The following is a 144,179-nucleotide window of genomic DNA, read 5'->3' as shown; positions in this document are numbered from 1 at the left end:
CCAAGTCAATATATAAACAAGATCAAGTCCAATACCCATGTGGGCCCACATAGTATGTGGACCCCGCACGGTTTATGTTCCATAGGGCCACACAAATTTGGCCTTCCCTTTTGGCACATGTTTGGGTCTCCAAGTTTGATTTGTAATAATGCAAGACAACTAAGCTGCAGTGTGTGTCTAATAAGTTGGTGAGTATTTATTGTGTTAGAATTAAGTGTAAGAGTTTAATGCTTTGTCCCTCCATGCTTGTGTGAGAGTTGTGAGTGAGTTTAATGTGTTGTCCCTCCCTCCCATGCCAAAATTTATATCATTCTCATTGTAAGAATTATGTAGGGTTTATATTTGAATATTGAAGAGATTTCCATTGTTAAAGCTCAAAACCTTTGTCCGATCTTTGATTGTGTAGTGTGAGACTACATCGTTCTCTCTAAAGATCACGTGGGGAGAGACCACCCTATCCAGCACTACCATTATCCCCTCCTTCCCTTTATACACTCCCACGGCCTCTTCCCTTTACACAACATATCCACTTCCATCATTGTGTTCAAAGCTTGTTCAAAGGACTTCCGGCGTGATCTAAGCTCATGTAGAACAACATCAAGTCATCTGACGATTTCCTTAGGTAAGCTTGTTACTTTTTCTTAAAGCCCTTGTTGATTGTAAACCCTTGCTTGAACCCCAGCAGCCCTTATTAAATTAGCCCCTTGAATCCCTAAACTTCCTTAAAATTTTTGTGTGTTCAAGCGACTGAAGTCATAGGTTCAGTCCACTGAACTGCTACTGCCAGTTTAGAAATTCAGTCTCTAAATATTCAGGCAATTAAGACCAGAGTTCAGGCAACTGAAGACCAACTGAGCCTTTAGTTTTCAATATTAATATCACTTGCTAATATCAATCGTGGGAATATTGATTTGTTAACGTAGAACTTACATTCTCGAATTTTGAAATAGCATCTTTTTCTGCATAAAACTTGATTCCTTGATAAAGGAACAATTAGGACTTAATTTGTGGATAGATCATACACCTTTTCAAAACCCTTACAACATGTGAATCATAGCATAATTTATAATGTTTACGTTTGGTTGATTGAATTTTTAAATTAAAGTGTTTAGGTGTATGTACTTGCTTGAGGGTTGTTCATAGGACTAGGCCAACCATACCCATACTACATCAGAATCTAAGAAGAAAAGAAGAAAATAATGAAAGCCACAACTTGGGATGACTCCAGCTCAAGCAACTCAGAAAGCGACTCGAGTGATCAAGAAGTGGCAAACTTCTGCTTCATGGTGATAAATGAAGAGGTAAATTCTTACTCAAACTCATTCAATGACTCTAGTGATGAATCATGTAATAAATCCTATGAAAGCATGCCATCATACACTGAAATGCAAATTGAACTATTTAAATTGCATAAAAGCTTTGTCAAGGTGTCTAAGAGAAACAACACACTAAAAAGAAAGAATGACATGTTAATGAAGAAAATAGAGTCAACTCAATCTGTTGAAAAAGAAAATGATTTGTATATTGCTAAACTAGAAAGTAAGATCAACAAGATGTCAAAAGAACTAGAAAATGTAAAGTTACAAGCCAATTGTGAAAGTGAGAACGACTCAGAAATAACTAGTCTAGAAAGAAAGATAAAAGACCAATCTAATATCATATACAACTTCACAAGAGGAAAAGAAAATTTTGACAAACGGGTTGGGTCTCAAAAGATGTTCTTAGACAAAGAGAGCATTGGATTTAATGGAATAGAAAATAGGAGGAAAAAGAACCTTTACATGGGATATTTTGTAAAAGCTTCTAAAAACTATGTCTGCACCTCCTCAACCAATGCATATGCACACACCACATATTTCTTGTGTAAGAAGAAAGGACATATAAAATTTGAATGTCCATTTAAAATAAAACATGCTAAAAACTAAAAAGGTATGGAGAGTCAAAGAAACCTCTAAAACCAACCTAGAAGGACTTAAGAAGGTTTGGGTACCTAAAGTAACAACTTGAATCCTTTTGTAGGTATGTTTTAGGTCCACCCCTTCGAAATACAAGTGGTACTTGGATAGTTAATGCTCAAGGTACATGATGGGAGATAAGTCCAAGTTTATTGGCATCGACAAAGTCGGTAAGGAACCATCTTTAATAATTGTGAATGTATTATTGGTTGAAGGTTTAAAGCATAACCTTCATAGCATTAGTCAACTTAGTGATAAAGGTTTTGACATAATCCTTAAAAAAGACAAATGCATAGTTGAAAACATGGAAAAACATGAAATACTATTCATTGCAAATCGAGTTTAGAATGTGTTGACCTTATAGGTCACATCTAGTTTTGATAATGACAAATACTCTTGGTATTTGATGAATTTCGAATTTGTGTGCAGGTATATAATTAGCAGATCAACTAATGGCACATAAAGACTCAAAGTCTAATGAAGACTTCTTTCATGTTGTAATTCATTTTAATTCAATGAGGGTCTGTAATAGTAATTAGGAGAAATGATCTGTAATAATCTCTGCATGTCATGCATGTAGGTTTTGTAAGCTCAAAAAGATCATAGTTTGACCATTGGGACGTAATGACTTTAAAGCACCCTTTGGTCGACCGACGCCAGGTTTTTGGGTGTACTTGAAAAGACCCTAGGTTCCTACACATTGTGACAAAGTCCCCATAATAACTTACATTATCAGGAAAAAGAATTGAAATAAAATTTGACAAAATAGGGAAAGTATGAGATAGCTCAGGCGACCAAACCCTAGGTGAACAAATCACCTCGGGCGCCCGAACTATTGAGAAGTCAATAGTTTGACCATGCTTCGAGCAACCGAACATATTTTGAGCGTATCTCCCTCGGGCACCCGAACCTGTGTCAAGTTTCTTTTCAACTACCCAGGCGCCCGAACGATCACGTTCAAAATAAGGCCCAGGCAACCGAATTGGCTGGTTCGGTTGACCTTCTCCGCCCCGCAAGGAGAGTTTGTAAGGGTTGAGGTCAGCCCTGTGCTAATTGACTTGGTTGTATTAAGTGCCACTCCACCCATTAAGTGAGCCATTAGTGGAATCCTTGGGCTTGCGAGCTAAAGGAGGGGACGTAGGCATAGTTGGCCGAACCTCGATAACATATCTTGTGTGCACTATTTATCTTTCTGCAATTTACATTCCTGCACATGTATGTTATAGTTGGTGAATGTTGCGTATGATTTTAATTTCCACTCGTTATATTTATCTGCTCATTTGGAACTGTATAGACAAACCCTAGGTTGTGAATGTACTGCTGCTATTTATGTCAAACCTAAGAAAAAGTTTAAAATTCCAATTCACCCCCCCCCCTCTTGGGAATACACCAAAGCTAACAGAATGTATATTTCATTAACTTTGAAAACTTAGTATCTCAAGATGTAAAATTCTTTACAATTTTAAATGAATCCAATTGGCTGTGGCATAGGAGATTAGGACACACTAACATGGACCTATTATCGAAGTTAGGTAGAAAGAACTTAGTCAAGGGTTTACCCAACACAAAGTTCACAAAAGACAAAGTCTGTGATGCTTGAAGAAGCAACTAATCTCCATTGGAAGGCCATTGTAATTAATTCATCTAGATTTGTTTGGCCCCACTAAAACACAAAACCTAGGAGGAAAGCAATATGCATTCGTCATAGTTGATGACTACTCCAAGTTCACCTTCTTATCCTCCAAGGATGAGGTGTGTAAAATGCTCACCAACATGTGTAAGAAACTTCAAAATGAAAAAGGGCATGGTGTTTTACACATAAGAAAGGATAGAGGTGGAGATTTTAAAAATAAAGATGTTGAAAACTTCTTTGATGAAAATGAAATTTCTCACAACTTTTTAGCACCAGGAACACCTCAACAAAATGGAGTTGTTGAGAGAAAGAATGGATCACTACAAGAAATGGCTAGGAGTATGCTAAATGAGCATAACCTACCTAAATACTATTGGGTTGTAGCGGTAAACACCACCTGTTATGTAATGAACAGAGTCTTAATTAGGGCAAACTTGAATAAAACCCCCTATGAGCTTTGGAAAGGAAAGAGACCAAATATCTCATACTTCTATGTATTTGAATGTAAATGTTTTGTCATAAATGATAAAGGAGACCTAATAAAATTTGTTGCAAAATCAAATAAAGGAATTTTTCTAGAATAAGTTATAAATAGCAAAGCATTTAGAGTCTACAACAAAAGAACATTATTTGTTATAGAATCCATACATGTCGTATTTGATGAAACTAATCCATTTTCTTCTAAAACCACTAATAATGATGATCTCAATATAATAAAGAGTTTAGAAGAACTAGCAACTCATGAAATAAAATATGAGAGCATTGAAACCAAAGAACCATCTAATGATGACTCTCTAGAACAAGGTGAATTGCCTAAGGAATGGAAATTTGTGAAGAACCACCCTAAGGACCAAATAATTGGTGAACCATCACGAAGGGTGTCCACTAGATCTTCACTAAAGAATCTATGTGATCATTGTTCGTTCCTATCTCAAGAGGAACCTAAGAACATTAATGATGCAATCAATGATGATTCTTAGGCATTAGCCATGCAAAAGGAATTAAATCAATTTTAAAGGAATAGAGTTTGAAAGTTAGTTCCTAGACCTGATGATCATTCTATGATTGACACTAAATGGATTTATAGGAATAAAAAGGATAAAAATGGAATTGTTATACATAACAAGGCTAGATTGATAGCACAAGGTTATAATCAAGAATAAAAGCAACCATCTTGATCTTCCAACCCTGATACTCAAATGGATGATTTCCAAGGAAGAATCAAGATGAATCATTTTCCCTTATGGAGGAGCTCTAAATCTCATCTTTGAGTATCTCGGTGTTACTCGCTCATCCACTTTATTTAAACGAAAATCCTATGATAAATTTCCATCAACCACTGTGAAACTTATGGGATATGTTTTAGATCGTGCACTTGGGTGGATACCTAAGCTTAGTAAATCTTAGGAAGGAAATGTGAATATAGAGTTACAAGAATATCAAAGTCGTGGCCAAGATCGACAACATGAAGAGCCACTTGCTCCTGCTGGTGCTACCAATACTGTTCCTTCCTAGTTTATGGGTTTTCGTTAGGACATGGATTCAAAATTGAGTGTCATTTGTGGAGATATAGAGTCTAAATATAATGCACTCCAATAGTCAATACAGTCCACATTCAATTCTTTCGATTAGCTGCTCGAACGGATTGAAAGCAACATAGGAAATGTTTCCTCGTCAAAAGGGAAAGCTCCCATGGTAGTGAGTTTGAGTGATGAGGATGACGACGATAGTAAATAGGATGACACCTCATCTGGTGGTGATGATATTGATGAGGATTAGTTGTTCATTTTCTATTACATGATGAAAACAATTGTGTTTCTTGTATCTGCTTGTACCTTGTTGGTACTTAACTTATATTTTTCTTTGAACAATTACTTTCACTTATTATGTCTTCTGAATCTATTGAAAACAACTCTTAATGGATGCTCAATGATACTATTGTGTTCTATTGGTTACTATATCCTAAATAATGTGAACTGCATGCTGGTTGATGATCTCAATGATTGTGAGATGATTGATGGTACCCTATTGATTGAGAAATGTATGCTGATTGATGGTACCCTATTGATTGAAAATCACATGCTCGTTTATGGACCTATTGATTGTGAATTACATGCTGCTTGATGGTCCTATTGTGAACTACATGTTGGATGTTTGATACATAGATGTTGTGTTATACTACTTCATTTCTATTGATTTTTTTTTATGTCAAAAGGGGGAGAATAAGCAAAATGAAGTTTATGCATGATATTAAGGGTGGGAGTAAGCAAAATGAAGTTATTTTTTTTATACATGTTATTCTTGTGTATTCTATTTTCGAAAAAGGGAAATAACCAAACCGAGAGAATAACTTGAATATGTATTTTCAATGTATTTCAAAAGGGAAGATTTTTTTTATTATAAAATATCTTTTGAGGAAAATCTTTCTAAAAAGGAGAAAATTAAATCAAAGTTAAGTTTGAACAAATATGCATACATTGATCATCTTTTATGTTTTATGTTTATTGTGAGGGGGGATCTTATTAAGGCTACCTCATTTTACTCCTTATTTGTCATCATAAAAAAGGAGCTTGTTGGCCTAACAAGGCTTGATCTTGTTTTGATAATAACAAATTAAGGAATCTAATTGTGCTTTTAAGTGAAGTTTCAGACATTACATTTTTACAAGCACAATGGTTTACATTTAAATTCAAAAGCCATGAAGAAAACAAGCTAAATGAAGATTGGTCAAAGCTTGGATGAAGTTAAAGCTTCATTACATGAAGAATTAGGGTTTTTTTTTTAATGTATTAAAAATCTCATGTAAGTGTTTTTCAATTTTAAATTTGTTTATGAAGCTCTTAGGATTAAGTATTGGACTTAGAGACCTGTTTAACAACTTGAAAAATAACTTTACAAAAGTCCAAATGTCTTTTCAAAAGAATACAAATAAGTTTTGGAACCAAAAATATGAAAAACACTTAATTACAGAGTGTTCAGATGCCTGAGGAGTATGCTTAGTCAATTGAATGGCTACTGCCAGTGTTAAAAGATCAAGCAGTGTTGGTTTAGGCGATTGAATGATAGATTAGACACCCGAATAGGGTCAGGCAACTGAAGAGCTACTGGCTGTTTAGGAGTGTATGTTTTTAATTGGTTCAGGCGACTAAAGTTTGCGATATAAGTTGCGATCAACTCGATTTCTTTCCTATGTTTGCAATATATGGTTTCCAAAATTTGGGCAAGCGGTAAGATTTCTACCCTAGCTATATAAAGCTACTTATAAACATATTAGGGCAAGAATATAGCTTGCATATACCTTGATTTCTTCTTGAAAAAGCTGCTGTGTGCAAATCCTCTTCTCTAAACTAATTTCCGGTTTTTTACTCTTGATTTTCACATCTTTCAAACCAGAAAACCCTAGATTGTTTGCTGAGTTTCGTAGCAAATTTATTTTTGAGAGTTTATAGTGATTTGATATTGTACAAATTCACCCTTTTGAGAGAGTACCCTACTTGTATGAAAATTTGTTGTTATTTGTTTTGTAACTTAATGATTCGGAAATAGAATCTTTGCCTAGCAAAAGGGGTGTTCTTGCTAGAGAGGGGTCCACCTACTAAACGGAGAGAGGGAACTCCACCTATTGAATAGAGAGAGTAAGGAAAATCCTCACAGCGAGTTTCTGGAGGCAAGGATGTAAGTAGGCCACTAAACCTGGTAAAAAAATATGGGCGTTCCTCTTTTCCCTTAATCTCTTTAATTTTCTGCAATTTTAAATTGATTATTAACTATTATGTATGAATTAAAATTGATTGGGAAATTGTTGAATGCTGAGATTGACTTTAGGATACTTTGAATGCTTAGATCGATTTATGGATGTTTTGAATGAAATAACTTTCCGTTGTGAATCAAACACTGCTGAATTTGTGAATTAATTGTTAAATACAAGAAGGGTATTTGAGTGTTAAATTGTTGGAATTGTTTGATATTGAAATAGTCATTGCCTAAACATAAAATCAATATTTGTATATCTATTTAAATTTGTTAAGCCTTGTATTTTAATTAAATATTTATGTAGGATTGTTCATTAGTATAGTCGTTCACTAATTAGATATTTGTGGTGATTGAGATTATTCAAAGGGGACGTGATAAATAAGTATTAAAATAAATCAAGCTTTCGCGCATTAAAATTTAAAATATCCAATTCACCACCCTCTTGGGACTACACCATCACTTTCATAGAATTCATTACGCAATTATCGATTTTAATTTCAAATGATATGTGTAACTAATACTGCAATTACATACTTATATGATCACATAGATATCTAAATTGAATCAATTACATAATTACGTATATATTCAAATGGAATTGTCCATGATAATAGACTTATGTTCATGCATTTCGAAATTATAGTATTAACAATGTGTTTGCGTTGTTTAATTACATAACTATGTAATTACAAACATATTTAAACCGAACTAGACACATATGCATATGGATCAAAACAATTGTATACTTTTATAGTTATTCTCAATTACAAAATTATGTACATAGATTTTTGAATAGTGGTATTAATTACCTAATTATGTAGTTTAATTTCAAATCATAAGTCTAGTTAGCAATTTTAGTGTATTTTGAAACCTAAGGTGTAGTCCTAAGAGCGGGGTTGAATTGGGTTATTTAAAAATTCCTTAGATCCTTTTTAAGAGTTCTTGTCCCTTTTTACAATCTTTTAAGGATTTATTGTATTTTTGTTAATCGGAGAATCCACACAAACTCCTATTTCCTCTAATCAATCCACAATCACAACAACTATAATCAATTAATTTACTGTTCAAGCAAAACAACCATACCACAAGAAATCAATTTGCAATATTTAGCGGCCCTGTATATGAATGTGCAATTCCTGTAGTTGGGATTTGAATTGAATATTAAAATGACATCCAAACACTTCTTCAATATCAGAATTTAAATAAACTTTCATCTAATAGGTTTGGGTTGTTAACCAATCAACGTACTTCCTTTTGGTTTCCGCCAAAGATCGATTAACCAACGTACTCCCTTTCGATTTCCGTAAGCCCAAGAACAAATTAGGCTTTGGGTTTACTTAATTTCCAATACGCGTTACTTTATGATTAAAAGTATTAAAACATCCATGCTGGTTATATCTTTGTTGAAATTTAAAATAGAGTAAGGGAAAGAGAGTGACACCACAACTTTTACGAGGTTCAGCTTACCCTAGCCTACGTCCTCACCTTAGGTTAACCACTCAAGGAATTCACTATACCTTGTTCCTTCCGGGTGGAACAAAAACCTTACAATAATTACCCTCTTTTTCAGGAAAAGAAACCTCTCCAAGCAACAACTTATGCTTGGTCCAACGATCCAACAAACCTTTGAATCATCAAAGATCAAGAAGAAAGAAATAGATCTACGTACAAAAATACTCTCAAAATTCAAAGCAGGTTGTACAAGTTAAATTCTAAATCGTACTTCAAAAACCCAAGTTAAATAGAAAATGTGAAGCTTTAAGGTTTAGAAGTCACCAATGGTTCTTAAAAAAAATTCTAGATGCAACTCAGAATCAAACTTTTGTTTTTTAATCCACCAATATCGTAGAGTTTTTCCCCCGGCAAAATGATGTGAGCAAGAGAAAAAATTTAGGAGAATTCAAGCGCAGTGATCGTATATAGCTTTGGCTTATTGCTCATTTGTTCTTTTTGGCTTCTTATTTTTTCATTGATCAAAGGAGGAATTTATAGATTTTTTTGGAAAAAAAGTTTCCTCATTTAATACAGATCATTTAGGTAATTTTTCTAAAAATATTAATTCAGAGAATTAAATTTGAAAAATTTCTCGTACGTTTTAAAATTTAAAATTCCCCGCAGAGTCAGTCAGCTAACCCACTCGACTTGGTCATTTTTCACTAATCAGTAGGCTAGACAGGCGGCTAACACCATTCTGACTTTCAAAAAAATAACTCTGGTAAATTGTCAGTCGGCTGACTGAATCACATTCAAAATAGTTAGTCGGCTGGGCACTGTCAATCGATTGGGTCTTTTCAGTTCATTTGAGTCAGTCGGCTGGACAATTAACTTTTCTGAAGTTTTCCTATCAGTCGGCTGACTGAACCACGTTCAAAACTAGTTCGTCGGTTGGGTATTGTCAGTCGGCTGGGTATTCTTAGTTCAACTAGTCAGTCAGTTGGGTCAACCTCATTTTCAACTATTTTCCAATTTTTTATTTCTTTAAAACTCTAGTTTACTTGAAAAACTTAATTGGAACTTTTCAAAATCATTTTTAAGAGTTTTTCAAGTAATGATCTCTAGGTCTTGGATTCTTAAGGAGCTTCACATATCTAAATAGCATTGACTTTGAAGTACTTACAAAAATCTTTTTAAGCATGGTCTCCTTAATCACTAACTCTTGCAACCTCTCGAGGTTCACTTTTGACTTCAAGATTCTCTTGGCCTTTAAGCTCTTCATTTGACGTTCATTGCTTCAATGTGCCGAGGAGCTTTCACTAGATTGACATCGATCTTTAGCTTACTTCCATGTTTAACCGCGAGTGTCCTTTTATCTAGATCTGAAATCAAATCACTCAATACCATAAGTTAAAGCATCCTTCATTTTGTTATCATCAAAACAAGATTGAAAAGCCCATTTAGGCCAACATATTTTAATATTATTATTTTATCTTGGAAAAGAAGATGTATATTATTATTTTATCTTAGAAAAATGAAGATGTATCTTGGATTGGGTTTTGGTCATTTATTCATATATCTCTTAAATGCATAAGGTTAATTAGATGAATCTACCTTGAATCTAGGGCTGTATCTACTTAATATATACATAACTTATTTATTAAGTACATGGAAAATGAAAGGTCATTTTGTGCCTATAAATAGACCCTTGAGGCATCAGCACAAGAAAAAAACCAATTATCTTCATTCTCATCTTATCATTCGTCTTTCGAGTCAAGAGAGTTTAACAAGCAAAGAAAGGTGTTTTTTTTTTTTGGAGCTTTGGACTCCTCTGTTTGTGCAGAATTGGAGAGAGTCATACGATTCAAATCGGGCTGTTGTATCTTGGGGGAGACAAGTTTTGAGAAATCTACTGCACCGGTTCATGGGCTAAGCCAATAAACTGCAAAGGGCTTGAATCTACTTAAAGAGAGCGAGTTATCTGTGCCTTAGCCTATTTGTGAATCGTGATTTATTTTTTTATTTTTATCTATAAATTTATCATTTTATATTATTAGTATTTCTAACAATTTTAAGGAGATTCAAAGTATGGAGCCTACAGTCCTTAAGAAACTGAATGAAAATGTTGGAGATCATGACAAGCCTTTTCAGTTTAGAGGAACCCACTTTAAAAGATGGAAAGACAAAAAGGTTTTACATAATAAGTATGACACCAAGGAGGAACAAGGTAAGACGTAATTCTGCAAGAAAATGGTAATACCAATGACGGTAATACCACAAAGGTAAATTTTATTGCTTCCAAACATAATACTTTGCCCAAAGGTTTTTTTTCCTAAAAACCTTCAATTAAAGCCTAAGAGGAGAAATATGAAAAATAACAATAGACCTCAAAAAATGAATAGGGGCAACCCTAATCAAAAGAATTTGAACCAAGGACCCCCTTACAAGCAAAACAACAACGTTTGTAATGTTTGTGGCACAAGTGGGCATATTACTTGAATTTAAAATTTTCAAAAACGTGGACCTATTCCTCAGTCTAATATTATTGAGGAACAATTTGTGGCAATGTTTATTGATATAAATATGATCTACAATATTGAGGGGTGGTGGGTAGACTCGGGTGCTAATAGGCATGCCTGTTATGATAAATCTTGGTTCAACGTGTACACTCCTTTTTGAGGAACCAAAAACTATACTAAAAAATAATATTTTAAGATGAAAGATTTAAGTGAGGCTAATATTATTAAATTACAAGATCGTGTGATGGTATATTTCTTGATTAGTTGCATTATATTGACAAAATTTTGAATAAATATGACTATAATAATTGCAAGCATGTTACTACTCCTTTTGATTCAAGTACTCACTTATTTCCTATTAAGAATGAGAATGAAGTGGTTAATCAAGAGGAATATAATAGAATTATTGGTAGCCTGAGATATGCAACTGATTTAACTAGACCTGACATTACATATGCAATAGGAATACTTAGTAGATTTTCGAGCAAGCTGGGAAGAGAACATTGGAATGTTCTTGAACATGTAATGAAATATTTAGTTGGTACCAAAGAATTATGGCTTATCTTTTACTAAGAATCCTGCTGTACTTGAAGGTTTTTGTGATGCTGATTGGAATACTTTGTCAGGTGATTTTCTCTCTACCACATGTTATACTTTTACTTTAGGTGGTGGTGCAATTTGTTGGAAATCTAAAAAACAAACAATAATTGCTAACTCAACTATGGAAGCCGAGCTTATTGCTTTAGCATCAGCTAGTGAAGAAGCAAGTTGGTGAAGAGATATGTTGTATGAAATCCTATTTTGGGAAAAACCAATTCCACCTATCTTAATTAACTGTGATAGTACTGCTGCAATTGGTAGAGTGAACAACCTTTATTATAACGGTAAATCTAGACCCATAAGAAGAAAACACAGTACTGTGAGATTATATTTGAGTAGTGGTATAATTAATGTTAGTTATATAAAATCTTCTGAAAATCTTACGGATCCATTAACTAAGGCCTTAGTAAGAGAAAGGATCTGGAATACATCAAGGGGGATGGGATTAAAGCCCGTATAATCATGAACCACGTATGAGGATAACCAACCCAAGGACCAAAGATCCTGTAATTGGGTTCAATGGGAAGAATGAATCATATGGTGGTCGTAAGAAATGCACTATTTTTTTTTAAACTCATCCCTATGGTGTAAGTGCATTTATCCTATAACAAAGGAGGTTGAGTTTTTTTAAACTCTTAATGATAATCTATATCTCTTATGAGTGAGGTGTCAGAGTTACAGGAGCACCCTTGACAGATTTCACCTATGTGAGCATGGAGGTGGGGCCGCTCTCTATAAGAATTAGGCTTATTCTCAAATATGCTCATGAAACTGGGATAAGCACAAGACCGAAACGTGCTGGCTATTAAAGCTTATGTCAACACCTGAGTGGTTATGTATGAGCATTAATACTTTATTTCCCTTAAGTAGTCATAATTCAAGTATGAGACCACTATTGACTCTGAAGTAAAGATTATTGTTCGCTAAGTGAAGGTTCAATGCAGAGCACACCTTCATCATGCATAATTGTTCATCTTTGTTTGTTAAACTCTCTACATGGATGATACATACATAATATTAAAATGATGGGGGAATTGTTAGTTTATTTTAATATTATTAATATTTTATCTTGGAAAAGAAGAGGCATATTATTATTTTATCTTGGAAAAAAGAAGATGTATCTTAGATTGGGTTATGGTCATTTATTCATATATCTCTTAAATGCATAAGGTTAATTAGATGAATGTAACTTGAATTTAGGGTTGTATATACTTAATATATACATAACTTATTTATTAAGTACATGGAAAATGAAAAGTCATTTTATGCCTATAAATAGACCCTTGAGGCATTAGCACAAGAAAAATCAATTATCTTCATTCTCATCTTATCATTCTTCTTTTGAGTCTAGAGAGTTTGACAAGCAACAAAAGGTATTTTTTTGTGAAGCTTTGGACTCCCTTATTTGCACAGAATTGGAGAGGGTCATACGATTCAGATCAGGCTGTTGTTTCCTAGGAGAGACACGTCTTGAGGAAATCTGTTGCACCGGTTCATGGGTTAAGCCAATAAACCGCAGATGGCTTGAATCTCTTCAAAGAGAGCGAGATATCAGTGTCTCAGCCTATTTGTGAATCGTAATTTTTTTTTATTTGTAAATTTATCATTTTATAATATTAGTATTTCTAACAACAATTAATATAATTACAGAACATATCTAAATTGAATCAATTGTACAAACTACTTACATATGCATGCATATTAATTAGTTTGATAAATCAAAGTAAATCAAATTACTTACATATACATAATTATATAATTACATACATATTGTAACCGAGTTGTCTATAATTATAAAATTATGTAGGTAAATTTCCTAATTATAATATTAATTACATAATTATATAATTTAATTGTAAATAATAAGTATAGACAATACTATAATCACATACCGAATAATTACGAATATGTATCCAAACTAATTCTGCAATTACGAACATGCACGCATATTAATTAATTTGAAAATCAAATTAAATTATGTGTGTAGTTATATAAATATTCAAACCGAATAATACATAATTATATTACATACATAGAAATTCAAATTATAATATTAGTTATTTACTTGTTCTATATTTTTTAAATTTGATAAATTAAATAGATTAATCAAAGTTGGAAATTTAAATGAGTTTATGGATTAGGCGGGTACACCTATTTACCCCATTTAATAAAGGAGTCTAAATGGATCATCCAATTATGACCCATATAATTATATGGACATACCATAATCCTTTTATTTATTATGGGCATAAGTGGGTTAATGGGTATGGGTATGGGTAATGTAATGTTTTTCTACAATACTAATGCTATGTTTTTTTATCAAAAGTTATATAATTTTTTTTTTACCTGCTACTTTAAATATATACCCACTGCTTTGTGAGTATGAATATAGTACAATTATTTTAAAAATAATGGACAAGAAAAAGTCTGGGGTCCGCAAGTACAGCATTACTGTTTCTGCAATCCTGCAACCGTGCCATAAGATTTGAAGATATTTTGTTAATTAGTAGCCGCCTCTCTCGCTCTCTCTCTCTCTGGTTTCGCAGGTGTTCACATTCTATATAAGCAAACGGGCCGGCGGTGTAAAACATAAGGAGTCTCAGAGCAAAAGAAGTTGGTTTTAAGGTAGACATCAAAATGTTTCAAAAGCATTTCTTCGTTCTTTATTTTCTTTTCCTCTCCTTGCTTCCAATGAAAATCACATTAGCAAGCATTGAAGAAGCGAAGGCTCTTCTCCAGTGGAAGGACAGCTTGTCTTCTTCTTCTTCCTCTCCTTATCTCAGTTTTTGGTCCATCGCCCACATTGAAGACTATTGCCACTGGCCAGGCATTGTTTGCAGCTCTGCTGATACCATATCCGAGATAAACCTCTTCAATGCCAACCTTACCGGAACACTTCAGCAATTCAATTTCTCCTCATTTCCCAATCTCCTGTACTTTAACCTCAGCAACAATAACCTCCAAGGTTCGATACCTTCTGCTATTTCGAATCTTCGTAATCTCGCGTTGTTGGACTTGAGCAACAATCATTTCACTGGCCACATTCCTCCAGGGATCGGAAACTTGTCCCAGCTTCAGTACCTTGTATTTTACAACAACACTCTCAATGGCACCATGCCTTTCCAAATTACAAGCCTTCAAAAGTTAGAGCACTTGGACTTGGGAAAAAACAATTTAGAATATACGGAGTGGTCAACCAGTTCTAGCTTTCCCCAGCTTACTCACCTTAGTTTTTCTGAAAATGAAATTAGATCAGAGTTCCCAAAGTTCATATCCAACTGCCAAAACCTGGTGTATCTTGACTTGTCCCTAAATAACCTCGTCGGAGGGATACCCCAATCAGTGTTTTCCAATCTGAGCAAGCTTGAATACTTCAATCTCACTGATAATTTGTTTCAAGGACCACTGCCATTGAATATTTCCAAGTTGACTGATCTCAAAGATCTTCGACTTACAGATAACCAATTCAATGAGTCTATTCCTGAAGAGATTGGTCTACTTTCCAACCTTGAAGTCCTTCACTTGCTTAACAATTCATTTGAAGGGAAAATTCCTTCTTCAATAGGCCAGCTCCGAAAACTTCAGAGACTAGACCTAAGGATGAACAAGTTGAATTCTACAATTCCTCCTGAGCTTGGCCTCTGTACCGACCTCACCTACTTGGCTCTAGCTGTGAATTCTCTCACTGGGGAATTGCCTCTGTCCTTAACCAATTTGACCAAGATAACTGAACTTGGCTTGTCTGAGAATTTACTTTCCGGGGAGTTATTGCCTTCTTTCGTCTCCAATTGGACCAAACTAATCTCTCTGCAACTTCAAAACAATAACTTCACTGGCAGTATTCCATCCCAAATAGGACTATTGACAAATCTTAATTTCCTTTTTCTATACAATAATAATTTTTCTGGTTCAATCCCCTCGGAGATCGGGAACTTGATAGAGTTAGGGTGGTTAGGCCTTTCGGGAAACAAGCTCTCAGGTTCGATTCCTCAAACAGCGTGGAGTCTCACAAACCTGAAATCCTTACAACTTTTCTCCAACAATTTCAGTGGCACTATTCATCCAGACGTTGGAAACCTTTCTTCAATTATTAAGATTGATCTCAACACAAATCAATTACAGGGAGAGTTGCCTGACACTATTTCTCAGCTTTCCAACCTACAATTGTTCTCTGTCTACTCCAATAATTTTTCTGGCAGCATTCCACAGAATTTTGGGATGAATAGTCCCTCTTTGAACTTCGTCAGCTTTTCATATAACAACTTCTCGGGAGTTCTGCCACACAAACTATGCAGCGGTTTTGGCCTGCGATATTTTACAGCGAATAACAATAGTTTGGCCGGGCCACTGCCACAATGCTTGAAGAACTGCTCAGACCTAGTTAGAGTCCGATTCGACCGAAACCAGCTCACAGGAAATATTTCAGATGTATTTGGATCACATCCAAACCTTCTGCACATTGATCTAAGGGACAATCGATTCACCGGTGAGATCCCTTCAAGTTTAGGCAATTCAACTAAGCTCGACTATCTCGACTTTTCGGGTAACAGCTTCACAGGAGGCATTCCAAAAGAGCTCCAGAACTGTGGGAGCTTATCGAGCCTGGATTTTGGCGGAAATCGCCTATCTGGTAACATACCCTCTGAGCTGGGCAACTTAACTAAATTGCAGAACAAGTTGGATCTTAGCAGCAATTCCTTCTCAGGTACAATTCCTCAAACATTGGGGCAACTTACCGAGTTGAAGAATCTCAACATTTCCCACAATAACTTTTCGGGAAGAATTCCAGAAACACTGTCCAATTTGATTAATCTATTCCTTCTCGATTTCTCCTTCAATGATTTTTCTGGTCCAATCCCAAATGGTACAGCTTTCAAAAATGCACCGTTTTCAAGTTACATGGGAAACCAAGGTTTGTGCGGACTTGTATCGGGCATGACTCCATGCAGCAGCAACATGTCCATGCAAACACCACTGGAATTTATTACTAGCGAGTTATGACTTGGTCGTGCTTCAAACTACGTTTGTGTTTGTATCCGAATGCAGCGGAGTCTCCATGTTTAGGCTTTTCTGTTAATAAGAATGTTTGCGTAACTAGCAGGCAGGCTGACTCCAAGCATGCTTAGCTTAGCTATGTCGACGATTTTCTTTTCTGCAAATTGTAGGTGGTCTTCAGTTTGCTTTGTATATTTGGAAAATATAGGTGGTCTTTTGTTTTTCTTTACGATTTTGGATTTTAATTACTGTTGACTTTCTTCTTCCCTTTTTTTTGTCTTCCTTCAAAATTAACTAGTAAGAAAGATTTTATTTATGAGGAAATGACTGCTTCCAAGCAAGGAGCTTGACAGCAGGGAAGGGAAGAAATACGTGGCCAGTCATTCACAGCACAAATAAATAATATGGTTACAAACTAAGACCAATAATGCATTATTAGTGATGATTTTAAAAATCGTCACCAATATAAGACTATTAATGATGATTTTATAAACCATAACTAATAAATGACTATTAGTGATGCTTTGGATTTGTCTCTAATGCAAAAAATAAAAAATAAAAAATGTCACTACTAGTTTCCTACAATAGTTTGAGTTCAGAATAGTGGTTTTTAATGACAAAAATATTAGTGATGTCTTCAATTTTGTTACTAAAAGAATATTATTAGTAGCGGTTTTTTAAACCATAACTAATACTACACTTTTAGTAATGAAATTGAAAACATCACTAATACTTTTATCACTAAAAATCAGTTTTTTTGTAGTGAATTATGGCTTTAGGCATGTCAAACCTTGCATAAATGTTTTCTTTCAAAAATTTTAAAACAACTTAATAGTCATTAGATCTGCAAGGGACTACGTCAACCCACTTAGAAACATAATCAACAACAAACAAAATGTATAAATAGTCATAAGAAGGAGGAAATGGTCATTGTCTTTATCTTTAGCAAGTCCTAATTATTTGAATAGAATTAGAATTTTGATTGGGTTAAGACGGCTAGGAAATCAATATAAAGAATCAAGACCCAGTTGTAAAGAATCTTCTTTGACATAAAATACATGATTAATGGTATTTGTGCAACGTTATTTCAAATGTATCTCATTCAATGACGAACATCTGTACTCTACTCCCTAAATTTTATATCCATACCAAATTTTCAACTCTGATTTTGAAAAATATTTGCTAGAAACAACCACTCCCAATTAATCTCACTCTCATTAATATTAATTAACTACCATACTTAATATATTCGTGCGTGCATAATCGGCTTATGATGCAAGATCCAACTTAACCTATTTGTTTTTCTTTTATTATATGTTGAAAAAGTCAAAGAGTTGCATTAAAAATGGTTATGATTGCGCCTTGAAATATTTTTTTTCACCCCTTTTAAGGATAAAAATCTTCTTCATTGTGTGTCAAATTGAGGGTTTTTAATATATATAAGAACTCCCTTTACAAATTGCTCTCTTGATAGACACAATTAATGTGAAAATGATTTTAGTTTAAAGTTAATTTAATATCAAAATTATTTATTTTCTTCCTATTTTTGTTTGGGAAGAAATATATATATCTACTTAACTATGTTTATGTTGATAACTCCTTATTAAATGTACAAGCTATCTCTTATCTCTTAGCTCTTTGCATTCATTTTTAACTTTATTTATATAAGTTCATCATATTTCTAATTTGCATCATCTTTAAGGACTCTTCAAGAAGTCTTCATTTTCCATTCTCCTTATTTTACATAGGTTGCATAGGCATTATGTTTCTCCTAGTGATTCCTCCTAATTTTTGACAAGGTTCACAAGTTTTAAAAAAACTAAAAGCATCCTTGAACATAGTTGCCCAATAAAATTCACTTTGAAGAATTTTAGCCACTATTTTGTGGGCAGAAAAATGTCCACTACAAGCTTCTATATGACAAAATTTAAGACACCAGGAATCTCATTGTTATGCACACACTTCCTAATGATTTGGTTACGACAATACTTAAAAAGGTAGAGATCATTGTAAAAGAAATTCTTAGCTTCAGTTTTCAACCTTTTGATGTCTTGAGCATTCCAATGAGGTGGAGTTTTTCATATGATTAAAAGATTCACAAGGTCAGCATACCATGGTAAAGTTTCAATTGAAATTAATTACTCATCAGGAAAAAAATCAAAAATTAAAGGAAACTTCTCAAAAATTTAAGCTGTAAGTCGAGAAAGATGATCCGCCACTACATTTTCCACTCATTTTTTGTCTTTTATTATGAGATCAAATTCTTATAGTAGGAGTATCCATCTTATCAACCTCGGCTTGGTATACTTTCTTGACAATAAAAATTTCAAAGTTGTATGATCAATAAATATTATAACAAGTGAACCAAGAAGATATGATCTAAACTTGTCCAATACAGAGACTACAGCTAGTAATTCTTTTTTTGTTGTGGAATAACTTTTTTAGGTAGCATTTAAAGTCTTACTAGCTTAGTATATCACATATGGCAGCTTATCTTTTCGTTGTCCAAGTACAACCCTCACAATAGAGTCACTTGCATCAAACATTATTTCAAAAGGACGTGACCAGTCAGGGAGCTGAATGATAGGTGTAGTGGTGAGATGTGTTTTTAGCTGATCAAAACAATTTTAACACTTTTTGATCTATTCAAACTCGACATCAAGCATTAAAAGTTGACAAAGAAGCATAGAGATAAAGTTAAAAGTCCTTATGAACCTTCTATAAAAACCAGTGCTGACCTTATAGGTCATATTTCATTTTGATTATGATAAATACTCTGATATTTAATGTTTGATGAGTTTGTGTGTAAGATCAATTGGAAGCTTCATATAGTGCACATGGACTTGAGGAAGATAAAGACACAGAATTTTTATTTGTTATAATTTAATTAAGTTTAATTTGGGTCTGTAATATTTAAGTAGAAAATGTTTGTAATAATTAATGCATTGCATGCATTATAGGACAGATAAGCTCAAAAACCTTAAACTGACCATATGTCCAAATATATTGCATGAAAAAGCCCCCATATATCGTAGAAGTAATAATCATGTGAATAGGGGTGACGTCAAATGAAATTAGGACTTAAATCGAAAAATTTTATATGGTTGGTCGACCGAACCAAAGCATACTAAGACCTTCAGTCGACCGAAGGTCCCTGGGGTAAAAAGTTTCACCATTTGGTCGATCGTCCTTAAAATGAGCATCAACACCCTAGTCGACTAAACTGACACGTGTGGAAATCCCATTGGCCTGGTCGACCGAACTCCTAGTTGTAAAGAAGCCTCGTCGACCGAACGTGCAAATTCGATCAACCAAATTTAGCCCGGTCGACCGAACCTCGGAGGTTCAAAAATCACCTCAAGTTTGGTCAACCAATACTTCAGTTCAAAAACACCCTGGTCGACCGAACTAAGCAATCTGGTCCACCGAACCCTAAACATGATCAACCGAACCTCTTGAGTTTTTTAAATTTTATCGAGGTTAAAACGTGGTTAGTTTTTATTAACCCTATTTAAACTTTCTCAAAAATACCAAATAGGTCCTGAATGGTTATAATTTTTGGGGTGTCTATATATACCCCCTCATTTGGTTGGATTAGCAACCAATTAGCAAATATCATTAGCAAATTCTCTCTGAAATTCAGAAACCCTATTTCTCATATTCAAGCTCTCTACTTCCATTCTTACTTATTCCCATTGTAAAAGTCGTTTAGTAAGAGTGCTCTTGTGATTATCCTATAAGGCTTACACTCTTATCTGCCCTGTTTTATTGATATTTATTTTTACTTGAGAGTAAGCTTAGAATTTTTCTTGGAGACTTTGTCAATAAGTCTTCCTTGGGAAAACTCCTTAGAGCTTGTGAGTTTTGCATTATCATTGCAATACTCAAGAGCTTGTATTGTATTTTGTTTGTGAAATAATTTTTACAAACCTATTTCAAATATCTTTTGTGCTTATTTTTTAGAAAAATATTTTTGAGATATTTGCTTGTGTGCTGAAGATCTTAGTTGTTACATCGTGTGATTGATATTATTACCTGGTGTCCTTCTTGATTTACTGTGCTTGCTCGAGTGATTTAATTATGCAATTTAATTTAAGCTGCATTTATTGATTAATTTAATTATTTGCCTTAGATTGACCCTAGGGTTGTGTAATACTGGTACTAGATATTTGAACTAGAAGAGAAAATTTTAAAATTCCAATTCAGCCCCCTCTTGGGATTACAGTAAAACTAACAATTGGTATCAGAGCCTAGTAGCTTAGACTTAAACGTTTTTCTACAAAAGATCTAGTTAACTCATAACGTTGTAACCCCTTTTCCTGAGGGACCCTCTTCCACACGTTCTCCGATTTTCAGTAGTGTCAATTATACATTCTGGAAATAGAGGATGTGTATTTATCTTTAGAATGTTGACTAGAAGGTGTGGAGATTTGTCTTTAAAGGAAACTATGTTCCCATGAAAACTGAAGGTGAAACTAAAGTTCCTAAGATAGAAGATGAATATACTGATGAGGATATGAAAGCTATTAGTTTAAATGCTACTACCATGCATAATCTCTATTGTGGACTTGATGTTAATGAATTTAACAGAGATATGGCATGTTCTTCTGCTAAAGAAATATGGGATAAGTTAGAGGTCACCTATGAGGGTACTAGAGATGTGAAAGATAGTAGGATTGATATGTTGACTAGTGAGTATGAAGCATTTAGGATGAATGTAACGACCCGAAAAATAATGTTATTTAAATAATAAAGAGAAAGGGAAATGGGAACAGGAACAGAAGGAGGCATTGCATTTTGGATATAATAACCCGAGATATTTTTCCAAGCCTCGTTGACGAACATAGGGGTTTTGTCGACGAGGGTTCTTCAGGACCTCGTTGACGAGAAGATACTGAGAGAGGCTTTTTAGGAAGTCTAAAATTCATCGACGAGAGTGCAGATTCATTGGCGAACTTTCTACAGGACTCGTCGATGAGGTGACATGGCTCGTCGACGAATCCCACAATATAAATAGCCCTAAACTCAGTTTAATCACAGAAAATTCAACGCAACTTCCTCTCTCTCTCTCTCTCTCTCTCTCTCTCTCTCTCTCTCTCTCTCTCTCTCTCTCTCTCCTACAGCCTCTCTATCTCTTTTCGATTTCGGCCCATCAGTCGCCTGATCGATTATCTGAGGCCACCACGACGCTCCTGATGAAGTTCTCTCCAAGTTTATCAGAGTAGATCGTCGGTGGAATCGAGTTGAATTTCTTCCCAGAATCAGGGTAAGGTCCTTTAGTCAGTTTTTGACCTTCTAGCAGTTGTAGGAAATGAAGTAGGCAAAGAAATAATAATATTTTGTTCTGGCGAATGTTGTTTTCAGGGTGTTGAGTAGGAAGCCCTGCAGGTGTTAGACCAGTATACCATAAGGATTTTCTAGTAATCAGGTAAGGGAAACATGCTATGCTAGGAAGCTCTTTTATGATTTTAGCATGAATTATATATTTTCATCAAATTACTATTTAGGTTATATATATTATAGTTTCCAGGACTTGATAATATTAGTATGTATTGGTGTGGCTTGAATCGATAACAGAAACAGTACTATAATTATAAAATTTGTGAATGCCATATTTATAGTCATTAATAGAAATACTATGATATTTGTATGATATAGAATGACGAATTTTTTAGTGAACAGTATACTCATAAATATGCATTTTCAGTAATTCTAGAATAACATGTTTATCAGTACCATAATGCCCCAATATACAGATATTCATACAGCAGTTCAGTTATACAGAAAATAGATTTTTAGTCAGCTTATTTAGAATTTCAGTTAAATTTTATGGGGTTATGGTTGTTTTAGAAACCACAGTAAAAACAGTATATTACAGATATCAGTTACCTATATAGTATCAGGCCCTAATGGATCAGACAGCAGAGCACGGTACCATAGCTACAGATATTCAGTTCAGAGTGCAACCACTTTACTTAGATAGTAAGTTGTATGAGGTCGATCGTGCCTACGTCGGGACAGGCTCTCCATCATATATGGATTAAGGGTGTCGATCAGACTGTGGGAGTTCAGTTGACTTACCTTGGTCGACCAGCCAGGATAGGTCCCGCCTTCGAGCCGCACAATCTTGTCATGAGGGGTTAAATCATGACATACAGCCATCTAGGGGAAATTTTCTCAGATATTATAAGTATAAGTAGATTTTTCAAAAATAGTAGTATTAATACGAAAAGTAGTTTCATACAGATTGGCATGTTAAATAATATAGTTAATGGTTTTATTATACGTTATGTAATATTAGCATTTCCAGATTCAATTATTCACATTATTCCTAAATCAGATTATTTTTACTAACTATAACTCAGAGGTCACACACTAGTAATAGCATGTTTCGTCTTACTGAGCGTTGGCTCATCCCAGTGTTGAATTGTTTTTCAGATGAACCAACTAAAAGAGCGGAGCAAGCTCGCAGGTAGAGGAGCTGTTGTACTACCCTTTTTGAGAGTGAGTATTACTTTTTTTGGGTGGCATGTTTTGTAAACCCTTGGTATTAGAAAGGGTAGTTTCGAGAGAAATAGTGTTGTTTGTATATCATAGAATGATTTGACACTCTGGTATTGTACTATATGTGGATTTTTTTTTATATGATTGGCCTTCCTCTATTTAGGTTATTATTGGATATTACAATAGAGGAAAAGAATTTTATTTTATTAGCAGGTCATTTCAATTTGATATCAGAGCCTAGGTTGCTAGGTTTTGTAGACTTTAGAATCACAGCGGAAGCAATACCAGAGTATAGGAAATGATTTGAGGTTTGTTCTGTGGTCTGGGTACAGGATTTTCCATGGTAGTTTTTGTGTTTTTCTTGGGATGATGATTTCAGGAAAATCATAGTAAACTATCGTCAGGTCGTGTGTCTAGGTTGCAGAACTAGATTTTGAGTTAAGATTGGGGAGAGTAGTTAATTATAAATATAGGATTTGAATAGCATGAAATAGATTGGGTCTGTGTAGAGGATAAGCTTCTCAAATGTGTTCTTGTTTTTCAAAATGGATCTAGGAAGTAGCGGTACAAACACTGGGAGGGATGGAGCAGGACCTTACAGTATGGGAGGTGCCGATATTGATGTCGTTCTATGTAGCGTCACCTAGCAAGTGAAGGCTGAGATGGCCAGGAGCTCTAGAGAGTGTGGCTGTTCAATCGAGCAGTTTACGCGAATGAAGCCTCCATCCTTTGTTGGAGGAGATGACCCGATTGTAGCTGAGAATTGGGTCCAGGATATCGAAGAGATGCTGGTTGTACTTCCATGTACGGATGAACAGAAAGTGGTATTTGCGGCGTTTAAACTGATAGGGGAGGCGAAGCACTGGTGGAGATCAGCGCAACTGATAGAGGAGCAGAGGCCGGCTCTGGTACTAGTGACTTGGGATCAATTCAAGGAGCTGTTTTTCGAGCAATATTTTCCTTCCGTCATTCAGAGCGCGAAGGCAGCAGAGTTTCTGCATTTGGTACAGGGGCAGATGACCGTATCCCAGTACGCAGCTCGGTTCATCGACTTGTCACATTTTGCTCCACATCTAGCACCTGATGAAGAGAAAAAAGCCAGGAAGTTTGAAGAGGGATTGAGGCAAAACTTATTTGAGCAGGTGATTGGTTTCAGAGCTCAGACATTTACAGAGGTTGTAGACAAAGCTGTGATTATTGAGAATGGTATTCAGAGGGGTTTAGCAACGTAGAGTCAGAGGAAGAGGCTGGCGCCTCAGGGTTACAAGGCTGGCTCCAGTAGGGATCCATGAAGAGGAGGCCGTGATAGAGGAGATTAGAGACAGGCAGCAAGACCTCGGGAGTACCAGGGTATATAAACCTTTCCAGTGTGCCAAACATGTGGGAGGCGACACTCGGGGGAGTGTCTGGTAGGGAGAGATGTATGTTACCGATGTAGGAGACCCGGCCATATGGCACGTGCATGCCCAGGGCCGCAAGACCAGGTTCCAGCTCCTAGACCCTATCAGGGAGGACATCAGGTAGCTCGAGGAGGATATCAGGCGCCTCGTGGAGGCTAGCAGAGGAATGTGGCCCTAGCGCGAGTATACGCTCTAACGCTGGGTGATGTTGAGGCTACTACAGATGTGGTGATAGGTACATTTACTGTTTTATCATATCCGGTTATTGTTCTATTTGACTCAGATACCACTCATTCCTTTGTCTCTGCATCTTACATTAAATTATCTGTAAGTGAGACCCAATTGTTAGATATAGCATTGTCAGTAGCTACATCATCAGGGTAAAAGAAAAATAATTGATCTTCATGAATATAAGAAGATCCTGTGAATTCCAATGTTTTCCTTAGAGGGGGGTGAATTGGATATTTTAAAATTAAGTTCTAATTTTTTAAAACTATCAATTACAAAATTGTAAGCTACTTACAACTATCTCAATGTTTTTCAATTAATCAACCTAATGAGTGATTTTTTCAATCAACCTAATTTACCCAAGTACTTCGTGGACCTGCTATATGTTTAAAATATTCACAATATTCACACAAAGAAGATTATGTGGAAATTAAATAAAGGTAAGAATAAGAGAGATGCAAACTCGATTTTTACAAAGTTCAGCCAACCCCAACTTACGTTCTCGTCTTGAGCAACCAACTCAAGGATTCTACTAAAATCCGCTCCTTTAACTGTGATGGAGCTTCCCTCACAATTTGCTGCTTATAAAAGGCGCAGCTTCCTCCTCAACCCTAGTTCACAACCCAAACCATGAATACAATATAAAGATTACAATTTCTGCAAAACTCAAAATGCTTCTAACCAAACTAGTGAGTACAATAGAATTCCTAATACATAATCATATGATAAAACATAAAGCTCATTATTTATGTAACGATAAGATCGCTATACGAGTAATGAGATGCTTCCCAAATTTACTTTTTAATCAATATCTCCCAAAAATAATTTCTTAAAAAATGAGTGCTTTGGAGATCTTAGGATTTGATGTCAGATCACTTTATGTAAGAATAGAAAATAAGATCCTTTAAAGAATAATCTTGAATAACACGCAGATCTATGTTCTTGCTATCAAATAATTTGTAAAATTAAATCTTTGAATAAAAAGAAGACTTTGAATATTGCAAAGATTTAAACAATATTTTTCAAAAGATATTCCTCAAGAATATGTATCTAGAAGCTCTTAGAATTTTGCAATCAGATAGTTTTTACAATAACCAAATACCAACTCTTTGAATGAAAATATAGATTTGAATATCTCAAAGATTTTAGTTTTAGAAAAACTTTTCTCAAGTATTTTATTCAATCAATGAATATAAAATACACAACAATATTTTTGCTCCCAAGAAAATATTAAATATAATGAATGTGGGAAACAAGAAAATAGGATTTGAATGCTCAAACTACTCAAACCTCAATACCACTGACGATTGCAAAATATGTGCATGAATGCCTTTTGATCAACGTAACAAATGCCCAAAACTGGATGTAAATCTTTGGAGTGCAGGCACAAGTTCAGTAATATGTTCAAGGCTCTCAGTAATATGCCAAAAAGTAATGCTCTAAGGTTTAGAGATTAGGTTTATAAGTGTTCTCGACAATTGATCAAATCCTTGTCATTGGATCATTTAAAAATAAAGGTTTTCATCCGTATTTGCACTGAGAACGTCGTTTTGCACTGTGACCTTTGTCGACGAATGGGTACGTTCATCGACAAGTGTACAACACTCGTTTGTCGATGAGATCTTGAGTTCGTTGACGAGAATACTGTTTGAACTTTTTGGGCTCTTGATATTTTTCGTCGACGAGACAAAACTGTTCATCGCCGAGTGACCATCATGTGTTTGTCAACGAGGCCATGGGGTTCATCGACGAAGCCTCTAAAATTTGCCTCCAAAAATTAATTCAACTTAAAAATAATGTAAATGAATATTTCATGAAATGCATGAGTCCTAAGGTCAGTTCAGGGAATGTTTGAGTTTCGAATTATATCATATGACATATGTAAATACATTCAATTCTAAATACTCATTCCCATTTAAGATATTGAACTTGAAGTTAGCTTCTTCATCTTTTTATTCCTCTAGTTCCATGGATTGAGTCAAGTGATATGTACTTTAGGTTTCTCGTCGCTTCCATATCAAGTTTACCATTCGTGCATTTGAAATCATGATCCTATTCACAAACTCAATTGCACAAGTAAAATATCAAGTGATTTGTCATTATCAAAACAAAATTGAACTCATAGAGTCAACAAATCCTATAACTAGAAATCAAATAGTTAGAACGTTGAGAGATCTTAATATAGAACCATACATGAGACATTTCAAGGGTGATCTCATTACTAGTCCCACTAGTTACCTCTTGGCATTTGTTTCAAGATTATTGAAGAATTCGATTTGAAAATACAAGACGAATATACTAACATAAATCCCAGCTTTGGAAATCATAAAAATTTATTAGACAGACAGGTTCTAGTTGTGTATTATTGTAGAATATATTATATTTAACTACTTCTCAATATTTACGTGGGTTATTTATATTTTTTATTTTTATTTTTGAAAAAGTAGAAAACTATATATTAAATTCTTATTTTATAAAATTATTTGTATCAAGACATATATTATACAGTATAAAAAATATGTCATATTTTATTTTGATGTCGTCGATTTGATTACCAAGATAACACATTGGTTTGACTAGTTTGACCAATCCAGTCATCGTTAATATGGATTTTAAAATCATGTAAAATATATTGAAATTCAAGTGAACAATAATGCATAAATAAATTGTACTTATAATTCAACATACTTCAATAGAATGATTGCATGTTATATTTATAGGAACATGAATATGTTATGGTACTTTCCTGTGGATGGCCCTCTAGCACCCTAGTAAATGGATGCTACATGTGATAAGTTGGCATCCATGGATCATTAAAAAGATAGGGATTTGGTAGAGTTGCTTGTTAGGTGCAAGACAATTGGTTGCCAATAGGTTTTCAAAATCAAGCATAACTCCAAATGTAAAATTGAAAGATACAAGGTCATATTAGTAGTGAAGATTATAATAATAAAAGGACATTAACATAGAGAGACCTTCTCTCCAATATCCTAATATGTAAGAAAGATATTTTTGGATTTCGATTACCTTGATAGCTCATTTTGATCTAAAATTTCGTTAGATAAATGTGAAACTAAAATTTTTTAATGATGACTTGTTTGAAGATGTTTAAGGATTTGGAGCATCTTTTGTGCAAACTAAGAAAATCTATTTACGAATTGAAATAGACTTCGAAATAAATAATGTTTTTGAGATCGACACTTGTTTTGGGTTTAAAAAACATGCTATCAATCCTGTATATACCTGAAGGTGAGTAGAAGCAAGTTTGTAATTCTCATACTTTATGTTATCACTTCAATTTGACATAAAAAATTTTGATGATGCCTTTTTGTTTTAAGCATGCAAATTGATGATGATTGGTTTCAAGGTATTCTTGATTCACCTGAGAAGACTTATGTTAAGAGAATTCTAAACAAGATATTCCTCAAGAATATGTATCTATTTATCTGTCAATTATAATTATCTGTCAACCTTGATTAGTGACATGAATCTGATTTAGTTATTTAAATTCTAGCCAATGCTTCCAAAATCTCAATAAATTACTGGCTGAACTTTTCAAAAATGTCCCAGAGAGTTTAAATTAACTATTGCGCTAGAGTTTAAATTTTGGAATGAAAAGACTAGATCATGTGATGATGGTACGAGGACACAGCGACCAAGCAGCCCACATGAAGCTGGATGCAATGGCTAAGCAGCCTATGAACTTCTCCTTAATAAGTTGAAGAATAATTTTTACAAGGTAGTAGACATTGGAAGTAGAGGCCTAAGGAAACAAAATTTATATACAACAAACAAACAGTGCACAAGTTGGTGTATTACACATGTGAAATTTGTATCAGCAACTGGTAATTTAGACTGTAGCTTTATCAAACAAAGACAAAGATTCCCTGCCGTGAGGTTTGGAAAGGAGTTCATGCTCACAACCTGAAGGCATGATGGGGCAAATGCTACCTGGATTCAGTGGGAAAAGAATTTTGTAGTAACCATCCATAATGGCTCCAAAATTGCAAGTTCCCGCAACCTTTGGAATCTGTTCAAATAATAAACATGCAATGTTCAGGCACCCAGTTCACACTTAGCATGGAGAGTACTGTCATAGAAATTAGTTTATGACATCTTATGGCTATAAACATAAGACTTCCTGGGAACACATCAAACAGCCAATTGGGAAAAATCAGTACTCATGCGTGAGTAAACAAAAACAACACTGCATCATTGAAGAAGCAACCACAGATAAGAATGAGTTGCTAGGCTCATCATGGACAAGGATCAGCTGCAACAATGAATCAAGAAATAAAGCAAGTCCTCTTTTTCCCAATCAATCTAATGAACAAAGCAGAGACTTAAATAACTGGGATAAGCACAGGGAGTAATATAACATAAAGAGAAGAGAAGAAGACTAGCATGAGGAAAAACTAATGAAATTGTTTTAGATGCTAGTGGCCCTAGTTCTGTGCCAGGCATAAGGTGGACTAGGATTTAAACTCACAAACCCTGAAATTTTTTGTGGGAATCAAGCAATTGACAAATACTTCAAACATTTCATATTCTTACATTACAATTGGTTCATGAGAGTGAACCAAAAAAAATGGAATAGTTATTATGTAGGAGTATAATTTTTTAAAAAATAAAATAAGTAACAATTTTTAAGGCACATGACTATAATGAAGTTGGTGCTATCCCATGTAACATGGAATGGACTAGGAGTATCTATTTTCTAATTCTCCAAAAGAATGTTTTTTTCCCTATGTTATTCCATGTTTGTTGGAATAAAACCATTTTGCAGGGCCATTTGCCTTAGAATAGCACACTTATATGTGTGTGTGTACTTATACATTTCATTCCTATACAAGCTGAATGGTTGTATTTCTATACAATATATTTCATTTCCACACATTCCATTCCATGAACAAAACATATTGTTAAAACTTCAAGCTAAAAATTTAGAAGCTGAATTATATGGAACAATATATGCTCTTTGCAAGACAATGTTCAGCAAAACTGGGATACTTTTAGTGTGAAGCATTAAACGATCAGACAAATTGATTAGGCCATGAACCTATAATCATCAACTTGTCCTGTACATTTTCTAAATCAAAAACAAGTTTCTAGTTCTTAAAGGATATAAATAAATTTTATCTGATTTTGTGGAAATGCAGAGATAAAAAACTATTAATGCCTCTCCCCACATTGGACCTCCATTTCAAAACTTTCAATTGGATTTGTAATTTTAACTTCAAGAGAAAGAAACAACAACAATCTTTTAAAACATTCGCCATACTAGTTTAACATATTTGTGTTTTGGAGATAATGCTGGCCTAATATTTATCAAGGATGCCTAGTGAATTACGAGGAAATTTTCAATTGGTTTGATTCCTCACTTGTCGTTTGCCTAGTGAATTACCAGGGATACATCAATGGGCGAGTCGCAGTGTTTTCATTCCCCTAGTTTGATGCTGCCTAAGTGAGTCTAAAGGGCTTGTCCAGGTAGGAGTTCCAAGTGATCAAAAATAAAAAAGTTTTAGCCCAAGGTATTCATTCAACTCCTTTGAAAGATTAAAGGTTACTACAGCATTCAATATTTGTTTAGATAAAGAATCAGAAATAGCGAAAGTACATGGCAGCACCTGATAAATATCTCGCATATACCCATGAAGATTAGGGTATTCGAGTAGCTTCTTCTTTGTGCATTTGAATAAAATGTTATACGCGAGATCAAATCGAACCAAGGTGGTGAAAAGGCATACATCTGCAAGGGTCAGCTTATCTCCACATAAATACCGAGAACTCTCTAGATGATCATCCAACATGTCCAATGTACTGAACAGTTCATTCACTGCTGTATCATATGCTTCTTGACTCTGAGCAAATCCACATCTGCAAGATGCAATGTCATACAACCTATATTATAAACATAAATCATACATATGCTCCTGTGTAAGAAATATTGTTCTTAGACTACTCAACAAAATTTTGTGGACTTATGTTTTGCCAAGTAACATTTGAATTACATTCCTCTCCCAAAGTACCATGCAAGGCATCCACGAAAAAAATGAGGCTACAGTGCCTGTTCTGTTGGGAGACATATCATTAAACAACCACAGCGGAATAATTCTTCTCCCTATATGCAAGCAAATATAGTGTATTTCTACTTTTATACGTGTTGGAAATAATAAAAAAATAATCAATCACACCAAGCCACAAGAACACAAACAGTTTTTTACGTGGAAAACTGCCCCGGTGTGAGAAAGAAAAACCACGGGACCTAGTCCAGTTAAAATCTCCACTATCAATCAAATAATGGGTACACAAAATCTTCTCTAATCGTAATTAGAGGATACAAAAATCTTTCATCAAGATATCTACAATCTTGGCAAATATAAAAAGAATTTGAGAGAATATACCAAATTCGCGGTTACTGTTCACGGGCAAAAACCCCAACTCCCGAGCTCCAAATCCGATCTCCACCGTTCAGATTGTAGCTCCTTGAGTCGTGAACCTCTCCTCCAAATTTCAGCTCGATCGGACCACAAACGAAGCGGGATCGGAGTCTTGATGAAATCTGGGCAGCATGAGAAAAAACCACGTTTTTCTCTCTTTCTTTTGAGAAGTGACGGCTCCTCTCTTCTCCCCTCTCTTTTTACAACTTCCTTTAGGTTTTCCACACTAAAAGGGCTGGGCTTTGGTCTTTTAATAAAGCCCACTTGGGCTTTCCTCCACATGGAAGGAAATAACCCAACAAATCTCCCCCTTTCCGACTATGTGGAGGGAATCGCCATCCCGGCGATCGAACAACAAACTTCAAGCTTCTCCCTTGATAGTGTCTTTGTCAACATATCAGAACCATTATCATCAGTGTGCACCTTCTCAAGTTCCAATAACTTATCGTTCAACGCATTTCTGATCCAATGGTATCGTACATCAATGTGCTTCGATCTTGCATGGAAACTGGAATTCTTAGCAAGATGAATAGCACTCTGGCTATCACAAAACAGCACATACCTCTGCTGCTCGAAACCAAGTTCTCTCAAGAACTTCTTTGCCCATAACAACTCTTTAGTCGCTTCCGTTGCTGCAATGAACTCTGCCTCTGTCGTAGAAAGAGTAATGCACTTCTGAAATCTCGATTGTCAAGCTATAGCCCCACTTGCAAAAGTTATCGAATAGCCCAAAATAGACTTACGAGTGTCCACATCCCCAGCCATATCTGCATCTGTGTAGCCAACTAACAATGGTTGTCTATTTCCCAAACTAAGTCTCAAACTGGAAGTGCCTCGAAGATACCTCATGATCCACTTCACTGCATTCCAGTGCTCTCTTCCTGGATTTGACAAGAATCGGCTAACTACACCAACTGCATAGGCTATATCTGGTCTTGTGCAAACCATTGCATACATCAAACTTCCTACTGCTGAGGCATAAGGAACTCTTTCCATGTCTTCCTTTTCCTTATCTTTAGAAGGACATTCCTTTGTACTTAGTTTGAAGTGGGAAGCAAAAGGAGAGCTAACCACTTTAGCTTTGTCCATATTGAACCACTAAAGCACTTTCTCAATGTACTCCTCCTGTGACAAATACAATTTCTTGGCACTCCCGTCACGACTGATTCTTATGCCAAGAATTTTCTTTTCTGCCCCCAAGTCCTTCATAGCAAATGACTTATTCAATTGCTTCTTCAACTGGTCAATCCTTGAAGCATTCCTGCCAACAATTAGCATGTCATCCACATAAAGCAGTAAGAAAATAAAATCATCATCAGAGAATTTCTGAACAAATACACAGTGATCTGAAGTTGTCTTCTTGTAGCCATGCTCCCCCATAACAGACTCAAACTTCTTATACCACTGTCTCGGTGCTTGTTTCAAACCATATAGGCTTTTCTTTAGTTTGCACACATAATCCTCTTTCCCTTTCACTCTGAAACCCTCTGGCTGCTTCATATAAATCTCTTCCTCCAAATCACCATGAAGGAAGGCAGTTTTCACATCCATCTGCTCAACTTCCAAGTCAAGACTAGCTGCTAAGCCGAGTACTGTACGGATCGATGACATCTTTACAATTGGAGAGAAGATCTCATCAAAATCAATACCTTTTCTCTGACCAAACCCTTTGACAACCAATCTAGCTTTGTACCGTGGTCGTGAAGAGAACTCATTTGGCTTCTTCTTGTAAATCCACTTGTTCTCCAAAGCTCTTTTTCCTTTAGGCAGCTTCACTAACTCAAAGGCTTGGTTATCAAACAATGACTACATCTCACCTTGCATGGCCTCAACCCACTGTGTCTTGTGTTCATCTTCAATGGCTTCGGCAAAACACAGGGGCTTTCCCCCGTCAGTCAATAACACATATTGTTCTGCTGAATACCGAGTGGAAAGATGTCGGTCTCTGGCTGACCTCCTGGATGGAATCTCTGGTGGAGTCTCTAGCACTATCATTTGCTCATTAGTCTCAACATCTCCCTGAACCTGTAAGGGAACATCCACATCACCTCTACCCTAGTGGTCATCTTGAACATCATCCTCAACTTGAGAAGAAAAATTCTTCAAAGGAACTAGATCCACATCAGTTAAACTGTCACCCTGCTGAGACATAGGTTTCTCTGCCTTCTCAATATCCTGAATCGTCTGATCTTCTACAAACACGACATCTCTACTTCTCACAATTTTCTTCTCAACTGGATCATAAAGCTTGTATCCAAATTCATCTTGACCGTAGCCAAGGAATATACACTGTCGCGTTTTCTCATCAAGTTTGGACCTTTCATCTTTTGGAATATGCACAAATGCTTTGCACCCAAAAACACGTAAATGATTATAGGAAACATCCTTACCTGTCCAAAATCGGTCTGGCACATCAAACTGTAGAGGAACACAGGGTGTAAGATTCAACACATGAAAATGCCTCCCCCCAAAAGGATTTTGGCAACCGGGCTTGTGAAAGCAAACATCTCACTCTCTCAACTAGTGTTCTGTTCGTCCTTTCTGCTATGCCATTCAATTGAGGAGTTTTTGAAGGAGTCTTTTGATGCCGAATACCTTGCTGTCTGCAATACTCATCAAATGGACCAGAATACTCTCCACCATTGTCAATCTGGATGCACCTCAGTTTCTTCCCAGTCTGTCTCTCAACTAGGGCTTGAAATTTCTTGAACTCAGCCAACACTTGGTCTTTTGACTTCAAGATATATACCCACAACTTCCTTGAATGATCATCTATGAAGGTCACAAAGTATCTAAAGCCACTAAGTGTTCTCGTCTTCATAGGGCCACACACATCCGAATGTACTAAATCCAATATCTCTGACTTTCTCGAATGAGGGGAATTCTTGAAGGAAACTCTGCTCTGCTTCCCTGACAAACAATGAGTACACCTTTTCAAAAGTGTACTTTTCAGTCCACATAGTAGACTTTTCTTCCCCAGTAGAGCTAATCCTTTCTCACTCATGTGAGCCAGTCTCTTGTGCCACAACTCTGCTATACCATTATCCTCCATCGCATTCGCATTAATAATGTCGTTGGAGATCTTTGCTTGCAGAATGTACAATGCAAAGTGCTTCATGCCTCAAGCCACAACCATAGCACCCCTGGTGAGCTTCCACTGGCCATCACTGAAAGTGCTGCAGTACCCTTCATCATCAAGTTTACCTGCAAAAATCAAATTCAAACGAATGTCAGGAATATGCTTCACATCTCTAAGAACTAAACTCGTGCCATTATTTGTCTTCAAATACACATCCCCAATTCTAATGACTTTAACCAAGCCATCGTTTCCCATCTTTACTGTTCCAAAGTCACCAGATCAATAGGATGTAAAGAAATCCTTTCAAGATGTAGCATGAATGGAGGCACCACTGTCAATCACCCAACTGGTCTCATGATATGCAACATTTATCATCTCATCATCATAAACAATGAGGAATTCTACAGGAGTGGTAGTAGCAACTCTATCATCACCATCTTTGTCATCTCCATTCTTCATTCCCTTCCCTTTCTCATTCTTGTTTTCTCTCTTTAATTGCCTGCAATATTTCTTGATGTGTCCCTTTTTCCTGCAATGATGACACTCAACATTTGCAAACTTGTTGGACTTGCTTCTGCTATTATCTCTGTTCTTCGGACCTCTGCTCTTACTTCTCCCCCTCTTTTCTGTAACCAAGATCTCTGATTGTGAAGAGGACCCCTGTGTTTTTCTTCTCATCTCTTCATTTAGCAAACAGCTCTTGGCCATATCCATTGTGATTACACCTTCTGGAGCAGAGTTAGACAATGAAGTTCTGAGCGTCTCCCACGAGTCCGGTAATGAATCAAGCAACCATAACCATTGTATCTCATCATCAAATTTAATACCCATTCCAACCAACTGATTAATAATTCCTTAGAATGCATTTAGTGATCTGATAAAGGAGTCCCATCTTGGTACCTCAAAGTCATCATTTGTTTAATCAGAAACAACTTATTATTTCCAGTCTTTCTAGCATATAACTGTTCAAGCTTATTCCATAGAGAACGTGCATTTGTTTCTCCATTAATATGGTTCAAAACATTATCATCTACCCAATGCCTGATATACCCACACACCTATCGATGTAACAAAGTCCATTCCACATCAGACTTTTTTTCTGGTTTTTCAACACTAAATACCGGTAGGTAATAATCTTTCACATAAAGAAGATCCTCCATTTTTCCTTTCCATATGTGATAATTTAAACCATTAAAATTAATCATTCTACTAGTATTTGCTTCCATAACTCAAACTACCAACCTGACAATCTGGAAACCGGGCTCTGATACTACTTTGTTGGGAGAGATATCAATAAACAACCACAGCGGAATAATTCTTCTCCCTATATGCAAGCAAATATAGTGTATCTCTACTTTTATACATGCTGGAAATAATAAGAGAAATAATCAATCACACCAACCCACAAGAACACAGCAGTTTTTTACGTGGAAAACTTCCCCGGTGTGAGGAAGAAAAACCACGGGACCTAGTCCTGTTAAAATCTCCACTATAAATCAAATAATGGGTACACAAAGTCTTCTCTAATCGTAATTAGAGGATACAAAAATCTCTCATCAAGATATCTACAATCTTGACAAATACAAAGAGAATTTGAGAAAATATACCAAATTCGCGGTTACTGTTCACGGGCAAAAACCCCAACTCCCGAGCTCCAAATCCGATCTTCACCGTTCAGATTGTAGCTCCTTGAGTCGTGAACCTCTCCTCCAAGTTTCAGCTCGATCGAACCACAGATGAAGCGGGATCGGAGTCTTGATGAAATCTGAGCAGCATGAGAAAAAATCACGTTTTTCTCTCTTTCTTTTGAGAAGTGATGGCTCCTCTCTTCTCCCCTCTATTTTTACAACTTCTTTTAGGTTTTCCACACTAAAAGGGCTGGGCTTTGATCTTTTAATAAAGTCCACTTGGACTTTCCTCCACATGGAAGGAAATAACCCAACATGTTCCTTATGAGACTTTGAAATAGAATTATAGATACATTTTTTTATAACGGAAATGAAGTTTTCTAAGTATCATGATTCATGAGGCTAAGAATATGCGATCAAAAGAATTAATTTGTCCCGCATGAAAATGCTAGCCAATCTAATATGAATTCGAGAGAAAATGACAAAGTTATTGAATGATGAAAGATACCAATGCTTAACAGTTAACACTCTCCTTCTACAAAACTCATACGCATGTACATACAAAATTATGCCTTACTAGTGTGAATGATTACCGATAAACCCCATTATTAACTTTGGGGTAAATTATGCGAATCCATTCTTTGATCCTTCCATTCAAGGATGGGGGCGAGAGATCCAAATCCGGATTACCTGCCAACTCATTCAACCCAGAATTGAACAATTCAATTATATCATAACTCTCGTTACACACAACTTCCTTTCTCTCCACATCCCAAAGCATCGGCACTGTAGACCGCCCATCGTAACCGCCTCTCCGAAGCCTATAAACCTCTCTTAGAGTTCTACACCCATTTGCATTATCCAAACCGGCGACAAGATCATCCCCGCCCTGGCTACCGGAAACCCGGAATTCCCACGAGCCATCCATGCCGGGCGACGCAACCGACACGGGAACAGCGTCTTCAAGGCCCTTGAGGGCTCTAACGATGAGGGTTCTGTGAGCCCACGGGCAGGACAATCCGACATACAGGTGGAGTGCACCTGGTTTTTGTCGAGATGACTGTGAATTGGCGCGAAATTGGCTGGGGGGTCTGGAGTAGCTGCCGGAGGGAGAGGAGGGGGCGAGCTGAGACATCATTAGGTGCCACGCGGCGGACCAGGTTGAACGGACGGTGGAGATGAGGAGCTGAGGAGGGAGGGAGCGTCCCCAGAGGAGCCTGGTGATGGTGGTTATGGGGGTGGAGTTTGTGGGTGGTTCTTGGAAGGACATTATAGGGCTGAGCCGGCGAGATTTGGGTTTTCTTTTGGTGGCGGCAGCGGTCGTCTTCTTGCTTGGGACGGGGAATGCTGAGGTGAAGGTTGATGTGCAGGACATTTTTGCATTCCCGGGGAGGCTGTGAACTAGCGGGATTGCGAGACTGGGGGCATTTGGTGTTTTTTCGTAGGAGAAAGTAACTTCAGGCGGTGCATTTGGTTCAGTGAACTGGTGCTATTAATCCAATCAAATGTTTGAAACACGTTGAAATACCCTTTAAAAAAAAAAAAAGGCACACATAAAAATTAAATTTTCTTTAAATTAAACATTATACATTTTTTTTTTTTTTAAATAGCGTTCTTAAGACGACAATAGCTCCCTAGAAGCGCCAGAGTCCCCACCATAGGGAATTATACGAGAGATGTATCCCTTTACGTGTTCATTTGCTGATTTTTGGATGTGAAATATGTGGCGATGGACTTCACATTATTAAATATGAATATATGAGGAGCAGGACCTATTTGTCACATATTTTACATCTAAAAGATAGATAAATAACATGAAAGGACAAGTCCTTATAAGAACTGAACCTGAATTTACCAACATATAAGTGTTGAACCACTTCTTCTTTGAAGTCATATGGTAAGAACATGTCAATTCTAGGATCCACGAGTTTGTGAGGCGATCCGACCCCAATGAAACAAAAAGTAAATCAACATCACTACAGTTTGAATTTCTTTCTTGAACTACATTTGCTAATTTTGAAGTCCCTTCAAGCTTTTCAGCATTTCCTTTCTTTTAATTTGGACACTCCTGTTTAATGTGCCCCTTGTTGCCGCACTTATAACACCGGATATCCTTTTTCTTCTTGGATTGAGTTCAGGATTTTTGACTCGATCCATTTCTGAATTTTCCTCTCCCATGATCATGATTTCCTTTCATCACATGTCCTTCTCCATGTGAATTTTCATCGCAAATTTTCATTTTTGATGAAACCACAACAACGCACTTGTCACCTCTTCCAAGTTTAGGGTCTCTTTCCCCCATGTAAAAGTGGTAGCCAGGTTCTCATACATGTGAGTCTCTGGCAAGGAATGCAATAGCATCAACGTCTTATCATCCTCTTCGAATTTCATATCAACCCACATTAAATCACTCATGATTTGATTAAATGCATTGATATATTGGTTCAAGTTCAAACCATCCACCATCTTAAGCCAATGAAGACGCTGCCTAAGAAATAATTTGTTAATGGGAGATTTGGATATGTACCGACTTTCAAGCTTTTGCCAAATAGTCGCAGGAGAATCTTCCTCGATGATGTGATAAAGCACTTCATCTGTAGAAACCCGAACCTAGAAAATAAAGGAAATAAATAAGAAAAAAAGAAAGGAAAATTTTAAAAGGGCAAAGTAGTGGGACTCGTCAAAAAATCCCCTGTCTTCATTGACGAGTGGCCTTCTACGTCTCGTCAACAAAGTTCAAGCGTTGTCGACGAAGAAATCTCAAACGATAGGAAATTTCAAGCTTAAGGTTCATCGACGAACCCTTTCTTTCTTCGACAAACGTCCTTCTATAACTCGTCGACAAAGGCTCCATTTCGTCGACGAATCTGGCCGAGTCAACGGCCTATAAATAGATTTTTAATTACTTCATGGTTAAGAAAACTAAAATATCTCTCACTCTCTCTCTCTCTCTCTCTCTCTCTCTCTCTCTCTCTCTCTAAACCCGCGCCCCCACCCCTTCTCTCTACGATTTCTTGTCGTTTGTCGCCCGAATTGACAATCGGAAGTTACCATGAGGATCTAGGAGCGTTTCTCTACAAGTCTAGTGAAGTAGATTTTTGAACTGAGTCTTTCCAAGCATCACTCCAAAGTTGAGGTAAGGGTAGAAATGAACTATCTGTCTAACATGTAATTAGTTAAATGGGGTGTATGGGCTTAGGGATGTTTAATGGTTGCTAATCTAGGATTTGAGTTGATTAAACTGGGGGAAATGTGGTTTCAGGATTTTAAACTTTGTATCGTCGTAGGGTGGGCTTTAAGAGCATTGTAGGAACTCTCTTAGTAAATAGGTAAGGGGATTAAGTTAAGTTAGGATTTTATGAAAGTTGAACAGATCAATATGCTTCGTATGTATGTATATTTATGTTTTCAATTGTTATTTCGAAAACTAGTCGTTCAAAATTGACTTTTCAAACCTAGGATATATGATATGGTATTTTGAATAATATGGACGGTGAACGGTTGTTTATCAATTAAATATATTATGAGGTACTTGTTGATTTATTATGGACTACGTTTAAATAATGAAATCGTGTGGCACGTGAATAATATTTGGGGGTTATTGTATAACTAAATTTGTGTATGGTTGTGAAAATACTGGAACTGTTTGTGAAACATACTGGAACTATTTGTGAAAATGTTGGATATTGATGTTACGGCCGAGGGCTGAGTTTTATGTGATGACTGGGGGCCGAGTTTTACTTGACGGCCGGGGGGGCGAGTTTTAATTGACAACTGAGGGCCAGGGTTTTATTTAACCGCTGTGAGTCGAGTTTTACTTAACAGCTGGGGGCCGAGTTTATTTGACGACCAGGGGACAGGTTTTGTGAAATGACTAATTTTATACGAAATGAATTTAAAATTACTTAAATTGCATTATATGCTTTAGGAACCCTAAGGACCGGTTGTATTGTGGGCACGGTACAGTTGTTAGAGAATTATTATTTGGCCATGTGTGCCCACACTAGATAGAAAGGTGAAGGGTGGTTTCAACCGATTAGCCTACGTAGAGGTGGTACCTTCCTCGAGGTTCGAACCAGGAAGTGGTAAGGCAATCGGACCTACAACTGGGTTGCGGATGCCTTCAGGTGTGTATTAGCAGATGGATACTTTGACTTTGTCTGGGTTGATCCCCCAGGGCTAAGTTTAGTCTTTGGGCCGCACAACCCGTACCATGGGGGAAGTAAATGGTGTTTAGTCTCAGGGGGTGTCTTTTATGCATATCTGTTGATTTATGTAAATGGTATCTTTGATTATTGAACTGGTTTATACGATGGATATGAAAAGGGTATTTTCAACTATGTAGAGTGAGTATAATGTATAGCTATTATTTTCGGTTAAATGAAGAATGGAATGTTTTTCTGTATATACTAAAATTCATGTTGGTCACACATTGATACTAACTTAATCTGCCTTACTAAGAAGTGTCTCACCCAAGTATACAAATTATCTTTTCAGGACCATCTCAAGGTTGAGTATAGCGAACACCGAGCGGGGTGATAGCCAATTAGTTTTTGTGAGTGTCTGTAAGAACTCTACTATATTTAAGTTATGTGGGAAGTTTTCTAGATATGTAATATGGTCGTACGAACGGATTTAGTTTCTTTATTTTGGTTGGAATGTAATATGGATATCGGGAGACTTTTATGTATGTTAATAGTTTAGAACTCTTGTCACGCCCCGAACTCGGAAATGGGACCCAGAGGTGAATTAGTAACCTAACATGTCCATGTATCATACAAATATCCAATGACATAGCATAATGAATGAGGGTCCGACCCCGTGGGGTTCTCAGGCACTCTATACACATCCATATACAAATTATACACACAACGGAAAAAGGTATTTCTATACATATACAGTACCATACCAGAGTCTATACAAAAGGAGTCCAGGCTCCATAATACAAAACATGTACCCGGGTGTCGACCATATCCCAAAAATACCACCCGAAACAAAAGTCCTAACACTTACACAAGCGCTATCCGCAGTACACCAATCACTACACTCCCAACTCAAGGACACTAGTTCCGATTACTCGAAAGACCTGAAAATATGTACATACAATAGGGGTTAGAGACATCTCAATAAGACAGATCTAGGTTATATCGGTGTGTGGCATATGAGTGTTATCATGACACAAAACATTCACAGTTCAATGCAATTCCAGTATTTTAACAATACAGTTCCAGTACAGTACATATCATACGCACGCACATAAACGCACGCCCATAATCTACCCGGTGTCGTCACACCCCTCGGCCCATAGCCGGTCCGCATAACACGGCACCGCCGGCACATGGTGTAGCCCCAGGCTTCAATGGCATCGTACCGGTGCAACTAGTGGATCCACACCCTTCGGTGATCAACTAGTAAGGCTCACACCCTCGGATATAGAGTTGAATACTCTTGCCAACATGGCCAGTGATTTCATACGCCCTCGGATATAGCGCTGGACACTCTTTCAGTACCTAGAACAACTCGGAACCCAGTTCCTATTGCATTTCAACAAAACATAACCATGCATGCTCATATAACCAAACAAACCACACCCATTATGTAATCTAAAATCATGATTTTCCAAACATATACAGTTTAAACAAGTCAAGGCACGACCATCCCTACAACACAATATATATCACAATATATTTACGGTTTTCCAAAAAAACCAGGGATGCAACCCAATACCCTTTTTTCCCCAAAACTATAACTTGAAAAACCCATAGTTTTACCCTTTAGATCCCCCCCCAATGAGTAGCCAAAACACACACAGGACGGTGAACCACAATTCTACTGAGTTCGATTTAAAAAATAACCGACATAAATGGAATCCCCTTACCTTTCCCTGAAATGACCAATCTCGAACTCTACGGCTCCTAAATAGCAAACTGAGTTCTCAAAACCTACAAAGTATAGTACATAATATACTCACGACTCCGTTCTCTATCAAACTACCAGAACAAAAATGAAAATTGAGCCTTACCTCAATTTTAAGCCAAAACCCAAAAAATCTCCGAAACGAGATTTCGATCCACTATTCTCGAAGAGAATCCTGCCCTAATTCTCGTAGTAACGACGGATCGACGATTCTAGCAACGATCGGCGAAGAAATCTAGAGAGAAAGAGAGTGGTTCGAGTTCTTAGAGAGAGAGAGAGAGAGAAAGAGAGAGAGAGAGAGAGACCAATTCTTAGCCAAGAAGCAACCTAAAAGATCTTTTAAAGCACCTTCGTCTCGGGCAAACTTGTCAACGAGGTGACATCTTCTTCGATGAGTCCACCAGGTATTTCGTCGACGTGGCGGTGGCCTCATCGACAAGCCTAAGATTTTGGATTTTCCCAAACCCCTCGGCTTTCCCTCATCGACGAGCCATTGAACTTAATTGCCGAGAACAAAAAGGACTTCATCGACGAAGCTTGAACAATTACTATTTTACCCTTCTTTCTATTAATTCAATCCCGGCATCATGGTTCGGATTCTTACAACTCTGGTAATGGATTTTAGAGAATGTTTTATTTATTTTCGCTGCATTTATATAGTGAATATGGTATTAGGTACAAAGACGTCACTAAAGTAGCACCCCGGGCCCACGTGGCGGGTCGGGGCGTTACATCATCGGCCAAACACAATCGTATTGAAGCAACAACCTTTGCCTTTAATTCTTTCCAATTAGCCTCATATATGCCTTCCAGTTGAACACCATACAAGGCCTTCCCCATCCCTTGCTGCACAAGCAAATCTTTCACTCTTCTCTACCATAAACCAAAGTTTCTGGTAACAAGTGCTTTGATACCAATTTGTTGTGAATGAACTCACATTTTGCACAGCAGAAATTAAATGCAGTAACAATGAAGAAAAAATATGGAACACACACACGTGCGCAGTATATATGAAAGCAAGAATAACAACGCAAAGAATTACGTGGTTCGAAAATGCCTACATTCACGGGAGCAATCGGCAAAGGTTTTACTATATAAGTGTCAAATAACACAATACAATACAATATACAATGAACTTCTTCTCAAAATACACTCAGAATAGTGTATAAATAAAGTTCCCTTTGGAGGTTTCCCCCCATATCCCAACCAACTTAACGTTCGTATTCAAAATTTGAATTCAGCCTCTTACCTAGAACAAAACTGTCGATGGTTTCAGAGACCCATCGACAGTTTGCTCAATAAAAAGATACCGAGAGCATAATTTTTGAGATTTCAGTCAAATCGTCGATGGTTTAGTGAAACCGTCGACGGTTTCCCCTAGATTGCTGATATCAACTATGTTCTCCTCCTTGTGTATATCCACCACTCAAGAAATGAGCCACCAAACACAAATGAATTCAAAATGACTTACATAACCCATAAGAAGTGTCTTGAGTCATCGCTCAATCTTCATTGCTTGGCAATTCCCTAGCTTCACAGGACCTATACATGTTGGTGGTTTCTTAGAAGAACTTCAGAGCATTTGACAGTAGCCCACAAACTCTGGTATTGGCCGTTGTTAGGTTCAAATTATTATATAGTCCCTTCAGCTTTCAAATATAGGATCTAGGACATCTTTCCCACCTGTCATGATAACTAGCAAACTCAATTGATCCCCCATGGCATGATAAACCTTCGTCTTATAGGCAATCATAGTTCTGGTCTCCCACAAGAAAGCCTAGTGTGATGCTAATTACTCTTACTGCCATTATATCCTAAGATCCAACACGTTGATGCATATAACTTTCTCATGGAACCGATTCCTCCAATACATAGTTTCAATATCCTACTTCCTCAGCTCTCCCCTCAAGATCCAATTCATGTTTTAAAGGGCCCTTACTCGTTCCTCTATTTCTTGGTCTCCTTATACCCTCTTAGCCACTTCTTTATTTTCATGCATGGTACTACCTTCTACTAAAGCTTTAATCAGGCCTATGCTTCTTCCTCCACCTACTGCTGTATCAACTCATTTTCTGCTCACAGTATCCCATATTTTTCTCTCAATCTACGCCTTTTGCTCTCTCATTCTTGGTAGTAAATGTCTTGTCATGCCCAAAACTCTTCATTGTAGTATTCTAGATTGTTAGGCCTCGGTAAAGTTCGTTTGGCCCTTGAGCTCGAGGGACCTTATAATCCTTGCCCTCTGTTCTTATGCCACATAAGATACCTGTAACAACCCTAAATATCTTAACATAAAATGTAACATAATAAATGGAAAAGTCAACCCGAACCCGTGGGTAACAGGGACACCTGTCAATCACAGCGGAAACCTAAGCAGCAGCAAGCATAAAATCTCGAACATCCAACCATAAAACATAATACCAGAGTTTACTATATCATCAAAATACTGTTACTATACACAACCTCCAAAAAGTCAAAATAACACTAGGATCATATAACAAAAATCTCCCGATCCTAGTTCAATGCTTACCCTTCTAGTAGGGAAGCTCCAATCACTCAACGGCGGCCCTGACCCACCGGTCTCTCTGGGTTTCCTGAAAATCATTTAATGTTCGGGGGTGAGACACTTCTTAGTAAGGGAAAATAAACTAAATACAGTTGTGTGGCAACATGAATATTTAATGTAATTATACGTATACAGTACATTTCATATAGATGTAGACATTTATCATCACATACTGAATAATCATATACTTTCATAATTGCTGATAAATCATATCGTATGTAAACATCTGTTATACTAATAATACTGAAAACATACCCAGGATGAATAGTTAGCTAATGTCATGTATTACCCCCCATGACAGGTTGTACAGCCCGAAGGCGGAACCCGACAATGGTTGGCCGACCACTGCCGAGTCAAATATGTTTGTAAGTACGATGGGCCCGCCACACCCTGGTCCGAACTGCCAGGTGGACGTCCACGCTCTACTGAAAGTCACATCGACTATCCATCTCCCACCCCCTCATGGGGTGGTTAGCACTAATATGATAATATACAAATGATCTATAAGTTACCGTACCGAGCCACTGAACTAAACTAAACTAACATCCGGATTCTGATAACATATAATACATGATCATATAATACATAATTATGGCCTCATGCTGAACATATCGTAATTATGGCCTTGTGCCGAACATAACATGAATACGGCCTCGTGCCGAAATCATTTCAGTTGTATACATTCTGAAAATAAATCAATTATCATGTATTCGTCAAAATCATCATAACATAACATATCTTTTCATAATACCTGAAAACATACTTTGCTCTTAAAATCTTTCATATCATAATACGTTTCACGTAAAATAATATTCATGCCACATATGCGCTGTATAAAATCATACTTCTTATTCTAAAATCGTAATTCTCTGACATCTCATACATACATATACATTTCAACATAATAGCAGTATTTCACAAGCGTACATTTCATCCATAATATACAAATATAACATATGTTTTTCTGAAAATAAATTTACTCATAATTAATAATAATTTACATAGAAATTAATTGCTTTAGTTTATTCCCTTACTTGGCTACTAAGAAAGCTCCTAAAATATCCTGGTCTACCCCTCATAGGATTTCCTGATCAATACCCTGAAACTGAAAACTCTCAGTATTAAACTTCAGTATTTCTACGTATACATCATTTCCTATAACTACTGTAAAGTCAATTTGGCTTAAAAAGCCTTACCTCAACCTAGGGATAATTTCCAACTTGCTTTTACCAACGATCCGTTCCGGCAGATTTGGAGAGAACTTCCCCATGAGCGTCATGGTGACTTTGGATTGTCGATCTGGTGTAAATCTGGCCCAAAAAAGATAAGAGAGAGAGAGAGAGAGAGAGAGAGAGGGCCGAAGGGGAGAGAGCGAGAAGAGAGTTTACTTAGTTATGAAGTTAAAAATTCATATTTTTCTATTTATAAAACTGGATTCGTCGACGTGCCACGTCATTTGTCGACGAATCCTTCATTAATTTCGTTAACGAAATTCAGTCCTCGTCGACGAAATTCAGTTGGCTTAAAACGCCTCTTGGTATTTCTTCGTCGACGAAATTCAGTCTTCGTCAACGAATTCTCTTAAGCCCTCGTCGACGAATGCCCTGTATTCGTCGACGAAGCCTTGATGATCCCCCCCTCAGTTATTCCTTCCAAAGTGCGATGTCGTCGACGAAGTTGACTTCTTCCTTCTGTTACTGATTTCATTTCCCTTCCTCTTTATTATCTAAATTCCATTTTTATTCGGGTTGTCACAATACCTCGTGGTTGTCAACTGTGAATCATTTCCTTTTTCCAAGGACTTCTGATGGTGCCATGCAACTTTGGCTTCTCCAAACTCCCCCAGGTTAGACTGGTCTCCATGGAAAAAGTGGAACTAGGCAAGTATTACGATACGGGGAATAAACTGATGTTGCCCCATCTGTTGGAGTGCTAGAGACGGGGCATAACAAATGCAACCCCTAGCTCCAAATAAAAGGATCGATAGGAATTGCCCACATTGGACTAGTAGCGATTTTGGAGGCATCCAAGTTGCTACCTATAAGATGGACCCTCTGCTTAACCATTCCATGTCATCTTCCCATCTTTCCCATTGGTGATTTTGCCAAGCATAACATGCGAACTCCTCCAAAGGGTTTTGCTCTCTCTAGTACACTTCCATGAAAATATTCAACTAAAATAGGGTGTGGCTGACCAACCATAGAAACAATAGTTAGGTGCAACATTTAAGAACCCTACCACCCTTGGTTCAGAAGAAGCTGAGTGTCATGAAGGTCTTTGGCAGTATAGCTGGGATTGGGTTAACACGTTCCTTTGCAGCCTTAGTGAAAACCATGCCCCCCCCCCCCCCATCAATCATATGGACTACCGAGGGTAAAAGCATAAGGTCGTAGATAGCTAGTGCCAAGATCTTCAACCTCAATTGGGGGTCTTGATCCTTTAATTGGGCTTCAAAATTTGTCTTGAAGTGCCATAGCCAACCTTCGATTTTCCCTTTCTTGATGGTGCATCTAACTACGAGTCGGCCGTTACACTACAATATGTTGGGTATCACCTTTACTCCAATCTATTTCGAGTTGTGGATGCACACCCAACTTTGATTAACCAAAGGGATTCCCAGTAAGTCATCATACTGCTTGATAAGTGGTACGAGATCAATAACCTGAAAGGTAAAGCATTGGTATGTAAGATCTCAGTAGTGGATAAAGGCCTCTAATGCTTCCCATTGTACCTCAATCCTTAGTACATTTGCAATTCTACTGTATTTCTCCCTAAACAAATTTTGATCTGATGCCGACAACTTCTTCCAGCATGCTAAATGATCACGTGAATATAAAAATAAGTAAAACAAAAATATCCATAATTTTTTATTCAATAAATATTTTTACTATTTTTCAATTGTCATATACAATATAATTGTTCTTATAGCACTAAAATGAGTTATTAAATATAATAAGCAAGCAAAATAATTATAATAATTTATATATTTTACATAACATTTTTACTTTATATTCTTTTGTATCTTTAATCTTTTAATTATATTTTTATTTGTCATTTGCTTCAAGGATAAAAATAAAAATTTGAAAGTTGTAAATTTATTTCAATTTTGAAAATGTTAACCAAATAATAAGCTGATTATTTTTAATTTTTTAATCTCAATTTCTAACTTTTATTTTCATAATTTTTGATAGCCTTTATCATTTTTAATTTCATATAAACACCCGCGTTTTGCTTTTTTATCGCACGGCCGTAAAAGTTAAAACCCCGGAGAGGGGCATTCCCGAAAGCGTTTCCAAACACCCTCGAAAACCCCCAGAAACCCTAATTTTGTAGTCACCGCTTCGTATATAATAATACGACATATCACAGAACTACGCGAGGGAAAGAGGGAGCTGATCAACAATGTCGAAGCGAGGTATGGTTTTCAATCTTCAATGTTTCGTTTTGCTGCTGAGAAATAATCGAGAAAGAAAAAGAGAAACTCGCAATCTTTCCACTAATTTTCGGCTTGCTTCTCTTTGCATGTTCTCAGCAACCAAACAGTACATTTGTATACGAATCAGTTTTCTCTTAGCTCTTTTCTCTTTTTCTGGCTTTGTGTTGTTTAGGTCGCGGTGGATCCGCGGGCAACAAGTTCCGGATGTCACTTGGTCTGCCGGTGGCGGCGACCGTGAACTGCGCCGACAACACGGGGGCGAAGAATCTCTACATCATCTCCGTCAAGGGCATCAAGGGCCGGCTCAACCGGCTGCCGTCAGCCTGTGTCGGAGACATGGTGATGGCCACTGTCAAAAAGGGGAAGCCGGACCTCAGGAAGAAGGTGATGCCCGCGGTCATCGTCCGCCAGCGCAAGCCCTGGCGCCGAAAGGATGGAGTCTACATGTATTTCGAAGGTTAATTTTACTTTATTTCTGATAAAGTTGATGCATTTTAGCTGGAATATGCAAGCACTTTATAAAACATTAAACCCTTTACTGCTGATTGTACTCGATGTAACGATCTATTGCCATCCAAAACCGTGGTTGGTGCTAATTAGTTTTTTCTTTAGAGTAATCTGCCGTTTGATGTTTGAACCAAAACAGAGCTTCCAGATCAATTGTTTGATTTTCTAACTTCTCTACTTTTATGTTTTGAAGCAGATGATATGAAAGTTTAATTCATTTGATTTGAATGATTTTATACAGAATTATAGAATTCAATTGGATTGAAGCTTTTTAATGGAATTTCTGTAAAATAGCATTTAATGCATTTGCAAATCTCATCAAATTTGATTGGTTTTGAATCATTAACAATCACATTATTGGATTTGAATTGGTAGATCTGATTTGAATTATTTTTTGCATTGCAAACATAAATGGCATATTTGAAATGAATTTCTACAAATTTATATGGGATTGATTTATATAAAATACGCTATTAGTCCTCTTCCTTTACATTTGTTTTTACTGGGTCTTATATTTTGACTTAATGTAATTCATGAAATATTATTCCTTATAAATTGAAATTTTTATTGGTAAGGCGTGCTCTATTTTCCATTGTTTTTAAGGTTTTTAAATTTTAAATTTCTTGACTTCGAAAGCATAAGTTGTCTTGATTTCAACTCTGAAGGACCTGAGAAGGATTTCCAAGATGCCAACCAAACAGTAAATGAACGAGAAATTACACGACTTTTCATAAGTTGCTTCTTGAAATCCGAGTGACTTTTAACTCTTTAATCATTCGTACCAAGAAGCATACAGTAAACAATAGTGCCAGTTTTAAACAGCATGATGTACATTTCTTGCATTGTGTTACCTGTCTCCTGGTTCATGTCTCATACTCTTTTCTGTGTGACTATGATTTGGGGACTGCATGATGTACATTTCTTGCATTGTGTTACCTGTCTCCTGGTTCATGTCTCATACTCTTTTCTGTGTGACTATGATTTGGGGACTGCTGATGTAAATACCTGTCTCATTTCCCATTAGATCTGGTTCCCTTTGTGTGGCTCAGGCCTAATGTGGGCTTCCAATCCACCAAAATTGTGGTGTTTGGATCACTGTTGAATGTGAGTTGCTAAGCTGTGTCCATGTGCAGTTTAGATGAAACTTTTTTTCCCATTACTGAGGACTGTGTTATCCCCTAAATGTCAAAATATAAAATTGCATTCATATGAATATGGCCAAAGTTGGAACTTATTGCCATTAATTCTATGTGTATTCAGATGTACATTGTTGGTCCTTTTTTTATGAACTAGAAACATAACTAATTGTTACTGACTTTAGCATTGATTTGTATGCTACATGAGACATGCTCAAACTCCTCCCTTTAATTGCTTTTTTGTCTTTGGAAGGAATTACCTTTAGTTTGTGTTTCTGAATTTTATTTTGTTGCATCTGCAGATAATGCTGGTGTCATTGTGAATCCCAAGGGAGAAATGAAAGGTACTCCCATTTGTGAGCTCATATCTGATTTATTAAATCTTATGACATTTATGTTTTATGTGGTATCTGCTTGCACCCTTTGCACCCCATTTGGTTGGAGAGAAGATGGAAAATATTACTCCCCTCACTTTGTTCAATTTAGTGTGAGATATGAGAGAAACCTAAGAAAAGAAAATAAAAGTCAATTATATCCCAATCCACCTTTTTGAACCAATCTAAAGGGGTGTTTAGTGCTTAATATCTCTTTTTCTCTCCATTGTGGGTGATAAATAAAGCAATTCTTTTTCCTCATCTTTTTTCTTACCCTATTCCCTTCTCTCCACTCTGTCAACAAGATTAGAGAACTGAATAGTTACATTTGTTTTCTTCTCTCTCCAACCTAACAGAGGATTAATCAAAAGGGGTGCTGCCATGGCTAGTGTGCAGTGCATGCACCTGAGGTGCGGCTGCTGTGGTCATAGCAGTTCTCTGTGGTGGAAATTAAATGCTTTGAACGTATTTGAACTAATTTGACACATAGATCAATGTCAACGACTAAACAGGTCATGTTGCATTGTGCTCATGGCCTTGGATTGACTGGTGGCCAATAAAGTAATGTCAACCAAAATCACAGGGTAGATGCCTTGGTAAAATTAGCCCTTCCAAAATTATTGTCGTTGATGTGCTCATGTATTTATTGTACTACACACCCTATAATGGCGTCGGTGTTTTTTTTTAGGATATATACATTGTTCTTGACTCTGTCTCTGTATGGTTTTATTGTGTATATAGGATCTGCAATTACCGGCCCAATTGGAAAGGAGTGTGCTGATCTCTGGCCCAGAATTGCCAGCGCTGCCAATGCTATAGTTTGAGTACGGATTTAAATGTTTGGTGTCTGTTGGTTGTTTATGGAGTTTTTCTTAGAAGAAACCATTATTTTAGATACTGTTGTCATTTTTGCAATGGAGTTACTGTTATGCTTGCAAGGTTGTTTCCTTGGCTCTGGATGTATTGGTATTTTTTATGGCCTAAGTTTAAATAGTGAACAAACATGAGTGGTGGTGCTTTTTTGTTTTTTTAATATGCTGTTTGAGCCATGAACTGCCTATCTGGTAATATTGCAAAAAAATAAACATAAACACCTTACCAGTACCTTGCTGGTTATCTGTAAATCATCAGTTTAGTTCTGTTGGATTCATGCCCTTTAGCAGGGAAATGCTCATTGGTGTGTGGTAAGATTGCAATTTGCAAGTGCAGAACTAGCATGATGCTATGTTGATAATTGAATAGTACATTTCTTCTTTCTAATCCTTTTGATCATAAAGATGAATATAATGTTTTGTTTTGGTGAGGTGCTATCTGGGAGCATGGTTCAGGCCTTAAAAATTTGGATTTTTATAGATTTGGCCGAATTTAGTAATTTTGTATTGCATTTTATTCAAACTTACACATTCTAATTCAAGTTTTTAAATATGGGGGTGAGCTTTTTTCACAATATGACCTTTTACCGAATCAAAATCACCTCAAAGAATAGCATGGACCGAAGTAGGGCTTCATGTACAAATAGAGATTGATGTTTGGTAAGGAAAAGAGAGGACCGAAGCAGAGCTGCTTTGTTGGAAAGTCAATAGAATATATCTCAAATTGTGAGAATAAACGCTCTATTTTTGGTTCATTTATCTTTGATGTTGGTTTGCAAAATGGATGGAATTAGTTCGGAATGAAAGGAAGATAGCAAAATCAAGTGATAAATCTGTTTTTATATCTTTTGATATCACTCTATTTCTATGCACCAATTATATTCCCAATAAGAATGGTTTGGAATTGGGGCCATTGGGTTGGGGCGAGGCTCGAGAAGAGTGGGGGGGTGCGGGGGGAGTAGGGGCATTTGCAGATGGTCAATGCTAGCCAAAAGACCCAAAGGGGATCAAGGTCAGATGAGGGAGTCTTAACGAAGAAATAATCAAGTGCAATCACAAAAAACAATTAGTTCAAATGAGTTAAAAGAGGATTATCAATGTTTCACTCATTAGAGTTAGAAAATCCATTTTAACTATTATATTGGTGAAACTGAATTGAAATTTTGCAGCATGTTTTGGGTTGTGGAAATATGTTTTTTAGTTTTTTTTTTTTTAATATTTACAACAAAATCAGCTGAATTTTCAATTTATATATATATAAAAAAATGAACAATAAAGAGCTTTTGGCATTGTCTACTTTTAAAAAATAGTTTTTTTTTTTTACAGAAATACGTTTTGTTTTCTAATTTTATAAATCTGCATAGTAATGTTACACAAACGTCTTTTTATTATTTTTCAAATGTTTTATTTTATATATATATATATATATAATTTTCTTGGAAGATCAAAAATGAGATGTGATTTTATAATTATTTTTAAAAATAAAAAATAAAAAAAAATTCCATAATTGAACAAGTACTTTATTCCCCTAACTTTTTAATGCAAATCTTGAAAAATTGGCCAGACATTTTACAATTTTATAATTAAATAGAATTTAAGGTTGATTTTTTTGTTTTTGTGAAAAAAAAAACACACACACACACATAGGAACAAAGTATCATTGAAAGGTTTTTTTCCAATGCAACAGCCATTTATTTCTAGGGAAAAATAATAACTTGATTTTTGACTGAGGTTTAAGTATGATCCTACTAGACGGTCTCAAAGTAGCAATAGAAACATTCAATTCAAGAATAGATTATGAATTTTTTCACGGGATGTTAATAAAGATAAGTCAATAAGTACATTGTTTTGTTGAATAGATAAAGAAGTCATTGAATGAGGTGAAGTACTTGATACACATTTTTAGTATAGTAATAAATCAATTGGATTGCGAATACTTGTAAATATATAGAGAATGATGGGTGTGTAAAGACTTGATGCAATTTACCCTAACTTACTAAGAGAGTAAGAGAGCAATTGGATAGATAAACTTAATATTGTTACCCCACAATTGCTTTTAGGAAATTTATTTATTTGTTGTCATTTTGATACATTATGCCATATTAAACCATTAACAGAATTTCATAATTTACAACTTAATAAAATTGGGCCAACAATCATTCTTTTGAAAAATAGTAACCAATCCATAACATTTTTCAATGGAAATGAGTTTATTGTTCATAGTTTGGGAGATTAAGTAATCAAAGCAAAAATGACTATTTCACTATTAAATGCAGGGAATTATGTTTATTTCATGTGCGGCAATGTCTTGGAGAAGGTCTGCAATGGCAATGAGTGATGATAATATTAGTTTGATAGAGTTGCCACTAACCTGTTGTTTTCCTAAATACGGTTAATTTACCTTGATTGGTCTTTAAACTAATACTAGGCCAATGAATAAATGGTTCCTGTCTGCATTTATCAAGATTGAGATCAAGAGTTCTGTTATGCGAGGGAAAGGTATTAGCACCCCCTACACAACCGTTCTACAAACAGTATCTAGTTAACTATGAAGTATCTCCCAACTGAATCTAATGGTCTTTAATTAAGTCCTTAATAAATCCAAAAAAAAAAAACATTGAAATTTTCAAAAGAAAATATAAAACAAGATACGATTTTAAAATGTCTAGTAAGACCTCCAAAAGAGGGAATCTTATTAGATAAACCCTTCCTCGTGGTCTAAAACACCTATTTATCTTTTGTTTAATCATCGGGATACGAACAAAAAAGAATATATATATATATATATATATATATATATACTGTTATTTAAACATGAAATAATTAAACAAATTCATCAAAATCAAGCAAGAAGTTTTTAAAACATTCCCAATTTTTTTCAAAAAAAAATTCAAGAATTTTAGCATTTTCCTGCAATTTTTTGGGATTTTTAAAGAATTTCTCCTTCATTTTATTTATTTTTCTTGTTTTTATTTTATTTTTTTGTTATCTAACTCAAAAATAACTCAAATAATTTTTATTTATTTTTCTAATTTTTTAAATTATTTTTCATGATTTTTCTAACTTTTTTTTTTACTTTTTTCCAATTTAAAAAAAAAAGAATTAAAAATCAATTTTAAAATTTTAAAACAAATTGGCGATTTCGAGATGGGTCAAATCGGTTTAACCGATCTAAACTAAGTCAATAGATCGACTCAAGTCGACCCATGTCAAACCAAGTTAACTTGGTTGGGGAAGAGATTGCACGTGTCGTCTAGCGATTGCAACACATGGCACATAATATTCTTATTTTTATTTTTTCTTAATTTAATGCAGCAAGGGTGATGTCAGCATGACGTCACTCGCCACGTGGCAAAATGTGATGGGATTTGGGAGTATGACACATATTACTAAAGTAGCAACGATCCAACCATCTAAAAACACACATTGTACGACCAAGATTGCGCTATGTTGCTATCCAAACGTGCAATCCTAGTTGCACCACATGTCACCGTCCGTATGGTGACACGTGTCCCACTATTTTTTATAAAAAAAATCTACTATAAAACATTTTTTTCCTTTCATTTCTTATCTTTTCTCTCTTCTTTTCTTTTCTTTTTCTCTTTTTCTCCCGAGCCTTCTATAACATCTCTATCTCTCCTATACGCATCTCTCTTTTCTCCGCGCATCTCTCTCTATCTCTCACTCTCATTTTGCAGGTTGGATCCATGGAAGAGCTAGAGAGCATTCGATCAACTCAAACCCCAAGGTAATTTTTCTCTTCTCTGTTTTATGCAATTATTAGGGTAATTTTCTTGCATTTTCTTGTGTTTTCCTTAAAATTAAACAAGTTTAGAGTCATTTGGGATCAATTTGGATCAAATTAACTAGAGCTAGGCTTAATGTTAGGTTAGTATGGTTGGACTATAGGTGAATTGGTAGGTTGGACAGGGCTTATGCTAAATTGGGCTCTAATTTGAATTGGCAGTGGGATTAGTTGGGATTAGGTTTAATTGATCTTGTTTGGTTTAAGCCCAACTAGGTTGTGACCTATGGATTGAGAGGTTCTGGGTCAAACCCAACTCAGTCGCGGACATACTAATTTTAGCATTTTGAATTGGGCCTAAATTAGATTAAGTTAAATTGGTCCAAGCTAGTTGGGCTTGATTTAACTTGAATTTTGGGCTTTGGGTAATTAGATTAGTTGGGCTAAAACTATTTTAATTAAGATGGGCCTATATATTTTTTGGGCTTAAAGCATGGGCTGTACTTATTTTAAGAGTTTGGGCTCTAAATTGGACAAGTTGGGTAATTGGATCAGGAAAAATTTGGGTTAAGGCAATATTGGATCAATTTGACCTAGGTCAAAATTAACTTGGGTCCTGGATAAGTGGGTTAAACTCGTGTCCCTGGGCTCGGGTCAGGTCTTGGGTCAGTTGACTTCAACCTAGGTCAAGTTGACCCATATCCTTGTGTTGGATATGGGTATTTGGGTTATTTGATGTGGATTCAAATATGGGTATTCGAGTCTGGTGTTGGGGATTTCTACATAATTCTTATTCAAAACTTCAAGCATTCAATTTGAATCTTTAATATTTGAAATTTATTGATTCCATTCTCAATTTATTTGCAAACAATTTAGTCCCCAACTTAAAACAAACAAAAAATAAATGGGCACTAACCTTTTTTCTATCTCTGAACTCCTCTCCTTGTAAATTTGTTGTTTCTCTTTGCCCAAACCTTTTTTTTCAACCCACGTGTAAAGTCTATAGGGGGGTGAATGGACTCTTTCGCGTATTTTTTCTTTTCTCTGCAAAATAAAATTCTTGACAAGCTATAAACAATTATATCCCAATATATAAAATGTAAATCATGCACAAGACACAAATTAAATAGTATAAGGTAAAGAAACTTAACATCGATGTTTTAACGTGATTCGGCACCAAGCTTACGTCCACCCCTTGAGACCAACTCAAGGATTTCACAATCCACTATGAAACTCCTTCGCCGACAGAGAAGTCTTTACAATTGGGAACAAATCCCTTTCGATCACCAAGAGTCGCAAGATTGTGAAACCTTGCAATTCGGTCCACTGAGAACCTTCAACAGCGGTTCACCAAAAACCTTCAATATGAGAACCAATCCCTTTACAACGAGAAGATAAATACAAAGAAATGCTCCATGATTGAGCTGATATCAAATACAATTCACTCCTTGTAGAGACCCGAAAAATTATAACAATTAAATAATAAAAAAATGAGAGAAAAGGAATTTTAAAATGGGGGTTCAGCAGGGTCTCGTCGACGAGTGCAGAGTGCTCGTTAACGGGGATGCATGTCTCGTCAACGAGAAATTACCGAGAGGACTATTTTTTGGGCCTAAAACTCGTCGACGAGAATAAAGTGTTCGTCGACGAGGCCACATGGACAAGCACTATGTAAAAAGCCAAAAATTATTTTTCTGCGAAAGAATTTCATGCAAGACCATTTCTCTCTCTCTAAAAATTCGTCTTCTCCTCCTCTCTAGAATTCCGGCCTTGTTACACGTCAATTCAACGATTGGACGTCGTCATGTTACTTCTGGAAATATTCTCTACAAATCAGCTGGAGTAATTTGTTGGTTAGGCTAGTTTGGGCACCATCCCAAAATCGAGGTAAGTTAGTTTAGGCTTTATAAGTTATTTGGTATTGTTGGACTAGGGAAAATGCTTTAAATAGTATTATACTAAAGTATGATTAGGGAAAATGCAATTTCAGGGTATTGAGTTAAGGAACACACGGGTTTAAATTTGGAGTATTTTGTGGGCTTCTCAGTACGTTAGGTAAAGGGATAAATTAAGTCAGTATTTTTCATGAAATTATTATGAATTAAACAACATTTATTTTCAAGAAAATATGTATGATATAAAATTATGTTTTGGAATACTGTTGTTGAACAGGGAAATGATTTTAACACATTTTATATGGAAATATGATTTCAGGATAAATTATGAATTTATAAGGCTATGAATATTCATGTGGCATGAGTATAATATTCCCATGAAATTTATGTTATATTGAAATATTATGATTTTCCTAAGATAAGTATGTTTTAGCAGTTTTTAGGAAAACCCTAAAAACAGTACAAGAAATATGTTTTAAAAATTATGTTAAATAATGCAAGAATGTATGTTTATTATGTTATGAATTATGTCGGCGTTAATGCCGTGATTTTATGTTATGAATTATGCCGGCGTTAATGCTGTGATTTTATGTTATGAATTATGCCGGCGTTAATGCCGTGATTTTATGTTATGAATTATGTCGGCATTAATGCCGTGATTTTACTTTATGAATTATGCCGGCGCTGATGCCTTGATTATGTATGATATGTAAGAAATCATGAAATATGTTTATGTCAGCTATTACTCTGAATTACGAAACAATTATGTTTAAATATGAAATGTATTATATGTTATTAGAACCCGGATAACTTAGTTTAGTTTTATGAAGCACGATATCGTAGCTATATATTTATGAATATGAATATGTCAATGCTACTACACATCTTATGTAGAGTGTGGGAGATGGCAGTCGATGTGACTTTATGGGAGTGTCGCAGTTCCCCTGATAGACTGGCACAGGGGGAACAAGTTCATCGTACTTACAGACTTATATTTGATTTAGCATGGTAGGTCAGCCATTGTTAGGTCTCACTTTCGGGCCGCACACTTGTCATGTGGGGGGTAAGACGTGATGATAGCTAACTAACTATCTATCTCGGGTAATAAGTTACGTATGATATGGTTATATAAAATGATTTCTTAGTACAAAAATTTAGTATGATACGCTATGTTATGATAAACCATGTTTAATGCAATATGATACAACTATTGAACCAATTATGAATTAGGTACTTTTATATTTATACCATGAAAAATACTTATATTGTCACACACTGATATTAATTTGTCTTCCTTACTAAGAGGTGTCTCATCCCAACATTACAAACATTTCAGGAAATCCAAGTAGGAGGGAGGATAAAGCCCCGCAGCAGTAGAAGTGGTTTAAGCTACCGTGTCTATAGGGTAAGTGGATGAGTTAGGGTCGGATGGATTTTTGGGTGGAGACCCTAGGAGTACTTTTCGGTCTTTTTGGTGGATGACTATATGTATATGTATATGACAGATTTAGTAGAACTCTAGTATGGTTTTTGGTGTTTATGGCATGTGTATGATTTTATGTTTTCTGTTGTTTAGGTTTCAAAGTTTTATGACAGATATATCCTTGGTACCCATGGGTCCAGGTTGATTACGACTATGACAACTTAGCGGGATTTATACGTATGTTATAATGTGGAAAAGAAAAAAATATACATATGTAAAAATAAGTAGGTCGTTACACTCCTTGTATTATTTTGTAAAGTAATGAATCAAGTAGATTAGAAAGCAATGGAGAAATTGAGCACTTTATGTGAATAACTAAAATGCAAAGTGTATAGGGTTGGTATTTGAGATGTTTTTCACTAAGAACTTGAAAAATCTCAAGTATATGGACTTGTATTTATAGGCAAAGGGGCGAACTAGCCATTTTATGGTTGTTGGACATTTAATATAAAGAGTTATATTGAAAACTAATTGTTTTTCGCCTGTTGGTGTTTTGTTTTCATCCAAAACCGTCGATAGTTTCCTGAAACCGTTGACTATTTTCCCTAAAGTTCTTCAACATGAAAGTTGTGAGATTTTTTCTTAGTTTTCCATAGACACCAAGATTGTCCTTTTTGGAGTTTTCTAACAAAAGTTATGTTCAAAATATTGAAGGGTATTCAGAAAATTTGAGAGGTGTGTAACTGAGGTTTTAAACCTAACCAGGACCAAGTTTTTAAAAGATTATAATACTTATATGATTTAAAATTCATCCCATATGAAAACATATTTGAGTATAGGATATTTTTGTCAAATTCTTTGTTTATTTTTGAAAACCATGAGTATTGAGTTCGTGACTTAGTGAAATCCTATATACTCTTGTGTCATAGCATGCATATGCATATGCATTTTCCTTTACTTTTACTCAAAAATCATGCATGAAACAAAACTGCAAGAGATACAATGATTCCTACCTCAAACACTTCCTATTACATATAATTCTACATGAAACTTCCTTTAGATGTGTTTGGGTTATTTCAAGTAAATGCCATTTTGATCTTTCCTATTTGACGTCTACTCGATCCATTCTTTACCTTTGATCTAGTACTTCATGTATTTGTTACTTGTACTTGTACTTAACATGATCTAAAAAGATAGGAATACACTAGGAACAACAAATAGGTTAATATCATCAAAGCACAGTAAATATGATAATGAAGTCACTAAGACTAACAATCTCCTATTTTTTTATGATGTCTAACCTATTAGGATTTTAGTTAATCTTTGCATTTGAGTTTGTACTAACCATGACTTGATATGCAAAGATAAGTTCACCTAAAACTACTAAATGATTGTTATCATCAAAACATGACAATAAAGAACATGTAGCCCCCAAAGCTAACATCTTTAATTTTATACTGCCAAGCCTCTGTTTCCTTTGCAACTTGAGCCTTTGCTTAACCATTTTCTTGAATCTTTCAATTTCCCAATCTCTCAATTTTTCTCTTTACCCAATTTTCTGTTACAATTTTTCAATAACCAGCTCTTCCTTTCAATTTTTCTCCTCCATTTGTAGTGAGCAGTTATTTTTTCCCAATTTTCCTCTCCATTATCCTTATGAAATTCTTTATTTATAGGCCCAAAAGAGAATAATCCAATTAAGTTTGATTGATAAATCAATTTTAATTAATCAACCAAACTTAAAACTAATTTGTTGATTAAATTCAATTTGTCAATCAATTTTTAATTGTTCAATCAAATTCAACACAATTTAGTTTTTTATTTATTTATCAACTGACGCTTTTTTTGTGATGTGTGTGCAGGTGCAAGTACGGAGGCTGGTCCACTATACTTTTTTCTATATTTTATTTCTCTAGGATTTTTTTTTTCTATTTTCCATATATTCAGTTTTTTATTTCCATGTATTTTCCCATCTTCATTATATTAATGAACAAAACATATGCAAATTTGAATTTGAATGAGAAATCATGCCTAATAAAAAACTCGAGAGGGCACTCAAATTAATTTTTTTTTAAAAATCAAAATTTTGCTATATAAAACCTTAAAACAAATAAGGAATCTACAGTTGCCTCTCTTTATATGTTTGCTACTTAAAATGACAGGAAAATATGTCTTTTGGCATTTTATAGTAACAAATCTATAAATACAATAGTTACGAATTTTGGACGGGGCGTTGTATAGCAAAATTTTGCCAAAAGAGAGTGTATGAATTTATAAAGGTGCATGAAATCTAGGTTAAATTAGTATATACTTCTAAAATACCCATAAATATTCAAAGCTTCCATAATAATTATTAAATTAGAAAATTCCCATAATTCTACAAATTCATAAATTGTAAAAATATTATAAATTTTGAAAAATCCAAAAATTATCATAAAGCTAAAATCATAAAAATTCATAAAGACTCACAAAATTTGAGTGATAAGTGAAGTAAGCACACAAGTGTAAGGGATGAATATAGTTGAATACATCATACAAATTAATTAAATTTAATTTCTAGGTCAATTATAGGTTAAAAAATTTAACTTATGTGATGGAATTGTTTAATATTAAAAAGGATCTTTTATAATTTCGCACTTTAGGTTTTTTATTTTTTATTTTGTTTGATCATTAATAACTTTAATTATTTTTATCAATTTGTATAGGATTCTGTCTCTCGAGTCTTAGATTTGTATTTTTTGTATAGATTCAAATAAAATAATAAAATTTTATAAAAAAATAACACAAATTCAAATACGATTCTTAGAATCTATGTTCGCAAAGGTGACTTCAAATTTTTAATTGAGATGAATATTATGTACAAATATGTGTGGTAACGTAATGAAACTCAATGTCTTACAAATATTAACTAATTATAATTTTATTTTGTTTATATTTAAATGAAGATGCTTATGTGTGTAGGAGGTGCTCCATCATTAGTTTTAAATAGAACCAACATTTGGTTAAGATTTGGGTCTAGGTCAATTTATCTCCCTCAAAAGGAAAAAAATGAGGATATGAAAGAATTCAAAATGACGTCGTATTATAGAAAAAATATTGCGTCGTTTTGGGACCGGTTGGCGAGTGCATTCATTCGCCGCTATGTGTTCAAGCGGGAAAACCCAAAAACCATTTTGATTGGTCAAGCGGGGATTTTGACTAAACCTCCAATCGGTTACTTCATCGATCGTTCAATCTCTATTTCAAATACCAAAGAGGGTAATATATTAGGATTTTCAATCATCCCGGGAGTTGCACTTTTTGCGGGAAGAAGATGGGTTGGTCACATCCTGACATTTCTTTGGAAGATTTGTTGAAACTGATTAAAGGGTTTGTGGATGTACTGATTCTCGCATCTGGGTATCAATCATCTGGTCTTCATGCCCACTGGGATGCTCATAATATCAGGAAAGCCTTCCAATGGGGTCTATTCTTTGAGAACGTGAGTAGCTTTCTCTTCTTACGCTTTTGGGTTGCTCTCTTTATTGCTGGAATTCATGAGATGATGTAATGATTCTTTTTCTTGGTTGAAATTTTGGATTCACTTGAGCGTACTATGTGGGTCTTATGATCTGTCATTTGTGTAACTGCTGTTTTAATCACTGTCTGGTTATTTTATTCAGTATAATCTACTTTCTCAAGAAAAAAATACAGTTTTGTAGGAAAGTGTGCAATTCACTGTTGTGTTATTTCGACCTTACACTGTCAATCAATCTGTTTCATTATTTTGAGTAACTTAAAATTTGATTTAATTCCAGCAAAGCTGGTTAAGTTTTGAATCTTTTGATTCATTCAACTACATACTACAGTTGTTTGTTTTTGCTTAGTTTCAAGTTTAATTGCAAGCTTGTTCTTTTCATTCCAATTTTAAATTTTAGGACTGAAGCCATAAAATTAGGCGTAGGTTTGAATTTTGACAATGCTTCTCCATAGATAGGGTTAATGCCGCTGCTGGTCATCTACCTTCTTTGAAGTCGCACATAAAGTTAAGGCTTCTTTACTTGGCTGATCTTCAAAATAATAAAATTTAATTTACCATAGTTTGAAATTAGTTTGTTTCTCCATAGCCATGATATTAGAATTGCCCCATTTGTAATCAATATTTTGAAGCAGGGTTATTATAGGCTATTGTTTTTCATGAAGCAAAATAATTCAGAATGTTTAATTGTTGTTATTTTCATTTTGTTAATCCTTCCAACCCTACTATGACCTTACAGACCTCCTCTTTTAAGTTAATATTAGAAATAGGCATGGTTACCTCTTTTTTATTTTTTATTTTTTCATTCATGTCCTTAATTTTTTTTTTTTTTTTGGGTTGAAATACATGTTTTGTGGATTGACATATGAACTCATATATTATTTGCTCAAAGGAGCATATATTATTTGCTCAAATAGATGTGCAAAATTACTTAAAAAATGTAGTTATATATGAACTAACTTCAGGATGTAAACTGAAAGAAAGTTTTCTGATTTCTTTTCAGTAATGGTTTGCTATTTTAAATATGTGCCTAGGTTTTTATCGAACATACACAATTTGCAGCTTGAATAAGTTTTGGTTCAAATTAGCTTTTCTACCTTCATCAATTAAATTTCACTATTTGAACTTATTGCATAAAAAGTCTATTGCTTTATTAAATTATCAGAAAAAATTCTTTAAAATATGCCATAACTCCTTAATTTTTTCATGCTGCTAGCATGTCCTAACTTTTGTGCAAATCTTATGAGTAATCAATAAAAGGGTAACTGTTGCAATTGTAACATTAGTGTTGATTTTATATTCATATTTTTAAAATTGTTGATTATGCTATCATTTATTGATTGCTGAACTTCTGCGGAATGTATTTTGTTTTCTGCAGCCTATAATTGGCTGTATCTTTTAGTTCTTGTTGCCGTCTATAACTGATTTTAAGGTTTTTTATTCGCTTGCGATTTCCAAATTCTTTATTAATGGAACCACTGTTTTGGTTCTACATTCATAACTTCAAGTGGCAATTCCATAGTTCATGACTGAATTTATTTTTTGTTACGTCATTCAAATTTTAATCTTTGTTGTGGGTGGGGGCGGGGGGTGGCGTTGGTGTTAATAACACGTAGGTGTTTAGGTGCCTGAGAAGTTTGGAAGATTTCCATGACTCGATGAAGGAACTTGATGTAGCTCTATCTGAAATGACATCCAATCCTTTCTTCCCTCAGGTTGCAGAGTTTATTACACTTTGTCATTGAGAAGAGAATTCTTTTGTTGTCAAAATTTCCCTAATTACTTGTGACAGTGTTTTTCTGACTGTGTTTCCAACTTGCCATCCCTGCTTAAAAGTAGGGTCTTGCCCATCTGTCATCCGTCAATCTTAGTAGGGGAAGAACTTTTGTATTGGAACGTCTGATTCATACCATGCCACTGAGGGATGCACATCTCGAAGCTTTTCTCTATGCCATCATTGAGATGGATCTTGATGAGCTTTGTGAAGCAGAATATGATTGCCTGCATGCTTATCTTGACAAGTTGAGGCTACTGAATTCATCACTAAATCCACTTCCAGGCAGTAGGGTTTCCATGGAAGATTCAATGATTACATCTGCAGACATTGATCCAAATAGGAAGATTGAAAAATGCACAGAAGATTTGGTTACAAAATTAACCGTCCAAGAGCTGTTGAAGAGGCAGCTCACAGTGTCATGCATATTGTCAGCTGAGTCTGGCTTGGGTGACCTCTCAAAAATGATTAGGCCCAGCCATTGGAACGAGCCTAATAATCACTCATCTAGAGAGCAATTAACGAATGCTGCTGACTCATTGTAAGTAGGGCATTTTTCAGATTTATCTTGCAGTGTAAAATTCTATCAGTCAGTACTGATGTTTCATTGATGGTATTATATATGGGAAATTGTGATCGTTGCTTTCTTTTTTGCTTATTTTGAAGATTTCAAGCACAAGAATTTAAAGTTATTTAATAGTAAGATGAGGACAATGCTTCAAAAATGCATGTACTGTTCAGGATGGTCCCTTCATGCTGCTTATATCTTAATGCATTCAAGAGTATGTGAAATGGTAAACGTCCCTCCATGAACAAGTCCCTTGATGACATTTTTTAAATTGCGGTAATGTTCGTAAAACTTCCTATCAAATGCCTAACACCTAGCTTGTAGCGCCCCGAACTTGATGTGGGTACCCAGAGTGCTATTCTACCTACGTATATCTCTAATGCCACAACTATAGCTACCCGAACCCGAAACGGGGTACCGGGCACACCTGTCCATAAACTCATATTAAACAACATGGTGGAAGCATGCATATATATATAAAACCCCAACACAATACCAGAGCTTTAATATACCATAATTACATACATATCTCCCCAGAACTACAATACATCCCATGATACACAAAACATATCCATGTCTCACCAATACTTACTCTGAACTACAATATCTAAGCCATGCCTTGGAGCTCTCTAGGCTTGATTCTTTGGATTTCCTGAAATGTTAAAGTTATTGGAGTGAGACACCTCTCAGTAAGATGGAATAGATTATCATCAGTGTGTGGCAACATGAGTTTTAGTGTATCATAAACATATCCTGTAAATAATTAACTTTAATTGATAGATCATGTAAATCTCTACTCTCATATATATATGTTTGGAAAATACATACTATTCAACATAAGCATACTTTATCGTAATAAGTTTCTTTGTATATGTAAATCATCTGTTATATCTATACATAAAAGAATTTTCCCTTGAATGGACAATCATATAACATCAAGTAATAACTCCACATGATCGAGTTGTGCGGCTCGAAGGCGGGCATAGCAATGGCTGGCTTACCACGCTAAGCCAAACATAACGTGTCTGTAAGTACGATTGACCTACCCAGCCTGGTCCGGACTGCCGGCAGGGGGTACTCTACTCTTCTCTGGCTCAATCGACTATCCATACACCAACACTTTCTGAATAGTGTGGTAGCATTGACTATATCATACTAGTTACGGTACCGTGCTCTGAACATAATTGGTCCATCAGGGTTCTTATATCGTGTAATATTGTTCATATATAATAAAACTGTAACTTGATTTTATTTTCATAAAACCTGTCATATTTATAATCTATATAATTCTTGTCATATCATAAATCTGTTTGAATACTATCATATCATAAATTTGGTTGAATACTGTCATATCATAAATCTGTTTGAATACTATCATATCATAAATCTGGCTAAATACTGTCATATCATAATTCCATAATATTTATAACATTTCCATAAATCATTATAAAATCATACTTGTTTTGTATCATCATAAAATATTCTAATAGGTTTATTTATGCAGTAACATATTCATTACTCATGCCACACAATTTGAGTGATAATTTATAATATAATAATCTTCCTGAGAAAAGTATATTTTGCTGAGAAATAAATGTATAGTCATCTCTAGGATTTACTTAAACCCAAAATACCTGGTTTTTCAAAAACATACATATAATAATAATTCAAAATTTCCATTTTCATATGCCTAATATTTAGAAAAACATATATATATATATATATTTATTATTCCTATAATCACATACTACAATTTAATCGGTTAAATTTTCCAAAACTAACTGACATAATCTATTCCCCTTATCTTATTCTTGGAATGGTGCCTAGGATCCCCAAATGACGAATCTACTTCGGTTAAATTGCTAAGGATCGATGCTAGGACCTTGAAATTGCGTTTATCCTTCGATTTGACTGAGTTTTGGGAGGAAATTTGAAGAGAGAGAGAAAATTTCGTAACCCTAGAGAGATAGAGAGTGAGAGAGAAATTTTCCCCAAAAAAAAAAGAACTAGAATCTATTTATAGGCTGCTTTCTCTGAACAAAATCGTTGACGATTTCATTCCCTGAAACTGTCGACGGTTTGGTTTTTAACTAAACCACTTTTTTACTGTTTTACCTTTACTGACCCTTGGTAATTCAAAACCGTCGACGGTCTTCCTAAGCTCACCAAACCGTTGACGGTTTGATCTGCACCAAACCGATTTTTCCCCTTTCCTTTTATTATTATTATTATTATTTTTATTTTTATTTTTCCAGGTCTCTACACAGCTTACCCTTTCATCATTATAGGCAAAACCATCTAATTAAATTAAATAGATACCAAATGTATTTTTTTTTTTTTAGGCAGCTTTAGCTTCAGGCAGATCAATGCTGCTGAACTATGATGCTATTATTTGGTTTTAATGAATGTATTAAATGTATAAAAGCATTATTTCCATTCCTAAATGGGGGATTTTAGGCATACTCCATTGTTCCGTTTGAAGAATTGAAATGCTTTTGTTGAACTATTTGCACCATCTTATAGGATTCATTGCCTAGTGCAATGGTATAGTCTTGGCTGTCAGCTGTAAGTGGGGAAGATTGAGTCTCGAGAATGTTCATTTCATGCAAAAGTGCTGAAGGTTAGGACCATATCTAGACTGCACCCCACGCAGGACCTCATTTTGCAGGCACATATCTGAGTAATGGTCCTTTTTACCAATACCTACAATTGGTTGTCTGATATGAGGGAATTTTCTTAGGTGCCAAATATAGATAGAGTTATGGTTATATTGCGGAATCCTTAAATGCCATTATTATTGATAAATGTTGAGAAAAGGGAACTCAGATGTTGTGGAAATCTTACTGGCCTTATGTTGCTCACTGTAGAGACCATCGGCCAGTTCTAGTTTCCATGGGATGCCCAAGCGCTTCTTTCGGTGTCTGATTGTTTTTATTATTTTTTCATGATTCTTTAAATGCAACTTTCCTTGCCTCTATAATTTTTTTTAATAAAAAATTTTAACACCTAGTGCCCAAGGTTCACAATCCATTGGCGGTTTAGGGAGGGCACATGTACTTATTCTTACCTCCACACTAGGTGATACTGTTTGCATGGTCTTGCTGGAAAATTTTCCTCAAGTATTGAGTTTGGAATGGAGAGATACTTGTTCCTACTCAATAAAGGTTCTCAATAAGATCTAAACAAAACATATTTTGGTTCTTGCACTCAGGTGTGGAGAGCAGTGTGTTGAATATGTCACATGGAGCTGCTGGATGTCAAAGAATCTCTCTTATCTGCTTGGCAAGAGAATTGTCAGATTGGTCTCAGGTGGCAGCTTGATATTTTCTGCCCCTAAGACACAATGGGTACAGGTGTTTAAGCAGATGAATATTTCATCAGAATCTAATGAGGATTTCTGTGAAACTATAGTAAGTTGGTCCAATTAATGAAATCCTTCGCGCACATTGAAGTTCTTATGAGTTTGTGTTTATGATCATGGATTTCGGGCCTTGGAATTTGGATTTGTTTGGATTTGGATAGAAATCAATATAATTTTATACTGTATTTTGTCCAAATCCACAAAAATCTGAATCCAAGGCCTGAAATCCATGCTCCCAAACACATGGTGAATGTTTTGACTAGCTTGATTTTATCTTGCTGAAAACAGTTTTTTATTTTCTATTTTATAGTCTTGCCAAGACTGCTATGGTGTAACATTTATGTGTGTATGTGCATGATCACACATGCTTATGTGCACATTATTCACTTGAATAATTGCAATTGAAGTTATGAATTGAGCACAAAATTCCTGCAATCTTTCATGCATTTAGCTAGATTTGGGTAATTGAGGTGTTTATTTTCCAAGGTTTAACTCATGCTCTAGTATTACTTCTCACCTATAACAATATAAAGCATGATGGGTGGCACATTTTAAGTTTTAAAAAAAAATTTAAAATTCATTTGCTTCCATTGGCTTGTAAGCAGTCTTGTCAAAACCGCACCTAATACTCTCTGTCTCTTTTGAGTAGACAGATTTAGTGCTAATATTTTTTGATTTGATTATAAATTTGTGTATGTAGATATTAGGACTTTGGTTCAATTTTTAATCAACACATTCTTGATTTTAAGATTTAACTTTTCTATTTGTTGATAAGAAAACTTTTACTAAGTGGGTTTTCTTTTTGCATAGTTCTCATCATGATCTAAATTCTTCCTACTGTGGACAACAAACATTGTGTATGAAGAATTGTCATTGACTGTAGAAGAGGTGATTACCTGGCATGTAGGGACCAGCAGGGTTGCTGCCTAGGCATTTTGACTGCAGAGTGCAAATTAGTTTGGAATAATTTTTGAGTTGTGAAGTTTCAGCCAATTGTAACATAACCTCATAGGAAGGTTCCAATATTCTGATTTTCTGATGAACAATGTAAACTAATTTATGGAATACATATATAATATTGATTATAGTGACCCATCAATCAGTAGTTAGTGCACTTTTATTAATCGTATTTATTAATCTGATGTATTAGTCTTAATTAGAGGGCAGGCCAATCTTAAGGGTGTTGCACTAAAACCTGAAGTTTACAGGTTCAAGTTGCAGAAACAGACTGCATCATGCCCTCCCTAGACCCCAATATGGAGTGGGATTGTGGGAGCCTTGTGCACTAGATTTTGCATTTTTTTTAAATTACCTGAAATTTAGTTAAAATACAAAGTGATACTCTATTCTATAGATCTATTTTGTGACTGAAAACTTGTTTCCAAACCATGATATTATCTGCTTCCAGTTGCCTATGTTTTTTGTATGATAACATTCAATTCAAATGCTTTTATTTCTGCTTTAACAATCTTCTCCAGAACCAAAGCCACATTTTCAAGGAAGTAGTGTTTGTTATTGTTGTTCTTTTGTTTTATTTTTTGTTTTCTTGTTGTTTTGTTTTTTTTATTTTGTGTTTTTTTTGGGGGGGGGGGGGGGGAGGGGGCGTGTGTGGAGGATCTTTTATGTTACATAACGAAAAAATTCAAATGCTTCGTACGCTGATTTATCAGATTGACTAAAACCTGCTGAATCTTGAGGGGAATATGTCTTTTCAAAATTTAGTTCAAATAAATGACCTTTTTTTTCCCTGTTCAATTCTTATTTCTATGTACAATTTTGACTATTCTGTATTGTGAGTTTTGACAGGAGATCTTGTTATTAGGATCTATTGCAAGCAGGTGGAGTCATATAATTGAATATTTCATGTCAATTTCTTTTGATTCCCTTGCCATCTCAAGGAGATATCTTGAAGTGCGCAACATACTCACTGAGAGACGCCAAAGCTCCCATTGTAAAGAGGGTACCGTGAATTCAAAGGTAGTTTATGATCTAAATTTTGGGGCTCCAGGGGGGTTGGGTAAGGGAAGAATTTCCATGATCTGATACTAATCTTTTGCATTGAAAATAGAGTGTGTATGGTAGCTCATGCCTCTTGTAGTTAGTTTGTGATTAGAAAGGTTTTCCATAAACATGGTTCCAACTGCCATGAAATAAATATCAGATTGATGTGCCTCTGTTTTTGTGGTTGTTATCTTTTGATTTGATATTTTTTCCAGATTAGGTTTGTTCAGTCCATCCCTATTTTCTCAAAGAGAATAAACCACTGTAATAATTCATCAAATGAAAAATTTCTCTTTTATTTAGTTGCCAATATTGAACCATTTTCTGTTTATTAGAACGTCTTTATGCATAATCTTCACATAATTTGAACCGAGACTGTGATTACCATCTATCTATAATGTCTTGCTTCTATAAGGTTTAAAATCTCTCTCTCTCTCTCTCTCTCTCTCCCTCTCCCTCTCCCTCTCCCTCTCCCTCTCTCTCCTTCCATTTCACTATTTCTATGTATTTTAAAATATGTAAGAGAGACTAACACCTTATGACTTGGAGCATCTGGTTTACTTTTCATTGGCCAAAAGCCTGCTCCTGTGCTTTCACTTTTAGAATTTCACATATAATTATTCAAGATGTAAATCTTAAAATTTTGGCTCAAAAATTGTCTAGTGGCATATCTGGTAGACAAGATGTGTAAGTATTGCAAGCTAACAGTTACATTATTTTACAGAAGTGATCACAGTGATGATTAAATGAAATTACAATGCTTTTATTCAGTTTATGCTCTCGAGAATAAACTCAATATCTTGAGAAGTATAAAGAGTAAGTTATTTCCTTGTAAAAAGACATCACACAAGTTGTACACTCGAAGACTTGAGGTTTATTGAGATGGAAAATCAGATCTGCTAACTTTATGATAGTCGCATTAGCTATGGCTTGTGAGCTGTACAATCTAACTGCCAAATGCTTTAAAAGCTCCCAGATGTTTCACAATTATCTCTTCATGAAGGTTCTGTGGCGTGAGCTTGGAAATGTAGACGTGAACTCTGGTTGTGCTTCAGCATGTGATTGCAACTTGATCCTTTCACATTTTTTTCTTTCAATGTATATAATGTTTGTAAGTCATTTTGAATGCTGATTTAAAGAAGGAATGTGGCATACTATAATATATGTAACTTTATGATAGTCACATTAGCTCTGGCTTGTGAGCTGTACAACCTAACTGCCAAATGCTTTAAAAGCTCCCAGATGTTTCACAATTATCTCTTCATGAAGGTTCTGTGGCATGAGCTTGGAAATGTAGACATGAACTCTGGTTGTGCTTCAGCATGTGATTGCAACTCGATCCTTCACATTTTTCCTTTAAATGTATATATAATGTTTGTAAGTCATTTTGAATGCTGATCTAAAGCAGGAATGTGGCATACTAGAATATCTGACAATATTGTTGGATGGTCAATGTCATCAGCTTTGGAAGCTATCCCCTGTCCTTGTAGCAGTTGCAATTCCATCATGGTAATTTCCCTTTTCCTGAACTAATGTTCATATTTTCCCTGGAGATAAAATCAATCAAGTGCTTAGAGTAGGGCATGATAAGAATTCTATGTTTTTTGTTTATGTTTTTCCTTTTAAGATTTGAACCAATTTATTTGTTTTCCATTAATGCTTGCTTGCGATAAAGGTATCCTAGAATATCAGTTAATAATTTTATTTGGTGATGTTGGTGATGTCCTACCATGATGCAATGGACTGTTTTAGTTTGAATAGGGTTCCATATACCTCCTTTTTGAAATTATTTATCCATATAAGCTACTATTTTAATCAGAACGTGCTTTTAGTGTGCTTGTTTCGTAATTGAAGATTTGAACATTGGCAAGCCAGGTCTCCCTTATTTGGATTGTATTTAAGTGAAATAGAGAATCAACTCAAAGGAGAAGCCTTAACAATTAGGTTCAGTATTTGTAACTTCCTTTCTCTGTCAGTCAAATTTGATCATCTTTATTTATATATATATTTTTTGAAGAACTTACATCTATTTTTCCTTTTAGATGCTGCACTTGTACTCAAGATATGAAAGAGCACAAAGAATGTAAGTTTGTGGAAATATCTCTCTCTCACACTCAAATATGCTTGTTCATATGCCATATAAGCAAATATCTATGGACCTCTTTGGGCATAATTTTCACTAAAGACATTTAATGTGATGATTTATTGTTATGTTATTGGCATTATGATCTTGTGGCAAATAGAACCTAAGTGAATTTTGTGGCAGAGAAATAGAGGATACAATGGCAGCATGAATACTAGATACTAAAGAAATTCCACTTGTTGGGGTTGGGGCACACAACTTTTCTCCATTTACCTATGTTAAGGACCGTATCATTTGTGAGATCATATGCAAGGATTTCTCTTTTCACTACCTTGAACCATGTTCTTCGATGTTCCTTGTGTCTCTGTGGTGCATTTATAAACTATATCATTCTCTTGTCTCATTTGTTAATTGATTGGCTGCAAGTGGAATAAAACTCCACAGTTTGTCATGCTGCTGGGCTGCAAGATTTGCTAAATGAATATAAATATTGCAAGACAGCATCATATAACTACAGCCAACACTTAATTTGGGAGAGAGAGAGAGAGAGAGAGAAGAGGAGAGGGGATGAAGGAGAAGAAAGAAGGAAGAGAAAGGAGATACAAAGGGGGAATCACACGTTCACTTCAATTTGAGTTCATAAAAAAAACACCTCTTACATGGCGTTCACACACTATTGATAAGGAAGCTTATAGTAAATTACACATATACCCCTAAAGATACATGAAATTACAAAAGAACCCCTTTATACAGAAATGTTATAAACAAACCTCCAAATAACATAAGCCTAAATAATTATCCTAAATCTATTGCATTGAAATCCAGTAATTCCTCAATCCAATTTTCTTTAATCAGCCTTAGGGTTTGCCTTACTTCTCATCCTACATCATATTAAGTGGGTATTTGGACGGATCATTTTGACCCAAGTTGGAGGCCTATCTCAAAGAACAGGGTCAATGGATTAGCAGGTCTTAAACCCAACTATGCTTAGAAAATTAGTTGTTTATTATGTGTGTTTAGTTTGCTTGTACTAGGGTTATGTGTTTTGGGTGATATATTTGTATATTTTAGAGGTGTGTGTAATTTCTTGTACTTTAGGGGTATATGTGTAATTCATGTAATAAAAGCTGTGTGAAAGCCATGTAGGGGGTTGGTTATTGTTGAATTTGAATTGAGAACTAATTTGTTCTTTCCCTCCAAGTGTATATTCTTCGTCCCCCTCTTCCCCTTCCCTTCTCTCCATTATCTCTTCCAATTTCTTCCTTTGCTGTAATTCTCTTGATGCTGTCCTGCATCATTTGGTAACCAGAGCTCAAATTTGATCTTCATTCTTCCATTGTCAATATCCTATTTCTGATATTTCTTTTTCTTATTCTGCTGTCCCTAATTTCTGTTCTCTAACTTCTTTCTCTCTCTAATTTCTGTCCTAATCTGCCCTTATTTTTCTCTTAATTCTCTCTTTTTCGTTCCCTTAATTCTCTTTCCCCCTCACTCATTTTTCTTTGTCCTCTTTTCTGCTCATATCAGCACTGTAATTTTCTTTCTGCAGCCAACAAGATATTGTGAAAATCAAAGACCATTGTGTTTGCAATGTTTTGCACTTCTTCAAAAATTACAGTTGTGTCCCTTGAATTCAAGCCCTATCTTCAGCCAACATATCACAACACCACCAATACCATAAAAAACAGACACTTCCAAAGGTCCCTTCCCAAATTTTCATGTCTATCTGATGAGCAGGGTGGGTCCACATGCCACCTGAAACATTCCTCAGCTGCCACCCCCTGATCTGCAATTTTGTGAAGTTGTTTGATGGAAATGTTGATTACATGAGTTTGGTACACATTTTGAAGGATCTACAAGTTCTGACTACATCAGAATCAGACCAAATTGCCGCAATCTGTTTTACTTGAAGTTTGTTCTTGAGAAATTGAGAGTGAAGTTCGTGGTTGGCCTGAATAGATTGGGGATTCTTAGCAAATTGTCTTAACGACACTTAATGATATATAATTGCAGTGTATTTGTGTGTGTGTGTGTATGTATATATATAGGCAGCATTGTGACTAATGTTGAGTTCTTTGCGGAAGTGGAGCTATTGTTTCGTAGGATACAAAACATGGATGCTGCCTTGGAGATTATTTAAATGCTTTGAATAGGCTAACGATTGGCAGTCTTAGGTAAGAGGCCCATGGATTTTTCAACCAAACATCAATGAGGCTAGAAAGTTGTATTTGGCTGAATCAAAATTGAAGGGAACTTGGCAGAATAAATAGTTGGACCTGCAAATTCTTGTCATATGTAGGAAGATTATAGCTCACCAAATATGTTTTATTAAATATCTAGGCTTATTGGGGTTTAAACCCGAAAGAACACCACTGAGAATTCATACGCCTTGTATTGCATCACGCAATTAGTCTTCAACTCATACCATTTGCTATCCTCACCTGATATTGATAGTAGCCTAACTGCAAGTCAAGTTTGGTGAAGTACTTGGCATGACTTAGTTGATGAAATAAATAAGCAATCAGTGGAATGGGATACTTGTTGCGTACACTCACCTTGTTGTGCGTTGTAGCCCACACATCCATATGCTTCCATCATGTTTCCTCTAAAACAACTAGGGTTGTACTCAGTTTTTTTTTGGTTTGGTTTTACCCAAACCCAAACACCGAACCAAAACATATTGGTTCCCATATTTGAAACTGTTACTGAACTGTAAACTGACGGTTTGGTTTAAAAGAATAACAGCTCTTCTGTTTGGTTTTTAGTTATTAACTGAACTGGACCTCACCACAATATTATTACTTAAGGCCCATTCCAAATTGTTGAAAGGGCTTTGATTAGAGAGGGCCAAGCAGCAGTATCAATTTTTATGCAGCCCAGATGAAGTGGAAACGAGGGGATTGGAGGCCTGCTTTTATAAGTGGAGAACCAAAGTTGGTGCTAGCCAATGTGGGATGTGGGCATCGAAGCTGAGGCCCAGGGGGGGGAGGTGTGAGAGTGAGAGGTGGGTGGGGTTTGGTATTTTAATTTAACATGATGCAGTTTGTGCCATGTTTACTTTCCAGAGAACTCCTCTCCCTCTCCTGCCTCTCTACATGCTAGCTTTTTTAGCAAAAATTGCTACCATGATTATAACTAAGGTGTCATCCCTTGAAAACCTTGTCCCAAATCGGTAATACATGGGAGAAAAGTTCTCATCCTCATGCATAAAAAGTTCTAATCCCTCCATCTCTTCTACCATAATTAAATACGTGTATATTATTATAATCAATAAAACTTAATAAATAATTGAGGATTGTATAATTTATTATTGGGCAAAATTTTTTAGTAAATATATAATTCGGTTTATTTGGTTTGATTTTCCTGTATAACCGATAAAAAAAACTGAATTCACTTTTTTAAAATTGGAAAAAGAAACCAAATGTCAAAACCAAAAAACCAAACTGAAATGTTAAATGGTTCGGTTTAGGTTCTGTTTTTAGTTTTTCGGTAATTTTTGTACACTCCTAGAAACAACACTGGTGCTTCGAACGGTGCTTTGGAAGGATGTATATAGCCCGCTTCCAATAACTCGTCAAGTTGCTTTCTCAACTTTGCTAACTATGGAGGTGCCATCCTGTACGACCCTTTAACAGGGGGCTTAATTTGTGGTAACAACTTGATCTCATGCTCCACACCTTATTGTGGAGGCAAGTTGTGAGGTAGCTTGTCTAGCATCACGAATTTAATATTCATACGACACAACTTGGATGATAGTAGGCACCCACTTTTGGCACCAACTCTCGGCCTATCTCTTTGTTTACCACCAATGTGGCAAGATATGCCTATTCATCCCTTTTTAACTCCTTCTTGAGTTGCATGGCTAAGAAGAACTTCTTGTTGTCCACTTCTCTTTTTTGCAATGACTTGCACCACGCAAGGGTGATCTCCTATTAGACAAAGGGAGCCAACAAAAAAAATCGATACCGCCTTAGTCTCCCTCAAGAATTCCATTCTAAGTATTACTTGGAAATCATCCATTAGCACAACTTTGAAATTTGCATGGCCTGCCCACTGTATAAGCTTGACAGTCACTTGCTTGGCTAGTTCCCAGAGTAGGCCGAGTTGTAGATTTAACCACTTTTATACCTCTTTAGTCCTCCAAGTTCAAGTTGAGTCTTTGGGCTTTTTCTTATGAGACAAAATTATGTGTAGCCTTGGTGTCCACCATAACATGGGTGCTCTTTCCATTGATCTATAGACCCACAAACATTAGCCCTTTCTCTTGGCATTGAGTGGTGACTTGTGAGGGCAACCAACAACTTTGTGAGAGCCTTGACCATGGTATTAAATAACAGCCGTTACGTAATGGAAAATCATCTCTCTGATACTGTTACAGCCCGCATTAGCGGTGAGCAGAAAATTCACGTGCGTAACGGCTGTTACAGAACCGTAACGGCCCATAACGGCTGTTACACTAACGTTACGACACATTACAGCCAACAGCCCCTTACACTACTGCGTACCTTATCTCCTCAAATCTGCTCCATTTTGTGTGTTTCTCTCCATCATCTAGCTTAGATCTCCTCATTTGAAGCCTCCAAAGAAACGAAAGCAGCTTCGAAGCTTCGATTTGTTGTGTTGTTCCCTCTTTCACTCTTCGTCTCTTTCGTTCAGCTTCAATCTACTGATCTGAAGCTTCAAAATCCCCAAAATCAGCTTCGATTTTTGCCTTGAAGATGTTCTTCGCAGTTCGCAGCCATCGCAGGTCAGCTGACTGGCAGTTCGTCTTGAAGGTGTTTGATTTTTCCCTTGAAGGTGTTTCGATTTTTCGATTTTTCCCTCTTTGTCAGTTCATCTCCTTTGTCCAGTGTAAGAACCCAAAAATCAGCTTCCAATCTTCGATTTGTCGCTAGAAGGAGCTGTGCTCTGCAGGTCGCCTCCATTCGTAGGCTCGCAATCGCAGCTCCAAAAATAAGTTTTGAAGCCTTCGATTCCCCCAAATTTTGGGGGCTTGCAGGTTGCAGCTCTCTCGCAGCTTCGGTGGGGACTCGGGACTCGGGAGTGGGTATGTTTCTTTAGTTCTTCTACTTCATTAGTTAATGTAATTGTAAATTACCAATTTATTCTAAATTAATAATTTAGTTTATTTTATAATTTCAGTTTATATTTATTATTTAATTACTATGCAAATTTATGAATGATTATATAAGTAGAATTTATTAATTAAAATAAAAAAATTAGTATAAAATTATTAAAACATAAAATTTATAAAGTTACTTAGAGAGTTAGAGTACAGATTTAGTAAAAAATTATTAATTAATATTCTACATAATTATTTTTTTAAATACCTTGACTATTAATAATTTAATATTAGATCTAAAATTTATAATAAATCCTAATTTCTATACAATTAGTAAAGTCTCAAGTGACTCAAGTACACTACCATTTAAATAATTAAATTGTAAGATTTACAATTCCATATTTATTTTTTTTAAATTGTAAATTGTAATATAAATTATTGGGTCTATTGAATTATTTTAAGTAACTTTATGTCTTTAATCAATTGATTCTTCATTTTAATTACATTTCTACATCTTTTTTACCCATTAAACTAATGCAAACTTTTAAAAAATATGCCTTTTTTTTATAAGCAGCGCACTAAAATTAATATAAAAATCATAATGCCTATTAAAAAGCATTTGTAGGTTGAATGAAGGTTGTCATTCATTAAAAATCATGCATTAATGGATTTCATGCTTATTTTTCGATTTTGGCATGATTGTGCATGTGTGAAAAAAATTCACAGCCGTTACGCCCACTTCCCGTTATGTAACACCCACGTCCTGCGACACCCGCGACCGTTATGCGACGTTACCCGCTACCGTGATTTCGAACCATGGCCTTGATATAAAAAGCATGCCAACTTACCTTTCCATTGGATGTGTTGAAAGCTCGAGACAATGAAGCTCCCATTGTAGTTGATGCCTAGATGTTGGCTCCCTAACTCTTAGGTTTGCCCTTCTTGACAAGCTTTCCGTTGTTTCCATCCGTGCCACTATCTTCGGACATCGTGGAATTCTCTCCAACATAGTCATTCAAGCGTTTTATGATAGCTTGTGTAGTAGACAAGTTTTGATCTTTTTTTTTGTCAAAATAAAGTAATGCCCTTGCCCACTGTTTCAAGTCAAGATAAAACAACTTATCTTTTTCTGTCCTGTCCCGAATACGCAACATTAAAGCAGGGAATTGTTCTACATACTCTTTGACTGTACTAGTGTGTTTGAGATATTGCAATTTGAGCTAAGCATTGTACTCAACATTTTTAGGAAATAATTGGGCCTTGGGCTCTCTCTTCAAGTTTTCCTAGCAATTAATTACAAACCCTCCATTTTGTACCTTATCATACTTGGTACGACACCACAACTTAGCGTCACCATCACCATCATCATCTCCATTTTGTACCTTATCCATTTTCTCCTTCTTCTTCATCTCCTTCTTCATCATCATCTTCTTCCTCTTCTTCATCTTCTTTACCAGCTTCAATAGTGCTTATATCCATTGGAGCCTTGCCATGTGAAGAGGATGAGCCGGCTATGTGTTGTTCAATCCGACCAAGTCGTTAATCCAGTCAAGAGTAGTTAACTTGAAGAGATGCGAAATTATCCTGAAGTGAGCTAAGTCCAGACCTCATTGCTCCACTAAAATTAGTAAACTGTTGGTGATAAGCAAGGAACCATGATGGTGCAACATCAGCTTGAGGAGCAGGTTGCTGAACTTGAGGTTGTGGCTCGGGAGCTTGTCTTTGGCGCCTTCCGCCTTTAGGAAACCAGCCTTACTTATGTTTCTCATACCCCATTTATTTGAGTGTGGTAGAGGAGAAAAGATCATAGTGGGTACGTTTCATAAATAAATCAGTTGGAGAGGTAACATGAAGATGAGTGAAGAGGAGGGGTTCAGAATTCCTCCATAAGGTAGAATTACGCATTGGGCTTCAGTTCGAGAGATCATCCATTTAAGAACTAAGCTTGATATGTCAAGCTTTTTCTCTTTCAGCAAACACCACATAACGAAATAGTCCAAATATGATACATAGTCATGAGAACCAACATGAGGCAAAACGTTGTATGTGATGATCTTTTGGGGGATTTGTGCTTGAACGTTTAATTGTTTATAAAGTGGAGGATTTTCGAAGTAAACAGGCTCTTCAACCATAATCAGAGGTAAAAATTCTTTAGGAGTGAATACGGATAACAAAAAAAATAATCAGATCATGCAATCCTTAATTACGTGATTAGGATTATACCTGCGAGATCTGTCTGGTTTGATCCCAAATTTGCAAGTACGAAAATGACCTCTTGAAGACGACCAAGAATCTTCTATTGTATTCCTTGAACACGCCTTGCTCCTGAGAGAGTGGGCTCGTAAGCGGCTGCTAGGGTTTTCTTCTCTCACGAAAACGTTTACCTTTGTAAGAGTTTTTTCATCTCTCCTAGCTGCTAAATGGAGTGCGTGTATATAGGCTACAACAATGACCTCTGGGCAAGTATGACTAGGGCTTCTCACGTAATTAAGAATTCCTAATTCGACCCGAATTTATCCTTAATTACGTTAATTATAATTCATACCACTAAAGAATTATAATTGCACTCCCTGTCATATTCGAAATTAAATTTCGAGCTCCTATTATTAAATGCTTATTTATCTCCCCATGCAAAGATTACAGATACCCGTCTATTAAATTAAATTGCTAACAATTTAATTAATTTATATATTAATTCCCTAAGACCTTCCACTTAACTTATTTGATGTGCCAGATTCAAAATCCACCTGTAGGGTTTGACACAATCAAAACTTATAAGCTTCCTCAAGGGGGTATCATCAATTTCGATACCGGGACGTGGATTCCATCAATAATTAATGTTCACCATACACATAATGTCATCACCCAACTCACTGAGTATTTTGACCCATAAAGAATCTCTCTTCTATGAATCAAAGTAACAAGCACTCATAATAACGATGAGGTATTAATTGTTTTATATAGTCAGTATAAAAACAATTACCTCAAGACGGTCCTGTTCAATACACACAAAGTGTACTAGCACAAGGAGTTGGAACCATGGTTCGAAATCGCGGTCACGGGTAACGTCGCGAAACGGTCGCGGGTCGCAGGAGACGCGGGCGTTACGTAATGGGAAGTGGGCGTAACGGTCGTGAATTTTTTTCACGCATGCACAACCATGCCAAAATTAAAAAATAAGCATGAAATCCATTAATACATGATTTTTAATGAATTTTGAAGGCTTTCATTCACCCTACAAATGCTTTTTAATAGGCATTATGATTTTTATATTAATTTTAGTGCACTGTTTACAAAAAAAAAGTATATTTTTTTATAGTTTACATTAGTTTAATGAGTAAAAAGATGTAGAAATGTAAGAATCAATTAATTAAAGTCATAAAGTTACTAAAAATGAATCAATACTCAATAGACTTAATACTCAATATGCACATTACACATACATGAATTTAAAAAGTGATTAATATCAAATATCAATAAATAGTTGAAAATACATGAATACAATATTACAAATTTATAACATAACACATGTCACCACCAAAAAGAATGACGTGGAGGGTCTTCATAATTTGCATCTGTATCTTGAGATTGGGATGGGAAATTATCTCCCCATCCTTGTGGAAATACATAGTTGAATGAACCCAAGTTTGTGTCATTTTGTTGTTGCTCTTGAAAATGTACTGGTGATGAAAATTCTCCTGAATAATGTCTATAAGTTGGGGCAGGGGTTGGCTCTAGGTAGTGTGTAGAAGAAGACTCACTAGATCCTGAGATTCTTGATCCACTGGGATAAAAATGTGAGTTACGAGATGCATAATGTGGATATGTTGGATGAGATCCATATGATTGTGATGATGAACCATCTAAACCAAAGTCGCCAAAATTACGAACCACACCATATGAATCTTCAGTAGAATCGCTAGGGTCACCACGAGCACTCCTTCTCCTGGGTTGTGAAGATTGGTTCCCTGGAGGAATACCCAAGTCATAATTTTCAGGTATGTCATGTAGTCCATAAGGATCAGAAGGATATACATCCCTTCCAAATGATGTCCCTGTATCATATCCATAATTATATTCTACACCGCCGCCTCCACCACCACCACTGCCACCCCCCCCAACCCTAGCTCCAGCACCACTATTACCATCATCATCACTTGGTGGGCTCAAACCAAGATTGTCATTACTTTGTGTGCGTTCAGGACTTGAACTTGAATCATCATGCGCGTTTATTGGTGGTTGATCACCTCCTTCTGTAGTACCACCAACCTCTTCATTTAACCAATTTGAATTGTCCTGACCATCGAGTAGTGGTGTCTCTCTTTCCTCTAACCATTGACTTAAAGGATCATCTTCTACGAAAATGTAGTCCAAATCGATAGGATTGAAACCCTCTTCAATTTCTCGTTGGCTTCTTCTCATTGTACGTCTTAACTTTAACCTCATGTTGTAATGTACGAAAACAAGTTTTTGTAGTCTCATGTACTTTAATCTATTTCTTGTTTTTGTATGGATGAGGCTAAAGGTGCTCCAATTACGCTCACAGTTCGAAGCTGATGTGGTCTGGCTAAGAACTCTAATTGCTATTCTTTGGAGCTCAGGAGCATACAAGCCATAATGAATCCACCATTCAGCTGCATGAATAATTAAAAAGAGTTTTATGTTAGTATAGCGTATTTCAAAAGTCAAATTTGAACACAAAGAGAGAAAATAGAGTAATTCTCCATTATTTAGCTATATAGCCATATTTACCAGGATTTGTTTGTTTTACTGCCCTTTGAGCCAACGGGGTTCCAAAAGTCTCCTACCTATCTTGATATAGCAACAACTAAAAAAGGATGATTGTGAAATATAATTAATTAATTAGATATATTAATAATTATTCTTGAAAGTATTACAGAATACTAGAACAATTCATTATTCAATTTAATGGAACCAATACTTACTTGATTAATAGCCCGAATTTGAGTATCTATATCGGGTACCAACTTGGTTATCACTTTTTTAACTCCATCCATGACTTCTTTAGCAACTTCAGGAGAGGGTGGGGCACCATAAAGAAATTGTGGGTTCAAAAAATACCCTACAATTAAATTTAGAAACATATTAATCAATAGTTTTCTAATGCAACTATGCATAATTTAAAAGTTAAAATAATAAGAAATTGTATTTGATTTACACTTACCAGCAGCGTGCAAATCTTGGTGCAACTGAAAACTCCACCAGTTGTCAATAATTTTCCAATAGTCTTTGTAAAACCGGCAATCTTTTTGAATGGCCAATTTCGCCCTATCAATTGCCTCGTATATGAAGCCTATGGTTGGTTTTTCATCACCATCAACCAATTTAAGAACTTTCACTAAGGGTTCTTGCACTTTAATTATATCAGAGGCCTTTTGCCAAAACTCTTTGCCTAAGATAATTTTCTTTGAATCATATGCTGGGCCTGATTTTGCCATCCCAAACCTTGAGTTTTTCCAAGCATCAGATGTAAACATTTCCCTTAGTGCTTGTTTATGCCTGACAATAGTCTCCAAAGTAATGAAATTTGTGGCAAATCGAGTGATGGCAGGGCGAAGTAACTCTCTATTATTTGTGAATTTCTTCATAAAATTCACTGTCCATATGTGGTTGTAAATAAACGAGATTATTGTTCTTGCATCTTTTAAGACCTTCTTCACGTTACTTTTCTTACCAATATCTTCAAGAATAAGGTCTATGCAATGAGCTGCACATGCTGTCCAATAGAGATTGGGCCTCTTCTGCATTTAATAATTTTCCTCTTGCCTTCATTGCAGCTTCATTATCAGTCACTACTTGGACAACATTCTCCTCTCCAATTTCTTCAACCACCTCGTCCATTAATCTGAAAAGAAATTATAGATTCAATAATTATTACTATTTAATTAAAAATATGCATGTTCATAATACTATTTGCATATACAATTAAAATTAGAAAATTACCTGAAATAATATTCAGCTGTTCTGCTTGGTACATCAGAGGCATCAACTGATTTATGAAACACGGTGCCTCTATCGCAATAAACTAAAAAGTTTATAATGTGTTTTCTAGTTGGTCCTAACCAACCATCACACATAAGGGTTACACCTCTCTCCTTCCAAATTCTAGCAAAAGAAGCTATATAATTTTTCATTTCTTGATACTCTTGCTCCAAATAAATTTCAGATATCTCATAGGGTGATGGACCCTTCACCCCCTTTCCAACCTCTGCAGCAATATCAAGCATAGGCTGCATAAATGGAGAGTCAGCTACATTCGTTGGAATCCGATTATAAATTAGGAATTTTCCAACTGCTTTTCCTAATTTACTTCTTAAACCTTTCAGTAACTTTGTGTTGATTTTTGGTTGTTTCGCACTCTTCTTTCTAAAATAGGATCCATTGCCTTTAGTCTAGCTTTAGGGGCATCAGGATTGATCCATTGTCGTCCACTACCTCCAGCTTCTCGACCACTATAAGATAGAGCTCCTGCTCTATTGAAACCACTGGTAGCACCACTGCCAGTGCCACCTCCCTCTTCATAAATATTACCCCCTCTAGATGTTCTTGCTCGAAATCTTTGTCTCTCTTCCCATTGTTGCTGTGATCGTATGCTTTCTTGTCAAGCAAATCGCATACTTTCTTCTTCCAAGTCTTCTTCATCACTCAAATTCTCAAAATCTCCTCTAATTTGGGCTTCTGCTTCTTCTTGCCTTTTTTGTTTATCTCTTTTCTTCTCAGCATACTGTTGTAGATGTTTCATCATTTGTTCTCTGACTTGTGTGGTCACATTTGAGCATCCAGCTACTTGACCTTTTTTATGTGCCAAGTGTTGTTTCAAGCGTGTAATGCCCCATTTAATTATCTTCCCACATAACTTACACATAATAACATGTCTATTATCGTTCATCGTAGTACCAAAATGCCATCCAATATCCTCACTAGGTAAGTTCTCATTTCCTCTATCACGTGACATATTGATAGACTTAATTTGATGATCTCTACACAAAACATAGAGAAAATATAAAGTTACAACCTTTCTAAAAATGACAGGAATAATATTATAATTAGTAATTTAGTAAATATTAAATAATAAGTACTAAATAGTCCTTCTAATTTTAAATACTTATTACGTAAAAATAAAATATAATATTTGATTAAAAATAATAAGTAATATTTAATTTATTTTGATATTTAAATAAGCAAAATTATAAAATATTAGATATTTTATTACAACAAAATATATTCCTTTATCTTTAAAAAGGTATTTTCATTATTTTTTTAACTTGATTTTATTTTTATTTATAACTATAAGAAATTAACATTGTAATTTTAAAGGTGGAAAAAACTTGTTCTACTTTTATATACATCACAGCATCACTGATAGAGATCCATACAGTACAAATTTTCTATTTAATTTTTTAAGCATTTTCTCAATTTATGGATTAAAATAAAATTTTTCTACAAATTCCAGTAGTAAACTAGTAATTAGCAAAAATCTGAATTATTAATATATTAACTATTAGGTTAAAATGTTTTTTATTAAGTTATCAATTTTTACTTTATTTGATAACGAAAAAACAAAAAATAGATCATGTAACGATTTATTTTACGTAATTTTAAATTTAAGGTCAAAATGATATTTTAAAACTTAAAAAATATTTATAAATAGGAAATATGTGATGAAACTAAATTTTCCTAATTACCTTTCAAAAAATATAAGACAATTAAAATATTTATAAATTAAGAAAATTTTATTTTACATAATTATTATTGTTTTTTGATTTTTTACTCTATTAAATTACTCTTTTTTTAATTCAATTTAACAAACATAATTTACAACAAATTATAATTAAAAAAAAAACATAATAAAAAGTTTAAGATGTGGGAGATTTCTGATCTTTGAAAAGAAAAAAAAAACAAGAGCTGCATCTATGGGCAAGGCATAAGACTAGAAAAGAATATTTTTTGTACTAATGTTGTATCTTGGAAGTCTGTAACCATAATACTATTAGTCTATTACTAACGGTGTCAGCTTTCAAAAAATGTTAATGCGATACCATATAAATGAAATTGATATTGTATATGAATATAATAATTTACAACAAAAAAAATGCTGTTAGGGGAAATAATTATGCAAAATGTTGTTTTACTCACAAATATAAAATAGCATAGAAATAGAACATGAGAAATTGTCCACTCCATATTTTTGGAATGCCATGTCATAGTCATTTATTTTAAAATAATATATATTTTATATGCAATGAAACCAAAAGGAAAGAAAGAATACGTAAAGAATGAATAAAAGTATGTTAATCAAAACAGAATATGACATGCTTAAATTGTTTAGGAACCAATTTGCATATTAAATGAATCTGAAATTTTAAAGCTTTTTACTCTATTAAATTACTCTTTTTTTTTAATTCAATTTAACAAACATTACTTACAATAAATTATATTAAAAAAAAACATAATAAAATGTTTAAGATGTGGTTGTGGGTGCTGAGTGTTACTGAAATAAAGCTTATCTCATACGTGAGATGAGCAGAGGGCAGAGAGTCTGAGACTCTGAGTGAGACCGAGAGAGGGGAGGTGACTCAGAGGATGGAGGAGCCTCGAAGCCTCGAAGCTTCGTGCGACGGCTGGCGGAGGGCTGGCTGGTGGCTGCGAGTGCGACGACTGGTAGCGGGCTGGCTGGTGGCGGCGAGTGCGACGACTGGCGGTGGCGGATGAAGCTGCCTTCGGCCACTCTCAAGCTTCGAAGAACTTTGTTAGGTTCAGGATTCAAGAAACGAAGGCTGCGAAGATGAGTAGATCAACTCAGGCTTCGAAGGAGTGAAGGCGTGAAGTCTTCTTATAGCTTCGGCGGCTCGGCCAACAAAACTGCAAGTAAGTATTTTTGTTCTTTGAATGTTAGATTTAGGTGGATTGAATGGTAGATGGGTGCTTGGGACTCGGGAAAGGGGGAAAGGAACGCTGCGCAGCAGAAAGCAGATTCTGCAAGTTGTCGGTATGTAACGGTCCGTAACGGACTCTTACGGAGTGTAACGTAGGGGTAACGGCTGTTACGGACCGTTACGGAGACGTAACAACTGTTACGGCTGTGAATTTTTTTCGAACCGCATTATCGGCCCAGATTGGTTTCGGAGCCCTTGATTTACGTTACGTATCGGCCGCTACGCTACGTAACGGCCGTTATTTAAAACCATGGTTGGAACTGTACCATTCCCAATAGTCAAGACGGACCTATTAAAACCTTGTACTATAATCCTACCAATGGTGTGTCCAAATTCATTTAAGACTGTGAACAATAAACTTATATTCTATAAGAACTGATGATCTAATCTTCTGTGTATAAGCCGTACTCTACACACTAGATTACCTATTATATAGAGTAAAAGACACACATGCATAATCATTAAATAAATAATGTCAGGCAAACATTGCTCACAAAGATTCTCATTAAAATGGAATAATTGAATTAATAAATACTAAAACCGATTATATAAAGCATGTCTTTCAATATAAATCCCTCACAATCTCCCACTTAGACTCAAAGACATGCTGCCATACATCTCACTCCCATTCCCTTTACATGACTATCAAAAGTTCTAGCTGGTAAGCTCTTTGTAAACGGGTCTACCAGGTTGCTTGCCGATGCAATCTTGACCACCATTACATCACCTCTTTGCACGATATCTTGTATTAGGTGATACTTGCGTTTGATGTGTTTTGCCCTCTTGTGGCTCCTGGGTTCCTTTGAGTAAGCAACCGCCCAACTATTATCACAGTAAAGTGTAATAGGCAATTGTACTGAAGGCACCACTCCTGAACCCAATAGAAAGTTCTTGAGCCAAACGGCCTCCTTGGCTACCTCAGAGGCTGCCACATATTCGGCTTCCATATTGGAATCAGCAACATATGATTGCTTGATACTCCTCCAACTAATGGTTCCACCTCCTAGGGTAAACACATTTCCTAAGGTTGATTTTTTGGAATCCTTATCTAACTAAAAATCTGAGTTTGTGTACCCAATGGGTACTAGACTATCTGCCTGATAAACCAACATATAAACCCTAGTCCTTTTCAGGTACTTGATTATATGTTTTACTGCAGTCCAGTGTTCCCGCCTTGGGTTAGACTGATTAGATTGATATCTGCTGACCATGCCTACGACAAAACAGATGTCAAATCTAGTGCAAAGTATAGCATACATGAGGCTTCCTACTGTTGATGCATAAGGAACTACCTCCATGTTCTCTACCTCAATCAATGTTTTGGGACACTGATCCTTGGATAGAGAGATTCTATGTCTGAAAGTGAGTAACCCTTTCTTGGAATCTTGCATGCTAAAATGGGCAAGAATCATATTGACATAAGTAGCTTGTGATAAGCCCAACATCCTTTGCTTGTGATCTCGCAAAAGCTTGATCCCAAGGATGTGACTGGCTTCTCCCAAGTCCTTTATGTCGAACTGTTCGGATAACCATACCTTAATAGAAGATAATACCCCCACATCGTTTTTGATGAGTAAGTTATCATCCACATATAGCACCAAGAATACCACTACGTTTCAGTCATGCTTTTTGTATACACATGACTCATCAGGGCATTGATCAAAACCATAAGACTTAATGGCTTGATCAAAACTGATGTTCCATGACCTAGATGCCTGCTTAAGTCCATAAATGGACTTCTTAAGAGTGCACAACATGTGCTGTTGGCCTACAACTGTAAAACCATCTAGTTGCACCATATAGATGCACTCATCAAGACTTCCCTTAAGGAAAGTTGTCTTGACATCCATTTGTCAAATTTCATAATCGAAATAAGCTGCAATGGATAAGAGAATCCGGATAGACTTTAGCATGACTACCGGCGAGAAAGTTTCCTCATAGTCGATTCCTTCTTTCTGAGTAAACCCTTTCGCAACAAGCCTAGCCTTGAAGGTTTCCACCATCCTATCTGCTCCTCTCTTCTTCTTATAGATTCACTTGCATTCGATGGGTTTTATCCCTTCGGGTGGCTCTACAAGATCCCAGACTTGATTAGAGCAAATAGACTCCATCTCTGATTTCATAGTCTTCTACTAGAGTTTTGCATCTTTATCTTGAAGTGTTTCACAGTAGTTGCTGGGTTCGGTATCCAGTTCATCAGGGATCCTGTCATAAGACTCTCCCAAGAGCATATACTGATCAAGCTGGTGTACATCCCTCCCACTACGACGATGCACATTTTGTCGTGTTGATCCTGATCCTTGTGCACCATCATTCTGCCCTGGTTGTACAATTGGCGTATTGATGGTAGCTACACGTGATGGGTCCGACTCAGCTGGAGTTATAACATTCCTCCCACTACGACAAAGCAATGGGATGTCAATAACTCTGTCTTGTGGTGGTTCTTCTTGCATTATTGGTATAGCTGGTATATCCTCACTTGCCTTTCAAATTCTACTTTACTAATTCAATATCCTTTTTAAACAACTTCTTTGCTATGTAGCAATCCTAGTTCTCTTCTTATAGATATAAATCTATCTTCTGGAAGAGGTTTGGTAAAAATATCTGCCCATTGGTCACTTGTATTCACAAATTCAAGTAAGATATCTTTTTTTTGCACATGATCTCTTAAAAAGTGATGTCTTATATCTATATGTTTGGTTCTTGAGTGTGATATAGGATTTGTAGAGATATTTATAGTGCTGGTATTATTACACTTTATAGGTATTGCTGAATACTCTAAATTAAAATATTTTAATTGTTGCTTCATATAGAGTGTTTGTGCACAATAGCTACTAGTTGCCACACATTCAGCTTTAGCAGTAGACAGGGCTACGAAATTTCGTTTCTTAGAGAACTAAGACACAAGCGGTCGTCCTAGAAAGTGACAAGTGCCACTTGTACTTTTTCTATCTATTTTACATCTAGCATAATCAAAGTCCGAATAGCTGATCATCTCAAAGTCGGTGTCCTTAGGATAACATAGACCTAAGTCAATAGTACCTATCAGGTATCTTAAGATTCTTTTTACAGCTATTTGGTGAGATTCTTTAGGGGCTGATTGAAAACGAGCACACATGTAATGTCCGGTCTACTAGCTGTCAAATATAATAGACTTCCTATCGTGCCTCGATAGTATTTCATGTCAATTGATTTTCCTTTTCCATCCTTATCAAGACTTATGGATGTACTCATTGGGGTTCCTATAGGTTTACTACTTTCCATATCAAACTTCTTAAGCATATCCTTTATATATTTTGATTGATTTATGAAGGTTTCTTTTTTAGCTTGCTTAATTTGAAGTCCTAAGAAATAATTTGATTCTCCCATCATACTCATTTCAAATTCATCTTGCATACATTTGGCAAAGTCCTTACATAGATCTTTGTTTGTAGCACCAAATATGATATCATCTACAAATATTTGAATGATAAGCATATCTTCATTTTTAGATCTAATGAACAATGTGCTGTCCACCTTTCCTCTTGAAAATCCATTTTTTAGTAGAAATACACTTAACCTCTCATACCAAGCTTTAGGGACTTGTTTTAGTCCATATAATGCTTTTTTTAATCTAAAAACATGATCAGGGTAATGAATATCCTCAAAACCAGGAGGTTGTGTCACATAGACTTCTTCATTTATAAATCCATTTAAGAATGCACTCTTCACATCCATTTGATAGAGTTTAAATTCTTTGTGAGATGCATAGGCTAATAACATTCTTATGGCTTCCACGGGAGCAAAGGTCTCGTCGTAGTCTATTCCTTCTTCTTGATTATATCCTTGAGCTACAAGTCTAGTTTTATTACGTACTACTATACCATTTTCACCTTTTTTATTCCTAAATACCCATTTGGTTCCAATTAATGAATGATCATCGGATCTAGGAACTCTTTCCACACTTTATTTCTTTCAAATTAATTTAATTCTTCTTGCATAGCTACTATCTGTTGGAATTGGTGTACTCTCAAGAGGGGGGTGAATTGGGTATTTAAAATTTATTTCTAGGTATATCTAAATCAGCAGCAGTAATACTCAACCTATGGTTTGTCTATATACTCATAAACCCAAATTCGCAGATAAATGAAAGATGCGGAAATTAAATCATGCGCAACATTCACACAATAACATACATGTGTAAGAATATAAATTGCAGAAATATTAAACAGAGCACACACGATATGTTATCGGGGTTCGGCCAATACTGCCTACGTCCCTGCCTCGAGCTCACAAGTAAGAGGGTTTTCACTACGGTTCACTTAACGGGTGTAGCGGCACCGTTTACAACCAGGTCAATTAATGGGGTTGACCTCAACCTACAACTACATCTTACTAGGATGGTGCACCTAACTTTTCTAATCGGGTCAAAGTCAATCTTGGACTTTTACTAGGGCAAGTCTCCCTCTTCAGGCCCACGCTTGGAATATAATAATCAATATGAAATTGCGTACAATTTAAATGCTTCTCCGATAAGTAGATATGTACCGATATCAATCAATGCACAACACATAGATATGAACTATAAGCTCAGTGCCAAAGGAGTGTAATCACACTCAATCTAATGTCAATAGGCAATCAAGTGCAAGAGTGTATTCTCAAACTATCTTTGAAACAATATATCAATATACCTCAATCACAAGTAGGGTTTCAAAGATATCCAAATATAATTATCAAATATCTCAAAAATGATTTTCGAAAATGTTATGCACAAGAGATATTTGAGTATAAGCTTATAAAAAATATTTTGCTTCACAAATCACAATACAAGCTTAGGAGTCTTGCATTACAAATGCTAAAACTCTCAAGCTACCAAGCTTTCCCCACACAATAGATTTATTGATTAAATCGGGGGGAAAAACTTTGGGCTAAACTCTCAATCGAAAAGCAATCACACAATCAAAACAATGAGAATTATAGCTTTGTAGGATCTCTCAATATATACTCACTCAAAAAGATTTTGCAAGGGAATAGTAAAAGGATCAGTATTTGACTTAGTATATGAAGAAGAGGCTCTAAAAAATTTAGAGGATATTTTCGTTAATCAAACTCCTAATCTTGTCTTAATTTTTGCAAATGAGCTCATATATATAGACACCTTCAAAATTTTGACCATTGGGATATAATGGGAATTATTAAAATTGTTTTAACCCAATTTAACTTAAAGAACCCCGTGTTACTGCGGTTAAAATATAGTAACTCGAGAGGTTCGGTCGACCCAATTGCCAGGTTCGGTCGACCAAGGCATTTTGAACTGTAGGTTCGGTCGATCAGATTGAGTTCGGTTGACCGAACTTAGGTGTTCGATTGACCAAACCATTTTTCTACTATTAGTTTGGTTGACCATGGCGTTAGGATTACCGCACGTGTTAGTTCAGTCGATCAGAGCGTTGCTGCCTATTTTGAGGTCGGTTGACCAAAGGGTCAAACCATTGACCTTGGGGAGGTTCGGTTGACCAAAGTGCTCTAAATGTTGGGGTTCGGTCGACTGAACATGCCAACATTGTGCATTTCGGTCCTATTCTTCTTATGAAGTTGCCCCCATTCACATGATAATTAATTCTAAGATATATAGGGGTTTTTTCATGCAATATATTGGGACCTATGGTCAAACTAAGGTCTTTGAGCTTTTTAATTTGTCCCAAAAATCTGGCGTCAGTCGACTGAGGGTGATCCCTATGGTCCATCTATGATCTTGAACTTATAATTCTTACCATGCATGACATGCATTAATTATTACAGATTTATAGATAATTATTACAGACCCGAATGATAAATATAAAAATATAATAAAATTTGAAACACAAATCGATCTTCATGCGCTGCTCCTTTGCAACTCCATGGAATAAGCCGAGGTATGTTCGTTCAGGTGCTCTTACGACTTACACATTGCATTGTCATCTGTGCTAACTAAAACATAAACCTGCTTAAGTACTCAAAGCACACAGATGAGATACTGTGGTTTGTCATAATCAAAATAGGGATCTGACCAAAAAGTCAACAATATCCAAGAGTCATCACTTAATGCTTCTTTTATATTCTTGGGTTCTTCTTGAGATAGAAATGCACAATGATTGCATAAATTTTTCAATGAGGATCTAGTTGATACCCCACATGAAGGTTCACCAATGATTTGGTCTTTTGGATGATTTCTTATAAACTTCCATTCTTTAGGTAGTTCAGAATTTTCTATAGGTTCATCATTGCTCTCATCTTTGACTTCTTAAATTTCTAAGTCTTCTAGTTTTTGTATTGTTTCAGCTTCCTCACTATCAATTGTTTTAGTAAAAGGATTTGCTTCATCAAAGGATACATGTATTGATTCCATAATTGTGAGTGTTCTTTTATTGTAGATTCTAAATGCTTTACTATTAAATGCATACCATAGGTAGATTTCTTCGTTTGATTTTGCATCAAATTATCATTCAATACAAAACACTTACATCCAAATACATGAAAATAAGATATGTTAGGCTGTCTTCCTTTCCATAGTTCATAGGGGGGTCTTATCTAGGCTTGATTTTATGGAAACTCTATTTATCACATAACATGCGGTATTTACTGCTTCAGCTAAAAAATACTTAGGTAATTTATGCTCATTAAGCATGGTCCTAGCCATTTCTTGAAGAGATCTATTCTTCCTTTCAACAACTCCATTTTGTTATGGAGTTTGAGATGCTGAAAAATTGTGATTTTTTCTGTGTTTATTACAAAATTTTTCAACTTCTTTATTTTTGAATTCTCTTTCTTGATCACTTCTGATATTTAAAACTCCATACCCTTTTTCATTTTGGAGTCTTTTGCACAAGTTAATTAACATCTTGCAAGCTTCATATTTGGAGGTTAAGAAGAGTACCCAGGCAAACCTGGAGTAGTCATTAACAATGACGAAAGCATGTTGCTTTCATCCTAGACTTTGTGTTCTAGTAGGGCCAAATAAATCTAAGTGCATAAGTTCTAAGGGCCTACTAGTAGAGATGTGTTTCTTCTTTTTAAAACTAGTCTTAGTTTGCTTTCCAAGCTGGCAAGCGTCACAAATTTTGTCTTTTACGAACTTTGTGCTAGGTAGACCTTTTGCTAATTTCTTTTTAGCTAATTTCGATAACAAGTCCATACTAGTGTGTCCTAGTCTTCTATGCCATAGCCAACTAGCTTCATTCATGACTGTTAAGCATGTGATTTTTTGAGATTTTAGATTTTCAAAGTTTATACAATACACATTATCAACCCTTTTTGCAGTGAATAAAACATCATGCTTTTCTTGATTTTCAACTATGCATTTGTCTTGTTTGAAGATTATGTCAAAGCCTTTATCGCTTAATTGACTTATACTAAGTAGACTATGTTTTAGCTCATCTACTAGTAAAACATCATCAATGGTTAAGGAAGGTTCTTTACCTACTTCCCCAATATCGATAATTTTGCCTTTGGCATTGTTGTCAAAGGTGACATATCCACCATCATTTTGCATTAGTGTAGTAAATTTTGATTTGTCTCCAGTCATGTGCCTTGAACACCCGCTGTCCAAGTATCATTTGTCTTTTGATGGAGTGGTCCTAAAGCATACCTACAAGAAGGGTTCAAGGTGTTACCTTTTTGTAACCAAACTTTCGTAGGTCTTTTTATTTCAGGTTTGACTCTCCATACTTGATTGATTTTAACATTTTTCCTTTTAAATAGACATTCAAACTTTATATATCCCTGTTTCTTACACAAGAAGCAAGTAGTATGTTCATAAGCATTTGTGGAAGATGTATTGGCATAATATTTTGATTCTTTTACAAAGTATCCCATATAGAGATTCTTTTTCTTCTTGTTTTCAATTCCATTGTATCCAATTCCTTCTTTATCTAATGACAGTCTTTGTGTTCCAACCAACTTTTCAAAGTTTTCCTTTCCTTTTGTAAAATTATAGATTATTTTATCTTTATCTTCAATTTTACTTTTAAGGTTACTTATTTCTAACTCCTTGCTTTCACCATTTACTTGCAGCTTTACCAAATCTTGAGACATCTTGTTTATTTTATATATGAGATCACCAATGTGTGAGTCCTTTTCATTTTCAGCTGATTTTGAAGTTTCAAGTTGATTTTTGAATATTTCATTTTGTTTTTTCAAAGCTAAGTTTCTTTTGGTTACTCTTATGAACCTTTTATGCAAAGTAAATAGTTTAGCCTGAATTTCTCTATTTAAAGGCATGCTATCACACGAGTCACTACAAGATTCATCACTAGATTCTTCAGATGAATTAGAGTAGAAATTTACCTCAGCAGTTTTAGTCATGAAGCAGATGTTTGCCACTTCTTGATCACTTGATTCGTTTTTTGATTTGCTTGAGCTTGTGTCATCCCACGTAGTAGCTTTCATTGCCTTCTTTTTCTTCTTCTTGTCTTTCTTGAGCTGTGGACAATCAGGTTTTATATGCCCAACCTTTTTGCAGTTATAACATGTGGGAGGTTCATTCTTAGTTTCCTTTTTGCTTGTTTCTCCTTTATTAGATTTTGAGCCTCTGAATTTTCGAGTAAATTTCTTTATTTTCTTGAAGAATTTTCCAAGTCTCCTAGTAATTAATGCTATATCATCATCGTCTAATTCATTTGCTTCTTCTTCTTCTTCTTCACTAGAGCTTTCTTTAGCAGCTTTAAGGGCTATTGATTTTCTAGGTTTGTTACTTTCTGAATTTCTTTCATTTATGGTCATCTCATATGTAAGAAGTGATCCAATCAATTCATTAAGAGAAGTGTTTTTCAAGTTCTGCCTTTCGTAATTGTTGTGGCCTTAGGTTCTCAAATTGGTGGAAGTCCTCTAAGTTTTTTCCGGATCATCTCATAAGTTGAGTAATTTTTCCCTAAGGCATTGAGGGAGTTTATAATATGGGTTAATCTAGTGTACACACTAGTAGTGGTCTCATCAGGGTTCATCCTAAATGCTTCATATTCGCTAGTGAGCATATTGATTCTACTATCTCTTACATCAACCGTTCCTTCATAAGTTACTTCAAGTTTATCCCAAATTTTTTTGGCCAATTTGCATGCCATGACCCTATTGAATTCATTTACATCAAGGGCGCAATATAGTGCATTCATTGCACTTAAGTTGATTTGCAGCATCTTTAAGTCATTATTTGTCATCTCTTTTTCTTCTTTTGGAATTTCTTTACTGTCTATGGTTTTGGTAGGGACAAGGTCACCATGTGTGACAACTTTCCAAGCTTTCCAATCCATGGTTTGTAGGTATATCCTCATTCGTTGTTTCCAAAAAGTGTAGTTAACACTGCAGAAGATGTGTGGTCTAGGAGAGGTTGACCCTCAACAAAAGGAGATACACCTAGGTTTGTCGTAGAGATCTTTGTGTAGCTTCTAGTTTAAGATTTGCTCCAACCCCGCTCTGATACCAATTGAAAAATAAGGTAAACTTCCAAGAAGGGGGGGGGGTTGAATTGGGTTTCTTAAAATTTCTTTGCTTACTTTATATTTAAAGCTTCCTAGTTGAATTTTACTCTCAGCAATATTTACTTTTAGCAATTTACCAATAACCAATATTCAATCTAAAGTTTAAACCTTTTGATGTTGATACTCAGCTGATTAAATTTCAAAAATCAGATAAGATAGTTTAGAAATAAAACTCAAATTTTAAATTCAAGACTCAAAATTTATTCCTTTACTTCAATCAATAAAATATAATTTTCATTTATTCATTTGAAAACTTTTAGTTTAAGAAACTTTGCAGCTGTTTTGATATTCAAAATCAAAACTTTGATGATTTTATCAAACCAAACAATTACCTATTGTATGCTGAATTTCATATGCTTCAGAATCAGAATTTCAGCACTCCCAAAAAGTTTAGCAAGATATAAAAATCATACACACATTTAATATCCTTGCAGAATTTAAAGAGAGTAGGGAAGAAGAGCTTGAAACCAGATTTTTACAAGGTTCAGCTTGCAGCCTATGTCCTTGCCCCAAGCAACTGCTGTGAGGATTCCAACTTCTTATTAGGCTAAGTTACAACCTCTTTCCTTCTCAGGTGGAGATCCCTCTCTAGCGAGAATCCCCTCTCGCAAGGCAACGATTCAACAACCCTGAATCGTCAAAAACAACAAGAGACAACAAGAAACAATCTTGTGTACAATAAGAACTCTCAACAGGAGCAGATTAGTACAATTTAAAACAAATATACTTCAATCAAAATCAATATAGAAAGATGAAGCTCGAAGTAAATATCACGGTTCTTTCTTAGATTGTAGAATTCAGTTAGAGCACAAGAACCGTAAGCTTTTAATTCAGCAAAAACTCAGCAATAGCTTTCAGCAATATTTTCAGCAAGAACTCTTAGAAAGTATGAGAATTAGATCAATAGCTGCTTGTTGGTATATTTAATCTTTAGGTTTCACATGTATTTATCGATAGAAAAACTTAATTTTCGTATTCCCCAAGTTTACTTGCAGTATTCCCCAAGTTTTGACAAAGTTTGGGGTCAAAGCAATTTGTTTTGGAAACATTCCCTTGTTTTAAATTTAAAAAACTAAAGGTCAGTCGATTGAACTATCGGGGCCAGTCGCTTGATCCTGAGAGGTTAGTCGCCTGATTCTATTATGTTTGCTCAATTTACTCAGCATAAAAATTGTCAGTCGACTGAGCGAACATGTTCAGTCACCTAAAGTTACCACTTTCCAAAAGCTTTTGAATTTCAATACGTTAAAGATGTTAGTCAACTGATCTTAAAACAACTTTGCTTTTCAACATTTTAAACCTTAGATCTTTGAAAACCTTAAATGAGACTTATTTAAAAAAACATTTTCAGGGGTTTTCAAAACATGGTCTCTAAGTCAAGAGTTGTTCCTAAGAGCTTCATACGACCATATTGAAATCTTTTGAAGTACTTACATGAAACTCGTATAATATAAGACTATCATAAATACTAAGTCTTCATGCTTTAGCTTTCATTCATCATAATCAACTTGACTTCAAGTTTTCAACAGTCTTTAGCTTCATAAAATCTTTGTAGCATAAAATTTCGAGCTTTCATTAGACTTGTTAAGCACTTTGACATTGATTACTCGAGTCACTTGATTTTTGATCTAAAAACACTTTAGTCTTGAAACATCATCACTAAGCCAAATATGTTAAGTTCCTTTGATTTGTTATCATCAAAATAAGATTCTTAAGCCTTGTTAGGCCAACAGGTTAACACTATTTCCTCCAAGCTAGAAGTTTGTCATCTCATTATAGTTGGGGATGCAATACATTGCCAATCGAGGAAGATATGCAAGGTAATCTTCTTAGAGCTACATCAACTCTTCAGTTTGAGAAGAGTGTCGTTGGGGTTTTGCGAGAGAAGTCAGTTGTTCAAAATAACATCCCTTAGAGGATGCTTTTCTAGAACAACTTCTAAGGTCCAATCATCAATCAAGTGCTTCAAATGTCAAAATTTTGGGCATCGAGCTGCACAATGTCCTAATCAAGTCATGGCTGTTGCAGAAAAAGAAGATGATGACGATGATGGCATTCAAGTAGTTGAAGTTGAAGCAAAAATCCTAGGCGACTTAGATGACAATGGCAACGTGAAAATCTATTTATTACTCAAACATGCTATCTTCCTAGAAGTTTGAAGAAAAAGGAAGATTGGAGGTGGACTAGCATCTTTCAAACTCATGTGATTTGTCATAAGCAGTCACCCCCTACCCTCGTCACCTAAAAAGGGTAGTCAACAACAATGAAACAAATATGAATTAATTCCGTACTTTGATGTTCATCTTGGTAGTTGTATAAATGTAGTTTTTGAAGAAGTTGTGAAGAAGTTAAATTGGAAGTTGAACCTCGTCCTAATCCATACGAAATTGCTTGGATGAACAACACCAGCTTGAAGGTCCATCATCATTGCTTGCTTGCCTTCAAGATTGGTTCAGTTCTGGAGAAAATGCAATGTGATACACTTTTCTCAAGATTTGTTGCATCCTTTTCGGCTGTCCATGGTTACTTGATACGAGGGTTAAGCATGATGGATATAAAAATTCTTATTGCCTCTCCATTGACAGCAAGAAGTATAAGTTGATGCCATTTGGAGCTCTTCCATTCACCAAATCAAAGTGCGTCATTGGTTCCTTTCTTATGAAACGTGATGATCCTTTTCACAGTGATGGACTCCTTGGTACTTTCCCCTACTAGACAGATTCGAGTGTTTTTTTGGAAGGAGGAATTAATGTAGGACGAGAACTGGGTATCTGGTAGAATCATTTTGACCCAATTTGAAGGCTGTCAAAGGATAGGGTCAATGAATTATTGGGTCCTAAACACAATTGTGCTTTGTGAATTAGTTATTTATTGTGTGTTTAGTTTGCTGTAGTAGAATTATGTGTTTTGGGGGCTTGTTTGTAATATTTGTGTATTTTAAGGGCGTCTTTTTAATTTCACATATCTTTAGGGGTATATGTGTAATTCTCTGTAGTATAGGCTTTCTTATAAGTAGTGTTCTTTCTCCCCAAGCATATCTCCTTCACCCTCTCTTCTTCTTCCTTCATCTTCCCCTTCCCTTCTCTCGTTTATCTCTTCCAATTTCTTTCTTTGCTGCAATTATTGGGTGCTGTCCTGTATCATTGCTATCTTAGAGAAACCTAGGCAAGAAACTTCTTTGTCTTTATAATTGGTTGGCTGGGTTCATCTTTTATGGTTCTGCTTAAAATTGACTTGATTTTAAATTATTTAATTGCTTCGTTATTGAGTGTTTCTTACTTTGTTGTATAGCAATCATGGGAACCACCAAATTGCAAAGTGTTTTTCACTTGGTGTTCTATAAAGATGTTACACATATTATGTGAAGAGCTGCAATTATGCTTTCATGAGGATCATGTCTTTTACTTAAGAAACTAACAGAAGAACAGACACAATTTCACATTGCTTCTGTGTCGCAAGAAATTGCGCTTGCAACATTGACCGCTGTTTGGCTGATTCCTAAACACACACTCATATATATAAAACTATTTTCAAAATATACTGTGTTACTTGTTTATATATCTGGACTTCCAGGAGATTGTGTGACTGTGTGCACACGCATGCTTGTATTTTGATGTGGTTTCCTATGTCATGCAACATAAGTGTTTTTATCACCCTAATTTTTCATAAACTTTAGAGATCAGTTTGGTCAATTTTAGGCAACAGACTTATTTAGGATTAACATGCTGCTTGTTTCCAGGTGAACTTGCTGAGAGGATTTGGTGTCTACATGTTTTTCATGTCTGTGGCTCCCAGAAAATGCTCAGTGTTGGTACTGCTTGACAGTAGAGAATTACCATGTGAGTCTTTTATAAGAGAACCTCTTCTATATTCATTGCTCATTGATCATTTATCTCAACTTTTCATTTCTATTTTTTAGGTGGTTGTTATATGGCTGTTTTACCAATATTTTTCCTTGTAAATTGATTGCACACTTGCACTGCTCAAATTGTTATTTGGAGGTGAATTTTTTTTAGTGAAAGAATAAAGCAGAAAAGAAAACATTTTGGAAACATTTCAGTAAATGTCAGGGTTCTTAGAATGTTAAATGTTGGTGTAAGGACTAACTTTAAATAGTTGTCATGCATACAAAGTGGAAAACTATACAGCTGAATATGCTGAGAAAAGTGCTGTAGACACACCATTTTGGCCCCCCAGTTTACTAACTTTTTTTTGGGGTAGAAAAGTGTTTTAAAAGGCAAAGGCATAAGGTGAGGCGTAAGCCTTTTGGGAAATTAATTTTTTATTTATGTTGAAGATCTGCTGCAAATGGAAAGCTACCATTTTCTCTAAATAAAGAGTGTGCCGAGAATCACAATTAGTTTGTCCTAAATTAGGATTGCCTTATTAGCTATAATTTCCTAGAATTAATTGTATAGACTAGAGTGTGAGCTGATTTCTTTCTATTTATAGGCACCTGACTTTATGTATAAAAGCAGCAGTATGTAATTCCATTATATAATACAAAAAGTCATTCGTTAGTTTTTTCTACTTGGTATCAGAGCCTGAGATTCTTAACACCCTAGCTTCACAGTCCTGAAAAAACCCTAGCCAGACATTCCATCCCTGGGAAAACCCTAGCCACCATCAGCTTCTCGAGCACACAGACTCAGGCCAAGAAAGAGGTTCAGCTGCCACCCTATCAGGCCAAGAAAGAAGTCCAGCCACGAGGTTCAGCTGCCACCCTCTTAGGCTGAGAAAGAAGTTCAGCCGCCACCCCCTTCTCAAGCAAACCCTGGCTGCTGCACGTCCCTACCCATCTGCAACCAGAAACCTCATAAATCACCATGTCTGTTGACAGTAAACATCTCGTGTCAGCTATGCAATTCAACAGCCAGCATGATCAATCCAACCTCCAGTGGTGTTTGAGAAGCTGAATTCCACCCATTATGTCAATTGGGCACAATCAGTCAAGAAGACCATTAGAGGGAAGAGCAAGCTGGGATATCTAGATGGCTCTAAGAAGCGGCCAGAAGAAGATGAAGCTGCAGCAGACAGATGGGAAGATGAGAACTCACAGGTGTTGGCTTGGATGATCAACACTATGCAGCCAAAAATTGGGCGTAACTACCTATTCATGGAGAAAGCAAGTGATCTATGGGCAGCTGCAAAAGAGGAAATTTCAAGTGGAGGTAATGATGGTTCAATGTATGAGTTGGAGAATTAGATCTGAGACACTAAACTAGGTGATTCTGATGTTATCTCCTATTTTAGTACTTTAAAGGGATTATGGATGGAATTGGATTATTATCAAAATTTAGAACTTGAGAATACTCATGTGCTAATTAGAGTTACTTGCCTTATGGAGAAGGGTAGGATGTATAAATTCTTAGCTGGTTTACGATCTGAATTTGATAACATGTGCTCCATGGTGATTAGTAGAATTCCTTTTCCCTCCCTTAGTGAAGCTTTCTCGATGGTATGAAGTGAAGAGAGCAGAAGAAAAAGCCATGACTAAGGATCGGAGTGGAGAGTCTGTGGCTACAGTAGTCAATAGAGATCGTAGACCTCCAAATAAGAGGTAAAAAGGGGACGACAAGGACAATCTTTGGTGTGACCGATGCCATAAATGGAGGCTTACTATTGACTTTGGCTTACTATTGACTTTTATTGGGAGATACATGGAATGCTAGGAGCTAATAGAGATAAAGGTAAAAAGGTGAGTAAAGCACATATGGCTGAAAGTGCTCAACAACGGGAGGAGATTTAACAACAAGTAGCTTGCAAAACTAATGAAGTTACTAGAAATCTGTGCCGAGACTACTAACTCCATGGGGGGTGGTAAAACTTCCTATGCTTTCTCTACTACTACAAATAATTGTTAACATGTGGATTGTTGATTCAGGTGCTTCAGACCATATGATAGGAAATAACTTTGTTTTTATCTCATATAAACCTAGCCCTTGTAACCATAAAGTTGTAATTGATGATGGTTCAGCATCAGTAGTTGCAGGAAAAGGAATAGTTCATCTTGGAGGGAAACTGACATTACCTAATGTTTAGCATGTGCCTCGCCTATCAGCAAACCTAATATTTGTTTAAAATTCATGTAGGCAACTTAATTGTTTAGTTTTTTTTTTTTTTTAATCTAGTTGTTTTCTTCAGGATCTGACCTCAATGCAAAAGAATGGTTTGGGTAAGGAAGAAAATGAGTTGTACTGGTGTAGATGCACAATGGGCACCAACAGCAGATACGATCTACAAGTTTTTATGGAATGCAACGACCTGGTGATCCTCTTGAAGCTTGGCTGTGGCGTATGAGACTTGGTCATCCATATTTTTTTGTTCTTAGTAAAATGTTTCCTAGCCTAATAAAGCCTTCTGATGTATCCCAGTTTCATTGTTCTACTTGTGAATTAGCTAAACATCATAGAGTGTCTTATCCTTCAAGTACTAATAAAGCATCTTCTCATTTTTTAGTTATTCATTCAGATGTGTGGGGACCTTGTCGCATATCTTCTGTCTTTGGTCATCGTTGGTTGTAACATTCATAGATGAGCACACCAGATGTATGTGGGTGTATCTGATGCGTGACAAATCTGAGGTATTTTCACTGTTTGTTTTTTTTACAATATGGTCCAAAATCTCTGACACAAAAATCAGAATACTTCATAGTGACTAAGGTAGAGAATATGTCAATAATGACTTCAAAACATTCTTTATCGAAAAAGGCATTATTCACCATATGTTGTGTGCAAAAACCTCTCCTCAGAATGGTCAAATAGAAAGAAAAAATTGGCACCTTCTAGATGTCACTCACAACTTACTCTTTAATCATAATGTTCCTAAGCATTTTTGGGGTGATGTGCTCTTAACTGCTACCTTTCTTATTAATATGATGCCTTCTAGAGTTTTAGACTACAAATCTCCACTGGACAAACTCAAAGCTATTCACCTCTCGGTTAAATTCTATTCTGATCTCCCACTGCGTGTTTTCAGGTGTGTTGCCTTTGTTAGAATGTGTTAATCAATATTAGTAAGTTAGAACCTTGTGCAACAAAGTGTATTTTCCTTGGGTACTCAATGTTTCACAAAGGGTATCGGTGTTATTGTCCACAAACTCGTAAGCCGTTTATTAGTAGAGATGTCACCTTCCTTGAGTTGGTCCCATTTTACCTTCCTACTGCTCGGTAGGGGGAGAACAAGGTAAATCCCGAGCAGCTCTGGAGTCCTAATCAAGGTCTAGATCAAGTCTCTATGCCAATTGCTATGCCAATTGACGTTCAGGAATATGAAACTATCACAGAACACCCTGACCTGCAGCCTAAACAGCCTGACCATTTGTAGCTTGAACACCCTGACCTACGGCCTAAACAACCTGACCACCTTGGACTGCGGCCTGATCTCTTACAATCTGAACATGCACTTGGAGACATCCTACCACCAGACACTTTGCAACCTGGACCTGAACCCACAGATAGCTTGTAGCAGATTGACTCTTCTAAATTGCCAAAAACAGCAGAGTTTTTGACATACTAGAGAAGGAGAAAGACACTATTGATACCAGACAAAGAACTAGGCACAACTGAACCCATTCAGTCCTCTCAAGATCCCGTGGATGCAATAGAGGAAAGTATATTTGAAGGTACAAACTCAACTTTAGATTTACACAGTGAACTTGATATGCCTATTGCTATTAGGAAGGGTGTTTAAACATGCACTAAACATCCATTGTTAAATTATGTATCCTATCAAAGACTTGGAGTGTTTAAAGCTTTCGCTACCAGCCTAACAAGTCTTTCCATTCCAAAGAATGTCACAGAGGCACTTCAACATGACAATTGGTGGAAAGCAGTATTTGAAGAGTTGGGAGTGTTAGAAAAGAATCAGACGTGGAAGTTGTGCACACTACCGAGAGGAAAAAGGGTAGTTGGTTGCAGATGGATATTTGCAATAAAGTATAAACCAAATGGAAGTGTTGAAAGGTTCAAAGCACGCCTAGTAGCTAAAAGATATACTCAAACTCCAGGAGTTGATTACTTTGAACCCTTTTCTCCAATGGCTAAGATTAATACAATTAGAATCCTATTGTCTCTGGCAGCAAATTTGGATTGGGAACTGAAACAGTATGATGTTAAGAATGCATTTCTTCATGGAGACCTTGAGGAAGCGGTCTACATGGAAATTCCACCAGGCTAACAGGAGAAGATGCAAAGGGGAAAGTGTGTCACCTTCAAAAATCCTTGTATGGACTAAAGTAGTCACCTAGAACATGGTTTGGGAGATTTACAAGGTTCATGAGAGGAATGGGTTATAGGCAGAGTCAAGGTGATCATACTTTATTCATCAAACACTCTACAGGTAACAAGATTGCTGTCCTGATTGTGTATGTAGGTGATATTATTGTTATAGGGAATGATAAAATAGAGAATTTGAAACCGAGGATGGCTCGAGAATTTGAGATCAATGACCTCGGAAATCTAAAGTATTTTCTAGGATTAGAAGTTTCCAGATAAACGGGGTATTTTTATTATTCAAAGGAAATATGTTTTGCATCTATTGAAAGAGGTTGGGATGGAAGGAAGTAGACTAGTAGGAACTCCAATTGAAGCAAATGCCAAGCTAAGAGTGAATGAAGGGGTTGAAGCAGTTGATAAGGGAAGATATCTGCGGTTAGTTGGTAGATTAATTTACCTATCACATACTAGACTTCATATTGCTTTGCTGTAAGTTGTGTGAGCAAGTTCATGTAGTGTCCTGGTAAAGACCATATGGAAGCTATGAATCGAATCCTAAGGTATTTGAAGTCATACCCAGGAAAAGGCATCCTATACAAAAAACATGATACACTGAATGTAGAAGTCTATATCGACTCAGATTGGGCAGGATGTTTGGATGATAGAAGATCCACTACAGGATACTGTGTGTATATGACGGGAAATTTAGTTACATGGAAGAGTAAGAAGCAAAATGTTGTTGCTAGATCCAGTACATAAGCAGAATTTCGAGCCTTAGCTAAAGGATTAGTTGAGATAATGTGGATTAAACTAATCTTGAAGAAACTGCGAATGAACATCAATGGAACCATGAAGCTCTATTGCGAACAAGTTAGCAATCTCATTATCTCACAATCCGGTACTATATGAAAGAACTAAACATATTGAGATTGTGGACACTTCATTAGAGAGAAAATTGAGTTTGGAGAAGTGTGTATGCCATATATCCGTACAGCTCTACAAGTGGTAGATTTATTTACTAAAGGGTTAGACAGGAAGACTTACGAAGCTCTGGTGGACAGGCTTGGAATGATTGACATCTATTTGCCAGCTTAAGGGGACAATTAGTGTGTCCTAAATTAGACTTGCCTTACTAGCCCTAATTTCCTAGAATTAATTGTATAGAGTGTGAGTTGATTTCTTTCTACTTATAGGCACTTGACTTTATGTATAAAAGCAGCAATATGTATTGACATTATTCACAACATAATACAAAAAGTCATTCGCTAGTTTTTTCTACTTTTTAAATATGTAAAAAAATTATATATGTCAAAATTAATATGAAATTTATTAAAATAGGTTTTAATAAAGGGCATTTGTGCCCTAATATGCCTTTTCTTTATTTTTTAAAATATTTTTTATGTTTCAAAAAATAGATTGATGGGGGGCTCAAAATGCGTACGCTGTAAACTCTAAGGCTTGAAAACTGCAGTTTTTTAGCTAAGGCGTACACCCAGCTGTAGAAGGATTTGAGGAGTTATTTTAAAGTATGCCTTGGGGGCATTTTTGCCTAAAAAAAAAAAGCATTGAGGCACGTCTTGGGAACGCCTTTTAAACACTAGGTAGATAAAAGCCCAACATTCAAGAAATTGCACGTATTAAGGGTCTATGATTAAATTTACTTGAATTTAAACTTTGAAGTCCCTAGATGTACTGTATAAAGAGAGCGATGAGCCTCTTCCAAAATGGTTCTTTTAATCTCAGCATCATTGGGTATACATAATCTAGTGTAAAATCTCAAAACCTCATCATTTGAGATGTTAAAATCCGCCCTCAGTCCGCTTTGTACTTTATCCTCAATACTCTGCATTTTTCATCTGAGCGGCCTTAATCCTTTCCAGCAAGGTCGGTTGGATTACCAGACTAGCAAATGCGTGACAATTCCCCTTCACTAATTCCACACCAAATCTTTGTAGATCCATCCTGGTTTGATTTTGAGTTACAACTGCTGACACTGATGCATTAATTGACTTTCAACTTGACGCATCAACTACTACATTAGCTTTCCCTAGGTGGTAACTGATGGTACAATCATAGTCCTTTATCAGTTCTAGCCATCTATTTTGTCTCATATTCAGTTTTTTTTGTGTGAAGTAGTACTTGAGGCTTTTATGGTTCGTAAAGATCTAGCATCTTTCACCATATAGGTAGTGTCTCCATATTTTCAATGCATATACCACTGCCGCCAATTCTAGATCGTGTGTGGGATAATTCTTCTCGTACTCTTTGAGTTGACGAGAAGCATATGCAATGACCTTCCCCTGTTGCATTAAAATACACTTAAACCCTTTCTGAGACGCATCACTATAAATCACAAAACTACCATCCCATGATGGAATGGTTAGGACCGGAGCAGTGACGAGTCATTGTTTCAATTCTTGGAAGTTTTGCTCACAATCATTAGTCCACTCATACTTCACATTTTCCTCGTCAACCGTGTCAGTGGACCTGATAGCTTAGAAAACCCTTCTATGAATCGGCGATAATACCCTGTCGGATTCAAGAAACTCCTAACCTCATGAACATTCTTCGGTCTCGCCCAATCCACTACCGCCTCTATCTTAGTCGGGTCCATCGAAATACCACCCTTGAATATCACATGTACAAGAAATGCAACTTGTTCTAACCAGAACTCACATTTCTTGAATTTAGCATAAAACTTTCTTTCTCTTAGTACCTAAAGTACCAACCTCAAATGAGTCTTATGCTCCTCAGGACTCCTCGAATAAATCAGAATATCATCAATAAACACCACCACTAATTGATCCAGATATTTATGGAATACCTTGTTCATCAGGTCCATAAATGCAGCAGAAGCATTAGTCAGCCCGAATGATATAACCAAGAACTCATAGTGACCATACCTAGTTCGGAAAGCAGTCTTTGGAACATCCTCCGACTTGACTTTTACCTGATGATACCTGGATCGGAGATCGATCTTAGAGAAGACTTGTGTTCCTTGAAGTTGGTAAAATAGATCATCAATACGGGGTAGCGGGTACTTGCTTTTAGTTGTAACCTTATTTATTTTTTGGTAACCGATACACATCCTCATCGACGTGTCTTTCTTTTTAACAAATAATACTGGTGCTCCCAAGGGTGACACACTAGGTCTAATGAATTCCTTGTCTAGTAATTCCTGCAACTACTCATTCAATTCTTTCAATTCTATCGGAGCCATTCTGTATGGAGCCTTAGAGATTGGTGCCTTACCTGGAAGTAGGTCAATAGCGAATTCAACTTCACGATCGGGAGGCAACCCAAGTAAGTCCTCCGAAAATACATTCGAGAATTCCCTCACTACTGGGATATTCTTTAGCTTTAGTTCTTCCTTTGGTGCTTCTTTCACACATGCTAGGTACCCCTGACATCTATCCAGGAGTAGCCTTTTTGCCTGAATAGCCCACAAAATTTGTGGTGAGGAGCACACGCACGACCCGACAAACTTGTACTCTTGCTCCCCATGAGGTCTGAACACTATGTCTTTCCTATGACAGTCTATGCTAGCATACTTGGAGGCTAGCCAGTCCATCCCTAGAATGATATCAAATCCATGCATGTCAAACACTACTAAATTAACAGGTAGCATTCTTCCCAGAATACTCACTGGATAATCTCTTAGCATTTTTCTACAAATCACTACGGTTCTCGTCGGTGTGACCACAGATAATTTGGTGTCTAATAGCTAAGTTTCTACCCCACACAATTTGATATGCTACATAGATATGAAAGAATGCGTTGCTCATGAATCAAATAATACAACAACTTTATTTGAAAACATAAAGATATTACCTGTCACTACGTCTCTAGCATTTTATGCATCTCTCAGAGTAAGAGAATAAACCCGCGCCTGGGTGGTGTTCCTCTGGTAGCTGCCTCGGGGTGTATTGTTCGACGGCCCAAGGCAGTCTTATGCAACGTGGCCGAGTCTACCGCACCAGTAACAAGTATTCATTCCATTGCGACATTCCCCTCGATGCCTCTTGTTACATTTAGGACAAGTAGGGTGTGATGGGTTACCCTGATACGCTTGATTCCCCATTTCCTGCCTCTGGCCTCCACTGTTACCATTTCTCCTCCATGAACCCTGACTTGTACCTGCATGAAAAGTAGGAGGCATTGGTCTCTTCATCTGATTCAGTATCCCTACACTTCTCTGCAAACTCGTTTCCAATACTGTGACTTTATCCACCAACTCTGAGAAATTCTACACTTGGAATGCCACCACCTGCTCGTAAATCCCCAATCTTAGGCCTTTCTCAAACCTTCGCACCTTCTTTGACTCATCTGGGACCATACATGGGGCGAACCGAGACAGTTCAACAAACTTAGCCGCATACTGCTGCACGGTCAAGTTCCCTTGGGTTAGGTTCATGAACTCCTCCGCCTTAGCATCTCTAGTGGAAGCGGGGAAGTATCGATCAAAGAAGATCTCTTTGAAACGGTTCCAGGTCAGAGCTGTGGGTGCTGGCCTCTATTCCTCAAGTAGCTTCATAGCTATCCACTGACGCTTGGCCTCTCCTGTCATTTTAAAAGTGGCATAGAGGACCTTTTGTTCATCAGTACAGCAAAGGACCGCCAGTATTTTCTTGATCTCCTGAACCCAATTTTCTGTAATGATTGGGTCGGCTCCTCTCGCAAAGGTTAGGGGATTCATGTGGATAAATTGTTTGATGGTGCAACCTGAGATCAGTGGTGGGATAGTTCTGCCCCCTAGCACTCCGCATGATCTCCGCCATGACCTGCTGGGCTTAACCACGAAGCATTGAAGTAGAATCAATGCCGTCCTCATTGGAAGCCCCCTCGTTGCTACTTCCTTCGGCGTTCATGTTGTCATCCTTGGGATCCATCCTGAAGATAGGATAGAAATGAATTAGAATTCCAATATTGTAACATGATCGGCACAATCATTAACTAGGAAACCAAATTAACGTCCAAGTTCTCAATTTAAGGTTCATTCCTATTGTTCAGACACAAAACCGTCGACAGTTTTTCTAAGAGTCCTGAAATCGTCGACGGAAATTCTTGAGATACCGAAAGCTTGTTTTGAGGAAAACGTCGACGGTTTGTGAATGCCACAGAAAATCGTCGACGGTTTGGCCCCAGAAAACTTCACTAATCCCTTTCTTGTCTATGTTTAGTCATTTCAAGGTACTGACCTCTAATCACAACACAAAAATTACGACATATCCAATCAGTTTAACGTTCTAGTTCTAATTTTCAAGTTCCAGTCTCACTGCTAAGAAACAAAACTGTTGATGGATTTGCTGTGGCTTTTCTGAAACCATTGTTTTAGGAAAATCACAGAAGACCGTCAAGGAATTTTTGTTTCCAGGCTGTGAAACAAAACCCAAAATTCCAATAATGACCTACCAATGTCCTAATCTACCATTCCTATCCTCATCCTAACTCAAACCTATATCTTGGTAAAAATTATTTGTCAAAGTCTACAGGACCTATCAACTTGGGTTCTGATACCACAACTGTAGCGCCCTGAACTCAGTGGGCCCTGGAGTGCTACATTTCCATCTCATCCTGAATTATATGAACTTTTCAAGAGCCCCTGATAGGAGAGCAGATAAAGCTCCACTGAGATAGTATAGTTGATCTGCCCTCTCTGAAGGGTAAGTTTTGGTAGGGTCAGTTGAATTTTGTGGGAAATGACCCTAGGACTCTTTTGGGATTGTATTTGTATAAATACAATGGATGTAGAACTCTAGTATTTGAATGAATGAGTTTGTGTTTATGATATTATGATTTTATGTTTCCTCCTGTTTAGGCTTCTGTTATGTGTTTCTGTTATATCCTTGGTATCCACGAGTTCAGGTCGATCATGATCTGCTGGATTTATTATACTGATTTGTAAAATTTAAGTAAAAAAAAATATATGGAAATTAAGCAGGTCGTTACAAAATTGGAAAAACTTAGGCATCTTTTTCAACAACAGAGTTCTTCCAAAAATCACATAGGGTCCCTTTTCCAACACATTGCTCAAGTCCTCTTCATTATGAAACTTGAAAATTATCCCCATTGTCATGGTTGATAACTTCAACATTAACCTTCCACGAACTGACCAGCGAATTCAAAGCAGACTTACTAGGGAACTTACCAGTGAAATTGCCGACCAGGCATTTGATAAAAGTCCCCTCTGGATCTGCCAAGTCTGATTTCTTGACTCGAGCACCAGTACCATCAGAGGCAATGTCTGGAATTGCTCCACAACTTTGAGGGTTCCAGTTATTTGCAAACAGCTCGACCCAAGCAACCCTCTTATTGTTCCTCATGATTGTCCTCCCCTCTTGAGCTTTCTCCCTCTGAACCTCCTCTCGAATAGATTCATCTCCATTCGAGATCTCCATAACCTTAGTTGTGTCTTTTGTTCCCAGAGTTTCAGATACAGTAGGTTCATCATCATCCCACTGGCGTTTTACATGCAACTTTCTACTGCTATCCTCTTCATTTTGAGAATTACAACTTCCACTCAGGCCCAGCGCCTCCAAAATTTCTCATTCAGCACCATAGGGATCTCCTTTCCACTCATTTCTTTTTGCAACTTGCCATCACTCTCCTTCTTCGAGCTGCAAGGAGAATGGTTCGCTGTCAATCGCAATTTCTTCTGAAGTTCATCCAGCAAAACTGAAGGTGATTTCTCACCATTATACTCACCCTGAATCCTTTGAATCGCCTCATCTGTGAGTCTCGCAAACTCTGTGATAATCTCATGATGCTTCTTGTTAATCCAAGCACTTCTTTTTTTTCCTTTAATCTCAATGAATTTCAGGGCATCATCAATTTCTTTCTTCAAATCTAACTCCCTAATATATTTCCCCAAAGCCCTAAGCGCGACCTTGTGACCCATGTCCGGCCAAATTCAAAAATGGCTAACGATGAACGAAAAAACAGGTAGTGAATATCCACAACCGAGAGATGGATGGGAAAGGATAATCTAGAGGTTGAAGAAGATGAAGATTTCGGATTGGAAGAACCAACAAGCTTCACGCAGCCATGCAATCCTTAGAGAGGGACGAGAGCTTCTCTCTCTAACACTAACTGGGGACTCAGAAGGCTAGGGTTCACTTATTCAGTGGTTCATAACTCAAAAATCGTCATCTTGTCCTTCTCGGCTGTGATGTCCGGCGATGGAGGCTGGGAGAGACTGGAGACTGTTCACATTTTAATTAGCATGGAAAGGAGGTTTCACCATAGGTATGGACACTGAGTGGTGCCCACATGCGGTGGCAAGTCAATGCCAATGGCACTCATATCACATGAGCATCACTCACCCCTTAGCAAGTTAGAACCACAAGCGCCCACCTTTTTCGCTCAAAAGAGGGGCCATTGGCATTCATATCACATGAGCATCACTCACCTCTTAGCAAGTCAGCGCCACAAGCGTCCACCCTCTTCGCTCAAAAGAGGGGCCAATGGCACTCATGTCACATGAGCATCACTCACCTCTTAGCAAGTCAGCGCGACAAGTGTCCACCCTTTTCGCTCAAAAGAGGGGCCCTTGTTTGCGATGCCATCTTCTTTCAACCACTCTACATAGTGGCCAAGTATTCTTGATATGGTTTGAATTTTGGGCGCATGTTTTGCTTGAATTTCTGGTCATTTGGAACCATTGGGTCAACCCTTGATCTCTAGAATGAACTCTTATCATCTGGGGTTGCCTCTGTTTTACTTGAAGCATTTGCTTTTGAGCCCTACTGGTTATTTGGTTAACACATTGGAATGGAAATTTTTTCATATATTCAAGCCTCTCAGTGTTTCTAACAAGAAGCATGTTTGCTGAAAACAAAGCGGTTTGCATGTGAGCCATGGAAAATTGCTACACTAAGTATGGCGTTACATACCTATGCCTAGTGATACTGTCAAATTTCGTATCCAAGATGAAATCATTTTGGCTTGTTGCAGTCTCCTTCTACTGGCATATTGATAGATAGGGTGAATGGTCAATATCATTGTCCAAATAATAGATAAAGAAGTACGTATTTGCAGAGAGACATTGAAGGCAAATAGGCAAGGAAGAAGATAGAGTAAAAGAATATAATCGTGTGACCTTTTTCTACCAACGAAGGAGTCATTTAAAACAAACCTCTGCCTGTATCCAAAAGTTCATCTTTGAAAGGCGTGGGCAACTGGTGTTTAACATAGTAACATTTAGAAAATTGAAACAAAAAAAAAATAATTTAAGCCATGTGGGCTTTGAGCAGTTAAAAAATTTCTCCCTCAGGTTGTAGGAAGAATTCTTGTATTTTTGTAGAGGGGTGCAATTGTGTTCTTGAGATTCTGTTGTTGTGAAATTATTACTCATCGTTGTCATTGATTAGTGGATTTTCCCATCTTGGAAGGGTTTTCCACCTAAATATCATTGTTCTAAGATTTTTGGTTGCTTGATTTTGTTACTTCTAACTCCGCTTGTGATACACTTAATGTCCTAATTTTTTCACACACAGCCGGTCCCAAGCCCGGGTTAAGGAGGGTTGCGTTAGGTAGCTGACAGACAGCGTAAAATTTATTAGATCACTATGATATGAATCCTTACCAAATATTTGTGGGGGCGTCCCCTATAAGCAATGCGTTGCACTTGAACCACTCGGGTGTAGGGAAAAGTGGGCAAGGGTGGGCTAGGTTGTCGTTCGGGTATGATGTCAAATATGCGAGGGTTCTTGCATCATTTTGGACGTGGGTAGGTAAAGACGTTAGTTCAGGAAACTAAGATTAGATTAGTAACTTGGAATATAGGGACACTTATGGGTAAAAAAACGGAAATTGTGGATACAATGATTAGAAGAAGAATTAATATAATTTGCCTACAAGAAACTAAGTGGGTGGGGCAGAAAGCTAGAGAAATCGATAAATCAGGATTTAAACTTTGGTACACTGGAAAAGAAAAACAAAAGAATGGAGTAGGCATTATTATAGACAAAAACTTAAAAGATAGCATTGTGGATGTAACTAGAGTAAGGGATAGAATTATAAAAATCAAGATAGTATTAGGACAAGAGATAATAAATATCATTAGTGCTCATGCTCCTCAAGTTGGCCTAACAGAAAATCTTAAGAGACAATTTTAGGAAGATATGGATAGTATTTTACAAGGCATACCAGGGATTGAGAAAATATTTATAGGAGGAGATCTGAATGGACACGTTGGAAGAGATAATAAAAATTATGAGAGGATACATAGAGGATATGGATATGGAGACAAAAATGAGTCTGGGGAGATGATCTTAGACTTTGTTATGTCATATGATTTTAGTATAATGAATACTTGCTTTAAGAAGAGAGAATAACACTTAATAACTTTTAGAAGTGGACAAAATAGAAGTCATAGATTTTTTTTTTTTTTAACTAGGAGGGTATATCGTTTATCATGCAAGGATTGTAAAGTTATTCCAGGTGAAAGCCTAACCACACAAAATAGAGTCTTAGTGTTAGATATATGCATTAAAACATGAAAGAAAAATGATAAAATAAACCAGTGTAGGAGAATTAGATGGTGGAACCTAAAGGAGAAAATATAATAAAATTTAAAAATAAAATGATCAAAGATGGGGATTGGACCTTAGAGGATGGGATAGATACAAATATTCTTTGGAATAGATTAGCTAGCTCTATTAAAAAGATAGCAAAAAAGATTTTAGGTGAATCAAAGAGAAGATTTTCGAATAGCAAAGAGAGTTGGTGGTGGGATAAAGATGTACAAAAAATCATAAAGACAAAGAATTTGGTATAAAACGTGGCAAAAATGTAGAAACAGAGATAACTTTGAAAAATATAAGGAGGCAAGAAAAGATGCAAAAAGGGCCGTTAGTGAAGCTAAAATAGATCATTTAATAGTTTGTATGATAGATTAGGTACAAAAGAAGGGGAAAGAGATATATTTAAACTTGCTAAAGTTAGAGAAAGGAAGATCAAGGACTTAGGAAATGTAAAATGTATAAAAAGTGAGGATGATATTGTCTTGGTTAAGGACGAAGATACTAAGGAAAGATAGCGAAGTTACTTTAGTAAGTTGTTTAACGAAAACCAAATAGAAGGCTTAAACTTAGAATTGTCAAATGAGGAAAAGACTTAAAATATAATATTTATTTGCAAAATTAGAGTTAAAAGTTAAGTTTGCACTAAAAAAGATGAAAAATGGGAAAGCTATGGGACCAAATAACATCCCAATTGAAGTTTGGAAATGCTTGGGTGATAATGAAATTATATGGTTAACTAATTTATTTAATACAATTGTGAAAACTAAGAAAATGTCAGATGAATGGAGGAAAAACACTTTAATACCTATATACAAAAATAAAGGAGATATTCAAAATTGTAATAACTATCGTGGAATTAAACTTATGAGTCATATGATGAAACCATGGGAAAGGGTAGTTAAACAAAGATTAAGGTTAGAAATGAAAATCTTAGAAAATCAATTTGGTTTTATGCGTGGGAGATCTACCACAGAAGCTTTTTATCTTCTAAGAAGATTAATGGAAAAGTTTAGAGAAACGAAGAGGGACTTGCATATGATATTTATTGACCTTGAGAAAGCATAAGATAGGATACCTAGGGAAGTTCTATGGTGGGTTTTAGAAAAAAGGGTGTATGTTGTAGGTATACTGATGTCATTAAAGATATGTATGATGGAGTAATGACTAATGTAAGGACTATAGATGGAGAACCTAGAAGGACTATAGATGGAGAAACTAGAGAATTTCCCATTACCATAGTTGTACATCAAGGATCTGCTTTGAGTCCTTATCTTTTTGCTTTTATGATGGACCAATTGACTAAGAGTATTTAAAAGGAGGTTCCATGGTGTATGTTGTTTGCAGATAATATTGTATTAATTGACGAAACTAGGGACAGAGTAGAGGCTGAGTTAGAATTATGGAGAGAAGCTTTGGAATCTAGAGACTTTAGGATAAGTAGAAATAAAACAGAATATATAAAATGTAATTTTAGTAATGATAGGAGGAATATTGGAGATAAAGTTAAACTTGATGATGAAAAACTAAATAACACTTGTAGATTTCGATACCTTGGATCTATTATGCAAGATGAATGAGAAATTGAAGATGATGTAATGCATAGAGTTAAAGCAGGTTGGGTAAAATGGAGAAGTGCTTCAAGTGTGCTATGTGATCGTAGAATACCCTTAAAATTGAAGGGGAAGCTTTATAGGACAGTTATAAGACCAACTATGTTATATGGATCGGAATGTTGGGTGACGAAGAAACATAATATCCAAAAAGTAAAAGTTGCCAAGATGAGAATGCTTAGATGGATGAGTGGTATAACATTGAAAGATAAATTGAGGAATGAACATATTCGTGTTAAGTTAGGTGTAACTCCTATAGAAGATAAGATAAGGGAGGGACGACTCAGATGATATGAACACTTGCAACGTAGGCCTTATAGTGCACCTGTGAGGAAGAGTGACTTAGTTATTGTGGGGGGTAGTAGAAGGGGTAGGAGTAGACCTAAAATAACTTTGAGAGGAGATAGTGAGTAAGGATTTAATATCCTTGAATCTATCAAAAGAAATAGTCCATGATCACATAAATTGGCGGAAAAGGATTCATATAGCCGATCCCACTTAGTGAGACTAAGGCTTGGTTTTGGTGGTGATTTTGTTACTTCTGTTGATTTTTTGGTTTTTTTTTTTTCCTTTTTTCCATTGAGCATGTGAGTATTATCTATAGCTTTTCTTTGCTGGGGAAGAAAACAATTCCCATTAATATTAACTTCATCTTTTGACTCCCCTGGGTTTGTCTACTCAATCCTAACATATTAAAAGTTATGTTTTTATTTTGTTTAATTCTGAAATATCAAAATAATCTGCAGATTCATGTTATCCATGGAGTCGTAATCTATGTGTCTGTATGTAGTTGGGAAATTCTGAAGACAGTTAAAACTTTTTTTCTTCTTTTTAAATATGCTCTCACAATTGTATACTTAAATAAGTTTGTGCTTTATATAAAGTGTTTGAAAAGATGGCCTGAATTAAATTTATTATTAGTAAGAAACAGATCGTTGATGTAAGTATCATGGTGAAATCATTCCTCTCCCCTGGATGACATTCCATAAAATTGGAAATATATTGAGAATTGATTCTGGAATGTCATCTGGGAGATATTTTAAGATGCCAGACTCATTAAAAATCTCCTGCAAGGACTCAAAGTGAGTGCTGTTAAGTAATAGCTTTCCTTACACATGAAAGAGAGATCAATATATCGAGGGTTGGACCTGTGCAGCTCCTTCCCTTTAACAGCAATATGGAACACTCACAGTGAGCAATCAGTTTATGGCATTGCGGGATGTGTGGAATATAGGGCTTTGTACACATGCATACTTTCATAGACTGCGCATTTGACCCGCTGGTGCCTTACCCACTAGTTCCCAATTACTTTTCATGAACTGAAAAGGTCTAATGTGCTTATTTCCATGCATGCATGCATGCAAAACATGTGTGTGGCATTTTTAGGTTTTGATTACACTAGTTCTGAGTATTGATAATTTGAAGCGGGAATGTTTGATTTATCTTACCATTTGAATTCCAATTGTCTTCATGGATTGGGCTTGCAATATGTTCTTGGTTGTTGTAATAATTTGAACCCAATCTAAAATTCAGGTTTCAGTGACTTTGTATTTGGCTTTAATCAGAAGTGCATCTAATTTTGGGTCACCATGAGTAGATATATATCGAGAAGAAAGAGCTTGGACCTAAATATCTTTTGATGTACTCGTGAATCTGTTTGTTTATAGGTATTTGATAGTTCTCCTTTCATGGAACTAGGATTAAGAGTCATCTGGGCTGAACCATAGTTTCTTTTTCATGGACAAGGATTAAGGCTCATCTGGGCTGAGCCTTAATCCAATTTAATTGTAGCTGTGATAGATCCTTTCTTTGCTTTCCGGTCTATCTGGTGTTGTATGTTCTGATATCCTTGGAAATTGTCTTCTCTCACGACTTGGGTACCATTCTTTTTGACCCCCACCAACACAACACGTTCCCCCCCACCCACAAGAAAAAAAACCAAGCTTGCCTCCCTCAATTGGGATTTTGTTGGTTCTGTTGCAGGAATACAAATCTTTTTAAATGATTTCATTCATCCTGTCCTCAATTGGGATCAGCTTTCATGTTTCTTGTGTGCATTATTTCAGTTCCATATTTTGCTGTTTTACTGGCCACCATCTTAGCACCCTTGCCTAATCTTGCGATGAACTCTGGTACATAGGAATAGAATGGAGTGGAGTAGAGTTAATTTTCTCTGTTTCTATATGTTTGTCATTCAATTTTTTTATTCCGTTTCACTTCTAATCCATTCTAGCTACCAATTATTATTTTAAAATTTTCCAATACTGTGGTGGCAAAGACTTGGTCCTCCCCTTTCTCTTTTAAATATTTTTCCCCATTGGGCATTGGGTGAAGTGGCCGAGTTTCTCTACTGCCAAAAGATCATATAATCAGCCTCACAAATTTTCTTTTCCCCTATGTGTGCATGTTGTGTGTAAAGTGAGATCTATGAAATGAAAAATAGTGAGTCGGTGATGGATATAAAGTTATTACTTTATAGTTGATGATGGTAAACTGGGTCACTTTCACCTTGTTTGGTATGGAAGATGAGACATCCCACACAAGCCTGATCTGTACCTATAATTATTATTATTTTTATCTGCATATGCTTTTGTTAAAGTTCACCATAGTTATCTCTATGGGAAACCTAACAGAAATTATAAACGACAAATGCATGCAACTTTTTGAATGCTTATCCGATCTAAAAGATGCTCTCACGACTATTGATGTTACGGCAGTTGGGCATTCCATTCCCCTTTGAGCTTCAGGCCATCATGACCTTCCTAGGAGCCCAATGGACATGGAATAATGATGATGATGCCTTTGCATTCTAGTGAATGGAAAAGTTACAGTAGTCATGTTCCGTTTAAGAATTGTATTTATCATTTTTGTTCTTTTGCTTCCAAAGCATAATAAGCTGGCTTTATTATTGTAGTGATACTCAACTCAGCTATAAGCAAAGTCTTGAGGATGAAAATATTGAACAGCTTGAAGAGGATTCAATTGTTGAGTTGGAAGAGGAAGAAAATTATGAGCAGTGGTTCGAAAGTTACGCTTGGCAGTGTTCAAAGAAGAGCACCTGTATCATGCTGCTGTCGATCGCTTCTTTTGAAGCAGTTTGTGTGGAGGTTGAAGTCACAATGGAAGCAAGCAGTCAGGTGGCAAAGTAAAAGTGCACAGTTCAGCTATGATCCTCACAGCTATTCTCAGAACTTTGACAATGGTTTTCTACAAGACCAACTCTCTCCCATCACTTAATATTTATATATTTTTTATTTGTTCTTTTTTGCTTTCCATTTTTCCAACCGAGTATCAGCTATCTACTCAGTTGATGATTTTGATCATTCCCTGGTTCAGAGTGCCATTCTGCATGAGACCATTGCTGTAGTAATGCGACTCATATAATGATAGATACTGTAATATATTTGAATTATGTCTTGATCTCTGGCTGCTGTCAATTGAAAATTTCAAATTTTTCTGAAATGGTTTGGAATTATGCACCATCCCCTTTTGGCCTTTTCCAATTGATGTTCTTATTGGTTTCTGGGAGGAAGGGGAAAATTTGCCATTTCCAAATTTCCTTTCCCTTTGAAGGATAAACTTCCTGCCATTTCCTTTGTGTGAAGGATAAAGAGAAAACAGAGGTATGATGGCTCCCAGATTCGGTATCTTGGATGGCTCTCTTTCTTTTGGGCCCCGCCACTAGCCATTGCTATTTTCATTCTTCTCTAATCAAAACAATGCCAATCCTGCCTTGGGACCATGAGAAATGAACTGGCAGCCATTTTTTGTAAGATTTGTCTTTACTCACATTATTTCTGTGACATGATTTTAATGGAGGGTAGAGCACTCTGCAGCATATATACATACATATATATAGGGTTTTCGATTTTTTATTTTTATTTTTTTTTATAAAAAAATTACTAAAATTTCAGTTTTTAAAATTTTGAATATTCATATTAAAAAAAAAACCGAAAGTAAAGAATTTGTTCTATGCAAAATGGTTGTTAGTTGGTTTTTTTTTTAAATAAATTATTTTAAGGTTTTAAAATATAAAAAAATTTGTTTTTTAGTTTTCTAAAAATGATACAAGACAGTATTTGAGATTACAAAGTCTTGGCTGATATTTGGATGTGTGAATTTAAAAAAAAGTTACACACACACACACACACACACACATATGTATATATTTGATTACATAGGAACTTTAACCATCAACGAGCTCTTCGGACCCCTTGATGCGACACCAAACTTATGAATCAGTGTCCTTCGCATCAGGGCTCGCTGATCAGGGTAAAGTTCAGATGCGGTCACGGCTTCTGTGCATCAGTTGGACGTTCAGCCAACCTGACTCTCGGGACATATCTCCATTACCATCTACGGTAATATAATTATAATTAATTATAACTAATCTCTTCTTAGGAATAAACATTCTGCATTAAATATAACCTTAGTAATATAAAAAATTATGTTGTTATCTTTTTAGATAAAAGACTCTCTCTTGAGGTTTGGTAAAAAAAACAAAATAGGGATCTCATTTGAGATTTAAAAAATTCTATAGGCCTCTCTTGAGGTTTCAAAAATATTACAAATCTCTCATGACATTTGATTTGAGGCACTTACACCCTTTGAAAGATTTGTCTTTTTACAAGTATATAAAAAAAAAAAGATTTATATATTTTTAACAAATCTCAAGAGAGGTGTATGAAATTCTTAAAATCTCAAGGGAGATTTTTAGAATTTTAAAAAATCTCAAGGGAGGTTAGTGTTTTTTCGCTAAACTATATAAGAATTAGCGTCTTTTACCTAACTTTTTATAAATGCATAACAAGAAATTAGTATTCTTAAATTTCACAATAGGAATTTTATTCCTTTCATATTATATGCTAGATGAAATAATGAAGAATATAAAAAAAATAACTATTGCCTATATTCGTAAATTTTTATTATATTCCATTTTATGCTAAGGAATTATTATTGCATGAATCAAACAAAACCTAAAAGGTATAAGATCTGATTTCCATGCTCGTAAATGTATAATAAGAAATCAGGATTTAAAAAATAATTAAAAGATATATATTTTTTAATTTTTTTGTATAAATATTGAAAATTAAGAAATAATATATTTTTTTAATAATTTAAAATTTTTTTAAAAAAATTATTTTCAGGTATCAAAATTATTTATTATTGTTTATTTGTTATACAAACAGTAAAAAATTAACTATATATATATTTTTGTAATTTTTTAAAAAATAAAAAATAAAAAATAAAAAATAAAAAATAAAAAATATTCCCCCACAACTAACAGCCCTAAGATTTTGTCTAGGACCCCCTCTACCAGAATGTCCCCTCCATATCTTGAAAAGAAAATGGCGGAACGCCGGCGCGAATGCCGGAATCTGATTGTCAAGCAAAATGATGAGCATGCTCCGACTTTAAGCAATAACTTTGGCCCGACTGAATCAATTAATAATAGGATTTGTGAATGTGAGGTGTCGCCTATAACGTGTAATCCTCAATTATTGCCGTGGAAATCTTTATGTGTTGTTGTTAATTGTTTCAACTCCAATCACTCATTTCGGGAGACAAAGACTGAAGGTCTGTACTTTTTTATTTTACAATTTTAAAGTTTGACATTTAACTAAATATGAGAAAATTTGAAACACCAATGGCATGACAATTAATTATGTTCAAATATCTCATGTGTATGCTTAAATTCAATCGACTCTAATCGTTGTACCGGGGAGTATATACGTGTGTCCCGCAGCGGATATATAATGTAGAGTGAGAGGAGGGTGATTGACTCTTTTTGCGTACATTAAATTTTTTTATAAAATAAAATCTCTTGACAGATGACAAACAATTATATCATAATATATAAAATATAGATCATACACAAGACAATAAAATAAAGAGCAGAGAGAGAAAATCAACATCCAAGCTTACGTCCATGCCTTAGCACCAAACTAATGATTCCACAATCCACTATCAACGTTTCTTTCTCGGCGGAGCAAGCCTTACAATTCGTGTACACCACCCTACACTTGGAAACAAATCCCTACTTGCTCACAAAGAGTTTTTACCAAGCGATTCACCAAGAACTCTCACAATGGTTTACACGAAGTAGATGATTACAATGAGAATGTTTCTTGAATGAGCAAATATTAAATACAAAACAAACCTCACACTTCTCTTTCAAGAATTGTATCAAATAAGATTTGAGAACAAGAGAGATGAACACTTGTGAATATGAATTAAGATGCAATGTGTTAGGTTTTGGAATCAAAGATATTTTTTTACTATAAACTTGTATAAATCATTAAAACCATGTCTAAACAAGTCTAATAGTTTGTATTTATAACAAAAATACCCAACTAGCCATTATTGGACCGTTGGGAGCAATTCCCAAACAAAACTAACTTTTTTTGCTCGTTAGTGTCATTCTACCCGTTGGGCTCATCGACTAGTGTCAACTAGTCACTTGTCAACGAATTCCCTATTCTTGTCAATGAGTACCCTGAACAAAAAAAAGTCATCAACATAAAAGTTGTGAAATTTTTTCTTAGATTTTCAGGGACACCAAGATCATTCTTTTGGATTTTTCTAACAAAAGTTATGCCTTAAATACCAAAGGGTGTTCAGGAAATTTGATAAGTACATAACTGAGATTTTAAATCCAACCAAAAAGTCTTTTAATCACTTAAAACATTCTTAGACAAAAGCATATAAAATATAAAAAGTCTAATGAAAGTTAAAACTTGTCCAAGTGAGTTTCCTCTTAAATATAAGATATCTTGATTTATGAAAACATCTTTGAAAGATTATTTGATATCTTATATGCTTAGAATATCCTTTATAAAAAGTATTTGACTTCTTTGAAGTTTTAGGACATTAACCGTGCTTTAACAAAATTAGGACCAAGTATAAAAATGTTCTTAAAAGTAGGATGTTAAAAACTTATCCATTTGAAAACATATTTTGAGTTCAGGATTATTTTTGACAAACTCTTTAATGAATTTAACTTTGAAAACCATGTGTAGCGTCCAAGAAAATTATATGCATAGAAGTGTAAAAAAAATTAAAAAATAAAATAAATATATTATTATTAATTATTAAATAATTAAATAAATAAATAAGTAATATTATAAGATATATATATGAAATCAAAGGATTATAATTCAATTGCAATTGAGCAACAAACCCCCCCACCCCAAAATTTCGTCAACTCTCTCTCTCTCTCTCTCTCCTCAACCACTCTCACTCTTTTCTCAATTACTTCCCCGATTCTCGGTTGATTGAAAGATGGAGAACACCACTCGATTCCATTTTCTACCACCGACATTCCTACCAGAGTGGATTTGTCGTAGGAGTGACGTAGACACCACTCTTGGGGTAAGGTAAACTCTCTTTCTCTCCTCAATTTCTCCTTAAATTTTTAGCCAAGCTGACGATCAGAAACCACCACGATGTTCTAGGAGCGTTTCTTTACAAGTCTAGTTGAGTAAATTTTTGAATTGGGCTTTCTAGGCACCACTCCAATGTTAGGGTAAGATTTAGGGAATTAAGTAAATTTACTGTTTTTGGGAATTTAATTATTTATTTGGAGTTTATAAGCTTAGGAAATGTTAAAATAGTTATTGAGAATTTTGTGAGTTTAGGAATATTAAGGAAATTATAATTTTGGGATTGAGCTGATGGAATTGGGAAAATATGGTTTCAGAGTTTTTGACCTCCGTAGCGTCGTGGGTTTGGTGTTAGGGTCTTCATAAGAAATATCTCAATAAACAAGAAAGGGGATTAAGTTAAGTCAGAATTTTTATAAAATGTGAACTGATTAAATTGTTATATATTTATTTATTTATGAGTTTAAAGATTATTTTGAAAACCATCCATTCAACAGGGATTTTACAAACCTAGGATATATGGTGCGGTATTTTGAATAATATGAACGGTGGAAAATCTGATTTATCTTACGAACTAAAAATATAGTGTTTTCTTGGTTGTCTCCTGGATTGTGTTTGAATATTGAAATTATGTGGCAAGTGAATAAATTTATATGGTTTATCGTGTAACCGAATTTGGGAATAATTGTGAAATATACTAGAACTGTTGGTAAAGCATACTGAAATTGCTTGTGAATAATACATAGATTTGATATGACGGCTGTGAGCCGAATTTTATATGATGGCCAAGGGTCAGGTTTTATTTGACGGTCGGGGGCCGGGTTTTTATTTAGTGGCAGTTTGAAACGAAATGATTTAAACTACAATTTTTAATTACTTAAATTGTATGATATGCTTTAGGAACCCTGGGGACCCATTGTTTTATGAGCACGATAACGTTGTTAGTGATTGATTATTAAACCATGTGCGCCCACACTGTTCTGGATAGAAGTGTAGGGTGGTCTTAGCCGATAGCCAGCGTGAGGATGAAGTAAGGGCATTGGGCATGCAACTTGGCTATGGATGCCTGCAGACGGACTTGCAGAGGGATATTTTGACTTTGTTTTGGGCTAATCACCCATACTTAGTTTAGCCTTTAGGCTGCACAACCCTTACCTTGGGGGAAGTATATGGTGTTAGTCATAGGAAGTGTCTTTTATGCATATCTGTTGATTTATGTAAATGGTGTTAAATATTTACTGAACTGATTTATACTGTGGGAGGGGAAAAGGGCATTTTTTTACCAGTGTATAATGAATATATATTTACAAACTATTTCCGGTTAAATTGAAAATTGGTTATTTTTTGTATATACTAAAATTTCATGCAGGTCACACACTGATTTTAACTTAGTCTTCTATACTGAGAAGTGTCTCACCCCAATATACAAATTATCTTTTCAGGAAACACCAGGGATCGTGTTTAGTAGGGCTAGAGAGGCCGAGCTAGTCGTAAAGTCTATGTATATAGTATGCATGGACTGAGTTTTCTTTTTGTACAGTATTATGGGTTGTAATATAGATATTTGGAGACATTTATGTATAATAGTAATTAGAACTCTAGTAATGTGTTTGGAGAATGTATCACTTATTTTCGCTGCATTTATATTAAATATGGTATTAGTAACACAGACGTCACTTAAGTAGCACCCTGGGCCTCACGTAGTGGGTCGAGACGTTACACCATAAGCGTGAGTTTGTGGATTTAATGCAATCCTATAAACTCAAGTGTACTAATATGCATATGCAATGCTCAACTCTTACTCAGAAATCATGCAAAAAACCCACTCGCAAGAGTTACAACATAGGCTACCTCAAACACTTCCCAAATACATATAAGACTACATTAAGCTTCCTTTGGTCATGCTTGGGTCTTTTCGAGTACGTGTCTATTTGATCTTTCCCTCTTGACATCTACTTGATTCGATCTTTGCCTTCGATCTAGTACTTCATGTATGAATACCTGTACTAAACATGATTTGCAAAGATAGGAAAATACTAGGAACAATATATAGGTTAATATCATCAAAACACTTTAAACAATGATGGTGTAGCCACCAAGGCTAACATTCTTCCCCTTTTTGATCATGTCTAACCTATTACTAATTTACTTAATCTTTTCATTTGTATTTATACTTACTATGACTTAATATGCAAAGATAAGCTAACTTAGAACCGTTAATGGATTGTTATCATTAAAACAAGACAATCAAGCTTACGTAACTTCTAAGACTAACATTCTGCCCCTTTTTGATGATGGAAAACCATTGTTGTTCTCCTATAAGGTATTTTTAAAGCTCCCCCTCAATTTATGCATATTCTTAGACAAGACTAACATTTGCTACCCCTTACTATATGCTTAAAGGTAAAAATATTTAACTATATTTTTCATATCTATTAGACCTTTAAACATGCATACCAAAAAATAGAAAGTTTGTTGAAATTGGTGTGATCCCAAGAAAGGGAAGGGGGGGGGTAAATTGAGTTTTAAAAACTTTTTGGCTAAATTAAGCATTTCTTCGATTCGCCACAGTTCATATCTCTTTCAATATTAAAAGTGTGTATGTAAAATGATTGAGTTTTTTTTTTTTTTTTTTTTTTTAACTAAAAGAGGGTGGCACCTCTATTTACTAATTAATAAACTCTCACTTTTGGCGGAGGAATAACGTGGTTACAAGATAAGCAAAAGGGAGATTACAGAAAAATAAAATAAAACCTTCTCAGAAACAACACCAACAACCAACCAAATCAGGACAACAAAATTAAACAAAGCTAACAAAGAAGATAGAGACACAAAAACAACCATAAAAAAAATCAACATTCACAAAAAAAAACTCGAGGGTTGAACTAACGACGAACGTAAGTGAGACCCCACCTATCCATCCGAAGAATACCTTTTAGATAACATGGTAGAAGGTGTTGTTCTTTGTAGATTACATTGTTTCCCATTTCTCCTTCTTTAGTAAGAAAATCAACCACACTATTACCTTCCTTATATTGATGTGTCACCATGAAATTCACTCCTTCTAGTTCCACCACGAGCTCCTCCCAAAAATCCCAAAGATACCACAAAGTACATCTACCTTTCCAAAGCCAATCAACTATAATTCGTGAGTCACTTTCAATAATCTCATTAAAATAATGCAATCATTTGCACAAACGAATTCCTTCCTTGATTGCTTTTAATTACGCACTATAGTTCGTACCATTGCCAAAATATCTTGAAAAAACCGTTTTTGCCATGCCATGACAATCCTGAATAATTCCTCCACCTCTTAAAGTACCGGGATTGCCCCTACAGCTCCCATCACAATTAAGTTTTATCCACCCTATTGGAGGTTTAACCCACGAAATAATTTTTCCAGACCTGTTGCAAACTCCCTGATGCTTAATTTGAAACTCGTTCAAAATCATAATGTCCCGCTTCTTCAATTTTTGAAAAGAATTGGTGCTCTCAGCTATAAAACTAACCTAGAATCGAACACTTCTCCACATATGATCTGCACTTTGATAAACTCCTTCCATTCTCACTTTACATCTTCGATTTTAGAGGCACCACGTAATCAAACATCAGCCCGATTAAAATACCTTTAATAGATGATTTTCGAGCATAGTGGAACCAATTTGCCATTCTATTTTTTCAGGAAAGGAATCATTAGAAAGAAATCCCCCACACCACACTAGCCCTACACCAAACCTCTGAAGCCACCTCGCCTAAAGAAAGAATATGATCAATGTTTTCCTGACTTCTCTGTACACAGTAATCACAAGCCGAAGCCATTAATATTCTTTTAGCATGAATTCTATCATCTATAGCCAAGCATCTAAATCAGACTCTCCATAAACACATTGAGATTCTTCTGGGCAATAAAGAATGCCAAAACCAGTCATTCCACATAAAATTATCACTACTACTCCTCACTGCCTACAAAGCCGTTTTTGTAGAAAAATTACCGTTAGGGGCAGGATTCCAAACAAAAATATCCTGCCCACTTTTATCAGCCGACACTTGATGTAACGACCTACTTATCTAATCATTTAATAAACATACTAAATAAAATAGTCAACCCAAAACACGTGGGTAGCGGGGACACCTGTCATACACAGCGGAACCTAGGCAGCAGTAAATGTAAACCATCATTCTCATAACCACAAAATATAAAATACCAGAGCCAACTACAACATACAGTAATACTGTTTTCATATACAACCTAAAAATATAAAAAATACAACTAGGATCCCACACAAAAATCTTCTGACCCTAGCCCAAACTTACCCTTTTAGTAGGGTAGTACAACTGACTCAATAGCGGTCACGCTTTGCCGGTCTTTCTAGGTTTCCTGAAAATTATTTAAGTTTGGGGGTGAGACACTTCTCAGTAAAGTAAAATAAACTAAATACAGATGTATGACAACATGAATATTTAATGATAATATAGATATACAGTACATTCTTCATACCATAAAACATTAATCATTTAATAACTACATAAACGTATACTTTCATATTTTTAATAAATCATACTAATCATAACAGTCTGGTATAGCTAATAATACTAAAAACATATCCAAGATGAATAGTTAGTTGATGTCATATATTACCCCCCCAAGACGGGTTGTACAGTTCGAATGTAGGACCCGACAATGGCTGGCCGACCACTGTCGAGTCAAAAAATGTCTGTAAGTACGATAGGCCCGCCACACCCTGGTCCGGACTGCCAGGTGGACATCTACAACTCTACACTAAAAGCCATATCGACTCCATCTCCCACGCCCTCATGAGGTGGTTAGCACCAATTTGAACATAGATATCTGATCTATATAGCTACGATATCATGCTCCTGAACTAAACTAAACCAACATCCGGGTTATGATAACATATAATACATGATAGTATAGCATTTAACATAAATGGATTGATAACATTTTGTATACTTTCATAAATATGACCTTATGCCAAACATTTCATAAATACAACCTTGCACGGAACATTTCATAAATACCATTCTGAATAATAAATCAATTATCATGTACTTTCAAAGTCATAATGTACTGTATTATTTCATAATTCCTAAAAACATGCTTTACTCATAAAATTGCGATACCATAATACTTTTCATGAAAAATAATATTCATGCCACACATAGTTGAGTAAATTCGTACATTTCATTCTAAAATCACATTTTCTGTATAATAACAGTATTTTTCCAAATATGCATCTTTCCAATAATATTCAAATATACACATGCTTCCTTGAAAATTAATTTGCTGATAAATAATACTAATTTACATGGAAAAATATTTGCTTTAGTTTATTCCCTTACCTGGTATTGAAGAAAATCCCCTAAAAATTCCACTTGTCTGCACCCACAGGGTTTCCCGTTCAACACCTTGAATTCAACAATCTCCACAACTAAACTTCAGTATTTTCACGTGAATATCATTTCCTATAGCTATGAAAAGACCAAATTTGGCATAAAAATCCTTACCTTAACTCAGGGATGAATTTCAACTCGCTTCCACCAATGATCTGCTCTGGAAGATTTGGAGAAAACTTCCCCAAGAGCATTGTGGTGGCCTCAGATTATTGATCCGGCGACTAACGGAGCCGAAATCGAAGAGAGAAGAGGGAGGAACCGTAGGGAGGAGGGAGAGAGGGTTGAGCATCAAAATTTTACTGAAAAATTGAAGTTTGACCTTTTTATACATTCACCCTCGTCGACGAGCGACGTCACCTCGTCGACGAGGTCAAGAGACAATTCGTCAACAAACCCTACCCTTTGTCGAAGAAATTCAGAGTCGCCCAAATATCCTCTTGGTATTTTCTCGTCGACGAAACATACCCTCGTCAAAGAGACCCTATGTTATCCTCCTTGACGAATGCCCTGTATTTGTCGACGAGTCCTTGATTAAATTCCTCGGTTATTACTCCCAAAGTGCAATGTCGTCGACGAAGTCTGCTGCCTCCTTCTGTTTTTGTTTCTATTTCCCTCATTCTTTATTATTTAAATACCATTATTCTTCGGGTCATTACACTTGATGCAAAATTTTCATTGTTTTATTGGCACTAATCAATTCCAGTAATAAATCAGAGTTCCAATTATTATTCAGCTAGCAATCCTTAATACACAGTTTCTTGTTCACAGTATCCTCAGTACTCACAGATAACGGGCCTGATGACAGCCACTTATCGAATAAAAAAGAAGAGTTCCCACCTCTCACCATAATTTAACATTATCCATAACTTCCGGAATGATGGCCATAATTGATTTCTAAAACCAAGAGTCATTTGGTCTCCCATTTCTTATTAATAAATGATCATTTCTGCAATATTTAGCCCTGCAAAAACCTTCCCATAGATTGTTAAAAGTGAGCGATCTGAAGGCAAATTTCATGATAAGAGATTTATGAACTTCCTTAAGATCTCTTAGGCCCATACCCCCTTCCAAGGTAGGTTTACAAATTTTCTCCCAAGAGTGCCAATGAATCTTCCTTTTACCTTCCACCTCTCTCCATAAAAAATTAGTAAAAAGAGAGTTAATATGAAAATATGTGACCTATGAAACCTTAATAACAGACATCAAATGAATAGGCATGCTAGAAAACACATGTTTTAATAAAATCAATCTTCCGCCTTGTGAGAGCAACTTAGATTTCTACCTTACAATTTTCTTTCTAATCTTCTCCACAAAAGGCTCCAATGTCCTGGAAGACAATTTTCCAGAAACCAAAGGCGCACCCAAATATGTAACTGAAAATTTACCTTCCATGAAACCCATAATTCTCAATTAACCACGTTTTTGAGCAGGAGTGATGAATTTCGAAAAGAATAACGTTGACTTTGTCTTACTGATTTTTTGACTTGACCACTTCTCATACATTTCCAGAGCGTAAACCAAATTTCTAATAGACCTCTTCCCACCATTTGAAAAAATAATAATATCATTCGCATAGCAAATGTGAAACTAATGGGGCCCCAATCGGATGATTAAATTGACCAATACGACCTGTCTGATAGTTCTTCCTATGCAACCTTGTCAAGACCTCCTCCATTATGATGAATAAATAAGGAGAGAGTGGATTCCCTTGCTGCAAGCCTCTCGTAGATTGAAAAAACCCTTTAAAGGTTCTGTTCATCATAACAAAAAACCATGAGGACTCCACACAATTTTTTATGAGCTTGCAAAGCCTCTTAAAGAAACCAAAAGGCTTAAGAACCTCCAGAAGAAAATTTCAATTCACTCTGTCATAAGCCTTAGCCATATCAAGTTTTACCATCACATTTCCGCCAGCCTTTTTTTTGTGCAAAGAATGAACCATTTCTTGAGCAAGCTTAATATTTTCAAAAATACTACGCCCAGGAATAAGCGTCTTGTTCATGCGAGACCAACTTATTAACAACCTCGGCTAGTCTAAAAACAATAATCTTGGAAAGAATTTTATAAGCCACAGAGCATAAACTAATAGGCCGGAATTTATCAAAGCTAGAAGGATTATCCACCTTCGAAATTAAAACAATAAACGAAGAGGAAAAAAACTTGGAAAGAGTAGTGCCTTGAAAAAAATCCTTTGCCGCATCCAAGACATCTTTTTTTACAATGTCTCGACAAGATTTATAAAATTCAGAGCCAAATCCATCTGGTCTCGGACTGCTTTCTTTGGGAATAAAGAACGCCGCTCTTTTAACTTCTTCTTCTGTCGGTTCGATGCAGAGGAAATTATTATCATAATCTAAAATTTGCCTTTCAATTAACTTGGAGGGATTACATGGTTAAACCATTGAAGACTCTAAAAGAAATTTCTGAAAAAAAAAACAGCCGCTTCATTATGAATTGCTTCCGCACCCTCCAATATCCTCCCATCATTCAGAACCATATGGTCTATACGTCCCTTATTTTGTCTCTAATTGATAACTAAATGGAAGAATTTAGAGTTTTGACCCCCCTCAACCAACCATTTTTTTTTTCGCACTTTGTCCTAGGCAAGATGCTTCCCTATTCTCCCACACCTAAATCTCCAACTTTGTAGTCAAGTAATTGACTTTGAAGTCCTTAGAAAAACCTGCTTGCAGCTGATTTTCTAGATATTCCAACCTTTCCTCGAGAGATTTTAGGTTTTCTCCCACTCTCCCAAAGACATTTTTATTCCATACACATAAAGCAACTTTAGCTCTCTTAAGAAGAATAGCAAGTTTCAAAAGGCCTGTGGCCGGGTCATTCCTGATCCAGACATCTTTAACACACGAAAAAAACATATCATGCAAGCTCCACATATTCAGGAATCGAAATAGGGTAGGGCCATACCGAGAGAATGACGTATTTGTATAAATCACCATAGGATTATGATCTGATGATTTCTGACTCAGATATTTAAATTGAGCTAAACCATATAGGTTAGAAAAAAAATTATTAATAAAAACTCAATCAAGCTTAGCCCAACTATGAGCCGCCCCTTCATGGTCATTGCACCACGACATATGAGAGCCTATGTTTGATAAATCAAAGAGACCACAATGATGTAAATAGTTATTAAACTCCATCATAGGTAAAAGTAGTGTTGGATTTTTTCCAATTCTTTTGGTATCCATTCGAATAACATTAAAATCACCCAAGACTAACTAAGGGAAATCTGATTGGCACTCCTCCAGTTGCCGCTGTAGCTCTCTTTTTTCAATATAAGAACATTTGGCATAGACAAAACTCACCAAAATCCTTTATCTGTCTTTAAAAAATCACCTGAAAATCTTCTGAGTCGTGATTGAAATCACCTCAAAGGCATTTATTTCTTTCCAAAACAACCACAATTTACTGCCCTGATTTTCATTAGATATAAAATGGTGATAATTCAAAAAATTACCCAGCATTATGATCCGCTCCTCAGCCGCGAAAGGTTTTGAAATAGCAAACAACTCAACATTAAACTTTTTAATTAGTTTCTTTAACCTGCCTCTAGACCTGCCCAACCCCCTAATATTCCAAAAAAAAAAAAAAAAAAAAATTTGTATCAATTATAAATTTAATTTGTGCGGTCATATGAGAACCCTCTGAGATTTTCTCACATAATTTTTTATGAAAATCCATCCCTGCTTTGCATCAGACTCATACATTTTTTCTTTGCCCTTTAAAACTGATATTTCACCTTCCTCCCTACAAATAACCCCAAGCCAATTCCTCCTGATGCAAACCTTGGTCCCCACCTTCAGTCAGTTTAATACTACCCACATGAGAAAAATGATTAAGTTATCAGTGTAGACATACACGTGTATCTCATTTAAAATAAATGTCTGCGCAAATAATTATAACTATAAATAAATAGACTTACACATATGGAAATTAAAGTACGGAAATTAAATAAGATAAGGAGAGAGAGAGACAATATTTGTAATCGAGATTTGGCCAAACTAGCCTACGTCCCCACCTTAGGCATACCCCCCAAGGATTACACTATACTTGCTAGTTTAAATGGGCGGAGCAGAAGCCGTTTACATCCTCTCCTTACGGGGCGAGGAAAATCCCAGTTCAATTTTTGGGCTAAACCCAGCTAGTCTCACTTACGCGGCTAAGACTCCCCAGTTCAATTTACGGGCTAAATCCAACCAATCTAATAAAATATTTGTGTACATATAAAAATACTTCTAAATACAAGCAGAGATGTACAATATTTAAAGCTCAAATACATGCACTCTCTTATGATATGCAATAATGCTAAGTAGAGTAAGGATGTTTTCAAAAAAAAAAAAATGTGCAATCTTTGAGTTTGATATATAAACAAAATTTTTGCACAAATGAAAAGTATATGATCTTTGATTTAAAATAGAGTATGCAATAAAGTACTTCAAAGATCTTAAAGCCTACAAAAAGTTTCTCCAAAAATATTTATCAGGAAAATAATTAGGAGAAACCAATATTTACTCTCAATAATGATTTTAAAACAATGAAAGAATTTATGAGAGTAAAATGCTTTTGACAAAATAAATGCCCTAATAAAAAATGAATACTCTCTTTCAAATGATTTTCCAAAGAGTAATATCTAATTAAACAAATGAAAGGGGTATTTATAGTTTTTCTGAAAAAGTGACCGTTAGGAACACATTTGGTATTTTTAAAAATATTTAATTAAAAATTAAGCGTTGTTTAGGCGCTAGAAATTAACCCAACTCGAGAGGTTTGGTCTCTCAGCACCTAGGGTCGGTCACCTGAGCACTCACAAAGAGAAAAAAATGATTTTTGGCGTTCGGTTGACCGTGGGCAACGATTGGTCGACTGAGTCGAGCAATTTTCCATACCTTCGTGGTTTCAGTCACCCGGTGAATGGTTCGGTTTGCCGAACCTCACAATTTGGTCACCCAGGGTGATTTAGAACTATAAGTTCGGGTGGCCAGGGCAGGTAGAAAAAGTCAGCTTTAAGGTTCGGTTGACCATGGACAATTAGTTCAAATATAACGGTCGCCCGAGCCTTAAAAATTTATACCCTTTTTTTCCTATATATATAGACTATAAAATTATATTACTTTGATACCCTTTATAAAATCTACTCTATGTCTCGGACCCAACGTGGACACCGAGAGTTCTTGTTCATAGAAACAAAACACCTATGCGGCGGAAAACATAATTTACATCACCATAAATTACAATACCAGACTTTTAGTAATTACAAACATACATACACATCTCTCCAAATTCATCCGCCAAAACCCCTAGGAACTACTCAAAAATACATCTCCCTAAATCACTTACCCTACAAATAGGGCAGTACAAGGGTCTCCTCTAACTCCGAGCCTGATCTGTTCATCTAACTAAATCACCTGAAATGTTTATAAATACTAGGATGAGACACCTCTCAGTAAGGGAGATAAACTAATATCAGTGTGTGGTAACATGAGTAACATTGTATTATAAACATATACTGTACATGGTGTATTATATTAGTTAAATAAGGAAAACCTGTACATAATTCAACTACATTTGATAAATTTGATAAAAACTATTTTGTATATATATATGAATAAATCATATTACATGTAACATACTGTGACATATTAAATTTCTGTATACATAAAAATCATCTGCTATATCTGTATAATACTGAAATCACACCCTGGATGGATAACTAACTGATGTCATGTATTACCCGCACATGACTGGGTTGTGCAGCCCGTAGGTGGGACCTAGCAATGGTTAGCCTACCATGCTAGGTCAAACTTGAAAGTCTATAAGTACGATTGGCTTGTCTAGCCTGGTCCGAACTGCCAAGGGGCACCTGCACTACACTGAAGTTCAATCGACTATCTCACTCCCACACTTTATCTGAGATGTGTGGTAGCACTGTCTGAACTGATAGCTATAGTACTGTGCTCTGAATCTAAACTAAGCCATTTGAGTTCTGCTATCATATAATGTATAATTCATAATACTGTCATGAATAACTATTTAAAAATCACGTGTAACAACTCTAATGAAAATATTTTTTAAATAACTGTTATAACATGCTTAATCACGGCATCTACGCCGATTGAATATCTCGCCATCTACGCCGGCTGAATATCATAATATACTAAAAATATAATTACTATACTGTTTATAGTTTTTCTGAAAACTGTAGTTAAATCGTGCTTGTTCTATGTTTTTATGAAATATTCTAACATGCTATTAATTGTAGTAAAAATCAATACTCATGCCACACCTAAATGAGTACTATTCTATAACATATTATCTGACTTGAAAACACATTTTATTGACAAAAATAATATTAAATCTATTTTTTAAAGTTTCCTCAGTTCCATCTCAGTATTCCCAAAACTATACATAATTATTGAGTTAAATACTGAATATTTTAATAATACATTTTCTAAAAATATTTGACTTAATTTATCCCCTTACCTGTTTCCTGTTGAACCTGCTGGAACTTTAAATCCACGCCCCACAGTGTACAAAGTTCAAAACCTTGAAATTCATATTTCTCAAATTTAATCAACTCAACCCCCAGTATATTTATCACTTAGTATTTCCTAGGCTTTACATACTCCAAATTAACCATTAAACTCTAAAATACCTTACTTACCTTCGTTTTGGAGTGGTACCCTGGAACCTCAAACCAAAATTCTATTAAGGTAAACTTGTAGAGAATTGACCCTTGATAGTTGTGGTGGTTTCTGATCATCGATTCAGGCTTAAATTGGAGCGGAATCGTAGAGAGAAGGAGGAGGTTATTTGTGGGTTTAGAGAAAGAGAGAGCGTAAAGAAATTACTTGTTACAAACAAATGAGTTCGCGGGTTTTTATAAACTCAGTAGTGCCAGAGAAAACCGTCAACGGTTTTTCTAGGTGTCACAAAAATCGTCGACGGTTTGGTCTTTAACCAAACCTTTTAACCATTTACCGTGTTACCCTACCATGGTAAAAAAGAAAACCGTCGACGGTTTTATGCACCCCTCTCCAAACCGTCGATGATTTGGGCTTCCTAAACCAAATTTCCTTTTTTTTTTCCTTATTTATTTTAATTATTGTATTTTTCAGGCCTCTGTAGTAGGGATTTGATTAAATAGAATTTTTGGGGAATATTTTGGAATTAGGTTAAATTGCAGGGATTTGATCATATTGGTGTTTTTAAATATGTTAGAAATTAAATTTAAATATGGAAAGTGGACCATACTCATGTTTTCTTTAGAATTTAATCGGTTAATGGGAGCATGTGAGCCCAGAGATGTTAGGATAGTAATTATTCCGAGGTTGAGCTGATTAAACTAGGGTGTGTGAGTACAAGTATTTATGCGAACGCTGCAGGCATTGCTTTAGGATCCCCGTGGGCATTTCTCCAGGAATCAGGTAAGGGGAATAAATTAGGTCAGCTTATTTTCTGAAGCTTAACCATTTAAAACTAAGATTTAAAGTATCAAAATGTTATACGTGATTTTATAAATGGTTAGGCACATGGGAATTTTTGATTATTATGGTTATAAGTATATTTGGGGGAAATAAGTATTTTGGGATTGAGCAAAACTCTAGAGTTTATTATACCATTATTTTCAACAATATAGTTATCCCAAGCAGATTTTATATCATGAATTATTATTCAAATTGTGTGGCATGAGAATAAATATTTTTACTGTGTATACAAGTATGTCGGATTATGTTATGATTGCACAAAACAAGCATGGTTTGATAACAATTTTAGAAGGTTATGTATATTATAGAAATAATGATATTGTTTAGTATATTATGACAGTATAGCTGGCCTAGTGTCGTGACCAGTACACCCGACCCAGTGTCGTGACGGTATAACCGGCCTAGTGCTGTGATCAGTATAGCCGGCCCAGTGCCGTGATCAGTTGTGATATGACAATATTTTATATAGAGATACGATATGATAAAATTTAACAGAGTTATAGAAAGTGTTTAGTACAAAGCATTAGCTTGATAGTGTTTTTATATACAAGAGCTGTGATATGATAGTTTGTTATATTCATGCGGATGATTGGAAAATTGTAGCTCGACCACTTACAAATACATTTAGAAACCCTTACCTTACACACAAATTATATAACCTAAATCAAACAAATTATAAAACATAAAATATATAATCTTAAACTATGAAACATGTAATAACAATAATGATAACACAAAAATTATGCTTAGGACAACCCAAATTGCAAATATAACTACACGACGAAAATGCTCACAGAAACATAATGTTGTTCGTCATGGTAGTAGTACGAATGGTAGGTCTGAGGGACGGTGGTATGAAATGCCTCATACTTAACAAATGTATGTGATGATTGGCCGGTTCGAGGGACGGTGGTATGAAACGCCTCAGACTCAGCGAGAGCATAATATGAATAGCTGATTGAGGGATGGCAATATGAAACGTCTCAATCATGTGGAAAATATTTGATATGAATCATGGTATATGTATATGATGAATATGAATAGTTGATTGAGGGATGGCGGTATGAAACGCCTCAATCATGTAGAAAATGTTGATATATATCATAGCAAATGTATGTGATGAATTGTAAATTGAATATGAATGGCTGAATGGGGGATGACAATATGAAACGCCCCAATCTCAGCAATTGATTTATATGCGTACACATCATGTGACTTGTAATTTATATATATAGGGCTTTTAAACCGAATTATGAGCTGAAAAAGAATATGCGATATGAAATTGTACAGGTATGAGTATAGTTTAAATTGCTATGTCATTTCAGTAATTAAGAGATGAATTATACATTTATTCTATCTTACTGAGAGGTGTCTCACCACGATAATATTTCAACATTTCAAGATCACCAGGTAATGAGGCATAGAAGCTCAGGGTTAGGGTGTAGATATTACAGATAGTGTAAGTCCTAGTCTAGAGCTATGTATATAAATATTTTATGTTTTTGGATTATAGTTCTGTCTTGGGAAATGGTATAGTATTGGTTGAAAGGTAGTACTCTGATATGTATAGCTTTGAATAGGGATATTTTTGCTTCCGCAGGTAGTGTATGAGGCATATGTAATAGTTATATTATCATATATATATATATATGTGTGTGTGTGTGTGTGTGTGTGTGTGTGTTGTGATTAAAATGAAAGAAAAGAAAATGGGGAATGTGATAGTATGGTATTAGAGACGTCATGATGATGCATTATTATGAATATTATTACCATATCAGTAGGTATTTTTTGGGGCGTTACATAGAATGTCCTTTATAAAAAGTATTTGACTTCTTTGAAACTTTAGGACATTAACCATGCTTTGAAAAAACCGGGACCAAGTATAAAGTGTTCTTAAAACTAGGATGTTAAAAACTTATCCCTTTGAAAACATATTTTGAGTTTAGGATTGTTTTTGACAAACTCTTTCATGAATTTAACTTTGAAAACCATGAATGTGAGTTTGTGACTTTAATACAATCCTATAAGCTCAAGTGTCCTAGTATGCATATGCAATGCTCAAATCTTGCTCAAAAATCATGCAAGAAACACACCCGCAAGAGTTACAACATAGACTACCTCAAACACTTCCCACATATAAGACTACATTAAGCTTCCTTTGGTCATGCTTGGGTCCTTCCGAGTACGTGTCCATTTGATCTTTCCTTCTTGACGTCTACTCGATCTGATCTTTGCCTTCGATCCAGTACTTCATGTATGAGTACCTGTACTAAACAAGATCTACAAAGTTAGGAAAACACTAGGAACAATATTTAGGTTAATATCATCAAAACACTTTAAACAATGATGGTGTAGCCACCAAGGCTAACAGAATCTAATTAAGTTTTGATGTTTTTTGAAACACATTTGCTTTTGACTAAGCTTGCATGTGATATATTTTGTCATTAGATTTTTTATTATATGATCTAACCGGACATCTAATGTATGGTTGCATGGATTACGATAATATTTTTTTGTTTATGTACTAAAGTTTATTTATCTGAAGCATCTATTAAATCATCTTATGCATGAATTTTATATATAGTACTACAACTTAAAAAATTTATTTTTTTCCAAATATTCATTTGTACTTCAATTAATAAACCTGTTTTCAAAATTCCTACATAATATATTGATTCTTTGTTTTTTTGTTAACCAAGATTGTGCTTTTATTGAAGCAAATATTTATTGGATTTTATTTCACTCAATTGGAATGTTTTTTGGAAGTTTGATTGGATTTTTTCTCACTTGTTTGGAAAGTTCTTAGAATAGGGCTTCTAAATTTTATAAAGCTTAATTTGATTTCAAATTTAGACTATCTTTTTAGAAACTATTCGAATATATTGTTTGTATAATCTTTGTGCACCCTTTTTGAATATGCTCATAATTTTCGAACCTTAGTATTCACTCAATGTGTTACACAAAGATTGCCTAACCAAAATGCATGACAAACATCACTTGGGTATTAGGCAACCTCGCTTAAGCTAACCTTGCCTTAGGCGAGGCGAATAATTCAACAATTTTTCGAATGATTAGGGAAGTTGCCTATGGTTAAACACTCATTTGAGGAGTTGTGATGGAACACGCCAGAACAAGGTTAACTTAGGGCCACAACCTAGTTAAGGTGGGGAATGACTTGAGGCGGATACCATCTTAACAATAAGCTGATTACTTAGTTGGCTAGATGATGCTACATAGAGAAATGGTTGAGGATCACACATCTCCATTAGACGCTTCCCAAATATAGATTCATTGGCCCATCATTGTAGCTCATTACATTGATTCTAGAAGATTAGTTTACTTATTATTTGATATACATTTAATTGTAATTATCCTTTGTGATTATAAATATATATCATCCTCACCCACGTTTAAAGTGTGGTGGTTTCTCAAGGCTTGTCATGGTATCAGCCTAAACATCATTCCTATCTTCGTTTAGTGTAGGCATATTTTTTCTGTAGCCCTAATCTTCCTTTTAGGGCTGCACCTCTCTAATTTTTCCCTGCGCCTCCCTCCCTACTACTCCACCTCCACAGTTGACTGTAGGTTCTCTCAAGTTTTCTCTGCAAATTGTGCGTTCATGACGATTCCCTCCCTGTTGCTCCTGTTATATCCTCAAAATTTTCAACATTTTTTTTGTAATAATAAATTACTCCAATACCTGCATGTAATGGGCACCCCTATGCAGCGAAAAAACATAAATCACATAATCACATATACATGTATATATAATACCATATTTCAGTATTTTCAACCATAGCTACATAATACATCCCTCTCTCCAGTGTCAACTACCCAAAAATACAAAACCCTACATAAAACTTACCCTATAACTAAGGTGACCAAGTGATCTCTATCCGCGAGCTTGATCTGCTCGCTTAACTAGCTCACCTGAAAAATGTTAAAGTAATGGGGTGAGTCGACGCTTAGTGAGTGGAAATATGCTATTACTAGTGTGTGGCGATCGAGTCATAAAATTATAATAATAATATTTAAAACTGCATGATCTGGAAAATCTATAAAACACATGTATAAAAGCTTAAAACATTTGTATCATATGAGCTTTCTATCATTCATACTGCGATAACATACTACATACAATAAAAACTATAAATCTGTATACATATATATAACTGTGTTCTTTCCCTGGGACTTTGTATGTCATGATTTGACCCCTTATGATAGGGTTGTGCAGCCCATAGGCGAGACTTAACTTGGTCGGCCCTCTAGGTAAGTCATTATATTCTACACTACCTTAGCTCGATTAAACTGCATCCACTCCTAAGCGCGGGACTGGCTGCTACCTCATTTAACCGACCCCCTTTACCCAGTGTACTGGGGAGTTGCATCCTCTCCGAGCACGGTTAGATGGTACCCACACACTATCTGAGATATGTGGTTGCACTGTATCTATATATAACAACAGTATCGTGCTCTATAAACTGTATCCGTCTGTAATAACTCCACAGGGATCCGATACTATATGGGTACATCTATATATATATATACCTTTGCTGTTTTCATTATGTTTCCAAAATAACCATAACACTATAATTCTGTACTGTAAAATCTGAGTAACTGTAGCATCTCGATGCTATAACTGTATAATCTGTCTTTATAAACTGTGTGTTACGGTATTCAGGAAAACATAGCATTCTATAAAAATTATGATATACTGAACTGAATAAAATCTATATAAATCTGTCTATTAATCATTTGTGAATAACTGTATATACATGCTATATAACATGATATGCTAAAGTACTGTATAAATTTTACATCAAGTAAATATCTACTCAGGCCACACAACATTAAAACATTCATTCTATAGAAACTTCATAATAACTGGTATATATGTATCTATGAAAACTCTGTTATTATTTTTAAGACCCTAGAATAACATATTTCCCTTACCTGACTCCTGCTAAAATTCTGTACTAAGACGGGTCCTACACCCGCAGGGTTTCCTACTCGACACCCTGAAAATAATTTTCGCCAAAACAAAATGTCACTATTTCTATATCTATAGCATTTTCTACAACTGTTAGAAAGCCAAATTCCGAATGAAAGACCTTACCCTTGATTTGGGATGAATTTCAACTTTGCCCCACTGACGATCTGCTTTGGCAGATTTGAAGAGAACTCCCCCAGGAGAGTCGTGGTGGCCTCAGATTATCGATCCAGCGACTGAAGGGGCCAGAATTGAAGAGAAAAGAGGGAGAGTCCATAGGAGAGAGGGAGAGAAGAGAGCGACGCTGATTTTTTGTGATTAAAATGAGTTTAGGGCTATTTATACTACGAGCTTCGTCGATGAGCCACGTCATCTCGTCGACGAGTCCTTAAGTAATTTCTTCGACGAACCTTACCCTTCGTCGATGAAATTCAGAGTAGCTCAAATTCTTCTCTCGCTATTTTCTCGTCGACGAGGTCCTGAAGAACCCTTGTTGATGAAACTCCTGTGTTCGTCTATGAGGCTTGGACATTTCTTGAAATTATTATTATCTCCAAAGTGCGATGTCATCGACGAACGCGGAGTGTTCATAGACGAAGTCTACTGCCTCCTTCTGTTCCTGTTTCCATTTTCCTCCCTCTTTATTATTAAAATACTATTATTCTTCGGGTCACTACATTCTCCCCGCCTTATAAAATTTCGTCCTCGAAATTTACTGTTCATATAATTCATCATCCCTTAAAGAAAAATGGTCTACTTATTTTATTACCCGCCCTTACTTATGGCGGAGGAATACTGTGGTTACATGGGTACTTTTGGGAAATTACACATATAAAACTAAAAACTATCTACTAACTAAAATCAATACATGTACCTGCAAAAGAAACTTATCTAACTATTATACTTTACCTGAGTACCTCTATACCTCTTGGAACAACTGCAAGTATCTCTGTCTAATCTGCTCCTCGAGTTCCTAAGAAGCTTCCTCTATAACGTGATTCTTCCATAGAAATTTTACTAATTGAACTTCTTTGGTGCGCAGTGTTTGTGTCTTTTTGTCTAAAATATGTACTGGTGTTTCTTTATAGACTAATGAATCCTTCAGCTCTATCTCTGCATAACTGATTATGTGGGACGGGTCTGGGACGTATTTCCTTAACATAGCAATATGAAACACGTCATGAATTCTAGCCAAAGATGGTGGCAACGCTAGCCTATAGGCAACTGACCCTATTCTCTCAAGTATCTCAAAAGGGCCAATATACCTAGGGCTCAACTTGCTCTTCTTTCTAAACTTCATAACTCCTTTCAGAGGAGCTATCTTCAAAAATACTCAATCTCTCACATCAAACTCTAACTTCTGGTGGCGAGTGTTTGCGTAGCTTTTCTGCCGATTCTGTGCTGTACTGATTCTTTCTCTAATTAATCGGACTTTGTCGGATGCCTGTTGTATTATCTCGGAACCCAAAACTTGCCTTTCGCCTATCTCATCCCATAAGAGAGGAGAACGACATCTCCTACCATACAATGCCTTGTATGGAGCCATGCCGATACTAGCCTGGTAGCTGTTATTATAAAATTCAGCTAATGTCATAAACTGAATCCAACTGCCTCCAAAATCAAGAACACAAGCATGAAGCATATCCTCTAGTGTCTGAATCGTCCTCTCAGTCTGACCATTTGTCTGCGGATGGAAAGCAGTGCTAAAAGCTAACTGTGTACCCATAGCCTCTTGAAAACTTTTCCAGAATCGTGAAGTAAACCAAGGATCTTGGTCCGAGACTATGAATACTGGTACTCCATGAACACGTACTATTTCTTGAATATATATCTCTGCCAGTCTGTCCATGGAATAACCGATTTTAATAGGGATGAAATGAGCAGTTTTCGTTAGAAGATCTACAACCACCCAAATCGCATTTAGTCCCTGTCGTACTGGTGGTAACCCGGTAACGAAGTCCATCGAAACGTGGTCCCATTTCCATTCTGGAATGAATAGTGGCTGCAACTATCCTGTTGGTCTCTGGTGCTCAGCTTTAACCTGCTGACACGTCAAACATTGTTGAACAAACTCGGCTATCTCCCTCTTCATTCCACTCCACCAAAAATACTCTCGCAGGTCCCTGCACATTTTACTACTACTGGGATGGACCGTGTATAGGGATCTGTGAGCCTCCTCCAGTATAGTTCTCCTGATCTCAGTGTGTGCAGGAACACATAGCCTAGTATGGAATCGTAGAGCTTCGTCACTTGATATATTGAACTCCTCTCCCCAACTATCTCGCACTCTAGCCATCACCTCTACCAACTCTGCATCATCGCCCTGAGCGGCTTTAATCCTCTCGTATAGTGTAGGCTGAACCACTAGACTGGCAATAACTTCCTGCAGACTCTTCTCTACCAATTTTATACTGAGCCTCTCCTATCCATCAGAATTAAGTGCTGAATCTCCATAGCTGCCAATACGGGTCCCTTTGATTTCCTGCTTAGAGCATCTGCCACTACATTTGCTTTTCCTGGATGGTAACTAATTGTGCAATCATAGTATTTAATAAGCTCTAGCCACCTTCTTTGCCTCATATTCAACTCTTTCAGGATAAAGAAATATTTCAAACTCTTATGATCCGTGAAAATTTCGCACTTTCCACCATATAAATAATGCCTCCAAATCTTGAGAGCATACACCACTGCAGCAAGCTCTAAATCATGGACATGATGATTCTTCTTATATTCTTTAAGCTGTCTAGACGCATATGTAATGACCCTATCGTACTGCATCAACACGCATCCAAGACCCTTCAAAGAGGCATCACTATATATTACGAACCCATCCTTCCCTAAAGGAATAGCTAGTACTAGAGCTGAAACTAACTGCTGCTTTAACTCTTGAAAACTCTGCTCACAGTCATCAGTCCATTCAAATTTTACATTTTTCCTTGTAAGTCGTGTTAATGGACCTGATAGCTTAGATAAACCATCCACAAAACGCCAGTAATAACCTATTAATCCCAGAAAACTCTTGACTTCCTGAACATTTCCCGACCTTTCCCAACTCACCACTACCTCTATTTTACTTGGATAAACTAATACACCTGCTTTTGAGATCACATAACTGAGAAATGTGACCTGTTTTAACCAAAACTCACACTTCTTAAATTTTGCATATAATTTCCTTTCTTTCAATATCTGCAACACCAGCCTCAAATGATGCTCGTGCTCCTCAAAATTCCTCGAGTAGACCAGTATATTATTAATGAACACAACCACAAACTGGTCCAAATACTGATGAAACACTCGATTCATTAGATCCATAAATATTGCTGGTGCATTAGTCAACCCGAATGGCATCACTAAGAACTCGTAATGCCCATACCTGGTACGAAATGCGGTCTTCGAAATATCTTTTGCTTTAACTTTCACCTGATGGTAGCCTAACCGCAAATCAATTTTAGAGTAAACCTGGGTCCCCTGGAGCTGATCAAATAAATCATCGATCCTAGGGAGAGGATATTTATTCTTGACTGTCAGTTTGTTTATCTCCCTATAATCGATGCATAATCTCATGGTTCCATCTTTCTTTTTCACGAATAGAACTAGCGTACCCCAAGGTGACACACTGGGCCTGATGAAACCTTTATCCAGCAATTCCTGTAACTGTTTTTTCAATTCTTTTAACTTTACCAAGGCCATACGGTATAGTGCTTTTGATATTGGTGCAGATCTCGGCAACAAGTCTATAGTGAACTCAATCTCATGATCTGGTTGCAAACTAGGCAATTCTTTTGAAAATACATTTGGGAATTCCCTTACTATTGCTATGTTAGCTTGTCCCAATTCTTCTTTTGGCAATTCTTTTATATATGCGACATACCCCTGGCAACCACACTGTAACAATCTCCTCACCTGAATAGTCGACACTAGCTATGGTGAGGCACGTACACGTGAACCCGTGAATCTAAATTCTGACTCGCCCAGGGGTCTAAAAATTACTTCCTTCAGATGACAATCAATACTTGCGTGATAAGTTGCTAGCCAATCCATGCCCAGTATCACATCAAAACCCTGCATATAAGGACCACAAGATCGGCTAACAGCACTCTCTCTTAAATACTTATTGGAAAATTCCATAATACCCTCCTGCATCTAACCACAAATCCCATCGGCATACCCACAGACATTTCTACATCTAGTACCCGAGTCTCTACCCCAGTTAATCTGACATAACCCGCTGATATAAAGGAATGAGTGGCACATGTATCAAACAAAACAACAATTGTATATGCTAAAGCAGTAAGGGTACCTGTGATCATGTTTCTAGCCGTCTCAGCGTCTCCTGGTGTCAATGCTAAACCCTTGCCGGCGCGATATTTCTCTGCTGACCTCCGTGGGGCGCTTGGTATCCTTCCTGAAATGACCTAGGAGCCAGCACAAAACCTTGTGTCATCTGATAGGATCGAGCCATATGACTGGGTCTCTTGCAGCGGTAGCAAACATTCTCCCCTAATCGACATTCTCCCGGGTGTCTCTGTCCACATCTGGTACAAATGGCGGGAGGCTGACTACCCTGAAATCCACCCTACTTTACCATCTGTCTCTGACCTCCGCTAGATCTACCTCCCCTCTAAGGGCTGGAACCTGCCTGAAAGCTCGAGGGTGCAGTCCTCTTCTTCTGACTCTGTGTTTCA

The 144,179-nt window shown here is 35.9% G+C and overlaps 4 protein-coding genes and 1 non-coding gene across 8 annotated transcripts; 4 read left to right on the top strand and 1 right to left on the bottom strand.

Moving 5' to 3' along the window:
* The first annotated feature begins 14,585 nt into the window (after positions 1–14,585).
* On the top strand, positions 14,586–16,895 carry LOC131155950 (leucine-rich repeat receptor-like serine/threonine-protein kinase RGI4). Its single transcript, XM_058109404.1, has one exon. The coding sequence runs from the start codon at positions 14,586–14,588 to the stop codon at positions 16,893–16,895; it is 2,310 nt and encodes a 769-aa protein (XP_057965387.1).
* Positions 16,896–28,696: 11,801 nt separating this feature from the next.
* LOC131155077 (uncharacterized) lies at positions 28,697–37,675 on the bottom strand. The gene is made up of 3 exons (XM_058107997.1): positions 36,762–37,675; positions 30,649–30,898; positions 28,697–29,051 (listed from the first exon to the last, which is right to left on the bottom strand). Exons 1-3 carry the CDS (start codon positions 37,541–37,543, stop codon positions 28,872–28,874), a joined length of 1,212 nt encoding a protein of 403 aa, XP_057963980.1. The 5' UTR covers positions 37,544–37,675; the 3' UTR covers positions 28,697–28,871.
* A 10,198-nt stretch (positions 37,676–47,873) lies between these two features.
* Positions 47,874–51,105, top strand: LOC131155076 (large ribosomal subunit protein uL14). 2 transcript variants are annotated; one of them, XM_058107996.1, is made up of 4 exons: positions 47,874–48,065; positions 48,259–48,543; positions 50,032–50,073; positions 50,845–51,105. In XM_058107996.1, exons 1-4 carry the CDS (start codon positions 48,053–48,055, stop codon positions 50,925–50,927), a joined length of 423 nt encoding a protein of 140 aa, XP_057963979.1. In that variant the 5' UTR covers positions 47,874–48,052; the 3' UTR covers positions 50,928–51,105. The 2 variants fall into 2 exon arrangements, with proteins under 2 accessions (XP_057963979.1, XP_057963978.1); XM_058107995.1 differs by having other exon boundaries at positions 47,908–48,065; positions 50,032–51,105.
* On the top strand, positions 49,328–49,462 carry LOC131156895 (small nucleolar RNA snoR137). Its single transcript, XR_009137159.1, has one exon. It is a non-coding gene; the product is annotated as a small nucleolar RNA snoR137 (small nucleolar RNA).
* Positions 51,106–61,122: 10,017 nt separating the features above from the next.
* On the top strand, positions 61,123–98,691 carry LOC131155075 (uncharacterized). 3 transcript variants are annotated; one of them, XM_058107991.1, is made up of 9 exons: positions 61,123–61,519; positions 63,172–63,270; positions 63,395–63,870; positions 67,109–67,307; positions 69,065–69,235; positions 70,668–70,768; positions 71,135–71,203; positions 71,302–71,342; positions 98,592–98,691. In XM_058107991.1, exons 1-9 carry the CDS (start codon positions 61,352–61,354, stop codon positions 98,672–98,674), a joined length of 1,407 nt encoding a protein of 468 aa, XP_057963974.1. In that variant the 5' UTR covers positions 61,123–61,351; the 3' UTR covers positions 98,675–98,691. The 3 variants fall into 3 exon arrangements, with proteins under 3 accessions (XP_057963974.1, XP_057963975.1, XP_057963976.1); XM_058107992.1 differs by having other exon boundaries at positions 61,199–61,519; positions 70,722–70,768; XM_058107993.1 differs by lacking the exon at positions 63,172–63,270 and having other exon boundaries at positions 61,199–61,519.
* The last annotated feature ends 45,488 nt before the right edge of the window (positions 98,692–144,179 follow it).

Source organism: Malania oleifera, chromosome 5 (assembly GCF_029873635.1).
Source record: "Malania oleifera isolate guangnan ecotype guangnan chromosome 5, ASM2987363v1, whole genome shotgun sequence".
NCBI lineage: Eukaryota > Viridiplantae > Streptophyta > Magnoliopsida > Santalales > Ximeniaceae > Malania > Malania oleifera.
The sequence above is the reverse complement of the archived record's forward strand: the minus strand, read 5'-3'. Positions and strand labels throughout refer to the sequence as shown.

What these genes read in the sequence shown, in the direction of transcription:
- LOC131155076 (XM_058107995.1), top strand. An exon ending in AGTCTACATGTATTTCGAAG is followed by an intron (nt 48,544 to 50,031) that starts GTTAATTTTACT and finishes TTGCATCTGCAG; the next exon opens with ATAATGCTGGTGTCATTGTG.
- LOC131155075 (XM_058107991.1), top strand. Translation starts at nt 61,352, where the DNA reads ATGGGTTGGTCACATCCTGACATTTCTTTGGAAGATTTGTTGAAACTG. An exon ending in GGGGTCTATTCTTTGAGAAC is followed by an intron (nt 61,520 to 63,171) that starts GTGAGTAGCTTT and finishes AATAACACGTAG; the next exon opens with GTGTTTAGGTGCCTGAGAAG. An exon ending in ACGAATGCTGCTGACTCATT is followed by an intron (nt 63,871 to 67,108) that starts GTAAGTAGGGCA and finishes TCTTGCACTCAG; the next exon opens with GTGTGGAGAGCAGTGTGTTG.
- LOC131155950 (XM_058109404.1), top strand. Translation starts at nt 14,586, where the DNA reads ATGAAAATCACATTAGCAAGCATTGAAGAAGCGAAGGCTCTTCTCCAG.
- LOC131155077 (XM_058107997.1), bottom strand. Translation starts at nt 37,543, where the DNA reads ATGTCCTGCACATCAACCTTCACCTCAGCATTCCCCGTCCCAAGCAAG. An exon ending in GTTAATAATGGGGTTTATCG is followed by an intron (nt 30,899 to 36,761) that starts GTAATCATTCAC and finishes TGCATCTTGCAG; the next exon opens with ATGTGGATTTGCTCAGAGTC. An exon ending in ATATGCGAGATATTTATCAG is followed by an intron (nt 29,052 to 30,648) that starts GTGCTGCCATGT and finishes TTATTTGAACAG; the next exon opens with ATTCCAAAGGTTGCGGGAAC.